Source organism: Aulostomus chinensis, chromosome 19 (assembly GCF_037954235.1).
Source record: "Aulostomus chinensis isolate RoL2024-O1b breed Wild chromosome 19, RoL_Achi_v1.0, whole genome shotgun sequence".
NCBI lineage: Eukaryota > Metazoa > Chordata > Actinopteri > Syngnathiformes > Aulostomidae > Aulostomus > Aulostomus chinensis.
The window spans coordinates 25,352,230-25,496,408 of record NC_141338.1 but is presented as its reverse complement, the minus strand read 5'-3'; the positions used below and the strand labels follow the sequence as shown (position 1 = coordinate 25,496,408).

The 144,179-nt window shown below is 41.9% G+C and overlaps 5 protein-coding genes across 9 annotated transcripts; 2 read left to right on the top strand and 3 right to left on the bottom strand.

Annotated features, from left to right (window-relative positions):
* Positions 1 to 29,466: 29,466 nt before the first annotated feature.
* On the top strand, positions 29,467 to 58,128 carry crb2a (crumbs cell polarity complex component 2a). Of its 3 annotated transcripts, XM_086188389.1 has the most exons (14): positions 35,935 to 37,377; positions 37,488 to 37,590; positions 41,006 to 41,715; positions 43,226 to 43,421; positions 44,322 to 44,461; positions 45,532 to 45,702; positions 45,783 to 45,896; positions 46,714 to 47,667; positions 49,627 to 50,198; positions 50,306 to 50,471; positions 53,324 to 54,194; positions 54,279 to 54,395; positions 54,610 to 54,736; positions 55,741 to 58,128. In XM_086188389.1, the coding sequence occupies exons 3-14, from the start codon at positions 41,097 to 41,099 to the stop codon at positions 55,960 to 55,962; spliced, it is 4,269 nt and encodes a 1,422-aa protein (XP_086044515.1). In that variant the 5' UTR covers positions 35,935 to 37,377; positions 37,488 to 37,590; positions 41,006 to 41,096; the 3' UTR covers positions 55,963 to 58,128. The 3 variants fall into 3 exon arrangements, with proteins under 3 accessions (XP_086044514.1, XP_086044515.1, XP_086044516.1); XM_086188388.1 differs by lacking the exons at positions 35,935 to 37,377; positions 37,488 to 37,590 and adding an exon at positions 29,467 to 29,695 and having other exon boundaries at positions 41,023 to 41,715; XM_086188390.1 differs by having other exon boundaries at positions 35,935 to 37,590.
* Positions 58,129 to 60,524: 2,396 nt separating this feature from the next.
* dennd1a (DENN/MADD domain containing 1A) lies at positions 60,525 to 93,162 on the bottom strand. 3 transcript variants are annotated; one of them, XM_086188385.1, is made up of 23 exons: positions 92,946 to 93,162; positions 89,488 to 89,552; positions 85,724 to 85,767; positions 85,318 to 85,367; positions 84,775 to 84,894; positions 81,951 to 82,020; positions 78,594 to 78,674; positions 77,967 to 78,020; positions 76,543 to 76,653; positions 75,659 to 75,759; positions 74,384 to 74,429; positions 74,132 to 74,233; positions 72,492 to 72,617; positions 71,416 to 71,517; positions 71,240 to 71,327; positions 68,650 to 68,690; positions 68,235 to 68,306; positions 68,091 to 68,147; positions 67,730 to 67,882; positions 67,340 to 67,404; positions 64,441 to 64,578; positions 63,816 to 64,059; positions 60,525 to 63,115 (listed from the first exon to the last, which is right to left on the bottom strand). In XM_086188385.1, the coding sequence occupies exons 1-23, from the start codon at positions 92,960 to 92,962 to the stop codon at positions 62,045 to 62,047; spliced, it is 3,018 nt and encodes a 1,005-aa protein (XP_086044511.1). In that variant the 5' UTR covers positions 92,963 to 93,162; the 3' UTR covers positions 60,525 to 62,044. The 3 variants fall into 3 exon arrangements, with proteins under 3 accessions (XP_086044511.1, XP_086044512.1, XP_086044513.1); XM_086188386.1 differs by lacking the exon at positions 92,946 to 93,162 and adding an exon at positions 85,559 to 85,613 and having other exon boundaries at positions 89,488 to 89,556; XM_086188387.1 differs by lacking the exon at positions 64,441 to 64,578 and having other exon boundaries at positions 92,946 to 93,159.
* A 2,287-nt stretch (positions 93,163 to 95,449) lies between these two features.
* On the top strand, positions 95,450 to 113,999 carry nek6 (NIMA-related kinase 6). The gene is made up of 10 exons (XM_086187813.1): positions 95,450 to 95,745; positions 104,516 to 104,616; positions 104,757 to 104,897; positions 106,331 to 106,393; positions 108,027 to 108,137; positions 110,550 to 110,658; positions 110,826 to 110,933; positions 111,158 to 111,252; positions 111,445 to 111,558; positions 112,086 to 113,999. Exons 2-10 carry the CDS (start codon positions 104,539 to 104,541, stop codon positions 112,194 to 112,196), a joined length of 930 nt encoding a protein of 309 aa, XP_086043939.1. The 5' UTR covers positions 95,450 to 95,745; positions 104,516 to 104,538; the 3' UTR covers positions 112,197 to 113,999.
* A 3,190-nt stretch (positions 114,000 to 117,189) lies between these two features.
* Positions 117,190 to 122,592, bottom strand: psmb7 (proteasome 20S subunit beta 7). The gene is made up of 8 exons (XM_086187537.1): positions 122,435 to 122,592; positions 121,640 to 121,733; positions 120,151 to 120,248; positions 119,843 to 119,983; positions 119,626 to 119,741; positions 119,313 to 119,371; positions 119,054 to 119,205; positions 117,190 to 117,358 (listed from the first exon to the last, which is right to left on the bottom strand). The coding sequence occupies exons 1-8, from the start codon at positions 122,494 to 122,496 to the stop codon at positions 117,247 to 117,249; spliced, it is 834 nt and encodes a 277-aa protein (XP_086043663.1). The 5' UTR covers positions 122,497 to 122,592; the 3' UTR covers positions 117,190 to 117,246.
* A 9,554-nt stretch (positions 122,593 to 132,146) lies between these two features.
* Positions 132,147 to 140,493, bottom strand: LOC147244484 (nuclear receptor subfamily 5 group A member 2-like). Its single transcript, XM_086186459.1, has 7 exons — positions 140,354 to 140,493; positions 139,999 to 140,166; positions 139,762 to 139,903; positions 138,071 to 138,663; positions 136,890 to 137,009; positions 135,046 to 135,193; positions 132,147 to 133,384 (listed from the first exon to the last, which is right to left on the bottom strand). The coding sequence occupies exons 2-7, from the start codon at positions 140,101 to 140,103 to the stop codon at positions 133,146 to 133,148; spliced, it is 1,347 nt and encodes a 448-aa protein (XP_086042585.1). The 5' UTR covers positions 140,104 to 140,166; positions 140,354 to 140,493; the 3' UTR covers positions 132,147 to 133,145.
* Between the last annotated feature and the right edge of the window lie 3,686 nt (positions 140,494 to 144,179).

Below are 144,179 nucleotides of genomic sequence, written 5' to 3'. Positions count from 1 at the left end.
TGAAAGAATTTGAAAGCAAATCAAAGAATATTAAAGAATATGAAAGAATATGAAAGAATATCAAAGAATATGAAAGAATATCAAAAAATATCAAACAATATCAAAGAATATTAGAAGGATATGAAAGAATATCAAAGAATATTAGAAGAATATGAAAGAGTATTAGAGTTATATGAAAGAATATGAAAGAATATCAGAAGGATATGAAAGAATATGAAAGAATATTAAAATGTGGAAGAATATGAAAGAATTTCAAAGAATATGAAAGAATATCAAACAATATGAAAGAATATCAAAGAATATGAAAGAATATGAAAGAATATTAGAAGAATATCAAAGAATATGAAAGAATATCAAACAATATGAAAGAATATGAAAGAATATAAAAGAATATCAAAGAATATTTGAAGAATATAAAAAGATATGAAAGAACATGAAAGAATCTCAAAGAATATCAAAGAATTTAAAAGAATATCAAAGAATATGAAAGAATATGAAAGAATATGAAAGAATATCAAACAACATGAAAGAATTTGAAAGCATATGAAAGAATATCAAAGAATATCAAAGAATATCAAAGAATATTAGAAGAATATCAAAGAATATGAAAGAATATGTAAGAATATCAAAGAATAACAAAGAATATGAAAGAACATGAAAAAATATCAAAGAATATCAAAGAATTTAAAAGAATATGAAAGAATATGAAACAATATCAAAGAATATTAGAAGAATATAAAAGAATATGAAAGAATATGGAAGAATATCAAACAACATGAAAGAATCTGAAAGCATATCAAAGAATATGAAAGAATATCAAAGAATATCAAAGAATATGAAAGAATATGAAAGAATATGAAAGAATATGACAGAATATTAGAATATGAAAGAATATGAAAGAATTTCAAAGAATATGAAAGAATATCAAACAATATGAAAGAATGTTCAAGAATATGAAAGAATATCAAACAATATGAAAGAATATGAAAGAATATGAAAGAATATGAAAGAATATCAAAGAATATCAACAAATATTTGAAGAATATAAAAGAATATGAAAGAACATGAAAGAACATGAAAGAATATCAAAGAATATCATAGAATTTAAAAGAATATGAAAGAATATCAAAGAATATCAAAGAATATCAAAGAATATTAGAAGGATATGAAAGAATATGACAGAATATAAGAATATGAAAGAATATGAAAGAATTTCAAAGAATATGAAAGAATATCAAACAGTATGAAAGAATTTTAAAGAATATGAAAGAATATCAAACAATATGAAAGAATATGAAAGAATATGAAAGAACATGAAAGAATATCAAAGAAAATCATAGAATTTCAAATAATATCAAAGAATATCAAAGAATGTCAAAGAATATTAGAATAATATTAAACATTATTGGAAGAATATAAAAAGTATGAAACAATATCAAAGAATATGAATGAATATCAAATAATATAAGAAATATGACAGAAAATCAAAGAATATGAAAGAATATCAAACAATATCAAAGAATATCAAAGAATATCAAAGAATATTAGAAGAATATGAAAGAATATTAGAAGAATATAAAAGACTATTAGAGGTATATGAAAGAATATGAAAAAAATTAGAAGTATATGGAAGAATATGAAAGAATATCAAAGAATATTGGAAGAATATGAAAGAATATCAAAAAATATCAACGAATATTTGAAGAATATCAAAGAATATGAAAGAACATGAAAGAATATCAAAGAATATCAAAGAATATTAGAAGAATATGAAAGAATATTAGAAGAATATAAATCACTATTAGAGGTATATGAAAGAATATGAAAAAATATTAGAAGAATATAAAAGAATATGAAAGAATATCAAACAATATTAAAGAATATGAAAGAATATGTAACAATATCAAAAAATATGAAAGAACATAAAAGAATATCAAATAAAAAAGGAAGAATATAAAAGAATATCGAAGAATATGAAAGAATATCAAACAAAATGAAAGAATATGAAAGCATATCAAAGAATATAAAACAGAATGAAAGAACATCAAAGAATATGAAAGGATATATGGAATGTCAAAGAATAAGAAAGAATATGAAAGAATATGAAAGAAGATAAAAAATATTAGAATATAATGAAGAAAATTTGAACAATATGAAAGAATATGAAAGAATATCGAACAACATGAAAGAATATGAAAGCATATCAAATAATATCAAACAATATGAAAGAATATCAAAGAATATGAAAGAATATGAAAGAATATTAAAGGATATCAAAGAATATCAAAGAATATGGGAAGAATATGAAAGAATATGAAAGAATATTAGAATATGAAAGAACATCAAACAATATGAATGAATATGAAAGAATATACAAATATATTCAAAGAATATGAAAGACCATGAAAAAAATCTAAGAATATCAAAGAATTTATAAGAATATCAAAGAATAATAAAGAATATGAGAAGAATTTAAAAGAATATCAAAGAATATCAAAGAATATCAAAGTATATCAAATAGTATGAAAGAACATGAAAAAATATCAAAGAATATCAAAGAATTTAAAAGAATATGAAAGAATATGAAAGAATATAAAAGAATATGAAAGAATATAAAAGAATATGAAAGAATATTAGAAGAATATGAAAGAATATGAAAGAATATGAAAGAATATCAAACAACATGAAAGAATTTGAAAGCAAATCAAAGAATATTAAAGAATATGAAAGAATATGAAAGAAGATCAAAGAATATGAAAGAATATCAAAAAATATCAAACAATATCAAAGAATATTAGAAGGATATGAAAGAATATCAAAGAATATTAGAAGAATATGAAAGAGTATTAGAGTTATATGAAAGAATATGAAAGAATATCAGAAGGATATGAAAGAATATGAAAGAATATTAAAATGTGGAAGAATATGAAAGAATTTCAAAGAATATGAAAGAATATCAAACAATATGAAAGAATATCAAAGAATATGAAAGAATATGAAAGAATATTAGAAGAATATCAAAGAATATGAAAGAATATCAAACAATATGAAAGAATATGAAAGAATATAAAAGAATATCAAAGAATATTTGAAGAATATAAAAAGATATGAAAGAACATGAAAGAATATCAAAGAATATCAAAGAATTTAAAAGAATATCAAAGAATATGACAGAATATGAAAGAAAATGAAAGAATATCAATGAATATCAAAGAATTTAAAGGAATATGAAAGAATATGAAAGAATATCAAAGAATATCAAAGAATATTAGAAGAATATGAAAGAATATGAAAGAATATGAAAGAATATGAAAGAATATCAAACAACATGAAAGAATTTGAAAGCATATGAAAGAATATCAAAGAATATCAAAGAATATCAAAGAATATTAGAAGAATATCAAAGAATATGAAAGAATATGTAAGAATATCAAAGAATAACAAAGAATATGAAAGAACATGAAAAAATATCAAAGAATATCAAAGAATTTAAAAGAATATGAAAGAATATGAAACAATATCAAAGAATATTAGAAGAATATAAAAGAATATGAAAGAATATTGAAGAATATCAAACAACATGAAAGAATATGACAGAATATTAGAATATGAAAATATATGAAAGAATTTCAAAGAATATGAAAGAATATCAAACAATATGAAAGAATGTTCAAGAATATGAAAGAATATCAAACAATATGAAAGAATATGAAAGAATTTCAAAGAATATGAAAGAATATCAAACAGTATGAAAGAATTTTAAAGAATATGAAAGAATATCAAACAATATGAAAGAATATGAAAGAATATAAAAGAATATCAAAGAATATCAAAGAATATGTAAGAACATGAAAGAATATCAAAGAATATCAAAGAATTGAAAAGAATATGAAAGAATATCAAAGAAGATCAAACAACATGAAAGAATTTGAAAGCATATCAAAGAATATTAAAGAATATGAAAGAATATCAAAGAATATGAAAGACTATCAAACAATATCAAACAATATCAAAGAATATTAGAAGGATATGAAAGAATATTAGAAGAATATGAAAGAATATGAAAGAATATTAGAATAATTTGAAAGAATATTAGAGTTATATGAAAAAATATGAAAAAATATTAGAAGAATATGAAAGAATATTAGAAGGACATGAAAGAATATGAAAGAATATTAGAATATGAAAGAATATCAAACAATATGAAAGAATATGAAAGAATATCAAACAATATGAAAGAATATCAAAGAATATCAAAGAAAATGAAAGAATATCAAACAATATCAAAAAATATCAAAGAATAATAGAAGGATATGAAAGAATATTAGAAGAATATGAAAGAATATCAAAGAATATTAGAATAATTTGAAAGAATATTAGAGTTATATGAAAAAATATGAAAAAATATGAGAAGAATATGAAAGAATATTAGAAGGACATGAAAGAATATGAAAGAATATTAGAATATGAAAGAATATGAAAGAATTTCGAAGAATATGAAAGAATATCGAAGAATATGAAAGAATATCAAACAAAATGAAAGAATATGAAAGCATATCAAAGAATATAAAACAGAATGAAAGAACATCAAAGAATATGAAAGGATATATGGAATGTCAAAGAATAAGAAAGAATATGAAAGAATATGAAAGAAGATAAAAAATATTAGAATATAATGAAGAAAATTTGAACAATATGAAAGAATATGAAAGAATATCGAACAACATGAAAGAATATGAAAGCATATCAAATAATATCAAACAATATGAAAGAATATCAAAGAATATGAAAGAATATGAAAGAATATTAAAGGATATCAAAGAATATCAAAGAATATGGGAAGAATATGAAAGAATATGAAAGAATATTAGAATATGAAAGAACATCAAACAATATGAATGAATATGAAAGAATATACAAATATATTCAAAGAATATGAAAGACCATGAAAAAAATCTAAGAATATCAAAGAATTTATAAGAATATCAAAGAATAATAAAGAATATGAGAAGAATTTAAAAGAATATCAAAGAATATCAAAGAATATCAAAGTATATCAAATAGTATGAAAGAACATGAAAAAATATCAAAGAATATCAAAGAATTTAAAAGAATATGAAAGAATATGAAAGAATATAAAAGAATATGAAAGAATATAAAAGAATATGAAAGAATATTAGAAGAATATGAAAGAATATGAAAGAATATGAAAGAATATCAAACAACATGAAAGAATTTGAAAGCAAATCAAAGAATATTAAAGAATATGAAAGAATATGAAAGAAGATCAAAGAATATGAAAGAATATCAAAAAATATCAAACAATATCAAAGAATATTAGAAGGATATGAAAGAATATCAAAGAATATTAGAAGAATATGAAAGAGTATTAGAGTTATATGAAAGAATATGAAAGAATATCAGAAGGATATGAAAGAATATGAAAGAATATTAAAATGTGGAAGAATATGAAAGAATTTCAAAGAATATGAAAGAATATCAAACAATATGAAAGAATATCAAAGAATATGAAAGAATATGAAAGAATATTAGAAGAATATCAAAGAATATGAAAGAATATCAAACAATATGAAAGAAAATGAAAGAATATAAAAGAATATCAAAGAATATTTGAAGAATATAAAAAGATATGAAAGAACATGAAAGAATATCAAAGAATATCAAAGAATTTAAAAGAATATCAAAGAATATGACAGAATATGAAAGAAAATGAAAGAATATCAATGAATATCAAAGAATTTAAAGGAATATGAAAGAATATGAAAGAATATCAAAGAATATCAAAGAATATTAGAAGAATATGAAAGAATATGAAAGAATATGAAAGAATATGAAAGAATATGAAAGAATATCAAACAACATGAAAGAATTTGAAAGCATATGAAAGAATATCAAAGAATATCAAAGAATATCAAAGAATATTAGAAGAATATCAAAGAATATGAAAGAATATGTAAGAATATCAAAGAATAACAAAGAATATGAAAGAACATGAAAAAATATCAAAGAATATCAAAGAATTTAAAAGAATATGAAAGAATATGAAACAATATCAAAGAATATTAGAAGAATATAAAAGAATATGAAAGAATATTGAAGAATATCAAACAACATGAAAGAATATGACAGAATATTAGAATATGAAAATATATGAAAGAATTTCAAAGAATATGAAAGAATATCAAACAATATGAAAGAATGTTCAAGAATATGAAAGAATATCAAACAATATGAAAGAATATGAAAGAATATGAAAGAATATGAAAGAATATCAAAGAATATCAACAAATATTTGAAGAATATAAAAGAATATGAAAGAACATGAAAGAACATGAAAGAATATCAAAGAATATCATAGAATTTAAAAGAATATGAAAGAATATCAAAGAATATCAAAGAATATCAAAGAATATTAGAAGGATATGAAAGAATATGACAGAATATAAGAATATGAAAGAATATGAAAGAATTTCAAAGAATATGAAAGAATATCAAACAGTATGAAAGAATTTTAAAGAATATGAAAGAATATCAAACAATATGAAAGAATATGAAAGAATATAAAAGAATATCAAAGAATATCAAAGAATATGTAAGAACATGAAAGAATATCAAAGAATATCAAAGAATTGAAAAGAATATGAAAGAATATCAAAGAAGATCAAACAACATGAAAGAATTTGAAAGCATATCAAAGAATATTAAAGAATATGAAAGAATATCAAAGAATATGAAAGACTATCAAACAATATCAAACAATATCAAAGAATATTAGAAGGATATGAAAGAATATTAGAAGAATATGAAAGAATATGAAAGAATATTAGAATAATTTGAAAGAATATTAGAGTTATATGAAAAAATATGAAAAAATATTAGAAGAATATGAAAGAATATTAGAAGGACATGAAAGAATATGAAAGAATATTAGAATATGAAAGAATATCAAACAATATGAAAGAATATGAAAGAATATCAAACAATATGAAAGAATATCAAAGAATATCAAAGAAAATGAAAGAATATCAAACAATATCAAAAAATATCAAAGAATAATAGAAGGATATGAAAGAATATTAGAAGAATATGAAAGAATATCAAAGAATATTAGAATAATTTGAAAGAATATTAGAGTTATATGAAAAAATATGAAAAAATATGAGAAGAATATGAAAGAATATTAGAAGGACATGAAAGAATATGAAAGAATATTAGAATATGAAAGAATATGAAAGAATTTCGAAGAATATGAAAGAATATCAAACAATATGAAAGAATATGAAAGAATATCAAAGAATATCAAAGAATATTAGAAGAATATCAAAGAATATCAAAGAATATCAAACAATATGAAAGAATATAAAAGAATATCAAAGAATATCAACGAATATTTGAAGAATATAAAAGAATATCAAAGAACATGAAAAAATATCAAAGGATATCAAACAATTTAAAAGATTATGAAAGAATATGAAAGAATATCAAAGAATATTAGAAGAATATAAAAGAATATCAAAGAATATGAAAGAATATCAAACAACATGAAAGAATTTGAAAGCATATGGAAGAATATGAAAGAATTTGAAAGAATATCAAACAATATCAAACTATATCAAAGAATATTAGAAGGATAGGAAAGAATATTAGAAGAATAAGAAAGAATTTCAAAGAATATTAGAAGAATATGAAAGAATATTAGAGGTATATGAAAGAATATGAAAAAATATTAGAGGAATATGAAAGAATATGAAAGAATATTAGAAGGATATGAAAGAATATGAAAGAATATCAAACAATATGAAAGAATATCAAACAATATGAAAGAATATGAAAGAATATTAGAAGAATATCAAAGAATTTGAAAGAAGATCAAACAATATGAAAGAATATGAAAGAATATGAAAGAATATCAAAGAATATTTGAAGAATATAAAAGAATATGAAAAAACATGAAAGAATATCAAAGAATATCAAAGAATTTAAAAGAATATCAAAGAATATGACAGAATATGAAAGAACATGAAAGAATATCAAACAATATGAAAGAATATCAAACGATATGAAAGAATATCAAACAATATGAAATAATTTGAAAGCATATCAAAGAATATGAAAGAATATCAAAGAATACGAAAGAATATCAAACAACATGAAATAATTTGAAAGCATATGAAAGAATATGAAAGAATATGAAAGAATATAAAGAATATCAAAGAATATCGGCTGCACGGTGGTGCAGTGTTTAGCACTATGGCCTCACAGCAACAAGGTGCAGGTTCAACTCCAGTCTCGGGCACGAGATCTTTCTGTGTGGAGTTTGCATGTTCTCCCCGTGCCTGCGTGGGTTCTCGCCGGGTAAGGCGGCTTCCTCCCACCGTCCAAAGACATGCAATTTGGGGACTAAGCTGATTGGATTCTCTAAATTGACCGTAGGTATGAATATGAGTGTGAATGGTTGTTCGTCTCTCGATGTTGGCCCTGCGATGGACTGGCGACCTGTCCAGGGTGTACCCCGCCTCTCGCCCGTTAACGCTGGGATATGCTCCAGCCCCCCCGTGACCCTTAAGGTGTAGGGATAAGCGGAAGATGACGATGGATGGATGGAAAAAGAATATCAAAGAATATCAAAGAATATCAAAGAATAAGATGGAACAAAGAATATTAAACAATAAGAAAGAATATTAGCATATGAAAGAATATGAAAGAATATTAGAATATGAAAGAATATGAAAGAACATTAGAATATGAAAGAATATGAAACAATTTCAAAGAAAATGAAAGAATATCAAAGAATATGAAAGAATATCAAGCAACATGAAAGAATATGAAAGTATATCAAAGAATATCAAACAAAATGAAAGAATGTTAAAGAATATGAAAGAATATGAAAGAGTATTAGAATATGAAAGAATATCAAACAATATGAAAGAATATGAAAGAATATTGGAAGAATATGAAAGAATATGAAAGAATATCAAACAATATGAAAGAATATGAAAGAATATCAAAGAATATGAAAGACTATATAAAATGTCAAAGAATTTTAAAGAATATGAAAGAATATAAAAATTATAGAAGATAAGAAAGCATATTTGAAAAATATGAAAGAATATGAAAGAATATGAAAGAATATCAAACAACATGAAAGAATATGAAAGCATATCAAATAATATCAAAGAATATGAAAGAATATGAAAGAATATGAAAGAATATGAAAGAATATCAATGAATATCAAAGAATATCAAAGAATATAGAACAACAAGAAAGAATATGAAAGCATATCAAAGAATCTCAAAGAATATCAAAGAATATCAAACAACATGAAAGCATATCAAAGAATCTCAAAGAATCTCAAAGAATATCAAACAACATGAAAGAATATTAAAGCATATCAAATAATATCAAACAATATGAAAGAATATGAAAGAATATGAAAGAATATGAAAGAATATGAAAGAATATCAATGAATATCAAAGAATATCAAAGAATATCAAACAACAAGAAAGAATATGAAAGCATATCAAAGAATCTCAAAGAATATCAAAGAATATCAAACAACATGAAAGAATTTGAAAGCATATCAAACAATATCAAACAATATGAAAGAACATGAAAGAATATGAAAAAATATGAAAGAATATTTAAGAATATGAAAGAATATCAAAGAATATGAAAGGATATCAAACAATATGAAAGAATAAGAAAGAATTTTAAAGAATATGAAAGAAAATTAGAATATGAAAGAATATGAAAGAATATCAAACAACATGAAAGAATATGAAAGAATGTAAAAGAATGTGAAAGAATATTAGAATAGGAAAGAATATAAAAAAATAAAAAAACAAAGATTATTAAAGAATATGAAAGATTATGAAAGAATATGAAAGAATATAAGAAGAATATGAAAGAATATGAAAGAATATCAAAGAATATCAAAGAATATAAGAAGCATATAAAAGAATATGAAAGAATATCAAACAATATGAAAGAATATGAAAGAATATCACAGAATATGAAAGAATATCAAAGAATAGAAAAGAATATGAAAGAATATGAAAGAATATTAAAGAATATTAAAGAATAGGAAAGAATATAAAAGAATAGAAAAGAATATGAAAGAACATGAAAGAATATCAAAGAATATCAATGAATTTAAAAGAATATTAAAGAATATGAAAGAATATCAAAGTATATCAATTAATATCAAAGAACATGAAAGAATATCAAAGAATATGAAAGAACATGAAAGAACATGAAAGAATATCAAAGAATATGAAAGACTATCAAACAATATGAAAGACTATGAAAGAATATTACAATATGAAAGTCTATGAAAGAATATGAAAGAATATCAAAGAATATCAAAGAATATCAAACAAAATGAAAGAATGTTAAAGAATATGAAAGCATATCAAAGAATATCAAACAATATGAAAGAATATCAAAGAATATTGAAGAATATTAAAGAATATGAAAGAATATCGACGAATATCAAAGAATATCAAGGAATATCAAAGAATATGAAAGAATATATAAGACTATTAGAAGAATATAAAAGAATATCAAACAATATGAAAGAATATCAAACAACATGAAAGAATATGAAAGCATATCAAAGAATATCAAAGAATATGGGAAGAATATGAAAGAAAATGAAAGAATATTAGAATATGAAAGAACATCAAACAATATGAATGAATATGAAAGAATATACAAATATATTCAAAGAATATGAAAGACCATGAAAAAAATCTAAGAATATCAAAGAATTTATAAGAATATCAAAGAATAATAAAGAATATGAGAAGAATTTAAAAGAATATCAAAGAATATCAAAGAATATCAAAGTATATCAAATAGTATGAAAGAACATGAAAAAATATCAAAGAATATCAAAGAATTTAAAAGAATATGAAAGAATATAAAAGAATATGAAAGAATATTAGAAGAATATGAAAGAATATGAAAGAATATGAAAGAATATCAAACAACATGAAAGAATTTGAAAGCAAATCAAAGAATATTAAAGAATATGAAAGAATATGAAAGAATATCAAAGAATATGAAAGAATATCAAACAATATCAAACAATATCAAAGAATATTAGAAGGATATGAAAGAATATCAAAGAATATTAGAAGAATATGAAAGAGTATTAGAGTTATATGAAAGAATATGAAAGAATATCAGAAGGATATGAAAGAATATGAAAGAATATTAAAATATGGAAGAATATGAAAGAATTTCAAAGAATATGAAAGAATATCAAACAATATGAAAGAATATCAAAGAATATGAAAGAATATGAAAGAATATTAGAAGAATATCAAAGAATATGAAAGAATATCAAACAATATGAAAGAATATGAAAGAATATAAAAGAATATCAAAGAATATTTGAAGAATATAAAAAGATATGAAAGAACATGAAAGAATATCAAAGAATATCAAAGAATTTAAAAGAATATCAAAGAATATGAAAGAATATGAAAGAAAATGAAAGAATATCAATGAATATCAAAGAATTTAAAGGAATATGAAAGAATATCAAAGAATATCAAAGAATATCAAAGAATATTAGAAGAATATGAAAGAATATGAAAGAATATGAAAGAATATGAAAGAATATCAAACAACATGAAAGAATTTGAAAGCATATGAAAGAATATCAAAGAATATCAAAGAATATCAAAGAATATTAGAAGAATATCAAAGAATATGAAAGAATATGTAAGAATATCAAAGAATAACAAAGAATATGAAAGAACATGAAAAAATATCAAAGAATATCAAAGAATTTAAAAGAATATGAAAGAATATGAAACAATATCAAAGAATATTAGAAGAATATAAAAGAATATGAAAGAATATGGAAGAATATCAAACAACATGAAAGAATCTGAAAGCATATCAAAGAATATGAAAGAATATGAAAGAATATGAAAGAATATGAAAGAATATGAAAGAATATGACAGAATATTAGAATATGAAAGAATATGAAAGAATTTCAAAGAATATGAAAGAATATCAAACAATATGAAAGAATGTTCAAGAATATGAAAGAATATCAAACAATATGAAAGAATATGAAAGAATATCAAAGAATATCAAAGAATATCAACAAATATTTGAAGAATATAAAAGAATATGAAAGAACATGAAAGAACATGAAAGAATATCAAAGAATATCATAGAATTTAAAAGAATATGAAAGAATATCAAAGAATATCAAAGAATATCAAAGAATATTAGAAGGATATGAAAGAATATGACAGAATATAAGAATATGAAAGAATATGAAAGAATTTCAAAGAATATGAAAGAATATCAAACAGTATGAAAGAATTTTAAAGAATATGAAAGAATATCAAACAATATGAAAGAATATGAGAGAATATAAAAGAATATCAAAGAATATCAAAGAATATGTAAGAACATGAAAGAATATCAAAGAATATCAAAGAATTTCAAAGAATATGAAAGAATATCAAAGGAGATCAAACAACATGAAAGAATTTGAAAGCATATCAAAGAATATTAAAGAATATGAAAGAATATCAAAGAATATGAAAGACTATCAAACAATATCAAACAATATCAAAGAATATTAGAAGGATATGAAAGAATATTAGAAGAATATGAAAGAATATGAAAGAATATTAGAATAATTTGAAAGAATATTAGAGTTATATGAAAAAATATGAAAAAATATTAGAAGAATATGAAAGAATATTAGAAGGACATGAAAGAATATGAAAGAATATTAGAATATGAAAGAATTTCGAAGAATATGAAAGAATATCAAACAATATGAAAGAATATGAAAGAATATCAAACAATATGAAAGAATATCAAAGAATATCAAAGAAAATGAAAGAATATCAAACAATATCAAAAAATATCAAAGAATAATAGAAGGATATGAAAGAATATTAGAAGAATATGAAAGAATATCAAAGAATATTAGAATAATTTGAAAGAATATTAGAGTTATATGAAAAAATATGAAAAAATATGAGAAGAATATGAAAGAATATTAGAAGGACATGAAAGAATATGAAAGAATATTAGAATATGAAAGAATATGAAAGAATTTCGAAGAATATGAAAGAATATCAAACAATATGAAAGAATATCAAAGAATATCAAAGAATATGAAAGAATATTAGAAGAATATCAAAGAATATCAAACAATATGAAAGAATATAAAAGAATATCAAAGAATATCAACGAATATTTGAAGAATATAAAAGAATATCAAAGAACATGAAAAAATATGAAAGAATATCAAACAATTTAAAAGATTATGAAAGAATATGAAAGAATATCAAAGAATATTAGAAGAATATAAAAGAATATCAAAGAATATGAAAGAATATCAAACAACATGAAAGAATTTGAAAGCATATGAAAGAATATGAAAGAATATGAAAGAATTTCAAAGAATATCGCCTACACGGTCGTGCAGTGGGTAGCACTGTGGCCTCACAGCAACAAGGTGCGGGTTCGAGTCCCGGCTCGGGAACGAGATCTTTCTGTGTGGAGTTTGCATGTTCTCCCCATGCCTGCGTGGGTTCTCACCGGGTAATCCGGCTTCCTCCCACTGTCCAAATACATGCAGTTTGGGGGCTAGGCTGATTGGATTCTCTAAATTGACCGTAGGTATGAATGTGAGTGTGAATGGTTGTTCGTCTCTCGATGTTGGCCCTGCGATGGACTGGCGACCTGGACAGGGTGTAGCCCGCCTCTCGCCCGTTGACGCTGGGAAAGGCCCCAGCCCCCCCGCGACCCTTAATGTGTAGGGATAAGCGGAAGATGAAGATGGATGGATGGAACAAAGAATATTAAACAATAAGAAAGAATATTAGCATATGAAAGAATATGAAAGAATATTAGAATATGAAAGAATATGAAAGAACATTAGAATATGAAAGAATATGAAAAAATTTCAAAGAATATAAAAGAATATCAAAGAATATGAAAGAATATCAAGCAACATGAAAGAATATGAAAGAATATCAAAGAATATCAAACAAAATGAAAGAATGTTGAAGAATATGAAAGAATATGAAAGAATATTAGAATATGAAAGAATATCAAACAATATGAAAGAATATGAAAGAATATTGGAAGAATATGAAAGAATATGAAAGAATATCAAACAATATGAAAGAATATCAAAGAATATGAAAGACTATATAGAATGTCAAAGAATATTAAAGAATATGAAAGAATATAAAAATTATAGAAGATAAGAAAGCATATTTGAACAATATGAAAGAATATGAAAGAATATCAAACAACATGAAAGAATATGAAAGCATATCAAACAATATGAAAGAATATGAAAGAATATGAAAGAATATGAAAGAATATGAAAGAATATCAATGAATATCAAAGAATATCAAAGAATATCAAACAACAAGAAAGAATATGAAAGCATATCAAAGAATCTCAAAGAATATCAAAGAATATCAAACAACATTAAAGAATATGGAAGCATATCAAATAATATCAAACAATATGAAAGAATATCAAAGAATATGAAAGAATATGAAAGAATATGAAAGAATATCAATGAATATCAAAGAATATCAAAGAATATCAAAGAATATCAAACAACAACAAAGAATATGAAAGCATATCAAAGAATCTCAAAGAATATCAAATATGAATATGAAAAAATATGAAAGAATATTTAAGAATATGAAAGATTATCAAAGAATATGAAAGAATATGAAAGAATATTAAAGAATGTAAAAGAATTTTAAAGAATATGAAAGAAAATTAGAATATGAAAGAATATGAAAGAATGTGAAAGAATATCAAACAACATGAATGAATATGAAAGAATGTAAAAGAATGTGAAAGAATATTAGAACAGGAAAGAATATAAAAAAAATAAAAAAAACAAAGATTATTAAAGAATATGAAAGATTATGAAAGAATATGAAAGAATATAAGAAGAATATGAAAGAATATGAAAGAATATCAAAGAATATTAGACGAATATAAAAGAATATGAAAGAATATCAAACAATATGAAAGAATATGAAAGAATATCAGAGAATATGAAAGAATATCAAAGAATATAAAAGAATATGAAAGAATATTAAAGAATAGGAAAGAATATAAAAGAATAGAAAGGAATATGAAAGAACATGAAAGAATATCAAAGAATATCAATGAATTTAAAAGAATATTAAAGAATATGAAAGAATATCAAAGAATATCAAAGAACATGAAAGAATATCAAAGAATATGAAAGAACATGAAAGAACATGAAAGAATATCAAAGAATATGAAAGACTATCAAACAATATGAAAGACTATGAAAGAATATTACAATATGAAAGTCTATGAAAGAATATGAAAGAATATGAAAGAATATGAAAGAATATGAAAGCATATCAAAGAATATTAAAGAATATTAAAGAATATGAAAGAATATCGACGAATATCAAAGAATATCAAGGAATATCAAAGAATATGAAAGAATATATAAGACTATTAGAAGAATATAAAAGAATATCAAAGAATATGAAAGAATATCAAATAACATGAAAGAATATGAAAGCATATCAAAAAAAATCAAACAATATGAAAGAATATCAAAGAATATGAAAGAATTTGAAAGGATATCAAAGAATATCAAAGAATATGGGAAGAATATGAAAGAATATGAAAGAAAATGAAAGAATATCAATGAATATCAAAGAATATTAGAAGAATATCAAAGAATATCAAAGACTATCAAGCAACATGAAAGAATAAGAAAGCATATCAAAGAATATCAAACAATATCAAAGAATATGAAAGAATATCAAACAATTTGAAAGAATATCAAAGGATATGAAAGAATATTAAAGAATATCAAAGATTCTGAAAGAATATGAAAGAATATGAAAGAATATCAAAGATTATTAAAGAATATGAAAGAATATGAAAGAATATGAAAGAATATCAATGAATATCAAAGAATATCAAAGAATATCAAATAATATTAGAAGAATATAAAAGAATATTAGAATATGAAAGAACATCAGAGAATATCAAAGAATAGGAAAGAATATGAAAGAATATTAAAGAATATTAAAGAATAGGAAAGAATATAAAAGAATATAAAAGAATATGAAAGAAAATGAAAGATTATCAAAGAATATCAAAGAATTTAAAAGAATATCAAAGAATATCAAAGAATATCAAAGAATATGAAAGAACATGAAAGAATATCAAAGAATATCAAAGAATATCAAAGAACATGAAAGAATATCAAAGAATATGTAAGACTATCAAACAATATGAAAGAATATGAAAGAATATTACAATATGAAAGTCTATGAAAGAATATTAAAGAATATGGGAAGAATATGAAAGAATATGAAAGCATATCAAAGAATATCAAACAATATTAAAGAAAATCAAAGAATATCAAAGAATATTAAAGAATATGAAAGAATATCAACGAATATCAAAGAATATCGAGGAATATCAAAGAATATGAAAGAATATATAATACTATTAGAAGAATATAAAAGAATATCAAAGAATATCAAAGAATATCAATCAACATGAAAGAATATGAAAGCATATCAAAGAATATCAAACAATATAAAAGAATATGAAAGGATATCAAACAATATGAAAGAATATCAAAGAATATGAAAGAATATTAACGAATATAAAAGAAAATTAGATTATGAAAGAATATCAAAGAATATCAAAGAATATTAGAAGAATATGAAAGAATATGAAAGAACATGAAAGAATATGAAAGAATATGAAAGAATATGAAAGAGTATTAAGGAATATGAAAGAAAATTAGAAGAATAAAAAAGAAAATCAAACAATATGAAAGAATATGAAAGAATATAAGAATAGGAAAGTATATCAAAAAATATGAAAGAATATTAAAGAATATCAAAGATTCTGAAAGAATATGAAAGAATATCAAAGATTATTAAAGAATATGAAAGAATATCACTGAATATCAAAGAATATCAAAGAATATCAAAGAATATTAGAAGAATATAAAAGAATATTAGAATATGAAAGAACATCAAACAATATAAAAGAATATTGAATAATATGAAAGAAAATGAAAGAATATACAAATATGAAAGAATATCAAACAATATGAAAGAATATCAAACAATATGAAAGAATGTGAAAGAATATTAGAATAGGAAAGAATATCAAATGATATGAAAGAATATGAAATAATATGAAAGAATATTAGAAGAATACCAAAGAATATCAAACAATATGAAAGAATATGAAAGAATATAAAAGAATATGAAAGAATGTGAAAGAATATTAGAATCGGAAAGAATATCAAATGATATGAAAGAATATGAAATAATATGAAAGAATATTAGAAGAATACCAAAGAATATCAAACAATATGAAAGAATATGAAAGCATATAAAAGAATATAAAACAGTATGAAAGACTATCAAAGAATATGAAAGAATATATGGAATATCAAAGAATAAGAAAGAATATGAAAGAAGATAAAAAATATTAGAAGATAATGAAGAAAATTTGAACAATATGAAAGAATATGAAAGAATATCAAACAACATGAAAGAATATATGGAATATCAAAGAATAAGAAAGAATATGAAAGAAGATAAAAAATATTAGAAGATAATGAAGAAAATTTGAACAATATGAAAGAATATGAAAGAATATCAAAAAACATGAAAGAATATGAAAGCATATCAAAGAATATCAAAGAATATGGGAAGAATATGACAGAATATTAGAATATGAAAGAACATCAAACAATATGAAAGAATATGAAAGAATATACAAATATATTCAAAGAATATGAAAGACCATCAAAGAATATCAAAGAATATCAAAGAATTTATAAGAATATCAAAGAATATTAAAGAATATGAGAAGAATATAAAAGAATATGAAAGAATATCAAAGAATATGAAAGAGTATTAAGGAATATGAAAGAAAATTAGAAGAATAAAAAAGAAAATCAAACAATATGAAAGAATATGAAAGAATATAAGAATAGGAAAGTATATCAAAAAATATGAAAGAATATTAAAGAATATCAAAGATTCTGAAAGAATATGAAAGAATATCAAAGATTATTAAAGAATATGAAAGAATATCACTGAATATCAAAGAATATCAAAGAATATCAAAGAATATTAGAAGAATATAAAAGAATATTAGAATATGAAAGAACATCAAACAATATAAAAGAATATTGAATAATATGAAAGAAAATGAAAGAATATACAAATATGAAAGAATATCAAACAATATGAAAGAATATCAAACAATATGAAAGAATGTGAAAGAATATTAGAATAGGAAAGAATATCAAATGATATGAAAGAATATGAAATAATATGAAAGAATATTAGAAGAATACCAAAGAATATCAAACAATATGAAAGAATATGAAAGAATATAAAAGAATATGAAAGAATGTGAAAGAATATTAGAATCGGAAAGAATATCAAATGATATGAAAGAATATGAAATAATATGAAAGAATATTAGAAGAATACCAAAGAATATCAAACAATATGAAAGAATATGAAAGCATATAAAAGAATATAAAACAGTATGAAAGACTATCAAAGAATATGAAAGAATATATGGAATATCAAAGAATAAGAAAGAATATGAAAGAAGATAAAAAATATTAGAAGATAATGAAGAAAATTTGAACAATATGAAAGAATATGAAAGAATATCAAACAACATGAAAGAATATATGGAATATCAAAGAATAAGAAAGAATATGAAAGAAGATAAAAAATATTAGAAGATAATGAAGAAAATTTGAACAATATGAAAGAATATGAAAGAATATCAAAAAACATGAAAGAATATGAAAGCATATCAAAGAATATCAAAGAATATGGGAAGAATATGACAGAATATTAGAATATGAAAGAACATCAAACAATATGAAAGAATATGAAAGAATATACAAATATATTCAAAGAATATGAAAGACCATCAAAGAATATCAAAGAATATCAAAGAATTTATAAGAATATCAAAGAATATTAAAGAATATGAGAAGAATATAAAAGAATATGAAAGAATATCAAACAATATGAAAGAATATGAAAGTATATGAAAGAATATCAAAGAATATCAAAGAATATGGGAAGAATATGAAAGAATATGAAAGAAAATGAAAGAATATCAATGAATATCAAAGAATATTAGAAGAATATCAAAGAATATCAAAGACTATCAAGCAACATGAAAGAATATGAAAGCATATCAAAGAATATCAAACAATATCAAAGAATATGAAACAATATCAAAGAATATGAAAGAATATCAAACAATTTGAAAGAATATCAAAGGATATGAAAGAATATTAAAGAATATCAAAGATTCTGAAAGAATATGAAAGAATATGAAAGAATATCAAAGATAATTAAAGAATATGAAAGAATATCAATGAATATCAAAGAATATCAAAGAATATCAAATAATATTAGAAGAATATAAAAGAATATTAGAATATGAAAGAACATCAGAGAATATCAAAGAATAGGAAAGAATAGGAAAGAATATGAAAGAATATGAAAGAATATTAAAGAATATTAAAGAATAGGAAAGAATATAAAAGAATATAAAAGAATATGAAAGAAAATGAAAGATTATCAAAGAATATCAAAGAATTTAAAAGAATTTCAAAGAATATCAAAGAATATCAAAGAAAATGAAAGAACATGAAAGAATATCAAAGAATATCAAAGAATATCAAAGAACATGAAAGAATATCAAAGAATATGTAAGACTATCAAACAATATGAAAGAATATGAAAGAATATTACAATATGAAAGTCTATGAAAGAATATTAAAGAATATGGGAAGAATATGAAAGAATATGAAAGCATATCAAAGAATATCAAACAATATTAAAGAAAATCAAAGAATATTAAAGAATATTAAAGAATATGAAAGAATATCAACGAATATCAAAGAATATCAAGGAATATCAAAGAATATGAAAGAATATATAATACTATTAGAAGAATATAAAAGAATATCAAAGAAAATGAAAGAATATCAAACAACATGAAAGAATATGAAAGCATATCTAATAATATCAAACAATATGAAAGAATATCAAAGAACATGAAAGAATTTGAAAGGATATCAAAGAATATCAAGGAATATGGGAAGAATATGAAAGAATATGAAAGAATATGAAAGAAAATGAAAGAATATCAATGAATATCAAAGAATATCAAAGAATATGAGAAGAATATCAAAGAATATCAAAGAATATCAATCAACATGAAAGAATATGAAAGCATATCAAAGAATATCAAACAATATAAAAGAATATGAAAGGATATCAAACAATATGAAAGAATATCAAAGAATATGAAAGAATATTAACGAATATAAAAGAAAATTAGATTATGAAAGAATATCAAAGAATATCAAAGAATATTAGAAGAATATGAAAGAATATGAAAGAACATGAAAGAATATGAAAGAATATGAAAGAATATGAAACAGTATTAAGGAATATGAAAGAAAATTAGAAGAATAAAAAAGAAAATCAAACAATATGAAAGAATATGAAAGAATATAAGAATAGGAAAGTATATCAAAAAATATGAAAGAATATTAAAGAATATCAAAGATTCTGAAAGAATATGAAAGAATATCAAAGATTATTAAAGAATATGAAAGAATATCAATGAATATCAAAGAATATCAAAGAATATCAAAGAATATTAGAAGAATATAAAAGAATATTAGAATATGAAAGAACATCAAACAATATAAAAGAATATTGAATAATATGAAAGAAAATGAAAGAATATACAAATATGAAAGAATATCAAACAATATGAAAGAATATCAAACAATATGAAAGAATGTGAAAGAATATTAGAATAGGAAAGAATATCAAATGATATGAAAGAATATGAAATAATATGAAAGAATATTAGAAGAATACCAAAGAATATCAAACAATATGAAAGAATATGAAAGAATATGAAAGAATATGAAAGAATGTGAAAGAATATTAGATTCGGAAAGAATATCAAATGATATGAAAGAATATGAAATAATATGAAAGAATATTAGAAGAATACCAAAGAATATCAAACAATATGAAAGAATATGAAAGCATATAAAAGAATATAAAACAGTATGAAAGACTATCAAAGAATATGAAAGAATATATGGAATATCAAAGAATAAGAAAGAATATGAAAGAAGATAAAAAATATTAGAAGATAATGAAGAAAATTTGAACAATATGAAAGAATATGAAAGAATATCAAACAACATGAAAGAATATATGGAATATCAAAGAATAAGAAAGAATATGAAAGAAGATAAAAAATATTAGAAGATAATGAAGAAAATTTGAACAATATGAAAGAATATGAAAGAATATCAAACAACATGAAAGAATATGAAAGCATGTCAAAGAATATCAAAGAATATGGGAAGAATATGACAGAATATTAGAATATGAAAGAACATCAAACAATATGAAAGAATATGAAAGTATATGAAAGAATATCAAAGAATATTAGAAGAATATCAAAGAATAATAAAGAATATTAAACAATGTGAAAGAATATGAAAGAATATGAAAGAATATCAAAGAATATCAAAGAAAATTTGAAGAATATAAAAAATTAGAAAGAACATGAAAGAATATCAAAGAATATCAAAGAATTTAAAAGAATATCAAAGAATATGACAGAATATGAAAGAACATGAAAGAATATCAAAGAATATCAAAGAATTTAAAAGAATATGAAAGAATATGAAAGAATATGAAAGAATATTAGAAGAATATAAAAGAATATCAAAGAATATGAAAGAATATCAAACAACATGAAAGAATTTGAAAGTATATGAAAGAATATGAAAGAATATGAAAGAATATGAAAGAATATGAAAGAATATAAAGAACATCAAAGAATATCGCCTACACGGTCGTGCAGTGGGTAGCACTGTGGCCTCACAGCAACAAGGTGCGGGTTCGAGTCCCGGCTCGGGAACGAGATCTTTCTGTGTGGAGTTTGCATGCTCTCCCCATGCCTGCGTGGGTTCTCACCGGGTAATCCGGCTTCCTCCCACTGTCCAAAGACATGCAATTTGGGGACTAGGCTGATTGGATTCTCTAAATTGACCTTAGGTATGAATGTGAGTGTGAATGGTTGTTCGTCTCTCGATGTTGGCCCTGCGATGGACTGGCGACCTGTACAGGGTGTAGCCCGCCTCTCGCCCGTTGACGCTGGGAAAGGCCCCAGCCCCCCCCCGAATCTTAATGTGTAGGGATAAGCGGAAGATGACGATGGATGGATGGAACAAAGAATATTAAACAATAAGAAAGAATGTTAGCATATGAAAGAATATGAAAGAATATTAGAATATGAAAGAATATGAAAGAACATTAGAATATGAAAGAATATGAAAGAACATTAGAATATGAAAGAATATGAAACAATTTCAAAGAAAATGAAAGCATATCAAAGAATATGAAAGAATATCAAGCAACATGAAAGAATATGAAAGTATATCAAAGAATATCAAACAAAATGAAAGAATGTTAAAGAATATGAAAGAATATGAAAGAGTATTAGAATATGAAAGAATATCAAATAATATGAAACAATATGAAAGAATATTGGAAGAATATGAAAGAATATGAAAGAATATCAAACAATATGAAAGAATATGAAAGAATATCAAAGAATATGAAAGACTATATAGAATGTCAAAGAATATTAAAGAATATGAAAGAATATAAAAATTATAGAAGATAAGAAAGCATATTTGAACAATATGAAAGAATATGAAAGAATATGAAAGAATATCAAACAACATGAAAGAATATGAAAGCATATCAAATAATATCAAACAATATGAAAGAATTTGAAAGAATATGAAAGAATATGAAAGAATATCAATGAATATCAAAGAATATCAAAGAATATCAAACAACAAGAAAGAATATGAAAGCATATCAAAAAATCTCAAAGAATATCAAAGAATATCAAACAACATGAAAGAATATGAAAGCATATCAAATAATATCAAACAATATGAAAGAATATAAAAGAATATGAAAGAATATGAAAGAATATGAAAGAATATGAAAGAATATCAATGAATATCAAAGAATATCAAAGAATATCAAAGAATATCAAACAACAAGAAAGAATATGAAAGCATATCAAAGAATCTCAAAGAATATCAAAGAATATCAAACAACATGAAAGAATATGAAAGAATGTAAAAGAATGTGAAAGAATATTAGAATAGGAAAGAATATAAAAAAATAAAAAAACAAAGATTATTAAAGAATATGAAAGATTATGAAAGAATATGAAAGAATATGAGAAGAATACGAAAGAATATGAAAGAATATCAAAGAATATCAAAGAATATTAGAAGAATATAAAAGAATATGAAAGAATATCAAACAATATGAAAGAATATGAAAGAATATGAGAGAATATGAAAGAATATCAAAGAATATCAAAGAATATCAAAGAATCTCAAAGAATATCGGCTGCACGGTGGTGCAGTGGTTAGCACTGTGGCCTCACAGGAAGAAGGTGTGGGTTTTAGTCCCGGCTCGGGCACGGGATCTTTCAGTGTGGAGTTTGCATGCTCTCCCCGTGCCTGCGTGAGTTCTCTCCGGGACATGCAATTTGGGGACTAAACTGATTGGATTCTCTAAATTGACCGTAGGTATGAATATGAGTGTGAATGGTTGTTCGTCTCTCGATGTTGGTCCTGCGATGTACTGGCGACCTGTCCAGGGTGTATCCCGCCTCTCGCTCGTTGACGCTGGGATAGGGTCCAGCCACCCCGTGACCCTTAATGTGTAGGAATAAGCGGAAGAGAACGATGGATGGATGGAAAAAGAATATAAAAAGATATGAAAGAATATCGAAGAATATCAAAGAATACCAAACAATATGAAAGAATGTTTAAGAATATGAAAGAATATGAAAGAATATCAAACAATATGAAAGAATATTAGAATATGAAAGAATATCAAACAATATGAAAGAATATGAAAGAATACTAGAATATGAAAGAATATCAAAAAAATATTAGAAGAATATGAAAGAATATCAAAGAATATCAAAGAATATCAAACAACACCAAAGAATATTAAAGCATATCAAAGAATATCAAACAACATAAAAGAATATTAAAGCATATCAAAGAATATCAAACAATATGAAAGAATATCAAAGAATATCAAACAATATGAAAGAATATCAAAGAATATCAAAGAATATTAGAAGAATATCAAAGAATATTAGAAGAATATCAAAGAATATTAAAAGAATATGAAAGAATATCAAACAACATGAAAGAATTTGAAAGTATATGAAAGAATATGAAAGAATATGAAAGAATATGAAAGAATATAAAGAACATCAAAGAATATCGCCTACACGGTCGTGCAGTGGGTAGCACTGTGGCCTCACAGCAACAAGGTGCAGGTTCGAGTCCCGGCTCGGGAACGAGATCTTTCTGTGTGGAGTTTGCATGTTCTCCCCATGCCTGCATGGGTTCTCACCGGGTAATCCGGCTTCCTCCCACTGTCCAAAGACATGCAATTTGGGGACTAGGCTGATTGGATTCTCTAAATTGACCGTAGGTATGAATGTGAGTGTGAATGGTTGTTCGTCTCTCGATGTTGGCCCTGCGATGGACTGGCGACCTGTACAGGGTGTAGCCCGCCTCTCGCCCGTTGACGCTGGGAAAGGCCCCAGCCCCCCCCCCGAATCTTAATGTGTAGGGATAAGCGGAAGATGACGATGGATGGATGGAACAAAGAATATTAAACAATAAGAAAGAATGTTAGCATATGAAAGAATATGAAAGAATATTAGAATATTAAACAATAAGAAAGAATGTTAGCATATGAAAGAATATGAAAGAACATTAGAATATGAAAGAATATGAAACAATTTCAAAGAAAATGAAAGCATATCAAAGAATATGAAAGAATATCAAGCAACATGAAAGATTATGAAAGTATATCAAAGAATATCAAACAAAATGAAAGAATGTTAAAGAATATGAAAGAATATTAAAGAGTATTAGAATATGAAAGAATATCAAACAATATGAAAGAATATGAAAGAATATTGGAAGAATATGAAAGAATATGAAAGAATATCAAACAATATGAAAGAATATGAAAGAATATCAAAGAATATGAAAGACTATATAGAATGTCAAAGAATATCGGCTTCACTCTTTCTGTGTGGAGTTTGCATGTTCTCCCCATGCCTGCGTGGGTTCTCTCCGGGTAATCCGGCTTCCTCCCACTGTCCAAAGACATGCAATTTTGGGGACTAGACTGATTGGATTCTCTAAATTGACCGTAGGTATGAATGTGAGTGTGAATGGTTGTTCGTCTCTCTATGTTGGCCCTGCGATGGACTGGCGACTTTCCAGGGTGTACCCCGCCTCTCGCCTTATGACACTGTGATAGGCTCCAGCCCCCCCCCCCCCCCGCGACCCTTAATGTGTAGGGATAAGCGGAAGATGACGATGGATGGATGGTTCAAAGAAAATTAGAATATCAAAGAATATTAGAATATCAAAGAATATTAGAAGAATATGACAGAATATGAAAGAATATTAGAATATGAAAGAATATCAAACAATATCAAACAATATCAAACAAAATATAAAAGAATATCAAAGAATATCAAAGAATATTAGAAGAATGTCAAAAAATATCAAAGAATATCTAAGAATATTAAAGAATATCAAAGAATATCAAAGAATATTAGAAGAATATGAAAGAATATAAGAAGAATATGAAAGAAAATCAAAGAATAGAAGAAGAATATGAATGAATATAAGAAGAATATCAAAAAATTTTAGAAGAATATGAAGGAAAATCAAAGAATTTCAAAGAATATGAAAGAATATCAAACAATATCAAAGAATATGAAAGAATATCAAAGAATATCAAAGAATATTAGAAGAATATAAACGAATATCAAAGAATATGAAAGAATATCAAAAATATGAAAGAATTTCAAAGAATATGAAAGAATATGAAAGAATATCAAAGAATATGAAAGAATATTGGAAGAATATAAAATAATATGAAAGAATATCAAAGAATATCAAACAATATCAAACAATATCAAAGAATATTAGAAGCATATGAAAGAATATTAGAAGAATATGAAAGAATATCAAACAATATTAGAAGAATATGAAAGAATATTAGAGGTATATGAAAGAATATGAAAAAATATTAGAATAATATCAAAGAATATTAGAAGAATATCAAAGAATATCAAAGAATTTCAAAGAATATCAAAGAATATCAAACAATATCAAAGAATATTAGAAGAATATCAAAGAAAATCAAAGAATATGAAAGAATATCAAACAATATAAAAGAATATCAAACAATATGAACGAATATGAAAGAATATCAAAGAATATGAAAGAATATCAATGAATATCAAAGAATATCAGAAGAATATTAGAAGAATATAAAAGAATATGAAAGAATATGAAAGAATATGAAAGAATATGAAAGAATATTAGAAATATATGAATGAATATCAAACAATATGAAAGAATATTAAAATATGAAAGAATATGAAAGAATATGAAAGAATATGAAATAATATGACAGAATATTAGAATATGAAAGAATATGAAAGAATATTAAAAATATTAAAGAATATTAGAAGAGTGTGTTTGTTGTCATTTGCTCATTAGCTGGTTGGTCATAAATGCCGGATAAAAACTGATGATACTTTCATCTTTATTATTTATTAGATTTGTTATGAGTTACTCTGTTACATTGGTGTGAGGATCCAATTTTATTCATATTTTTGTGTTAATACAAAAATATGAAAGAATATGAAAGAATATGACAGAATATTGGAAGAATATAAAAGAATATGAAAGAATATTGGAAGAATATGAAAGAATATCAAAGAATATCAAAGAATATCAAAGAATATTAGGAGGATATGAAAGAATATTAGAAGAATATCAAAGAATATCAAAAAATATTAGAATATGAAAGAATATCAAACAATTTGAAAGAATATGAAAGAATATTACAATATGAAAGAATATGAAAGAATATGAAAGAACATGAAAGAATATCAAAGACTATAAGAATATGAAAAAATATGAAAAAAATCAAAGAATATCAAAGAATATGGGAAGAATATGAAAGAATATGAAAGTATATCAAAGAATATCAAACAATATGAAAGAATATCAAAGAATATTAAAGAATATGGACGAATATGACAGAATATCAACGAATATGAAAGAATATCAAAGAATTTCAAAGAATATGAAAGAATATGAAAGACTATATAAGACTATTAGAAGAATATAAAAGAATATCAAAGAATATGAAACAATATCAAACAACATTAAAGACTATGAAAGCATATTAAATAATATCAAACAATATGAAAGAATATCAAAGAATGTTAAAGAATATGAAAGAATATGAAAGGATATCAAAGAATATCAAGAATATGGGAAGAATATGAAAGAATATCAAAGAATAACAAAGAATATGAAAGAATATGAAAGAATATGAAAGAATATCAATGAATATCAAAGAATATTTGAAGAATATCAAAGAATATTAGAAAAGAAGAATATGAAAGAATATCAAACAACATAAAAGAATATGAAAGAATATCAAAGAATATTTAAGAATATGAAAGAATATGAAGGAATATCAAAGAATAGGAAAGGATATCAAACAATATGAAAGGATATAAAAGAATATCCAAGAAATAAAAGAATATGAAAGAATATTAATGAATATCAAAGAATATAAAAGAATATGAAAGAATATTAGAAGAATATGAAAGAATATGAAAGAAAATGAAAGAATAAAAAAGAATATGAAAGAATATTAAAGAATATGAAAGAATATTAGAATATGAAAGAATATGAAAGAATATTAGAAGAATATTAGAAGAATAACAAAGAATATGAAACAATATGAAAGAATATTAAAGAATATAAAAGAATGTGAAAGAATATTAGAATAGGAAAGAATATCAAAAAATATGAAAGAATATGTAAGAATATGAAAGAATATCAAAGAATATGAAAGAAGATGAAAGAATATGGAAGAATATGAAAGAATACCAAACAATATGAAAGAATATCAAACAATATTGAAGAATATTAGAAGAATATGAAAGAATATGAAAGAATATGAAAGAATATGAAAGAATACCAAAGAATATGAAACAATATCAAAGAATATTAGAAGAATGTCAAAGAATATTTCAAGAATATGAAAGAATATGAAAGAATATCCAAGAATATAAAAGAATATGAAAGAATATTAGAATATGAAAGAATATGAAAGAATATTAGAATATGAAAGAACAATATCAAAGAATATGAAAGAATATGAAAGAATATTAGAAAATATGAAAGATTATGAAAGAATCTTCCAAGAATATGAAAGAATATGAAAGAATATGAAAGAATATTAGAATATGAAAGAATATGAAAGAATATTAGAATATGAAAGAACAATATGAAAGAATATTTAAGAATATGAAAGAATATTAGAATATGAACGAACAATATGAAAGAATATTTAAGAATATGAAAGAATATTAGAATATGAAAGAATATCAAACAATATGGTAAGAATATGAAAGAATATGAAAGAATATGAAAGAATATTAACGAATATGACAGAATATGAAAGAATATTAGAATATGAAAGAATATCAAACAATATGAAAGAATATCAAATAATATGAAAGAATATTAGAAGAATATGAAAGAATATGACAGAATATGAAAGAATATTAGAATATGAAAGAATATCAAACAATATGAAAGAATATGAAAGAATATCAAAGAATATGAAAGAATATCCAAGAATATCAAAGAATATTCGAACAATATGAAAGAATATGAAAGAATATTAGAGGTATATGAAAGAATATGAAAGAATATGAAAGAATATGAAAATTATTAAAGAATATTAAAAATATTAAAGAACATTAGAAGAGTGTGTTTGTTGTCATTTGCTCAGTAGCTTCAACTGCTGGTTGGTCACAAATGCCGGATAAAAACTGATGATACTGTCATCTTTATTATTTATTTGATTTATTATGAGTTACTCTGTTACATTGGTGTGAGGATCCAATTTTATTCCTTTTTTTGTCTTAATCTGTATTTTAAAATGGACATCATCTTCTAAAATGACTTTCAGGCTTCAAAGAAGTCTGGATTTACTTCTCAAATTTGTCTGACTGCACAAAAGCATGTGATGCCGGGGCCAGTCAGACAATCTCTGCTGCCAGTGCTACTGGATTGTGGGGGAGCAGCAGCAGCAATCCAGCTCGTGTTTTCCTGCCGTCTCTCGACTCTCACGGCCGATTACACTCTGGAGCAGGACTGCTGTGTGCTGGAGTCTGGGGCTGCGCTCATTAGCAGCCTGGGCAGCCTCTGAACAGCCATCAGGCTCCAGAATGTCCGCCCTGTAGGACTTGTCACTTCCATTCTTCTTCATCTTACCCTGTGGTGGGAGGCAGACCAGGTCCCTGCTTTGGCCATGGAGGTGGGGAAGGTTCATTTAAATTTGAAGACTCTGCTGCTGACGATGATGATGTTCAAGTGGGGTGAGTAAAAGACACTTCTGTTGTCTTCCCCCGTGTTTGAAGACAGTTTTGAGTTTTGAATTGTAGGACTGTGTATTTCACATACCAAGGTATGACTGGATATGTTGATCCTGAAAGAGAATGGTGTGCTGGTGTGTAATCCCGTAACAGTAACTGGGTGCTTGGAAATACCCAGACTCCGTGACGATGACTGGACCAGCTCCTGTCGGGCCGCTACTCTTCCCACTCCTGCGCTTCAGGAGTTCCCAGCTTGTGCAGCGGGGTTTTGAGAGCAGGTCTCTGGAATGTCCTCAGTGATGCCCCACAAGTGCTTTCAGGGAGGTGCTTGTTGGCTTGTCCTGTACTCACTAGACTCGAATAGATGTGTGTGTGTGTGTGTGTGTGTGTGTGTGTGTGTGTGAGTGTGGATCCCCTGCAACCTCCAACAATGGCCAGTTCAGTAGCTGCTTGCTGATGAATCTTTCCGCAGCACCAGCATGTGGAGGAAGAGGGTGAGGGACCGATGCTGCTGGACACTCAGCTCGCTTGGATTCCTTCTTGGCGTCAGACTGGGCTGTTTAGCCTGCAGCTTCACAGACAGAAAACCTGATGCTAATTTGTAGTTTTTGGAAGTTTTCTCGGTCAGATTTGACACATGGCTGGTTAGGAATCAGAGGCACCGCACCTCAGTCATGCGTACTCAGACAGCACAAAGGGGAGCCAGACCAGTGGAGTGCAGACAAATCATGTCCAGAGTTGGACAGTTTTATGCTTGTATTGTTTTTACAAGGAAGTAACACAATAAACCCTACAACAGCAAAATACACATGACAGCAGCACAAGAAGACCAGGTAGAATAGAGAGAGCATCAGATGGGATACAAATAAAACAGAAACAAGACACAAACGTGAAAGAGGCCCGAAAATTGACGACTGGACAATGCGATCTCAGGAGAAGTTTCAGAAGGAATGACTGTCACTTGTCTCTCTGGATTATTCAGTTTATGTTCATGAACTGTTCTAGTGACTTAACCTCAAACTGTTTCATTTTTATCGACATACATTTTAATTTGTGTTTTAAGATCAAATAGATGTGCTGCATTAGAATCATCATAGCAGCAGCAGCATGTCCATGTCGGGCCCACAGCTGCTGAATTACATTCAAATCCCTTGTAACTGCCATCTTTTATTCCTCAAATTCCCAGTTCCTTTGGACAGGAAACCCGTGTGTCACAAACTTGCCTTCCAGCTGATCTCTTTTGTAACTGTGCTTGATGAACTTCAGTGCTTTCACGAGGGTTCCAATGATTCCAAAGCAGTATATTTTGTGAATGGTACTGCATTAAAAAGCGGGCTCTCTGGATGTGTCAATATTTTTCATTTCAAAAGTTGAGCTCCTGGACATCTTGCATCCTAAAAATCTCGTTCTGCACTTGTGACCATTGGATCCGTTCTGTTTCTCCAATTTGTTCAAAATAATTGTGATGTCACTGATGTCGCTCGAGGCATGTGACCGACCACAGAGAACCTCAAGAACCTCGAGAGTCCATGCGCACAGTGAAGCATCTCAACCGTCCAGGTGGAGAAACACGCGCGTCTGCGTGACGCGGCTCCAGAAACGCACCTGCCAGACTGCTGCTGCCTTTATGGATCATTTGGGTTCTCGCTCTCCTCTCTGAACGAGGGTTAATAAAAACCACGTGACTCTGGTTTGGACTGCATGACCAAATGAAAGGATGTGATTCCGGCCACAGTAAACGTGGGCCCACTGCAGCGACGTCTGAGCTGGCAGCAAACTTCAGGATGATTTCGTACTCGTCGTGTGGATCGCTGCTCCCAACCGTTGGCCGTCACTGATGGCTTCCATGGTTGAGGTCTGCCGCTGGCTGATTTGTCCAGAGATGGGAGGAGAACTATCGTGGCAGGCGTCGCCACTCGCCAGCAGCTCACCGACCACCAACAGCAGCTTAGTCAGATAAAACAAGAGAGTCAAGATTCAAGCACCTTCTCACCTACAGCTGTGGAAGATTTCCATCCAGTTGTACTGCCGCAGCTGCAGTACTCTGCTGCAGTACTCTGTACTCTGAGTCCCATTCTCAAGAGGCAGATAAACACAAATGATCCTGCAGCCAAACTCTAGAAAAGAAACGCTGGCAAATCTCACAGAAGTGAAGGAGAGCTTCTCGACTTGAAGAAATGCTTTTTCCCAAAAATTTCCCAACTGATGAGGCGAAGCATCAACTTTCAAACAGAAGCTTCAGGTGGGACTTCAACTCAAATGCAGTCTGAATCCAGACTTGACTCAACAAACAAACTCATCGGTTGAAATCAAAGACAAGTATGAGTGGATGGTCTGGTTCACCGTGAGTACAGCGAGTCGCTTATTTCAAGCTGGAAGAGCTCCCACAAGAATAACTTGAAACTGTGCTTGAACATTGTACTCCTGTTCATTGGACCTTGTTTAGAGACATTTCATGTTTGGACAGTAGAACAAGAGTAGCTCCTAATCTGTGTCGGAGTGAGGTCAGAGACAGCCACAGTCAGATTATAGTAGATTAAGGGATGATATCACTGAGAGTGGCAGATGTGTATGTCCTGTCTGTGGAGAGAGAGAGAGAGACAGACAGAGAGAGCCTTCTGAGTCTTCTTGAGTCCAGTCTGATTAGTCAGCTGATAGACAGGACAGCGTAGCTTGGAGGGGGACGAAGGTCACCCAGCTGGAGCATAAGAAGGCCTGCTGTCACTCTCAGGTGAGGGGGTGTCAGGTGAGGCATACTGGCAGGCCTCTGCCACTGGTGAACAGGTCCGTCATTCTTTGGACTCCGCTGAGGATGGAAGGAAAACCGGTGTGAAACCAAACATTCCTGTATGACTGCTACACCTGAAACTGAATGTAAACTGACAGACGTACCGCAAATACTCACTAAATGCAATCTGCCTTTTCATGTTTAGATTGTGTGACCAAAGCGTGAATAGATATGTTGTCATCCTGTCTTGAAAACGTGAGGCTTTGAGCATGAGAACATGTTGAATTAGCAGGGCAAAGCCAGAGTGGACACATGCTCTATAATCTGAGCAGGTATCCTGCCACCAGGAGATTAGAGCAGCAAGTGGATTGTCCCAAGGAGGCCAGAGGGATTACAACATGGAAAGGCTGTGGAGGTCAAGGAGGCCATCAAACCTGCTCGGGTCACAGAGGGGGAGGGAAAGTAGGATGAGGAGCAGAATGAGGAGTAGGAGTGGGGGTTGGATAAGGAGAAGGTGGTGAAGACGCAGGTCAAGAAGAAGAGCGAGTGCGTACGTCACAGGAGAAGTTGGATCGCACATCGAGACACAGGAGAGGTGTCAGGACACGGTGGAGAAAACTGTGGCGCTTTTTGAGGTTGGAGATTTTGTTTTTCTCCTGGCAAAAAAAGGTGGCGCCTCCTGGTCCTGGTTTAGGAGTCGGACATGGTGCCTGTGCAGGAAACCTCCCGGTTCACATGGCTCCACTAAACTGCCCAAGCAGCTTCTCAGGCTTCGTGGATGTGCTGTGACAGTGAGGCTGACCTGCACTTCATCTCAAAACAGGTTTCTCCCGGAAACTGAGTGTCATATGAGCGGCCGTTGGGAAGTGCTGTGCTTGTTTTGGTGTGGATGGTTTCATTCCTAACAAATTGGACAATATTCAGGTCCAGAGGGTGCTGTCGGGAGAGCTGCAGTAACTCCATCCAAAAGGCAGTTTGTAGTTATTGTATCATCAGGGAAACGATACCTCAGCATCTCCTGGAACTGCGTTTATTGATACGATCATCATTTCACTCTTCAAGCTCCACGCTTGAGCGCCACGTCTGGGAGCGTTGCTCTTTTACCATCCATCAGCCAGACCTCCGTCCCAGATCGCTTGTGTACTTCAGTGGAGTTGTGTTTGGATGGGTTGTGCGTTCATCCCTCAATCATGAACACAATACTGTACTTCAGCAAGGCCTTCTAAGAGGAACTGATCAGACCTGGGGGGTCAGAGGTCAAGACCAACATGTTTTTGGCCATCACACAAATGTCTAATATTTTAACAATGACTCAAATGAGTACGCATCTATATTCAGTAGGTCAAAGGTCAAATCAAAATGCTCCCCAAGCAACTTTTCTCACCGTTCTTCAGAGACATTCAGGGGTCAATGCAGAGTTCAGCCCCCTCCAAAAGAACCTCAGATGTTGTGATACATCCCTCTGAAGCCGACCCACAAGTGGCGGTGTGGACAAGCGTGGATGTGAACCGCAGCAGGTGGTAATTCTGACTTTGACAGTGACTCATGTCCCTTGAGCAACATCACATGAGCAGTAAAAGATGCTGACCTCTTCTCTCTCGTGACAGAAACTGGGAAATTGAGTTGTCAGGATTGGAATTCTGTTTACAAAAGAAAATTAAAGCTGCAAGCAGCGTTGTTGCGGCCTACGGCCGCGTCCTTGACACCGGCCCCAATCCAACGGTGTAATCGGCAAATCCCTAGGCCTTGTAGTTTAGGAGATACGAGCCTCAGTTCGCTGCACAGTGTGACTGCAGAGCTGAGAGCCGGCCCTTTAAGAGCCCCTCCCTTCTCTGCTCGCTCTCTGCCATCTCTGTCAGAGCTGAGAGCAGAGGAGGATTTGGCAGTTTTACTGACAAACACAGTCATAACTCTGCATATGTTGGTCAAAAGTGTAATGTAAAGACATCAGTGCGTAGAGTTTTTTCTCAGGAATTCAATGGTGTGCTTTTTGAAGGTGTGAGTGTTTTAATTTAGAAGCGACAAGTGTTTGTTTGAGAGTATGTACATGAGGGCAGAGAAGTGCCAATTGTGGTTTCCATGACTACAGTAAACAAATCTCTGCCATCTCTGTCAGAGCTGAGAGCAGAGCTGCCAGCTGGCCCATTAAGAACCCCTCCCCCGCTGCACTTTCTTTGATCTGTGCTAGAGTGGAGAGAGTGGAGGATTAAGAGAAATGTAGTGTGTAAAAGCTGAATAACTCGGCCTACGTTGGTCAAAAGTAACACAAAATACCATATTTTTGTAGGGATTTTTGTCAGGAATACAGTGATATGTTTTTAAAAGCTGTGCGATGTATGGTATAGACGTGAGAAGCATTTGTTCGAGAGTATGTACCATGAGAGGACACGGCCTCCCCATTGACTTCCATTGTAAGCGTGAAACGTGTCTCCCCCACTTTGACGGCTTATAAAATCCAAACCGAGCGCGTAGTATATTAGCCTTTAAAGATTTTTGAAGAGCACAGTTGGGAGAGTAATGTGTGAAAGTTTGGAAGCCCTGGCATTTACGGTTTAGGAGGAGATAGATTTTGTTCGGGGAGTAAAAAAAGTCCTGATTTTGACAGTTTTGTCCAATTTGTGGACATTCTGTTTGAGATAGGTGAGGGGTCAGAGTGTAAGAATTGTTCGTCTTGATGAGAGGAGTCCAACGGTGTTGGTCCCATGTCTGTGGGAGTTTTGTGTGAGGAGTTATAGCGCGCGAAATTAAAAAAAAATTCTTTTTTTTGTGTGGCTCCCTAGGTGGCGCTATAGACTTTTGTGGCGTTTTTGTTTTTGATTAGTGAATGTTGAGACATACCGAACGATTGTGCCAAATTTCAGCGAATTTCATGCATGTTCAGGGGGTCAAATTAGATTATGCGCGTTATGCGCATTATGCGCATATAGCGCGCACTCATTGAGAGCAAGAACAGCATAATACCAGGTTTTGAATGGTGTGGATGTGAAAACTGGCTCCGGGCCGTCTGGCCCAGTTGCCTCATGGGTGTTGGGGGGGCCTGGGACACTGTTTAGTGTGTGTTTTTAGTGTTTTTAGTGCTGCTAATGTGTTGCTCTGCCGAGCAAACATAATAGGGCCTGAGCCAGAAGTACCTTCTGGCTCAGGCCCTAAAAATGGTTGTGAGCTGCAGCTCCACGCAGATGACAAGCATAACCTCGAGAACCGTGCTGCTGTGGCGTCTCTCTCAGCACTCAGCAGATCCTGGGTCTGGAGGCCGGGCACACAACTGCAGAGCAACATGAAGAACAGCAAGACACTCGTGTTTGTGTGTGTGTGTGTGTGTGTGTGTGTGTGTGTGTGTGTGTGTGTGTGTGTGTGTGTGTGTGTGTGTGTGTGTGTGTGTGTGTGTGTGTGAACATATCAAGCTGACTTTTAAAGACCACAGATGCAGCACTGGCGCATCATAATAGAAACACAGATTATACTGCTGTGCTCACTTAAGGGCATTTGATTGATTGATCAGAAACACGTGATTGATGTGCGGTGAAAAATACGATGTACCTGCAAAGTCTAATCCACGATTAGAAGGTGGTTGTCCGCCCACGTTTGAACAAACAACTTTTAAGATCATTATCAAGTGAGTAAAGGGTTGCGTCCACGTTTAGTTCACGTTTATCCTGGTCTCCTTCTTAAATCACGGCAGCGTGAAACTAATCCTGAAACCCCGACGGCCACCTGGGACTCCTGTCACCCACAGGCGGCTCTAACCCTCCTCAGGGCCACGCTAATCAGTAGAGTTCAAACAGCTGAGGGAGGTCAGCTCACACCTCAGCCAGGATTGGACCCCGCAACCTTCTGCTTCAACCGCTGAGGGGACCTGAGACCACATCAGGTGCATCACGAGTCTCTCCATCCCTCCATCCATCCCTCCATCATCCCTCCTCCATCCATCCACCCATCCCTCCCTCTATCCCCAGGTTAGGGTTAGGGCTACCCCCGCTGATGGATTGTTGGGGGAATGTTGTCCACCAAACTCTGGAAGAAACAGGAAAAAGAGTCCTCTACTGCAGCCTGGAGCTCCCAGCCATGGCTCCCTGTGTGGGCCCCATGGCACACATTTACTGAAGTATTCAGGCGTAACTCTTTCACTATGTAATATTATGCTGTTGAGTCCTGACTGTCCTCACTCTCACATAAAAACACTACATCCTCTCGGTACACTTGTACAAATACACGTGTAGACGAGGGCTGCTCAATTTTGCCTAAAAACAAAATCCCGATTATTTTCTCTCAAACCCGATTTTTGATTACGATTTTTTTGTAAAATAAAAAAATGACAAATAAATTATTTTCAATGATTTATTGAAACTTAAATTATTGAATATTTTCTTTCTCTGTATTCAACAAATAATCCCAAAGTGACCACCACTTTATATGTAAATAGATTAATCCCTTGGGATTAAGAACAATTTAAGAGCAGGTTTCTCTCTGGTCTCACTTAAACAAAAATGAATGAATTGTGCCAAACGAACAAACAAAACAAAGCTGCAAGAGTGGGTTGGCTGCTTTTAGGCTGCGGCGGCGTGGCTCTCTCTTGTGCAGCCCGCTCTGCTACACAGCTCCCATCCCCGCACGTGGTTCTTTTGAAGGTGTTGAATCAAGTTGCTTGTGTTTGAGTCTTGACTGCTACTGATTTCAGGCTCACTTTACACCGGGGATTTTTTTGGTCTGTGCCCATCGTGTTGAAACCATTCCATTTCCACACGACAGATCTACTCGGGCCCGATTTAGGAACTAAATTCTCACTTCCCTGGGCAAATGACCCGGTAGCCATGCTTGCTTTTGTTTACAACGCTGAGCGCTCTAGTGGAAGGAGGAGGAATTGCTTAGGCAGAAGAAACTACGGTGGCTTAGAGACACCAAACAAACACCTGACACTTGCGATGATTTGACGAGCTCCGCTCCAGACCTCCTCCTGGTAAGAGACTTACCTAACTTTGTTAGGGTTTTGGTGCCATGCAAATAAAATGAGATTGATTTGGAACAGCATGTTCATATGTTGTATTATTTGTTCCTGTGTGTGTTGAGTTTGTTCTGATGAATCTGAAACTCAGTGGAGTGATGCATCTTTGGCGTATGATCAGGTCTGAAGTACTGATGAGGACGCTGTCAAATTCCACTCTGCTGTCAGGTAGGAGGAGCACAGTGGTCAAACCAATGTTACCATCTCATTTATTTGGCGTTTCTGTGGCCCCTCCCCCACCTCCATAACTCACTTCACTGTTAATATCTTCTGCTTGAGTGGAATGTTGGAAGCAGGACACTGAGCAAAGAGCTGGGGCTGCAGGGAGAGAGTGGTGGACGGGGAGGTGGTACTGGTCTAATAAAAGGAATGTGGACTGGTTCCACTGAGAATCATGGCATGGGCTGGTGAGGGGGACAACGTGTGTATTGTAAATCTTTGGTACCCCCCACCCCCCAAAAGCATGTAGGCCCACTTTGGGAGATGACAACCTCGTCACTGAGGACAGCACAATGCTCTCATTATTTGTGCTAGTTACAATTATGGCTAATAAGAGAAGTTGACCCAGTGCTCATTTGCACAGGGGTGCTAAAAGGGGGCATGAGCAAGGGTTCTGTGGGGTTCCTCAGGGGTCTCTTTTTGATCTACAATTCTACAATTCTACAATTTCATTTAGCAGAGGCTTTTGTCCAAAGCGACGTACAACACAAGCAAGAATTCAGAATTAAGGAAAAACCCATAGTAGCGCAAAAGTGCTTCAGTTGTGATTTGGTCACAGGTACTGCCATCTAGTGGCAGAAGAAGTGTCACCTCCCCCTCCCCCCTCTTTTTTTCCCTGATATATATATATATATATATATATATATATATATATATATATATATATATATATATATATATACATACTGGTTAGGGTTTAAACCCTGAATGCTGTGGTTAGGGTTTAGGGTTAGTGGGTTTAGGGTTAGTGGGTTAGGGTTTAAACCCTGAATGCTGTGGTTAGGGTTTAGGATTTGTGGGTTAGGGTTTAAACCCTGAATGCTGTGGTTAGGGTTTCGGGTTAGTGGGTTTAGGGTTAGTGGGTTAGGGTTTAAACCCTGAATGCTGTGGTTAGGGTTTAGGATTTGTGGGTTAGGGTTTAAACCCTGAATGCTGTGGTTAGGGTTTAGGGTTAGTGGGTTAGGGTTAGGGTTTAAACCCTGAATGCTGTGGTTAGGGTTAGTGGGTTAGTGATTAGGGTTTAAACCCTGAATGCTGTGGTTAGGGTTTAGGGTTAGTGGGTTAGGGTTTAAACCCTGAATGCTGTGGTTAGGGTTTAGGGTTAGTGGGTTAGGGTTTGAACCCTGAATGCTGTGGTTAGGGTTTAGGGTTAGTGATCAGGGTTTAAACCCTGAATGCTGTGGTTAGGGTTTAGGGTTAGTGATTAGGGTTTAAACCTTGAATGCTGTGGTTAGGGTTTAGGGTTAGCGATTAGGGTTTAAACCCTGAATGCTGTGGTTAGGTTTAAGGATGCGTGGGTTAGGGTTTAAACCCTGAATGCTGTGGTTAGGGTTTAGGGTTAGTGGGTTAGTGATGAGGGTTTAAACCCTGAATGCTGTGGTTAGGGTTTAGGGTTAGTGGGCTAGGGTTTAAACCCTGAATGCTGTGGTTAGGGTTTAGGGTTAGTGGGTTAGGGTTTGAACCCTGAATGCTGTGGTTAGGGTTTAGGGTTAGTGATCAGGGTTTAAACCCTGAATGCTGTGGTTAGGGTTTAGGGTTAGTGGGTTAGGGTTAGGGTTTAAACCCTGAATGCTGTGGTTAGGGTTTAGGGTTAGTGGGTTAGTGATGAGGGTTTAAACCCTGAATGCTGTGGTTAGGGTTTAGGTTTAGTGGGTTAGGGTTTAAACCCTAAAATGCTGTGGTTAGGGTTTAGGGTTAGTGGTTAGGGTTTAAACCCTGAATGCAGTGGTTCGGGTTTAGGGTTAGTGGGTTAGGGTTTAAACCTTGAATGCTGTGGTCTGGAAAGGCTGTAAAGTTTTGGGATTGTTTGATTCAACTTAAACTTTCTCACTATTAAACACTGACTTGTTTCTTCATTTCATCTTTCACCATGATTACTGCTGCAGGAGGGCACTGACATTTAAGAGAAAGCCAGACTACACCAACACGTGGGTGATATGTGGTGTGAACGGCGTGCAGCAGCTACACAGGTCTCAAACAGGGTGAATCTGGACTCCAGTTTCTCTGGCGAACTCATATGTTGTCATGATGGAGCAGGCGTTGTCACGTGCAGGACTGGGATACCACACACATAGAATGCTTTCCTATCTAGTTTACATTCAGTTAGAACATTCTGGGATAAGAGCCTTCTTTTTTCATTGTTTTCTGCATCATCACATCAATACTGACACATTTTAAGATATTTTTTGCCAAGCCCGTAAGAATCAAACCAAAGAGCCAGCAGGACATGTTTGGGAGGGTTTAACTGCATACGTGAGGATTCAGCCCCTGACACCCACACTGACTGTCTGGTCAAATTAGGTGTGAATAGATTAGGAAATGTCCAAATGAATAAGTGTTAGACGTTGAAGACCAAGCGGCCTCTTTTAGCCGCACTGGCTTCAGTTTATCTGCCAGTGATGACGTCACTGCTGGCAGGACGTACATGTAAATATAAAGTGAGACCATAGACACGTAATCTGGCCTGGAACAGGACCAGATTACGTGTTTGGATACATGAAAATTAACAGGATTGAGATATTCATCAAGTATTATCAATAAAATTGATCGACTGTTACTGTATCAACAACATATTTAGAAAATACATAATAATATAGAATTTATTCTGGGAATTACTCCATGAGTGTGTGCATGAGTCACAGTCTAAAGCGAAATCGTATTTTCCTGTAATGATCTTTAACATCCAGGGCCAGGGTTCGCTTCATCAGCTTCATCCCCTGACACGCCCACCAGGTGAGCAGGAATTCGTTGAACAGAGAGATGTCCATGACTGACGGATGATGAGCTCAACAATCAAGTCCAAACACAAGTCTGGGTATTGGTCGAAGAGGGTTGCTTTTTGTTTGGTTTGGTTTTACATGAATGCAAGACCTTAACATTTTGGCTGCATTTCATATTCGCATCTTACATTGTACCATTGTACGCCAGGAGTGATGGCGAAGTGTGATGAAGGGTTGGCATCACCATGTGTTCCCGCTACAAAAACCCGAAGGGATTTTTACATCAAATTTTGGATTATTGCAAAAACAACAACAAAGATCTTAAAAATATAATAAACATTTGTGAGGTTCACACATTTCGTTCAGGAAGATCATCTTCACGAACGAACACCCCTTTAATGACATCTGAAGTGTAAAATAAGCAAAAAGTTCCCATCAGGCTAAGAAGGAGCCTCTGTGTGGAACAGCAGAGCTGCTGCTCCTGAGCCACTGCCACCCAAGCACAGATGGAGGGTTAGAGTAGCTCACATACTTGTCTGTAAAACCCTGAGTACTTTACTTTACTACTACTACTCCTGGTGTGTAGGTATGTTCATATCTAACGTGTGTATATGTGTGTGTATGTGTGTGTGTGTTGACGCCAGCCTGCTTGGTTTTGCAGGAATCTTCTGCACAGCCACATCAGACAAATGCCTGTCGGCGCCCTGTCAGAACGAGGCCACCTGCGTGGACACCATGGATGACTACGCTTGCATCTGTGCCAAAGAGGGAGTCCGATACATGGGCAAAAACTGTGATCAGCTCTATGACGCCTGCTCCTTTGCTCCGTGCGAGGACTGCAGCAGCACCCCTGGGACCCCGGAGTACCACTGCATCTGCCCAGACGGGCTCACCGGTGATAACTGCACCGAGGAGGTGGACGAGTGCCGGAGCAACCCCTGCTCCGAGCCACGCTCTCTGTGCGTGGACCAGCTGAACGGGTACTTCTGCAGGTGCCCTCCCGGGTATGGAGGACGGGACTGCCGCACGCACGTGACTGACTGCGTCGACGAACCTTGCAGGAACAACGGGACCTGCTTGTTGCGCGCGCAGGGCTTCGAATGCCAGTGTGCACGGGGATTCGAGGGGAAGACCTGCGAGGAGGACGTGGATGAGTGTTTGTCAGAGCCCTGCCAGAACGGAGCGATCTGCATGGACGGAGTGGCCGAGTTCCACTGTTTCTGCGTGCCTGGTTTCCAGGGCTACAACTGCGAGATCGACATCAACGAGTGCGCGTCACGACCCTGCGAGAACAACGCCACTTGCGTCAATGAGAAGGACCACTACGAGTGTGAGTGCCTGGTGGGCTTCACAGGTAGGCCCCGCTCCCCAACCCCAGGTGATGTTTAGGCACTCACAACAAGGTTGTTAGGGGATGGTTCGGCTGTTCAATTTAGAGCTTCAAACTGTTTTAAAAATCCACTTAATACACGTTTTTAAACATCACGTCTACAGTAAATTATGCTCATGTAGTTTTCTTGATCATTATTTGGTCATGAAAAACTTTTCCAGTTTTGTAATTTAAAAAGTTTCTTCTTTTTCATCATCTTCTGCTGCTGCTTCTTAAATTTGTTTTAGGGCATATTAGACACCGTCAAAGTGTACGACTGCCCTCTCGTGGTCACTTCCAGCCCTCCATTTACAAGTCAAAACCCGCATGGGGTCAATGAACAAGGAGCAATTAATTGTGTGGATTTTATGGAATATATATTACAACATTACAATATCTAACAATATTTTCTTTGATGATTATTCAATCAAAATGAATGCATCATAAAGCCAAACCAATGCTTCTATACACTCTTTTGCTCTGAGTTTTACAAAGTGACCGATGGCTTGACATCAGAGTCACTGCATCTCATCCAGACACAAGTTGAGGCCTCGCACATCAGGAGCAGAAGCCAGCGTTGCTACAGAGCACAACAGTTTGATAAGCAGGGACGTGAACGGACTGAGTTATCAGAAAGTACCAAGTGTAGGTACTGGTTGGCTCTGAGGGAAGCTGCTACACCAGGAACAAGCGGGGGAAGAGTGAGGGTGAATCCAGTTCCGCCCAGGCGGCCCCCATGATGACTCCAGCCTGGTGATGCTGGCCCTTACCAGTTGACTCAAACACTTTCTCCTGGCTCAACATGAGATTCCTTTTGCTTCTCAGTCAGTGGACCATAACCTTTAAACCTGTAGATTCTTCATTCTTCAGCTATTAACCAAGTGAAAAAAAGGCTGGATGACATGCAGGAACAGGTTTTTATTTCTCAGAGATAAACACAATGGTGTGATTGTCTTTTTGAGCCTCTGAACCATGACCAAGGATGACTTCTATGATGTCATCATTAATCATCATCTTAACCAGTGGTGACACAAGGACTTACATTTGTTACTCTGTTCCTCCCTGTCATTATTTGTTAATTCCAAAGTGGTTCTTCCTTGTCAGCTGGGCACAAGGAGTATTTTAAGCGCTTCGATGTTTTTAGTCATCATCTTATCTGCAACTCAGATAAAGCCTTCATGCAGAGGGAGAGAAAACATTCCCATCTAGCTTTTCCTTGCCCTCCTTCATCTCCTTGTGAGCCTGCACTGTGTCAGAGGAGCTTGAAGTTATCGCACTTGCATTCCCTCCACGGTGTGTTTGGGGCCTGGAAGCCAGAGCTTTCTAATCATAGCTGATATTTTAAAACCAGAATAGACTCACCAACGTAGAATTTGGGCAGTTCAGTGTGGGTTGATTTGACAAAAAAGTCATCATTACACTGACCAGGCAACTAGCATCTGTCCAAGCACTTATTCTGCAGCTGTGATCGTCTGTCCTTCCCGCCCTGCGCCAGGAATCAACTGTGAAACTGAAATAGACGAGTGTGAGATGGGCCCCTGTAACAACGGAGCTACGTGCCACGACCTCATCGGCATGTACTCCTGTGAATGTCTGCCTGGGTTCGATGGCGTGGACTGTGAGGTAGACGTGGACGAGTGCACCAGTGAGCCCTGCCAGAATGGAGGCGTTTGTCACGACATGGTGAACAGGTGGGCAAATCCTTCTCATGCCGATGTTGGGAGATGGAGCTCTCCAGGGCCCAGGCAGGGGGAGATGGAGCCTCCCCCAAAAACATGCATCGGTTTTTTTAATATGAATCCAGAGCCAGACATTTTGTTTCTTCAGTAATAATCATTTAAGATTCAGCTGGACTTCATGGTGTTTTTTAAATGATCTAGGTATGGAAATTCAAAAGAAAAACTGAAGAAAAATGATTCAGTAGTCAATTAAACTTTTATTGTCTGTTAATGAGTAGAAATATCCCTCCTTGTCCCTTGCACAGTATCCTCAAGCTTAAGATAAAGATCCTTCCTCCATCATATATTACCACCAATTAATATTGTGTCAGTATCATTAATTATTGCTGCAAAATATGTGAAAATGGATTTCACCTAAGGGCAGCACGGTGGAGCAGTGGTCCTCACTGTGTCCTCAGTGGTCCCCCCAGCTAGAAGGTTGTGGGTGGAGCCCCGGCTGCAGCACGGGGTCTTTCTGGGTGAGTCTCCATGTTCTCCCTGTTCCTGCTGGGTTCTCTCTGGTACTCCAGCTTCCTCCACAGTCCAAAGACATCAAGAGGGACCAGGTTAATCCAGACTCTAAATTGACCGTAGGCGTGGCTGGGAGAGACAATGGTTGTCTGTCTCTATGTGTTGGCCCTGCCATGGACTGGTGACCTGTCCAGGGGGAAGGCTGCTGGGATAGGCTCCACCCCCACCACCCTCAACAGGAGAAGAGGGAGAAGATGGAGGGATGGACTTAACCTAGTAATTAGAGCCATGGTTGAGTCAATGGTTGCGGCACTGCCTCATTCATGTTCCTATTTCAGGAAGTACTCCTTGTCTTCCTGTTCATGATCTGTAGGTAACAATAATGCTTTGCATGTGTTGCAGTTATGAATGTGACTGCAGTGATACGGGGTTCGAGGGAGACCACTGTGAGCTGGACATCCCTGAGTGTGCATCTGATCCCTGTCAGCACGGAGCCACATGTTTGGAGGGAGTTAAAGGATACAGCTGCCTCTGCTGGCCAGGTACCTGAACTACAAGGTGCACACCAGCACATTTCTGCTACGGAAGAGGGACCCAAAGTGGTTGTGTGCAAATCTGAAAACACATCATGAAGCATTACAAACAGCTTAAATGGCTGTTATAACCGAGTGAATCCAGGTGACTTGGAATAGCAGTGATGTCGATGTGGTTTTTGTAAGGAAGTAGAATGTATGGACTAAAAAAGGACCATTTATCTGGTTCTGTTACATTGAATTCAATCATTTAAGAGAAAAAAATTCCATCATGGAAGTTAATTAGTGAAGTAGTCTTTAGTACAGTACTTTAGTCAAAGGGCAAAGTCACCAGTTTGTTGTGTGGACAAACACCAACTGAGACTGATCAAAATGTATTTGTACCGCCAAGACTCGGGAAACATGGACAATGTGCTGGACAGAGAGACAGCTGACTGTCACTGACTGTGGAATGCAGAGACGTAGACCTAAATGCAGGAGCCAGCCATGAACATGGAGAACGGGTGTTCGTCTTAACAAACTAGCACCAAAAGAAGAGTTAGTCAACAAGTAAAAACTAAACAGATGAGCAAAACTTGGACTAAGGACATGGATATCAACCACGGACACAGTTTAAGTGTCGAGCTCTGTTGGCCGACGTCCCCACCGCCTGAGTTTGCTCTGGTTCTTCGTTCAACCGTGTGCAAGACATACAGCCTCAGACCTGATGATACAAGTACAGAGATGACCATTGATCTTAGTCTGAAAGTCTTCTGGTACTTCTTTGAACCAGTTTATGCTGGAACATCATGGTTCACTTATTTACAAAACCAATAACTATCTGCCTCCATGTCCAGATGAGACAGGCGGGGCTTTAGAACTGGGGAACCCTGGTGGTGCATCGACTGAGTGTATACCAGGCAGACAGAGGTGCGCAGAGAACCAGGGAGCAATTCTGGCCTGGGTCCTATTCTGCATGTCATCACCCCTCTCCCTCCCCTCCTCCTGTCATTTCTTCACTATACACGATCTAATAAAGGGTTAAAAGTGCAAAGAAAACGTCTTTAAAAAAACAGGTACAACGGTTTTCTTCCCTGCAGGTTATGAAGGAACTAACTGTGAGGTCGACATCGACGAGTGTGCCGAGCAGCCCTGTGAGAATGGTGGGGAATGTTTTGAACGCTCCAATCCCAGCCACTGGGAGCTGGACTGGGACCTCAGCTTTGCAGATGCAGCTGGATATATATGCCAGTGTCAGCCAGGGTTTGCAGGTCAGTGAAACTTGAGTAAGTGGTCAGCTGAATTCATCAACCCTCACATATTCAGTCAATCCACTTCTGTCCTGTTCCAGGGGAAAACTGTTCCGTCAACATTGACGAGTGCGAGTCAGAGCCCTGTCAGAACGGAGGCACGTGTGAGGATCAGATCAATGGCTACACCTGTACATGCACCACCGGATTTTTAGGTGAGTCGTGACGTTTTAATCCACTGACCGAATCTCCTGCTGTGTGCATTTATCCACGTACTGTCTCACAAATGTTGATTCTTGTCTGTGAGGCCGAGCAGGGTTTTACCTCCAAGTAGACACCATGGACCAGGGGTCAGCAACCCTGACCACTCAAAGAGCCATTTGGACCTGATTATCATAGACAAGAAAACATCCATTTACTGTTAGTATCCTGTTTAACATCTAAGATGAAGATAACACTGCATATATCATTTTTTTTTACTGTTATGAAATCAATGAAGGTGGCACAGCGATGGACCAGTGGTCCTCACTGTGGCCCCCCAGCAAGAAGGTTGTGGGTGGAGCCCCGGCTGCAGCACGGGGTCTTTCTGTGTGGAGTCTGCATGTTCTCCCTGTGTCTAACCCTAACCCTGTGTAATATCTAGTGTTTGATGATGAGGATGATGCAATTGATGATGGTTGCTAGGCAGAGCCGGGGTCAGGGCTGGGCTAGTAGAGGACTGGATCAAGGACTTTGCTACCCACTTTTTTACAACGGTGTGGGAAAATGATTTATATTTTATAAAAGTTGATACCCAAAGACCCATACCATACAAGCGAAATGAACCTGTGGTAACAGGATGCCATCTCGTTATCATGACTCACCGCTCATTACAACTTGACATTGTGGGACAAATAACTCATACTTACAAGGGAATGGCTGTTTTCTCAAGATAACAAGATCAATACCTTGTAATAATAAGTTTCTTTTCATCTCACTTTTGTTATCTCACTACGATAAGCTCAAACGTTGTCATCTGCCGTGTCCCCTCAGGTGACATCTGTGAAGTGAATATCGATGAATGTGAAAGTCAGCCCTGTCAGAACGGCGGCTGGTGTGAAGACGGCAGGGCTTCCTACACCTGCCACTGTCCTGAGGCTGAGCCAGGGCGACTTCCCTGGGGAGGCGCACACTGTGACGTGAAGCTCTATGGTTGTGTGGACCATGAATGCCAGAACGGAGCCACCTGCCACCCTTGGCTGGAAGCAGGAGAACACGGCCACACGTGCTTGTGTGCTCACGGCTTCTATGATGAGCAGTGTTCTACGCGCACCACGTTCTCTTTCTCCTCTCCTGGATTCATTCATATTGAGGTTGCTCAAGAAGAGAGGACCCGGAGGGAGCTGGAGCACCGTGATCATCACAGTTTTGGGGTACAGCTGCGGTTCCGGACAACTTTGCCCAATATGTTACTCTTCTATCGCGGGGATGTGGACAACCACCTCCTCCTAGAGATTGTGAATGGTGGTCTTCGTGCAAGGGCCTCCTCTGATGAGTCTCAGCTAGACTTAACATTCCCTGGCCAGGTTAGTGATGGAGACTGGCGGGATGCTCATGTCTTTGTGGACACGGAAGGTCTAGTTTTGATCCTAAAAGGCCCGGGCTGTGATAAGGGTGGCTGCAGAGCTGTCGATGGAGGGGCTGATGAACCACCTCTGCAGCCCTCGGAAGCTTTCACTCATATTTATGTAGGTGGCGCACCAGAACACCTTCTAAAATACTCTGTAAGTGGTTCAGCCTTCATTGGATGCATGGAAGATCTCATGATAGACTCCAAACCAGTCCTACCCCAAACATTTCCCGAGGGCCAAGACCATGAACTGGGATGTAGTAAGACTGAGTGGTGTAAGCCCGACCCTTGCTCTGGACATGGACACTGTGTGGACCTGTGGACGAGCTACCACTGCGACTGCTACCGGCCCTACTACAGTGAGAGCTGCACTGAAGGTAAGCACTTAGATAAGCAGACAGATTTCAGTTTTTTGTTCTGTGGCTTCATTCAGAAGCAGCGTGAACACGCTTCCTGGTTCACCCCATCACAAGGGAACAGTTCTAAGTAGGGGTGTGACTGCACCCAGGACAGATCAAGACCATGTGTAGAAGTGGGCTGGGCCACAGACAGACTTTTAGCTGTGCAGATATGAGTTGACCACATTAAAGGTCTATCTAATCACCCAGACCTTCCCTCTGTAGGTGCCAGTGCTGATTTACCAGCCAAAGCCGTCATATTATCATTTTTACTTTAAAATTTTTAAAAGCGTGCATTATACGTATTGCAAGTGACTTCCCTGGAACACACCAAGGAGTAAAACCATGTAGCATGCTCTCTAACAGGGCGGCACGGTGGAGCAGTGGTCCTCACTGTGGCCCCCCAGCAAGAAGGTTGTGGGTGGAGCCCCGGCTGCAGCACGGGGTCTTTCTGTGTGAGTCTCCATGTTCTCCCTGTTCCTGCTGGGTTCTCTCTGGTACTCCAGCTTCCTCCACAGTCCAAAGACATCAAGAGGGACCAGGTTAATCCAGACTCTAAATTGACCGTAGGCGTGGCTGGGAGAGCCAATGGTTGTCTGTCTCTATGTGTTGGCCCTGCCATGGACTGGTGACCTGTCCAGGGGGAAGGCTGCTGGGATAGGCTCCACCCCCACCACCCTCAACAGGAGAAGAGGGGGAACATGGAGGGAGGAATGATGGCGGGATGGATGGAGGGATGGAGGGATGGATGGATGGAGGGATAGATGCTCTCTAACAGCAGATGTGGAACATCTCTTCGTTGATATATTATATATATCAGGCAGGAAAGCACCTGTGTGGATTCCCATCATCTGGTCAGGTTAGCAACCAACAAATCCTCAGAAATGAACAACATTCTAAGAGATGCTATAACACTCTCAGCTGGCGGAAACACAACCTCTTATTGTCAATGAATGACCAGTGAATATAGACATAGCACAAAAAGTAAGGAAATTTGTGTTTGGTAGATGATTTCTTTGTTCTAAAATCTAAATCTCATTGGAGAGCCTGGTTTGCTATGTTTAGTTTGAACATTAGCATGGTTTTTTTTTGATGAGAGGAGCAACAACATAAAAAGCTGCAACTTCTCTGCCTGCAAAATCCCTCCCTTCTGAACCAGCGCAGCAAACAGGGCGGGGTTTATCAGTGAGGGAGCCATGCATCTAAAAGTCCACATCCTCCAGTGATGACACAAGTTGACAAGCAAAGCACTTGGTGCATATCATGAGCAAATCATCGACTTGCTAATTCCTATCCTTTTCAAATTACAAAAAAAGATTTGCATGAAGCCTCATGGAGGGGAGGAGCTGGGCCAAGGAGGAACCCACTATATTTTGGGGAAAGATCCAAATCAAAGGGCAGAGTAAAGATTTTTATGTTTTAAGATTCTGAAATTTTCATGAATTCCCAAGAAATACTTGGGTTTTTTTTATACGTGTGTGACTGTTACATATTAGTGGCGTGACTTTCTCGTCTTTTTCTTCCCTGTCTTGATTAAAATGTTGGTGTTCTACATCCTTGCCTCCATGTATGTCAACATTTTTCCACCACAAGTATGTTCCATGTGGACGTGGCGATACCAGCCGATCCACATTAGCAGACAGGTGGGGTGAGGGGTACCAAACACCTGACTCAGCAGCACATGGCAGCTCCTGTCCTGTTGCAATCCTTTTTTGAGTCTCATTCTTCAAATCTTAGACACGAGCACAATTTATTCTCTGTGAATTTGTTTTGACAAACTTTGTTGTCTGCAATTTTCACGTGTTGTTGAATGTTATTGCAATTGGCTTTTTTGTGTCAAAGTCTGAGGTTCCGAATATTGTGACCGGTTTTTTTCTTCCTAATGTTCTGCAGCATTTATCATTTGTCTCATCCAAACCTCCACTTCTCTCCGGACAGAATTCCCCTCCTGGACGTACAGCCATGAGGACGCAGTGAGCTTCAGTTCCTACTATATCAGTAAGAGCCATGGCAACAGCTTCAAAGTGTCCTTCTTTCTGAGGTCACTGAAGCCAGATGGGCTGCTCTTCCAACTGAGGAGATCCCCAGACAATGGAGAGGCCTACCTCTCAGTCTACCTGGGGATGGGGAGGGTCTTTGTCAGCTCTCTGCCCAGCAGCGCCCCCCTGACTGCTCCAATATTTGTTACCACTGGCGAGAAGCAGCTTCTACAGGTGGAAGTCCAGCATAGAAAGGTGATCTTTGAGCATGCAGGCCTGCGCTATGGAATAGGGGATGTCCCTGAAGTGAATGTCAACAGCGGGGACCAGGTTTATGTCGGGGGACTTCCAGGAGACTGGGATTCTAGTCTTTGGGGGGGTTATTACAAAGGCTGCCTGCAGGACCTTCGTTTGGACTCGGTGCATCTGGATGTGGAGGCCTGGAATGGCTCGGATGAAGAGGAGGAGGTCTACTTAACGAGAGATGCTGAAAATGTGGAGAGGGGCTGCATCAGTGACGATACCTGCAAGGTGCCGTTGCTGATGATGTTACTGCTGGACACACACTGGAAATATCGACTAAATATCAAAAAATGCTCTCATTCCATAGACTAAATGAAGTCTCCTCTCCTCTGCAGGTGAAGCCGTGTCTGAATGGAGGAGAGTGCACCGTCACGTTCAATGACTTCACGTGCTCGTGTCCAAAGGACTACACGGGAAAGACCTGTGAAACACGCGTGTGGTGCGTCAGTGGTCCTTGTGTCAACGGTGGACATTGTGTGGATCTTCCTGATGGATATGAATGTAAGGGCATGGTCATAATTTGTAACTGAATAATTTATCTCATTCTTTGAACAATACAGCAATTTGTACTGACTTTTTAGCGATGTGTGTTTCATCATTTTTCCATGTTTGTGATTTTACTTTCTTGCATGTCTTCGTTTTGAACTATTTGGAGCAGCACATCAAATATGCCTGACTTTTACTGGCCAGTTTCATCATGTGACAGTTGTTGAGTTGAAGCAAGCCCACTTTCAGTTTTAGTCTGTTGCTATAGATTAGAACAGCAAGTATGAGAAGAAGTCTTTGCTTCAGTCATATTACTATAACTTCACAGTACCGTAAGTCGAGTTCAGAGGAAGTAACATGATTACATGGATGAGTCCCACATGCATGTTAGTCCAGACACACAAGCAAAGCTTCTGATTCAGAGTTTTTTTATGTGAAACCAGCACAACCTTCCACTGCTGGGTTATGAACATGGTGTTAAAATAACGACTCTAAATTGACCGTAGGCGTGGCTGGGAGAGCCAATGGTTGTCTGTCTCTATGTGTTGGCCCTGCCATGGACTGGTGACCTGTCCAGGGGGAAGGCTGCTAGGATAGGCTCCACCCCCACCACCCTGAACAGGAGAAGAGGGAGAACATGGAGGGGAGGGATGATGGAGGGATGGATGGATGATGGATGGAGGGATGATGGATGGATGGATGATGGATGGAGGAATGGAGGGAGGGATGATGGATAGATGGAGGGATGGATGATGGATGGATGGATAGATGGATGGATTGATGGATAGATGGAGGGATAGATGGATGGATGATGGATAGATGAGGGATGGATGGATGGATAGATGGATGGATGATGGATAGATGGAGGGATGGATGGATGGATACATGGATGGATGATGGATAGATGGAGGGATGGATGGATGGATGGATGATAGATGGATGGATGGATGATGGAGGGATGGATGGATAGATGGATGGATGATGGATAGATGGAGGGATGGATGATGGATGGATAGATGGATAGATGAATGGATGATGGATAGATGGAGGGATGGATGGATAGATGATGGATAGATGGATGGATGATGGATAGATGGATGGATGATGGATAGATGGATGGATGGATGATGATAGATGGATAGATGGATGATGATAGATAGATGGATGATGGATAGATGGATTGATGATGGATGGATAGATGGATGGATGGATGATGGATAGATGGATTGATGATGGATGGATAGATGGATAGATGGATGATGGATAGATTGATTGATGATGGATGGATAGATGGATGGATGGATGATGGATAGATGGAGGGATGGATAGATGGATGGATGGATGATGATAGATGGATAGATGGATGATGATAGATAGATGGATGATGGATAGATGGATTGATGATGGATGGATAGATGGATAGATGGATGATGGATAGATGGATTGATGATGGATGGATAGATGGATGGATGGATGATGGATAGATGGAGGGATGGATAGATGGATGGATGGATGATGATAGATGGATAGATGGATGATGATAGATAGATGGATGATGGATAGATGGATTGATGATGGATGGATAGATGGATGGATGGATGATGGATAGATGGATTGATGATGGATGGATAGATGGATAGATGGATGATGGATAGATTGATTGATGATGGATGGATAGATGGATGGATGGATGATGGATAGATGGAGGGATGGATAGATGGATGGATGGATGATGATAGATGGATAGATGGATGATGATAGATTGATGGATAGATGGATTGATGATGGATGGATAGATGGATAGATGGATGATGGATAGATGGATTGATGATGGATGGATAGATGGATGGATGGATGATGGATAGATGGAGGGATGGATAGATGGATGGATGGATGATGATAGATGGATAGATGGATGATGATAGATAGATGGATGATGGATAGATGGATTGATGATGGATGGATAGATGGATGGATGGATGATGGATAGATCGATGGATGGATAGATGAATGGATGATGGATAGATGGAGGGATGGATGGATGGTGGAAGGATGGATAGATGGATGGATGGATGATGGATAGATGGAGGGATGGATGGATAGATGGATGGATGGATGGATAGATGGATTGATGATGGCTAGATGGATGGATGGATGGATGGATGATGGACAGATCGATGGATGGATAGATGAATGAATGATGGATAGATGGAGGGATGGATGGATAGATGGATGGATGATGGATAGATGGAGGGATGGATGGATGATGGATAGATGGATAGATGAGGGATGGATGGTGGATGGATGGATGGATGATGGATAGACGGAGGGATGGATGGATAGATGGATTGATGATGGATGGATAGATGGATGAATGGATGATGGCTAGATGGAGGGATGGATGGATGGATGATGGATGGATGGAATTGAGTTCCAAATTTTATATTGTGGACACACACAAACACACACACATCCTTGATTAGACAAAATGCCAGCAGCACGTTGACATTTGATTGACGATGGGAAATAATGACGACGTGTCATTATCGTGATTAAGGTCCATTTAAAACCAGACACAGCGGGTCAATGTTTGGAAGACATCACGGCTGCTTCAAATCAAAAGTCGTAACCTGAAGATGCAAACTCCTCCCTGAAATGGACCTGCCAGCGTTTTAGCCATCACATGACGTTGCTGAACCATTTATATGCCCACCATGGTAAACTATGGAGCCTTTAATTTTCACAGGTACCAACCGCCACATGAGAAGCTGCAATCATTTCCAGTGTCTTTCGCATTGACGTGTTGTGCTCCTGTAACAAATGAGTGGAAACATGGCGTAATGATGTTTCTTCATGTTGACCCGTAGGTGTGCACAATGCCACATTCGACAACAGTCCTGTGCACTTCAGTGCTGGAAGTTCTCTGGCTGAACCCGTCTCGTCCATATACATGGAGCTGAGGACGCGCTCAGAGAACGCTGTGCTCCTGAGGGCCTCCCAGGGATCCGACCTGCTGATGGTGGGCCTGCTGGACTCTTCGGTGCAGGTGGAGATCCACACTGGCAACAGTGTAGAGATTCTGACTTTGACCGGCCAGCGTCGAGTGGCTGATGGAAGCTGGCACCGTGTTAACATCTCCATGGCTGAGCGAGCGCAGAAATCCTCTCCCTGGGTCATCACCGTGGATGGAATAACCGACGCCAGCAGCCTACCGGAGCAAACAGGCAGTCTCCACTTTCTCAATGACAAGGGGGCCATGTTGGCCGTTGCCGAGAGCTTCACCGGCTGCTTGGGCACGTTGAGGGTGGGAGGAGTCTACCTCCCTTTTGTGGATGACTCTAAGGCCCCACAGCTCTCTCAGTTCCATTTAGTTGGAAAGCCAAACATTCATCTGGGCTGCAGCAGCAGACCTGTGTGTGACTCGGACCCCTGTCTGAACAGAGCCACGTGCCAAGACCTGTTCAATAAGTTTGGCTGTGTGTGTGACGCGGGGTGGGAGGGAGAGCAGTGTGACACCGACGCGGACGACTGTGCGTCTCAGCCCTGCTTTCACGGAGACTGCAGGGACTTCCTGGCTGGGTTTGAGTGCCACTGCCACGCTGGATACGAGGGCAGGCTTTGTGACGTGGATATAAATGAGTGTGAGCATCATGCTTGTGAACATGGAGGCACCTGCAAGGACGGACCCAACATGTACACCTGCGTGTGCCCCAAGGACTACAGAGGCCCTCTGTGCCAGTGAGTACTCACGAATACTTCTCTCTACTGCTTCAGGCAGAGCCATTTGTTGCCACTGAACACAACATGATTCTTCTCTAACAGGTGGGACTATCCCCCCAAGCAGTGTGGTACAGACGTGCAATGCGTAAACGATGGCGTCTGCAGCGATGGGCTGTGGGGAGCAAACTGCACGTGCATGCCAGGGTTTACAGGCAGCAGGTGAGCGACTGACAGCAGACACTCGGACAGACATGCAAAACAGCGTTTGATAACCTCAACGCTGCTGAGTTCGTCATAACAACACTGACTGCACTTGTGTGCCTGGACGAGTGAAGCCGTCAGTCAGAAGTTAAAACAAACCTATTTGTCCTTCTTCGCATCTTCATCGCATTGCTGCTGTTGAGAGAGTTGTCCTGTCTTTTCTCTGTTGCAGGTGTGAACTGGAGATCGATGAGTGTGAATCCAACCCGTGTCAGAATGGTGGTTCCTGTATGGATCGATTCAACATGTTCATGTGTGAATGTCCGCCGGGTTACAGCGGGCCAGTCTGTGACATCAATGTACGTCCTTCGGTATTTTTGTTTGACCTTGAACTTCCTTTTTTTATGGCGTATGTGGTAGATATAAGCCTCCACTCTGGAGGACCACACCGTATCACGTCACTTGGCCCTGAGAACAAGCTGGGAAGGTGTGATGGCCCAAGTCACAGTTGTTGTGATGGACTCACTTTGCAGACACAGAAAAGTGCAGTCAAGTGGTCGTCAAGCAGCTGAAGGTGGCTGCTGTGGTTCGGCCTCTCGCCACTCACAGGGTCACATTGTATTGATTGTGTGTGCATGCGTGCGTGTGTGTGTCAGTAAAGTAGCATCTGCAGTGTGGATTGATAGATGGATGGATGGATAGATAGATAGATAGATAGATAGATAGATGATAGATAGATGATAGATAGATAGATAGTTAGATAGATAGATAGATAGATAGATGGATGGATGAATAGATAGATAGATAGATAGATAGATAGATGGATGGATGGATGAATAGATAGATAGATAGATAGATGATAGATATAGATAGATAGATAGATAGATGGATGGATGAATAGATAGATAGATAGATAGATAGATGATAGATAGATAGATAGATAGATGGATGGATGAATAGATAGATAGATAGATAGATGACAGTCCTAGCAGGGCTGCGTGCGTCCATCCACACACCTGGAACCTGGTGGTGTGTGCGCATGTCCTGCTGCATATTACAAACAGTAGCTTAGCATCCCATTGTCACGCTAACAGATTAGAAATGGACCGTCAAGTCCATGATAGCAACTGCTCATCTACCTGGGCAGCTATATGCTGTCAGGCCAGGTCCTATGCTTATTCATACTGGTATGAATGTTGATTCTCGCCACTTTCATGGCAGAAGTTCAAACAACAGTATATTTATGGCACAGTTCTGAGCTCTAGGGGAGCTATAAACATGTAGACTAAGCAGGGCAGGATTTCACTTCCTGGAAGTCAAACCACAACTCCAACAACTCCTTCTACCCTCTGTCTCTGTTCAGAAACAAGCCCAGAAACACGGAATCCCCTGGTTGATGGTGGCCATCCCGCTGCTATGCTTCTGTGTGTTGATCCTGATCATCAGCATGACCTTCATGGTACTAACTGCAAGGAAGAAGCGCCAATCAGAGGGTGCGTACAGCCCCAGCGCTCAGGAACTGGCCGGAGCTCGCCTGGAGATGGACAGCATGCTCAAAGTTCCACCTGAGGAGCGACTCATCTGACACAGAGATGCCAATGTTGGGCTGCTGCAGGTCCCCTAACTCTGACCAGGGCTGAGCTGTGGACGTGCTGGCTGCAGCATCCTGCTGCTGACCAGCTGCTGGCCCGGTGCTGCTGCTTTACGTGACACGGAAGTCCTGAACCTCCAGCTGATAGGATGAAGGAACTCAACAATATAAAGAACCACAACTGTTCCCGTCGTTGTTTGTGTGTGGCAGGGACTTAACTTTCTAGAACCTCGCTGAAGAAGCACTGCACAAACACACCAGCCACTGGAAATGACCTCTGACAGTTCCACAGTCAGGATCGGGGTCCGTGGGGCTGCTGGAGATCGGGTTACTTCTGGGGGACAGTATTATTGTAAGCATGAGCAGCATCCAGTGCCATAGAGTCCATAGACAAGTGCAGTATCTCTAATGGCCACTAGATGCTCCTCTAAGTAGACAGTTCTTGGTTCGTCAGTCGTTCACTAGCGTTCCTGCTTGATATGTAAGTGAACGTGTTCGTTGTTCGTCTTTGCAAAAACCAAATGCCTTGTTTTTTAACAGGCAGGAGGCAGCAAGTCACTTCACCTGCCCAGGCTGCCCGAGATTAAAGGACAAGAAATAAATTCTGCTGTATTACACGTCCAAGATGTGTGACATCATATTTTTCTGTGGGCGCTTTGGTATTTTCAGATCATGAAACTGGCCATCTTACACAGTGTGGCTGTTTATTACAGGAGGCTATTTTATGACTTTATTATGGTCCTGTTTGTTTGGCAGTTTTCAGTCTAAGTTACAAGTAAATCTTACATTGGTTTTGTTGGACTGAAGCACATTCAACAGGTCACACATCACAACTTTGACTCAACTCACCGAGTCACTCTTAGGCCCCCCCCCCCCGGGCTCAGTGCTCATTCAACAACCTTATTTTGAAATCGTTCTGTGTTCTCACACATTTTTAATCATTCTGAACCACCAAATCAGGTTTGAAGTGCCAACCGTGACTCCTCCCTTCTCCCGGTGTGCTGTCTAACAGTGCGGTGACATAGCACTCGACATGCAGCCTGAGCCCCACCCACCAGCGCAGTCTCACCTGAGTGTGAGCCAGTGAAACTAATGAATCCTGTTCCTGTTCCATACATCACCATTATTGTATGAATTTGAAATACTACAGCAGTCTGCTCTGCTCTGCACAGGTGTTCACCGCCCTCCATCCATGACACACTGGTTCAGCTCAAAACTAGAACATGGGCTGGTTCCGTAGACAGAACCAAGGTTCAGCAATCTTGGATCAAGGTGCCGCTCATGGGGCATCAAGGGACTCACTGATGAGGAGGAAATGGGGCTCTCACTGAAGAAGACGTCGCTCCCACATCACCTGTGGCGTTCATAGAAGTGCTTTCTACTGCTGTGTTGATGTGAGCGTGTAGAAGTACACAGAGCCAGCACAACTTTACTATGTCAGTACATGAACCTGCAGAGAAACAAATGTTCTTCGTCTGTTTACTTGCCAAAAGAATGCAATCATCTACAACCAGCAGTAGTTTTGCACTTTCCTGCACTTCTTACTCACTCCCGCGCTCCAGGAAAAGTCCTCGTGTTTGAAGCTTCACCCACAACAGTTCGATGTCATCAATTTAGAGCCCTTGTGGTTTCCAGGACAGTGGAGGTCTTTGGTACTCTGACCGTCCCCGTGGTCGTCTCAGTCACGCTCCTTCACAAAGGACAGATCTGCATGATGTTTCTCCGAGGTCACGTCTGTGCTGAGCATCAAGCCTGTAGATACTGAATGTTTTGTGCTTATTTTGTATTTTGAAATATACTTTTAGTAACAAAGAGCAACAACTCATATTTGTGTGTCACTCTTTTAAGTAGCATCTTCACATCTGATTACAATCCACGAAGAATATACGACACGCAGGTCAATCCCCCGTAGTAAGAGAGGAACGGAGGCTCGTCATTGGACGGTAAAACAGCAGTGAAATACTCTCCCAACTCCAACTGTGAAAAATATGATGTACAGAATGAGAGTTGTTGTATTAAAGAAAACTACCTGTATTTGGACATTGGCTGCTCGCTCTGTGCATTACTGGCTCGCCTGTTTTCAACATGCTGATGTAGAAACCAGGATGTCCTCTACTATGTGACAGTGGCGTGAGCTGAGGACTCATGTGCCGTCCCGTCTGCCCGGTCTTTCTCAAGACCAGGAGGAGGAATCGTAGTGGCTGCAGACGCGCTGTTGCTTCCTTCTAATAGACTGTGACACTGCGGCTCGCTTCGCTGCCTAATCGCAGAGGATTTTGGCCCTGTGGGGGCATGATGGTCTAGTGGTGTTAGCTTTTCTGCCTTGGAAGCTGGAATGAACGGCCCGTCTAGCAGAGACAATAGCTGCACATTCTTCTGTCTCAGAAACTCTTGATCCTGCACCTTCATCAGGCCCCGGTCCTTTGTTCCCACGCTCAGGCCTGCTGTTCCCGGGTCTGACCGGTGTCTACAGGCGTGGGTGTGTTACATGATAACATGCTTTTTTTTTTTTAAAGAGAAAAGTAGTTTTTTTATGTTGGCTTTGTAGTTTACTTCTACTCTTTACTCAAGTAGTACTGTTTTTTTGCTCTGATGTTTGTTTCAGCATCATCTTCCTTTATTTATCGCTCATCTTCCCTTAAAATCCTTAATCTTTGGATGATGTGGTTTCCTTGTTTCCCCTGCTGCTAGCTCCTGTTTTATTTTGAAATCTTCCTCCCTCACGTGTACTCTTGTCACTTCTTGTCCTCATCTAGTTCCGGTGAGTTATCCACCTGTCCTCTGTTTGTCTTCATTAGCCACATCTCTGTTCCCACAGTTTTCCCTCTCCCCCTCACCTGTTCAGTTCTCTGCTCCAGTCATTATCAGATCATCAGTTTGGTTTTCCTGTCCTAACCCAACTAAAATGTGAACTACAGAGATGTAGAATTATATAATCAGGGATCAATCAGACGACTGTGAATATCAACTTTTATGGGAGTACAGTCTGATGAGATATTTCGCTCTCAGCTGCTACATTGATCACAGGATTTGTATTTTTTTTCCCAGTGTGGAATTTTAAGATCAAGCTATGCTGTGACTCTACGATGACACGTCTTCATCCAAGGATGTACACCAGCACGGATGCCTCCAGCTTTGCCTGACAGGGAGGAAGCGGACGAGGAACAAACCCTGCACGTTGTTATTGAGGTTGAACAGCTGAACCACACACTGAAGATCATCATGTGTGCTCTGGAGATGACTGTTAGCTGCCTGTAGCCACAGTCATTGAACAAGTGGCGTTGGTGCATCAGGCACCAAACTGGTGAAAGGAACAGAATGAAACATTAAATGTTTGAAGTCCCCAAATATTTATTTTGACAGAAAGATTTAAAATTCCTTTAGGGACATTACAGTCGATAGTTGGCTTCAGGGCTTTTCTTAAACATTTTAAAAACAGTAAGAGGCAATACATCTTTAAAGGTCAGTGAAACAAGATGAGATTTCTCATGGAGGCTTGAAAGGAGAAGAAGTGCATGAAGCTACCAGAAAGATCATGAGGCCGAGGGACTGCATGACTACGATGCACCACATTTTGTAGCAACGGTACCATAATGCCACTAGAATGTTAATCAACAATAGCAGACAAGCCACCAGTAATAATACAAGTTCATCATAGAAGTTGACATCATGGAGATATTGGCTGCTGTATGCAGTACTTCAGGAAATACTGCATGATACTTGTAAGCCTCAAGTCTACACTGAGCACTAGAGTGGCATTAAAGGCAGGTGACACAACAGGGTGTGGGGCTGGGAATTGTAGTAGCAGTTTGTTAGCAAGAGACGAAGAGTTGGCATCAGAACGGTCTTGAAGCAAGGCCTACTTCCTGTATGATGGCGGGAAAATTGAAATGGTACTGCTCATGTGAAGAGAGGTCGTCATCAGAGCTTCTCTGCATGCACAGTGGGGCCAGCAAGACTGAACCATGTTGCTTTTATGAACTCCTACAAAGATGTGACCCGGTTCAGGGATTGCAGATGAGCTTGTCAGGTGACTGCTGCATCACTTTCCTCATGGCGTTGTGAATGGAGAGCGTTTTCAACCGTAGCAGCTGGGTGGGCCTGTGGTTTGACTTGATTGACTGCCTTTACTATGTGCCTTCTTTGCAGATGCAACAATAACCTCCTATTCCTGCAGGTTTATGTTACAGTGATGTGTCAGAGTGTGGCGGTGTGATGTCAATTATTGCTGGATGACGCTCCTGGTGTATATTTAAGATCACGAGTCTCATTTAGTAAACACATTTGGTGACATTGATAAAAATATTGTGTGTTTTATGTTGTGTATTGTTATTTTATCAGTGTGTCCCGAAATTTACGCCTGTGAGTGTTCATGTTGTTTCCCCTGGAAACTGAAGCGCACGTGTTTGACTTTCTTTCTAAATCCTCAGTCAACGAGTCATGTGGACCACGGGGGAGGTGCCCGCACTGGAGAGCCCGCTGGCATGCTGACTGTCGGACGCTGATCATATTTTGGGAACAAGGAAGCCAGAGGCACAAATTTCTTTTCAAATGTGCAGGAGTTCTTCAGAGCTAGAATATTGCCTGAGAGCAGATGATCTCGAGGCAGCAAGACCACTCAAGCTGCTACTGTAGGGTCTGCCTGCTGGTTTAACTCTCAAAAAGATGAACAATATTTGTATTTCCCAAAAAGTTGTCATGTTCCTTCAAACAATCAAGGTCCTACAGTCCCTTCTGAAATGCTCTGACCTTTGGGGGCAGCAGAAAACCCTGTGAGCACAAACACAGGAGACAGGAAGTTCTGGTGATTTGCCAGCTTGTGTTGACCAGCGGTAGAGTTGTAATTGATGCTGGACTTCAGGGCCAATCCACCCATCTGTGACGTCACGGTATCACATGATACTGCTACAGTGGAGAGTGAATGCTGAATAGTAGTGAAATGTAGTGGAGCAGAAATCGCACATTCGTTGAAAGATTATTTCGATGGACTGAATTCCAATCAGAAATACTTTTTTCTTTTCACATGTCATCTCTAGCAGTAGTTCTCTGCTGATGGGTGACGTGGTTCACAGCGAAGCCTCTGTTCGCAACATGAGGGAGAAACTTTCACCATGACTGTTGGAAAAAGAGCCATGAATATACACTTGTGTAACTGGAATTGTTAGGCCTGGAGCGAAAGCAGGTAATGTTACCTTTAGTTACACTCTGACAGAACGTAGAGATGAATCCCAGATGTTCGTCAGCTGGTTGTTGTCGGTACGTTAGCTCGTCTAGCTATTCAAGCATGATTATGCATGAGTGACCTGACTGTTGCTGCGGCGAAGTAAATCATGGCAACGTTCATTTACTCTCCAGCACTGCATATCAACAGCAAGCTAACAATCAGAATGTTGTCTGATAAACATGATAAGAGGTGCCACTCAAACTTATGTGACACAGAACAACTCAAGATCCAGAGGAGTCCAGTATGTGCATGATTAGTTTCCTGTGAGTTCAGAGGGTGTTTGAAAACCCGCACAGGCCGGCCTTCAGCACTGACATTACAGAGAGGATTTTGAAGACTGCAAATAAATCCAACTACAAAGTGATGACAATCAACAAAATGAGTTCTTCTGATGTAATGAGAACTGTGAGGATTATAAAGTTAATATCAGCTACTGGCTTGTTTGTTCAGGCGCTTCGTGACAGCTAACGGTTGCTGTCGCTACCTTGATTTTTTCTGGTCGGCTTCTTGAGGTGGCAGTAATTTTCAAAGAAAATGATGTCCTTATCTAATCCTCCTAATGACTCTTGCTGGCTAGCTTACAATGCCTACAAATATTAAATGTTCTAACTGTGGTGTTCACTACTTTGTCATTTGTGATCCAAATTGTCCAGCTGATTCAAAGTCCCCAGTCACTATAAATATCAATCTCACTTTAAGTTATTATTCATGAACAACTGTGTGTAAGTAGAGAAGCTAATGCTCTAATGCTTTATAGGGCTAATGTGCCATTCATGTCCAGAGAAGGTCCTGGTGCAGTAATGAGGGAAGTTCAGGTAGCAACAGTGACAACTCAATGCATATTCACAGGTTTCAGTCAAATGTCTCCCACCTCCTTCGGAGGTCCTCCACCTTCTTTTTTGGGGGAGCAGCTGGCTTGACCATTGTCAGCAGGTCCCCAAAAGGATCCTGAGTCTTCTGACTGTCTTCCTCAGCAAAAACTGGCTTTGCCGATATGTTTGGAGCTGTACTGGGAACAGACACTGAGTCCGCCAAGCTGGAAAGAGAGTGATTGCTGGCAGAGCAGTGAGGCAGGGAGGTGACTGAGGAAGGGAAGGCTGACTGGAGCAGTCTGTAGCTGGGAGGCAGAGTTACACTGCCTGGAGAATGTTGCCTGTAGAGTCCTGGTAGTGGAGGAAATGATGGCGGCTGTGTTGGAGTGTGCAAGTAAGAACCTGGAGGAGGCCCATAGACTGCACTGAAGGGATTCTTACACACGGTTGAAGAGTACTGCGTTTGAGGGGAGGGATGCCGGAGAGACTGGGTGAAAGGGTTGAGGGAAATCTGAGGCTGTTGAGGGAAAGCAGGCAAACCTTGTGGGTAAGACCTGGGTGGAAGTCTGGGTTTGCATGAAGACGATGACATGCCTTCATCTCCTCCGTCACTGGCTGAAGCAGAGCTGGTCTGTGCTGAGCTGTGAAGAGGATCTAGAAGACTAATCAAATCTATATTAGCCTCTGCAACCTTGGAGACCTTTAGCAGGTCTTCATCTACGGTCATGCCCAAGGCCTGCCTAAACTCTTGCCCCCCTGAGGTAGTCCTTCCTTCACCAGGTCCTGCTGGTTTAGAGCATGACGGGGCCACAAGGGGTGCTAGGACCGTTCCAATCTCAGGTGTCTTCCTTCCATGGGGGCGTGGTATTGTGATGTTGCCAGGCATGGAAGGGTCTGGGGGCTCAGGACCTGGGACAAGGCTCCCACGGCTCGGGGAGCGGGCTTCCGTCAGCACAGGAAGTTGGATAGATGAAGGTGTATCACAAGACGAAGGCATACAAGCAGAGAGGTCTGTTTGGTACTGCCCTTTACTCCACAGCTTGTTGTAGGGGTTGGAGAGCTTGAGGCCTGGAAGCGTTCGAGAGTGTTCACTCGCACTCAGGTCCATTCGCTGCAAACAAGAATGGAGTGATACTTCCAATGTTAAAAGTGTCTCAGTGTTCAGTCATTGTTGCAGAATAAAGACAGCCAATTCACTGAAGCCTGAAGAATATGTAGTACATAACAAAATGAGCAGGGCGGTCTCCCTGATGCGGACCTGTGTATGCCACTTCCCACGCCAAAGAGCTCTGTTGTACTTATTTATTTGTGTGAAAGTGCAAAGCAATTACAAATACAGTTAAACTGATTTGTTTAAAAAATGACATGTACACAACTGTAGGCAAACGCTCATAAATGCATGTGAACATTCTGGACTTACAATCGTCCACCTGCTTTCACTTGTGTGCATCCAGGGAAAACAACTTCAAAGTCCCTACTGATGATGACATGATGACGATGGTAACATTCGCAGCTGCTAACCCTCTGATCAGGACTCGGTTCCCAGTGATTAGCAGCAGAGTTTCAAAGATCCTCGCTACTGTCGCCAGATTCAGGTTAGCAGATTTGTTGTGCTCATTTTCATCACATCATTATTGCAGCAGAGTTTTCAGTGCTGAAAATTTCAAAGATCAAACTGAAATGTGACCCTAAATTCAGATCGGAATATAGAGAACTGTGATAACCCAAGCTCAGCATTGCTCTTACAAATGGCACAAATGGTCTTTTTGGAAGCCAGCTTTGGTGACAGGGCACAATGACCTCTGACTGACCTGATAGGTGAATTTGGCTTGTAGCTCCTCAGAGTCTTTCGGAGTCCTCAGGTCCTCCAGGCTTTTAGCCAACGTAACTGGTTGGCTATCGGGCTCGTCCTGGCAGCCAAAGATGTCACCCAAGAGGTTGACATTCGAGAACTTCTCAGTAACAGGGCTTGGGGGGGCCGTGTGACTTTCTGCTCCAAAGCCAGGATCTTCTCCCATTAACTCTACTTCCTTCAAGGAGCGGTACGGCTGTGGCCTGCAGGAACAGGATTGGACTGATTAATAATCACTACCCGCTTTTCTTTTTCATTACCTAAAAAAAAAATGGACCAGCTTCAGTGTGGTTCCGTTTTGTCAGGGTCTAAGTCATCATCCTTGGTAGTCAGATTAGGAAACCAAACCTAAATTTTGATTTCCTAATCTGACTACCCAGGATGATGACTGAGACCCTGACAAAACGGAACTGTCACAGCGGCCAAGTCTTTAGCCACACCTAATAAAACCAGGATGCTACTGCTCCCTACTCAGTGTCAGGTTTGAAAACACACATACAGTACATAGTGCATTCATAGACACAGAAGGACATGGAAAAAGCCTTTCTAATTAGTACTGCAAAGGAAATCAGAAAGGTGCATACAGAGGTGACCACTCAAAAGGGACGGAGAAGAGAAAGGTGTCGGGAAATCCAGAGATGGTGTCGTCGTCATACTGGAGCTCATCTCCGGATGAATCCTCAGAAAGAAAGACTGTATAGTGCCGAGTTGGATGGATAGAGCTTGGATGAGGAGATGAGAAGAAGCAATTCAGAGGCCAGAGTTGTTAGAAAAAGGAAGGAGGGAGAAAGAAAGAAAGAAAGATTATCTCTCTTAGCAGAAACCAGTTTTAATGGTTAATTGGTAGAGTACTAGAATTGTTAGTTATTGGACTTGAACAATTAAAACAGGGAATTTGAAGTGGAAAAACTTGATTGCTTTCCCAAAAATAACTTAAAAGTCAAGAATACTGTATGTGTCATCTCTTAAAACAATAACTCAGAAATCCACATCTCTTCTAGGACTGCAAATCACATTGCAATTGTTATGTCAGTCAAAATAAGTGGTATAATAATAGGTGTTTTATGCTCATGGAGGTTCTGCTGTCTGAAGCCTGAAGCAGAGAAGGGAAGTCTGCTGTAAATCAGATTTCACAAAGCTCCGGGCTTCAGTAAATTTTCTCAGCTCAACACCTGGAAACATTTGGTGTTTAAATGCATGGCTTCAACAGGGATGATATCGGCTAGGAGCGCTACATTTCTCCTCTATGGACTCAAAGGATTGCATCAGTGGGCGTGTAATGAATCGAGGCATCATGTGCTACACAAGGAAGATGCGACTACATCGATTGACACAGCCTGAGCTGGTAAAAGCTGGAAGTGAATCCAGGTAAATGGATGCAGCACGTGGCAAACTGATGTCATGCTGCCAAACACTCATCAAGTGTAAATGTGGAACGTGTTCTTTTCTCCCCACTTCCTTTCCACAGTCAAACTTTCAGCACTCATCAAAATGTGGAACGCTTGTTCACACATTCTCTTTTAGCTCCCTTTCTCTCTCTCTTTATCTCTGTCCCTCTCTTTCCTTCTGTCTCTCTGTCTTCCTCCATTCTCTGTCTTTGTCTGTCCTGCTCTCTCCGTCTGTCCATCAGTCTCTCCTCCTTTATCTCTCTCTTTATCTCTGTCCCTCTCTTTCCTTCTGTCTCTCTGTCTTCCTCCATTCTCTGTCTTTGTCTGTCCTGCTCTCTCCGTCTGTCCATCAGTCTCTCCTCCTTTATCTCTCTCTTTATCTCTGTCCCTCTCTTTCCTTCTGCATATGTCTTCCTCTAATCTGTCTTTGTCTCTGTCCTGCTCTCTCTCCGTCTGTCCATCAGTCTCTTCCTTTCTCTCCCTCTTTATCTGTCCCTCTCTCTCCTTCTGTCTCCCTCCATTCTCTGTCTTTGTCTCTGTCCATCAGTCTCTCCTCCTTTCCCTCTCTCTTTATCTGTCCCTCTCTTTCCTTCTGTCTCTCTGTCTTCCTCCATTCTCTGTCTTTGTCTCTGTCTATCAGTCTCTCCTCCTTTCTCTCTCTCTTTATCTCTGTCCCTCTCTTTCCTTCTGTCTCTCTGTCCTCCTCCATTCTCTGTCTTTGTCTCTGTCCATCAGTCTCTCCTCCTTTCTCTCTCTCTTTATCTCTGTCCCTCTCTCTCCTTCTGTCTCTCTGTCCTCCTCCATTCTCTGTCTTTGTCTCTGTCCTGCTCTCTCTCTCCACTGATCCTGGATCTGCTCCACCTTCCTGCTGGTAAAGGAAGGTTCTGGTGGCTGCTGTTGCAGGATGTGCTGCTGATGGAGAATTGTTGGGTGGAGGTTCATTGAAGGAGGGAGGTGCTGGACCTGCTCTACTTGGACAGAGTCAGGACAGAACTTTGGTTGGGGTTTGGTGACACACATAAAACTGACTTGACTAGACTGTGAATTAAATTTCTGATTTTCTAATTGAAACCACTGTAATATCCTCTTATCTCTTCATAGTCAACTGAGGTAAAACTGTCAGGATTTCTTCTTGTAACTAATACTGGAAATTAGGGCCGTCACTTTAATGCGTTAATTAGATGAATTAATTTCACCGCAAATTAACGCGTTATAAAAATTAACACAAGATTAACCCCTTAAACCATAGTGTACCGTCACCGGTACAGGAAGTAAACAACGTCGGTATTCGACGGATTTCAACGGCATACAACAACGAATCTGGTCATGTCATACTGTACCTCGTTCGAAACCTGGTGGTCTAACAATGAAGTAGCACCCAATCACAATGGAAAAAGTTACTTGTAGCCGGAGCTGAGTTACACAGTTGCTAGGCAGACGGCAGGCAAAGGAAAAAAACCTACATGCCAACTTTGTACTCCCGACGTCGTCATCGCCCAAATTTTAAAACAGTCTGCTTTTGGTTAAGTCCGTACGAGTCCAAAGACGTGGAATCTCAAAGGGTTTCCTCTAAACCTCAGTATTTACTCACATGTCAATCCACTCCACAAATGCATCGTGAGTCAAAACACCTGTTTGAGACTCCGCCTTAAGACGGCCTGACTTAGGTTTTATTCAATCACCAATAACAATGTGGATCTCAAATCTTCTCTTCTTAGTGTATTCATTTGATTCGTCATGCACTACAATTATGTAATGTCCTAGAATTAAATTTCTTTATTTGGGGGCCCTAAGCAGATATTAGATCAAAATGCAATTAATTAGATTAATTAATTACAAATCCTGTAATCAATTAGATTAATTTTTTTAATCACCTGACAGCACTCGTAGAAATATAACAAGGACTCAAATTATTTCTATCAGTGTTATATTGTTTCTATATTCTTTAGATCAAAGATCCATAATGCTGCATCATGTTGTATTGTCGTCATGCCACATGGAGATGTGTCTCAAGTCATTCTGGGGCTGTGAGGTGTACTCCTCCATGTCCATCATGCTGGGGAACACATGCTTTCTAGAATGGAAGTAGGCTTACTGGTCATCGTTGCTTGGCAGACTCAAATTGCTGCTCGGCCTCTTCAGCAGCATCGGTGGCCGAGCCTGTGGGCGTGAGAAACTGTCAGTACATCCAAAAACCTTAGACAAACACACACACCTTCAAAAACTCCACCATCAGTCCAGCTCTAGCCCGCACATGCCCGATGTTCTCATCTGCTGCGATATGTGTATATTATATTATATACCCTCCCCCCCAATCCAGTAACTAGTAAGCAGACACAGACACAACAATCCTGAATGTCAACAACATGATTGGGAAAACAACTTGTGAAGTATATATGATCACATCTGCAAACTCTTGTTAAACTTTGTAAAACACTCTCACTACACCTTTTCCTCTTCACCATCTAGTCCCATCCCTGCCTACCTGTCCAAAGTGCACAGTGATTGGCCGGAAGTCATCCCAGGTGCGCAATGGCCCCTCCCTCCTAACTGCACTGGAGGTGGAGGTAAACCCTGCTGAGCTGTCGTCACTGATGACTGCTGACCCTGCTGTGGAGAAGCCGTTCTCTGCGTGCTCCTGCAAAGTGGTGACATAGGGAGGGTAAAAGGACTGATGGCACTGCACCGGGAGGGGGAGGGAGGCTGCGCGCTGTGGTGGTCAGGTTCAGTGTCAGGTGGAGGTATTAAAGTAGTGTTTAAGGTAAAATCAAAAGCTGTCAGCACCTTCTTGAGATGAATGCTGTTTAAATGTACATCAGGCATCGCTGCAGTGTCCAGCTGCTTACCTTCTGCTTTAGCCTGCTCTTGACCTCCTTGAGACCCATCTTTGCGTGATCCTTCGCCTGTCAAACACACGATCAAAGGTCATCAGCCACTCTCAAATATGTCTTTTCAATCTGTATTCTTGTTGAGGTCAGGGGTGTGCTTACAAACTTGTAAACGGTCTTCATGGCTGGGTTTGCCTTTGTCTTCACTGTGTTGAAGATAGCCCCGCCTCCTTTCTGTCAGGAGACATTCACACAAAATCTGTCCACACTGTTCTTGATGCATGACAAAAAATACTGCTCTCAAACGGAAAAGAGCGACCATCAGCACACACAGGCAACATGATGCACCTGATGATGATGCTGACTATTCTTAAACTTCATGTGGGAGGGGCTAAAAAGGCGAAAAGGCTTTGATCTCTGGAGATGTACATGGATTAGACCAGTCTTTTTTTTGGTAAAGGTGAACAGGTTGACTTTCCCTCAAGAACCACCATCAGGCCACAGAGTTCCACAAGACACAATGACAGAAACCCTAATAACGCGGTGAGGTGTTGGTGAGGGTGACAGAGCTGCTCACCTTTACTGTAAACAGCCACTGGTGGTACATCTTGTCACTGCCTGTGAGAAGAGTCACAACCATTAGAGTCAACACAACCAGGGCGTTACTGAAGAGCTCTAGGGAACCTGGTAGAGCCTGAAACCCTCTTGCAATGATCGCTGCAGTCAATCACATTTAACTATTCTAGCATTCATTTTACACAGAAACACAATGAAGGTCTTTCCTCTCTAGAATAACATCCATGGTTGTGTCAGTCAAGACTTGGATGTCCAGCATTATTTGGATACTTTTAAGCATGTATGCTGCAAAACTACAAAAAGCAAATTGTTCAGTCGACATTTTTATCTGTTCTAGACGACACAATGCAATTCATATGCACTCCTCTGCATTCTTCTCTCAGGTCACTTGATGCAGTTCATCACTCTGCCCTTAGGTTTCTACCAGGGGGTGCTTTAGAACCCATCATTGTGTACTGTACGAGACAGTTGGGTGGTTGTCTCTGGTAGTGGGAAGGAAACGGCACTGTATTTTTATTTACTAAGCACTTCTTGGCAAAGGTCCTGGGAACCTTACATGTCTTTTTAGCTATAGATCAATGTCTCAGTGCATTAGGTCCAATGACTCTTTGATTCTTGAAACCATTTTATCAATTCCAACACTGGGGAATTGGCTTTTAAATGTTGTGCTCCTCACAAGTGGAACAACCTTCAGAGCTCTTAAGATTAGAAGCTAAACCCTTATAATCAATTTAATTCTCTTCTGACTGTCATGGAGCCCAGTGGACGCATGTGTTTTCCCTGAGCGTTGTTGTTCCATGTGTTTTTGGCTGCTTGTTAATGTGTGTAAACGTGCACTCACACTGTATGTTGTGGTTTTCTTTGGTTTTTCAGTGTAATGTAATCAGAACCTCCTATCTCACTCAACCCTACGTATGTCTCCACATTCACAGTGTAAAAACACTGATGTAAACACCTGTTACTATGCCTAAGTTCTACTAAATGTTATACTGCTTTGTCACTTTATATTCAAATACTTGCATCTGAATTGTGTTCCTCTCTTTACAGTCTATAACATGACACATAACTACAGCTGGACTACAGAGGGGCAAAAGGGTATTCAAGTTCTCCCACTTAAAAAAGATGAGAGGCCTGTAACTTTCATCATAGGAACACTTCAACTATGAGAGACAGAATGGGGGGGGGGGGGTCCAGGAAATCACATTGTAGGGTTTTTAATGAATTAATTGGTAAACCCATCCATCATCCATCCCTCCATCTTCTCCCTCTTCTCCTGTTGAGGGTGGTAGGGGTGGAGCCTATCCCAGCAGCCTTCCCCCTGGACAGGTCACCAGTCCATGGCAGGGCCAACACATAGAGACAGACAACCATTGGCTCTCCCAGCCACGCCTACGGTCAATTTAGAGTCTGGATTAACCTGGTCCCTCTTGATGTCTTTGGACAGTGGAGGAAGCTGGAGTACCAGAGATAACCCACGCAGGAACAGGGAGAACATGGAGACTCACCCAGAAAGACCCCGTGCTCCAGCCGGGGCTCCACCCACAACCTTCTTGCTGGGGGGCCTCAGTGAGGACCACTGCACCATCGGGCCACCAAATTGTTAAATTCCTGGGTAAAATAAGTGTTTCGTCTCCTACAAACAAGCAAGATTTCTGGACTTCTTCTTCAAGAGGCTCCTCTGTCCTCCACTCGTTACCTGTATTAATGGCACCTGTAGGAACTCGTTATCAGTATAAAAGACCCCTGTCCTCAGCCTCCAACAGTCCCACTCCAAACACCACTATGGCCAAGACCGAAAGGCTGGCAAAGGACACCAGAAACAAACTTGTAGACCTGCTTTGGGGCTATTGTTCAGCAAAGGGACCAGGACGACTGATCCGTGTAAAGGAAAGAATGAATGGGGCCATGGATTGTGAGATTTTGAGTGAAACCTCCTTCCATCAAGGAAGGCAGTGAAGATGAAACGTGGCTGCTTCTTCCAGCGTGACGATGATCCCAAACACACTGCCGGCAACGAAGGAGTGGCTTCCTAAGAAGCACTTCAAGGTCCTGGAGTGGCCTAGCCAGTCTCCAGACTTCAACCCCATAGAAAATCTTTGGAGGAGGGGAAAGTCGGTGTTGCCCAGCGACAGCCCCACAACATCCCCGCTCTAGAGGAGATCTGCATGGAGGAACTGGCCAAAACACCAGCAACAGGGTGAAGACTGAGAGAAAACATCTGACCTCCGTCATTGCCAACAAAGGAGAATAACAAAGTACTGAGATGAACTTTGTTATTGACCAAATACTTCTTTTCCACCATAATTTGCAAAAATTAAATTCATTAAAAACCCTACTGTGATTTCCTGGAAAGGCAAATGAAAGGCAATAATATTTTTTGCTTGACTCAGGTGATCCAGGCCCATATTAATCAGGGATCCTGTGGCATTAACATTCCTACCCGCCCTGTAAGCAAACAGGAATGGATCCAAATTGATCTCCTCAAATGCTGCTTCAATGTTTGACAATGGGACAATAACCGGATCTTTCCAGAGACATAGAACCCTCTGGTGTTGAAGTGGCTTCTAGTAATAAAGGAAAATATGTCTAACCTGCATATTCACCCATGTTGATCTCTTCCTCAAAGATGTCACTGAAACCTTCTCCGGAGTTTAACAGGTCCAAACGGCCATCAATGAACTGCAGGTAGAACCACTCAATGTCTTAGTATGTACAGTGTAAAGAGAGGATGGACCAGACCGTGTGTCCTCTGTGTACTGGTGTCTACCTGTTTGAAAAGCTGAAGCTGGATGGCATTCTGAAGAAATTGTCTCATGGCACTCGATCGATGGTTCATGAAGGTTTCCTCACTAAATGTAATTGGTTCACCCTGCAAATTCAGGAAAACACATCAAGTATCACAGTGTTGTACAACACTCAGTGTCCTGTAGCATGTCTCATGTTGGAAAGTGTACTGGAGGTGGAGTGGCCGTCCAGTATTCAGTCACTGGTTCCATCCCTGCTTCTCCTGGAGACCATGCACCTCTTATTGCTCCTCAGGAATCAGTAGGTTTGCTGTCTTGCCTGGCAGCCCTCCTCATCAGGGTGTGTGGTGATGGAGGCATCACTGCTTTGTAAATCTAATCCATTTAACATAATTCTATTTATTCACTTCTGATTACAAATACATTTGAACAGCTCCTGCAAACCAACAACTCCTCCAGATCCAGCCGGGGCTGAAGTGGTAAAAAGGTGGATCAACTACAAAGATCAGTTGCACACACACAGGAGGGGTATATGAGACGGACTGACTGATATCCCTGAAGCGTATGAGGGTTATGATTCCCAGCTCTTGTTGGGAAAGTTGTATTTGCATACACAGTTGCATATGGACGGGTGAGGTAGCCAAACAGATAAGGCCAAGTTCAACTTCAACTGTGCTCGTCACTGTATACATGCGAGTGATAACCTTGGAAATATCAGTGTGGCTACTGAATGATCATGTGAATACTGTATGATGCCGCCGTCGTTTACACCACTGTTAAATGTCGACCCTCATCTACAGCGGCTGGCTCGTCTGTTCTGGGCTACTGAAGATGAACACCACCCGTTCCCTGAGTGCATGTCTCATTCTATTCCTACTATAAACAAATCAGTCTTAGTTTCAGGCAACTCTAACCCAACACAGACATAATTAGGATCATCGTATTAAAGATGCCTCTAAATCCTCCCACGAAGCAACAACAAATCTGTTAGCGCCTCCAGAGTGAGACTGTGCCATGAAACCCCAAGTCACATTCAGGATTCTGGTCAGTTGCGCTACTTTTGGTCATGTTTATGTCCATGCGTTATCTGTCTACTAACCGACTCAATCTGCAAAGCATTTCTGTAGCTGCCGAACAAAGCGGCCTGACTCTTGAGAAAGGCTCGAGCAACACCATCACCCGTCGTCGTTGAAACCTTTTTCAAACGACTTTTTAAAGAGGAAACCTGGGGAAAGAAAGAAATGATCAATTAATTGATAAAGACAAAACTGTATGACATGGTCCCTGCCACCTATAATGCCAGGAATCAAAATAATCACACAGAAAAGAATCTTGCAAAAACATTTATACCTCCTAAAAAAATGAAAAACAAAACAACAACCAAAAAACAACCAGGTCAAAAGTATCTGGCTGGACTGTGTTAGTGCTTGAAAACGTGGCCGATGTCTGTGTCGGTGATGTGAATTCCTGGATAATGAATGCGCATCTGCTTCTTCTTGCAGTTTTTCCAGTATTTTTTTTTGTTAACACATACCAAAGTCTCTGGAATAAGAACTCTACCACACAAAACTACCCCAACTACAAAAGAGAACGCTGTAATAAACCTTTTACTCATCGACCAGATATTAATTTGCAGTTTGCATGGATTGTTTGATGAAAAAGTTTTTTTCTGACACGCCAAAAATTTCATCTTCATTAGTACTCCAATGAGATGCATGCAGGAAGCGGAACCAGGCAGCCTCGCACACATATCTCGACCAGAGTCGGAGATGAAGGAATAACTGAACCGGAACGTCCTACTGCTTCCCCCTAGTCCTCCAATTGCTTGTGCTTTTGCCATCTTAACTGAGCCAGCCAATGGGCAGGTCACTGCTGGACATCACGTCACACCGATTCATTCTGAACGAGCAGCTGCCAACAGGAAGAACGACTCCTGCACCAATAGCCTGGTTGGCAGGGGTGGAAAGTAACGAATTACATTTACTCTCGTTACTGTAATTGAGTAACTTTTTTGTGTACTTCTACTTTTTTGAGGACTTTTTAAAATCTGTAATTTTACTTTTACTTAAGTATTTTCTTTTTCAAGTAACAGTATTTCACTACATTTTAAATCGATTCCGCTACAGAGTAAAATAAATCCATAGTTTCATGAAGGTCGCCCTGGCAACAGCTGCAGCCAGCGCGAGCCAGCCCAGGTGCACGTTAGTGACGTCAGTTGCTAACCGCGAGACATTGGAGACTGAACGTATGACACAGAAACTTCAAAAATGAATTCAACTGATGCAGGGTCAGCTTTGTTATCTGTGTTCAAAAACTCTGCATCGAACCTGCACAAGCATGTACAGGTAAGTTAATGTTCCGTTAGATCAATAACTCAGTAAAGGAGCTAGCATTGCCATTAACATGTATGTTAGCAATGCTACCTTACAGGTCAGTAACTATCAGCTCGATAGCATTGGTGGCTAATGGTTTGCCACACACACTCCTCACCCCCCCCCCCAAAAAAAAACAGTAACTACCGGTAAGTAACTTTTACTCTGAGTACATTTCAAGTGAGCTACCTTTTACTTTTACTTGAGTAAATTTTTACACCAGTACTTTTACTTGTACTTAAGTAAAATTTCATCAAAGTAACAGTACTTCTACTTAAGTAGATTTTTTTCTGTACTCCTTCCACCCCTGCTGGTTGGTTACCCAGCAGCAAAAACAGGTCTAGCCAAGTCAAAAGATGTTCCTCACCACATCATTGGGGAGGCTTTGGAGGTCTTCATAGGGGGTCTCAAGGGTGTTTGTGTCCACATTTAGGACCACAACATCATCCAGAGCCATTCCCCGAACTTTCTACAAAGAACAGAAAAACATATTTTATATCTATACATGTATCTCTCTCTCTCTCTCTCTCTCTCTCTCTCTCTCTCTCTCTCTCTCAAAACTCCGTCGAGGAGTGATTCTGAGACACTTGATTTCTGAAAGCCAGGTACAGAATCTTACCTCCATCAGGCTGGAATGTACTCCGATGAGGTAGGGCATTGGGGCACTGAAAAGAAATAAACCCAGACTCAATGTTAGAGCACTCACACTACAAAAACAGCTGTATCAGAAAATGTAAACAGAAATCTAGGAAATGAGTCTTAACTGATTCAATCTTCATGCATTCTATGCTAGAAAACAATGTCTGTCTGACTGGTTCTCAGACTTGGCAAAGCTTTGCCAGGTTGAAATTAACTCCTGGATGTTATGTTCTAATATTTAAAATGACTATTTAAAGGAAAGTTTTCATTATTAGATTTGCTACAACGTAGAAATGTTCTTGACTGATCATATGACCAAGAATACATAATATCACTCAATCCATGATGTGGGACAATGCAGGTCAGGTGCCAAAAACCTGAGTGATATTTCCCAGTAGAAATGCATGACGCCCCCTCACCAAGGGTTGCTTCTCCCCAAATGTGACTACATCAGTATTAAAACTGATTCAAATAACCAGTCTCCTGAGTCCACTTCCATTTTGTCATGGTTTTTCCCTGCGTCAGCGTACAAAGATAAATGTAGGCAGTATTCAACATTAACGACAGCCCCACAAGTACCCCATGTCAGTGACCAGCTGTGGCTGCCACGTCATGAGCTTCCCTGATGGTACATGTACACAGACACCTTGATTCCTGCAGTACCACAGCACTCCAGAATGCTTCTCCCCAATCATTTCAATACTGCATAAAACTACAAAAACAGAACAGTGAAATTATGGTACGCGCTGCAAAAATGTACTGGCCAAATAAAGTACTTGTTGACAGATGCTACTGAAGTATAGGAATACCACTCCTGACAGCACTGCAGAGGAGGGAGAAACACAAAGGGCAGTCTATGAAAAAACTAAATGGCAGAAAAGATTTAAAAGTGAGGAAGAAGTGAAGGGGAGCATTCGTCCTTGTGTAAGCTGCATCTAAGGATGTAACACTGAAGTGTGTACCATCAACTAACAAAAGTCTGCTCAGAAACATTGGCTTCAAGAGCATTTGCTGCACATCTTGCAGTTAAACCACATAAAAAACGTCCTGGGTACTTATTAGGTGAACAGTGAATAAAGGACATACGCTTTGTGATGCACCAGCGTGTTATCGTAGAGTTAGGACCAGGATGAATACTTTTCAATACATTACAGATGAGATGAGTCGTGAGGAGGACTACAACCATCAGTGGTGCCCGGGTGACTTTGGCTGTGTCAGAAGGGCACAGCATGTCCAGGCACCAGAGCGTACTCACCAGCAGTAGTCTAATAGATGCTGAGGCAGGACAGGAATGTAAACATGTTGCCAGTACATTGGGTATAACATGGCTGCCGACCCATGGATACAAGCAGTTAACTGTGGGGACACAATCAATTAAGACTGAATTCAGGAATGGAAAAGAAAATCAGGAAAATACTCTGCCAATGAGAATAAGCTTAACTAAAACTCGCCGCTTATTTGTGCTCTTCTTGTGTTTCAAAACAAGCGCTGCTGTCGAAATGTCTCAGATCTCAAGTCTTCCACTCCCTAGGAACATTCACATCCTGATGGCTTACTGCCAACGCGGGACCTTCTCTCATTCAATGGCTCTTTTATCAAGTCAAGTCAATTTTAACAAATCCCAACAAAAGTCCTCTCCTGACACTTTCCAAGTGGAGCAGGTGTAGAACCTCCACCCAACAACTCTCCATCAGCAAGCACTATCACTGTCACTGCAGTGTTTGTTGTTGCACATCTCTTTTCGTCACCTTCTGGTCAGAAGGCAAAATGGTGACTAGGGGGAAGCAGGAGGATGTTCCGATTCAGTTGTTCCTTCATCTCCGACTCTGGCCGAGACCAAGGTGTCTCATAAATGCAGGCCAGCATGTTAACCAGCAGCTTTGCTTACTTTGAAAGATTACATTTGTTGTTTCCCATTACTGTGCATGAAGGTGCAGAAGAACAACTAAAAACTGGATTCTGTTCCTGCTCAGGATTTTGTTGGCTGAACATCATTTATATTTTGCATCAAACATCAACATTCAAATTTTCAAAGAAGGCATCAGATGAAACTGTCGATATTATAGATGCTAACAGACAAGACTGCAATATTCTAAATGGACAGAGAGGAGGAAGGAACAGGAAGTGGACTCTACTTACAGTGCTTAGTTTGCTACAGCAGATGAGGATTCGGCGTTCATAAAGCATACTAGCGTACAGGTGAAGCATGTTATTGACATCTACTGCTACAAAGTACTCGGTTAGGTTTCTCTGCAAGGGTCAAACAGAATGAGAGAAAAACAGAGTTAGTTATGATGCTAATGCATGAATGGCGTCAACAGCAGTTCATGACATAGGACTCGTTTACAATGTTGGTTACTGAAGGTTGCAAAATTACTCTTCTCATACCTCATAACTGGTCACAAGTAGAGAGCGGCATGTCTTTATTGCCCTCTAGAAAATGTCAAACTATATCACTTTCAAGCTCAAACTACGTTTTTCAAAGTCCTTCATAATAAAATAGATGGATTTGGTCCATTTTGTCTCCTGACTAGAGAAGCAGATTCTAACTCTGAGACCACAACAGCACGGATCGTGTTCTTCTCTCACTTGTTTCTTTTTTAGATGATATAGGTCAAAAATGTTGGTCAGGATCAGTTTGTTGTTGACATGGTGTGTGTTTTTGTCTCTCACAGGCTACTGTCCTAGGATCAAAACATGTGCTTATAAGCTTTGAGACTGTAACTGGACAACTAGATATTTGTCCAAAAGCTTTTATATCACTTTTGTGCAGTAAAACGGTTTCTAACCCTCGTGCCTACTGGTGCTCCTATTAGTTGCGGTCCCCATCCTGTGCTGTATTCTTGCTGCTTGCTGACCTGCGGATGAGGATTTCTTTGATTGCTGCCTTTTTAAGGCCACTTTCACACCATATAGTTTAGCGGAAATTGCAACACATCTGCAGTTTTCATTTGGTCCAATTTGCTTTCACACTGTGACTTTGTCAAGTGTACCAAACATTGTAAAGCCATGTCCAGTGGTCAGATGAGAAGTGAAGTTCCACAGACACGTCTTTAAAGATGTGTGCATGAGATCTTCCTTTCCAGGGTTCTCCTCATACATGGTGTCTGTGGTCTCGTATAAACCTGCTCCATACAGCACAGTACTACTCCCCTAGCTTTTACTGTGTGTGCTAGTATGGTGTGAGTTTTATAACCTTCTCCTCGCCGTCTCTCAGCATACTAATACACAAAGAATACACCTGTAAGCACCTCTAACTTGCATGACTTCAAGTCTTGCCCTGGCGTTTTGCCTAGATGGGACAAATTTGGTCCCTCACACAAATAAACTCAAAAATTTTCCGAGCTTAAAGTTAGATGTTTAACCCAAATCTGGATTCTGGACTATGTTGTACCTGTTAAATATAAATCCAGCATTAACCATATAAACAGTGGATTTCTTGTTGGCAAACAAATGTAAGGGAAGCTTGAATGTGATGTCTTTCAGCATCTCTTCACCGATCTCATGTGAGTTGCATCTGAAAGTGGACGTCAAACAAGATCACAAGAGAAGACAACACTCACATTCTCGGGTATGCTGGGTAGCTCCCTGGTGTCAGGCACGGTGAAGAAGGAATGCTAGAAACAACAGAACTCAAGTCTGACTTCAGCAGAGCACAAACAAACAGACGAAGGACAACAGCAAATACATGGCTGGTATACATTAATACCTGCTTAATTGACCTGATACTTAAATAGTGTCGCTCCATAACCCTAACCAGACCCAGTCAAAACCTATGGCAGGACCACGTCTGGTTTAAGACTCAAACCCAGCTCCACTACAGAGCTCTGCAGCCAACCGACTAACATTTTCCAGTGATATCAAGTGAGTTATGAACAAAAAATAAACGTCAGGATATAGCAGCACCTGTCTTGGGCATAACAGCAGAACTAAAACATGACATATCTGAATCCATCGCAGTGTGGTTGAAGAGGAAGTCCTGCATGGACAGTGAGCACAGTCATTTCCCTCTGGTCCGATCAAACTGGCATGTATACTCAAGGATGATAACATTCATGTTGTGGGAAGAGTTTACACTTGAAAATGAACTCTTCCTGTGGTTGGGTGGATGTCATCCAAGTGAATACACATTCAAAGAGACACACCAGTCTTAAGGGAGTTTAGCTGTGATGCAGTGAAATCAGCCTCACCACGCCAAGATGAACAGGAACTCCAGGCTCAGGAATAGGAAGTGCATGTAACGACATCAGGAGCTCTTGAAACTGGCTTTCCTGAAACACAAAGGTTCAAAGGCAAAAGTCTAATTGCAAACGCATATGTCCATTTGTTCTTTTAGTCTCAGAATATGTCCATATTTCAGAGCAGCATAGCTTTCAGGTGGACTGGCTGTCTAGTAACTGAATGGTTTCTGATCGGTTCCTTATTTCCTCATGTCAAAGCACAGAAGCCCTACTTGCTACAGTTGGCCCTTTGCATGGCAGCCTTCACTGTGTGTGTGTGTGTGTGTGTGTACACCCTATAAAGCAAACTGAATCCCTCTGAATTAAAGGTCAGACTTATAATAATGATGAAAGCTAACACACAGCCATGTTTGGTGAGTCCACTAATCAAATTCTGACTGTGGTCATGAAATTTGCAAACATCCACCAGCCACCCAGGCATGAACATCACACAGGCGACATGAGGTCAGACCGTCAGCCATTCCCATCCAAAAGGATAGCGGTTGTCTTATTTGTAGTGAGGCTGTGTGTACTGTCAATGACATAATTCACTGCTCTGCTGCTGTTAAGACCTTGCTGGTCTATTGTCACTAACTACTAGGGGTGCAACGAAATAGTCCACTCACGAAACGATAGGAAACAGGGCTCACCATACAAAATACTCACGATAAAATCATGATTTAAGAAAATAAAAAATGCAAAAATCAAATTCTTTTTTCTTCCTTAAAGGTCCCCTAGAATGAAAATCATGGTTTTCGTGTTTGTGGTGTTTCTTCAACGTCCCCCAGTTGTGGGGAGACACACCAAGTGTGAGACAGTGTCATCACCTCTGTTTGAAGTATCTCCCCTTTTTTGAATCGCTGCAGGAAAATGGACCAATGCGTTTTTGGCTGAAGTGTTACGTCACAGTTCAGTCAGTGCCCCCCACTCAGACCCACTGAACCCACCCCTTTCACACACGCTCCTTCTACATATTTTGGGAGGGGGCGATTATGCGAGCGAGCCGAGTGAGTGCAGCTCTCTCGCGAGACACAAACCGGAGCCTGCAGCACTGACTGAGCAGATTGATTGAAGGAACAGCCTCGATAGAATTGACACCTTTGTTTTATCTGCGCTATCTGTCGCTAGCTGGCCTGGCCTGGCTTGAGGGGGAAGGAATCTCACCAGCCAGGCAGGCTACCAAGGGGCCAGGCCACCGGGAAAACTCCCGGTTGTCCCGACGGCCACCCCGCCACTGCATATACGGCTGGATACGCAAATAGGCCATGGCTACTTGGTATCTTATCTTATGAATGTTGTTGTATGATATGGAATGTTGTCAATTGACAGGAGCAGTCACACTTAGCACCGGCAACAGTTAGCCGAGAAAGTGGGAGTGCTTTCTTTTCAGTGACAGTGAGGACAGCCATTCACCAAGTAGTAGTTAAATGAGGTTACCAGATAAACAACGGCAACCGATCGCCGTCAACTCATGCACTTGCATAAATAATGAGGTTGCCAGATGAGGCCAGAAACGACCCCAATAGGAACAAATGACGCATTCTAAACCCAACATGGTAACATAGCAGTTTCAGAGAGCCTTTTAGGAAGGTTGTGAGCCATCACAGACCCAACCATTTTTAGTGGGGTTACACATCACACCACAGAACAAGAATGGATACCCCCTTCAACCACTCTATGGCACCTTTAATATGCAGACACACCAGTTTTTACTGTGTCGGTACAAAATAAAATGCTCTGCTTTGAAAAAACTAAATATTTGTATTTTCAAAGCAGAGCATTTTAATTTGTACCGACACAGTAAAAACTGGTGTGTTGGTACAAAATAAAATGCTCTGCTTTGAAAAAACACAATATTTGTATTTTCCCCTGATTTAGACTTCAATGCAAATACAAACGTAAAATTCCAATTAAAAAGTGCTTTGTTGCTGTGAACAATGAGGACGACTCCATTGCTGATGGAAGGAGAACAAACCTCCAGCGGTGCTCAGGGCTGCAGTCTCATCAGGATCTAGAACGGCTGAGCTCAGGGAGCTGCAACACTGTCCTTCTATCGTGCTAGCAGCGCTCACCCAGGCTACGCTGTTGTGGACCCTCATCGTTTGACCGCCGCTTTGGTTTCATCCACCGTCGTCTCACCGCTGCCTCGTCCTTTACAGGGAAGGCAAATTAAGTCCACACAACCGATGTGTTTGATGGAGGGGCGTCCGCTACTTGTTCCACCTCGTCTTCCTCCATTTAGACACAATTGTTTCACCGCTTCTTGTTCTTCTCTGGCGTTGCTACAGAGTTCTTCTTCTTCTTCTAATGTGTGTATACAGCAGGTGAGAGGCTCAGAAATCATCGGTGTAGTGGTGCACGGCCCCGCTTTGAATTGTTTTCAGGCTTTGGGGCTGCTTTTCTGCAAAGGGGACAGGACGACTGATCCGTGTTAAGGAAGGGATGGATGGAGCCATGGATCCTGAGATTGTGGGTGAACCCCTCCTTCCACCAGTGAGAGCACTGAGGATGAAACGTGGCTGGATCTTCCTGCATGACAATGATCCCAAACACACCGCCCAGCAACCAAGGAGCGGCTACGCAAGAAGCATTTCAAAGTTCTGGAGGGGCCCGGCCAGTCTCAGGACCTCAATCCAATAGAGACTCTGGAGGGACTTGAAAGGCCGAGTTGCCCAGCGACAGCCCCAAAACATCCCAGCTCCTGAGAGGATCTGCATGAGGACCTACAGGACATGTCTGACTGTCACTGCCAACCAGGGTCACATGACCAAGTACTGAGGTGAACCTTTATTGATCAAATACTTGTTTTCTGCACTGTCATACAAATAAACTCTTTGAAAATCCAACTGTGATTTCCTGGATCTGTTTTTTTCTATATTCAGTCTCTCACAGTTGAAGTGGACCAACGATGAACCTTACAGACCTCATCTTTTTCAGTGGGACAACTTGCAGAATCGGTGGCTGACTCATACTTTTTTGCCCCCCCACTGTACCAGACACACACAAGATGTTCTATCAACGCTACATGGAGGAATGAGAGTTTAACGCTGGTAACTTCGGAAAGTCAAAGTTACGACCTGACTTTTTGCCATCTCAGCCACAAATTCAACTGTCTGTGTTCACCAAACATTGTATACAAGGGCAAGATGCTGCATTCTGGGACTTTTGACAGTAATGTTCACTTTCTCTTGTGTTGGCTGCTTTTGTGATATCATGATGCACCGAACAACTGGAGCAGGAACATTAGCTTTTACTAGTGGGTTCATCCAGGTCTGGAAAAACTCTGATGATCATGGGTGTGTGCAGTGGGAAAGGGTTATTACTTACCTGGCCTTTGATGGTGTAATCTGCCAGAATATTCAGCAGCTTGTAGAAAACTTCAAACCAGGGCAAGTAGCTGAGAGAAAAAGTAAGAATTACACTCTTTGGAATTGTTTCGTTCCAATTCATTTTTAACGCAGTTGTCACTGGTGATTCAGGTGAAAACCCCAATGACCAGGGGATTTAAAATCCTAAATGTTAATCCATGAGTGTTCCAAGAGTGAGGTGAGCCTCCCCACGGGGCTCAAGCCAGTTACAGGAGGGCTGAGCGAATGGAGGTGAAAGAGTAATAGGGGACGTTTCCACTGGCTCACTTCAGCTCGGATCAGGTTGGTTTGGCCCCGACCATTTTGGTCCCTGCTCTGCTGGGGTTCCAAACGAGCTGAGTGGGAACTAAAATGTGACGTAAACACATAGCAGGGCTCTGATTGGGTAACTAACCCGTCACGTGGTCTACTTCCTATTATCCTGGCCTCGGTGGAATCCTGGTCATGGCTCGGTGAAGTCTCTTAGTCTTTTCTTGGGGGTTCTATTTCACCACTTGAAGCCTGTCCTCCCTCACTTTTAGTTGAAGCAAAAACCACTGACCAGCAGCAGGCGTCACGCCGCCTCCATGTCCTCTATTGTTGTTGTTGTGTCACACACTAATTACTCCAGGGAACTCTCGGCTGGTGAGTCCAGCCACGCTGACGTGGTACCAGCGCTCGTGGAAACACACCTGTACTGAGCCGTACCGACCCGACCCGAGACAAAGTGAGCCGGTGGAAACAGACCCTTAGTTATCCTAGGACATTGTGTACAACAGCCTGCATCTGTGTGTTTTGAGGGACATTTACTGTACTATACTATAATTTCCTGTGTAATCTGAGTCAGAACGTAATAAATAACTCAGGACAGACTGTTCTCTTATATTTGGAGAAAGTGAAGTTACGTAAAACAGGCATCGATCAACAAAAAGTAATGTAAAGAGGAGAAAGGGAGTGCCCTCTTCCAAACTTAGTCTGAGGGGAGGCCCACCATCTCAGACTGAAATCCCCTGCTGTCAGGTTGTCACATATGTGGTTAGCAAGCTACATAGACGAATGAGAGTTATCAGTAGAAAATATTTTTTGAAATTCGCTGCATCTGACGAGCAAGCAGAGAGGAAATAACAGTTACTGTTTCAACGCCAACATGTCAAAGACGGTTACATTTGCCGTCTTTTTTCGAAAAAAAATGAAGAGTTGCATGACGCTTTTTCGCCTCCACAAGCGGCGACGAGGGCAGCTGCAGCGGTCATGTTGACGATCAAAATCGGTTGCAGCAGGAGGCTCGCGCTGCCACAGCTAGTCAGGTTCACCTACAGCTAGCCAGGTTCACCTGGTTCACCTACAGCTAGCCAGGTTCACCTGGTTCACCTTCAGCTAGCCAGGTTCACCTGGTTCACCTTCAGCTAGCCAGGTTCACCTGGTTTACCTACAGCTAGCCAGCTTCACCTGGTTCACCAACAGCTAGCCAGCTTCACCTGGTTCACCAACAGCTAGCCAGGTTCACCTGGTTTACCTACAGCTAGCCAGCTTCACCTGGTTCACCAACAGCGAGCCAAGCCGGGGCAGGAGGCTGGCACCGTGGCAGCAGCTGGCCAGGTTCACCGCCAGTCAGAGCAGGAGCCAGCTCCAGCACCAGCGCTAGCAGTCAGCCAGGTGGACCACCAACAGCCGGAGCAACAGGCGGGTAGCCTGGCCTCAGCTAGCCCGCTACAACAGCCGGGGCAAGAGGCGGGAACTGCGACAACAGGTCGCTTACAGCCGGATTCAGAAGGAGAGGAGAGCGCATTGAGGGAGAAGAGTGTGGGACGTCCAGCGACAGGTCAGGGATGGGATGATCTCTAAATACCGTAATAACAATGGAGGATTCGTGTGATTTATTGTGAGCTCTTTTTTGTTTGTTTTCCAAGTTGGACCTGTTGAGGCATGAGTTGCTGACTGTAGACTGGAAGTCCCACCTGTGGTGATGCAGGCATTCGCCTGCGCTGCGCTGAGCAGCCTAAAATAATCATAAATTATCGTCAAACATGTATACCATGGATATGATTTGAAATTGAGGCTTGTGAGCCCCCCAGCATGGCCAGTGGGCGTTTGTATGTTGTTCTCAGCATGTTTTCTGTCTACGTTCCGGGACCTGCGCCCCTCTCATCCCTGAGCTGCCGTATGTACTTTGCGTTCCGCCATCTTATGATTTACAAATTAAGCACTGGTTATCAGGCTACATTCAACAAGCTCATGTGTATGACAACTTAAACAACTATATGTATGGCACACCGCAGGCCCCAGGTTTAAAACCCCAACCACTGAACCGGGTACTGCCACAGCTGGGTTTGATGATTGAAATCAAAACCAGTTTGTAGTTAAGGCAGTTTAACCTGCCTCAAAACACTTAAGATGAGAATTTGGAAACGTGATTCAACTGGGTAACTTCAAAAAACACATCAGAAACTTGCGCTGCATTTGGGTCTTAAGAGATTCCTACCTTACAGCACGAGGGCAGCAAAATTATTTCCCTTAACGAGTCAGAATGGGGAATGATAATTACTTTATTCCCACTGACGTATCAGCATTCACAGAGTACTGAAACTGAATCAAAAATACCCTGATTGTCATCATTGAAAGTGGCTTTTAATTGTGTGTCTGTACCTGGACATCCAAATCTGAATGGTGATGGTGCTTTGAACATTAAACCACAACAGCTACCAAAAATGACATATTTTCCCATTGTCTTACTAACACATGCACACACACACACACACACACACACACACACACACACACACACACACACACACACAGCTTACCTGAGAATGCAATAGCAGGTATGTGCACCGGAGGAGAGGCGACAAAAGCCAAATCTGTGTTTGCTGTCAATGTCGGTCAACACAAAAGTGAAGTTCTGGCCGACCTGGTTGACTGTGAGACTTCAGGGTGAGAAGAGGTAAGAGGGGATACAAATACGAGGTGTAATTAAGATGGTGCCCACTAAACGTATCACCCAATCAGTACAAATGAGGTGGCCATTTCTCATGGTAGCATGCAGGAGTAGCTAGCACATGCTCTTGATTTCCAACTCGCTTCCAAATTGCTCTGTAATACGTGTCACGCTGATTCAGTCTTCCTCGCTGTGACATCTAGCCAGGTTCACCTGGTTTACCTACAGCTAGCTGGAACAGGACCAGCTATGCTGACAGACACTCCAATGTTCATCAGGCTCATCAGTGAGGGTAAAAGCATCTGCACATGCTTTGATTATCTTTGGTGCCTCAAACTACAGTTCCTACAATATGTGTTGTAGATGGTGCAAGAGACCCATGGTGTGTGTGTGTGAGTGTGTGTGTGTATACCTGTCCATGCTGAAGGGGAAACAGAACTTGGGCACGGTCTGAAGAGTTTCCTGAAGGATAATTGGAAAGATTGACAACAGTTACAAGTATTACAGTATTGCAGACTTAATATCTATGAACTACAGGGGCAGATAGGACAGTTGTAATGTGGAAGAACTGATCTATAAAGGAGGAAGACAAAGTATGAAGCATAATGGGGACAAATTAATGAAAGAAAGAAAATTGTGAAAAATCACATCACTTGTATTTTCCGGATCTCATCAACAGTGTGCACAGCTGGCATCAGCTAGTTAAGCCTTCAAAAACACATGGAAATATGGGGGGAGGGAAGAGTTATAAATATGTGGAAAAGAACCTATTGGCTATCTGTGAGGAGGGCGGGAATAGCATATTAAGAATGTCAAACCTGGTCTGCGTAGTCCTCAGGGTACTGCCTCCGAACCTGTGGACCTGTTGGTGAAGCAGAGGAGTGATGTGGTCAGGGAGTAGCGACCAGGACCCTCGTCACGTAGAGGCAGGGGGACCAGAGGCAAAGCCATCTGTGTGTTGGTTACTTGGAGGTTTTTTCCCCACTACATTTTTTTTTGGGGGGGGGGGGGTGCCTTGATCTGAAGCTTGATGCACTAAGGAAAACTGAAAACTGAGTTTTGTACTGATTTCAGTTATTTCCTGTAAAGGTTCCTTTCAATACTTCAGCATACAGCAACAGTTTAGACAATAACAAGCCACAGCCGTGTGCGTCCCGTCCCTGGGGCCCATTTCAGACAGGAGGCTTCATAAACTCTGAGTCTCCCCTTGAACTGAGAGTGGATTTACCCTCAGCTGGGCTTCCGGTTTCCCCACAGCTGATTTGAGTTACTTTAATCAAGTTTGAGTAGGTTAACTATGAGTGAACCACGACTATAAAAACCCAACATGAATGCAGCCCCAATATGGCAACCCTCTAACAAAAAGAAGTCTGCATACTTTACCGCTCTGGAATCAGAAATTCACATAACATAATATAAAAATATCTATACATATGTAGCCAGAGGGAGTTGTGTGGGAAAATCCATTATTTGGGAAACTGTGCATAATTCAATATTCAATCACACTTCTTCATGACAGGTGAAAACTTGTGATGTGAGGGATTGTGGGCTGCCCCCTCCCAGACCTGGACTCCATATATGAAGGCCGGGTCAGGAAGAGGGCGAGATCCATCGCCACGGACCCCAGCCACCCGGGCCACAGACTGTTTGTACCACTTCCATCAGGAAAGCGGTACATCAGCATCCGCACCACCACCAACAGACTGAGGAACAGCTTCTATCCCAGAGCTGTTAAATCCATCAGCCCCTGCAGCCCCTCACTGCAGTGGAAGACTGAGGACAATGATAAGAACGCACACTGCACTTTACATGTCAATAGTTCAGATTTCTATTTGTAAATATCCATATCTCATATTTCATATCTCTATTTTCAGATTTCTATTTGTAAATATTCTATTTTTATTTTTATTATATCTCTATTTTTATTATTCTATTTTATTGCATGCTAGTGTGGTTACTTTATTATCTTACACGGGGGCTGCAAAGACAATTTCGTTGACATGTCCACCATGGTCAATGACAATAAAGCAATCTTGAATCTTGAACTTGTGGAATGTTATTGAAGCCAAAATGTATGTTCATTCACTTGTTATCCCATGGACAAAAAGTGAAGGTAAAAGCAACTTCAAATGAAATTTAAGAATCAAAGTTAGCCTCGTAGACTCAGAGCGCTCCCTCACCTAACAGTCCGGTCCGAGGTCCGGACTTTTTCTTGTTGTTGCATTGTTTTCATAGGGTCCAGTAAAGTTCACTTTCTCACTGCTGTTATGAAGGCGGACCAAAGGAGCGACCTACGTCATGACGCCATTAACTGCAAGGTCTGCGCCCGTCATTGATTGGCTTGTGGATGAGCGTGCGTCTGACGTAGCCGCGTCGGAAGTGCTCTGGCGGTGTATTTGTTTTGGTTGCAGCAAAGAAGTTACCATCAACCATGGAGCCGCGGATTCACTTTGCTGCCCTCGCACGACTTTGGCTGCGCCTCCAACATCAACAACAACAACGACAGTCCCAATACGCCAGACCAGTGCGATGTCATCAAATAAATAACGTCCTTACGGTGCGCTTGATATTTCAACGCAGACAGGCAAGGAGGCGAAGACTGCAAGCCTCTCCGAAAAAACACGAAACGTCTCCGAGTTCCGGCGGGTCTTCTCCAGTTCATTTTCTATTTCGTCCTCTGACCACATCTGAATGAAATACTTAATTTCCTCCCCCCAAGTATTACCACGGCTCATCTTTGCTTTGTTTATGTTTTTTTGGTGGGAACGAGATGTTTAAATATGACGTGTATCCTGCTTTTGGTCCGACAGTCCAAAAAATGCTTTCCCATTACACAGCAGCGGACTTTGGACCAGGATAATCCGGACCGAGACCACCTCCTGAGGCAGGACCAAAGACTCGGTCCTTAGTCTGGATTGTGGTCCTGTGGAGCTTTCACATCTGTCAATTTGCTCCAGACTTTCTGCAAAGTCCAAAAGTCTGGAGCAAACGAGGCTGGTGAGAAAGCGCTCTGAGTTACCATAGTAACTGACTCAGCGCTGAAGTTTCCTGTCCTTCTGAAACAGGCTGGAGTTACCCCTCTTTTTCAAATTTGGATTAACTGCTTCTCTAAAAGGGAAAGGCACAGGGTTGTCACTAAACCTGCTTCCTTAAATGAGCCCTTGATTCTATATGATGGTTCCCCTGTCCACACACAAGATTTTTTCTGTTAGCTGTGAAAAACCTGACTGTCCTACAGTGACCTCAAAGCAAAGTTGTAGAGATGAGCTTTAAGGCTAAAGAGGAAATGACAAGAACAAGACTCAACAGAACAGAAAATTCTTAGAAAAATATCCAACAGCTTCTGCGTTCTCAGGAAATCAGAGACACACTGGAGGGTAAAACGTGTCTCACTCATGCTCGCACAGCAACATGAAGCCATGCTGTCAGAGTCTGTGTACGCCCAGGGGTTCACTGACGAAGCCCACTTTGTAAAATGGTCAGACTTTTTAATTTGAACACTTTCAAATCTGAAGAACTATCCAATGTCTCATTCAGGTTTCCCACATCTCTCTTGAAGTCAAATTCAAGCATTCTTTAGGCCTGTTCCAGCACTAGCATGGCTGTAGCCGACGAAAATATCTCCAAAAAGGCCCCAGGCTGAGTTTTTACCAGGAGCACTGAGACTTTTTAGAGCACAAACAGAACATTTACAGGCCGCATCTTCAATCAACCTGCAAACCAGTATTTAATTTCACAATCATCATCCTGCTGACTGAATGGAAGTTTCCTCTCAGCAAATATAGTGGCAATGTTTGTGTTTAAACTGTTCGATGCCGACTGCCTCGGCAAACTGGGTTTCCCTGCATGTTTTGGTACATATTTGGAGCAGAAGCTGCACTTTGCTTAGTGGGTTTTTTTTTTTTACAGATCCAAGCCACAAAATCAATCATATTGATTTATGAATGATAAAATTCTATGAATAAAATGTAGTGTAAATGCATTTCGTAAACTAAATGCTGACATCCTGAAGGCAAGACCATCCTGACGTCTGGTCGCTGAATCAGAAATGGCAGTCAAACCAGTGCTGTGTGTGACTGCGATGATGTTGTGGCCACAGACACGGTGTTGTTACACTTCACTCAGTTTGCAGGACTTCCACAACTGACACAGAGCAGAGGGGATGATTACATATGTAGATAAAGACAGAAGAAGTGGTAAGCCAAGCTCCCCTGACGCTAACATTACGAGCTAATTAAGCTTTGGCTGCGTGTAACACACCTGCAGATGACTTTAATTCACCTGGACTCAACATCGTTACGTATTACAGCATTTCAAGGACCTACACAACTGATACAGTGCAGCAAAAAAGTTTTTGCCGACCAAAGTTAATGACAAAAAATGCCAAGACCCCCTCGTCTGAACAAGCTAACGCTAAGTTAGTGCCAACAGACTCAACTCCAACTCATCCATGATCCTTCTGTTTTGTTTTGTTTTACAAGATGATGTTGGGAGAGAGGAGCAAAAAAGCGTCACGTTTGCTGGGTTTGTGTACTTTTAAGGTGGATTACATAGAATTCATTTGAAATTACATGAAACTTACCAGAACTTTGTGTGCCTGGAAGGGCAACCTCCATGTAGACCTCGAAAGTGGACTCAGGGCTCTCCCTGGAACACAAGTCGCAGCCTCAGAACATGGTCTTACTGCATTTTGACAAACTATGCAACTCAACGATCTGCTCCACCCTCCAGTAGATGATCCCCTCAACCAATCGCTTTTGGAGCCCAACCAATACAAGGTTTTTTTTAAACCCGAACACCACTTTCAATATATTAGGACTTTAAATCTGATAGTGATGCATTAGTCAATGATTAAACATATCAAATGTCAGGGAAAATCACAACAGTGAGTTTGTGTAGCACAAAGGAGTTCTAGGTCCCTCTGTGGGGGGTGCAGCCCAAGCCAAGGAACTGACTTTGGTCACGTCCCTGGGGTTGTGGCCAAAGGCCAGAGTTGGAGTTACGATGACTGGCTCAAACTCACAGTTTCCTTACCCGGCTCACGCTAGACAGAGACACATATCCTTGTTCCTCCAGTAGGTGCGGGAATCCAAGCTTTCAGGTAATGTGCTGCCCCCTATTGTTTAGGAGTGTGGAATATTACATGCTACCTTGGACAGCTTAATTGCAAATTTAACCCTTTAAGGGTCATCATCAAGATAAGATGGTGTCGTGCATTTTGTCAGAAATACTACTTTGAACTAAAAGCAACAACACAAATTGCAGTTTTGATAGATAAGTGTCATTTTAACAACATAAATACAAAAAAAGTTTAAAGCATAGGCAACTAATGCAAATGGACATTAAAAACTTTGTGCATTATTTAAAAAATGTGCATCGTTTAAAAATCATATTAGGGCTGACAAAGAGAAACTGTATACACTAGAGGTTGTATGAGGCGTCCATGTTTGTTGCCATTGTCTCTTATGTTGCTGGCGACATCTCAGCTGCATTGCAGAGTGTGCCAGTAACGTACTACTATGTAAATCATAGTATATCACATACTATTGGTTTCCTCTGCCTTGTACTTGAGGAATTTAGGAGCTAGCAAGAGTAGACACTGCTTGACTGAAGCAGCGACTTGTAATTTTGGGTTTATGAAGGATCACTTTGTTGGGCTAGCAAGCAATGTTTGATACTTGGCCAGCTCATACACTGCCTGGCCAAAAACAAAGTCACCACCTGGATTTAACCAAGCAAACAGGTGCAAGCCTCCCATTGGATAATTACTCCATGGACGATTATCTTTCAGCTGGCAACAAGTTATTGAACCCCAACTGGTGCAATGAGTTGCTTCCAACCATGTTGAAGGACACATCCTGTGGTCGTGGAGAAGACGCTAGTCTGTTTGAGGAGGGTCAAATCATTGGCAGCATCAAGCAGAGGCAACATCTCAGGAGGCAGCAGAAACTAAAACATGGTTAAGAACTGTCCAACGCATGATTACAGACCGGGAGGATCGTGAGGAGCCATCGTCTTCCAGGGAGAAATGGGGCCGGAAAAAAATCCTGATTGATCGTGATCGGCGATCACTTAAACGTTTGGTCAAATCAAATCGAAGACAAACACCAGGAGAACTCAGGGCTCTGTTTGATAGTGAAAGTAAGAGGATTTCCACAATGGGAAGGGAACTCAAGGGACTGGGACTGAACAGCCGTGTAGCCTCGAGAAAACCACTAATCAGTGACGCTAACCGGAAAAAAATGCTTCAGTTTGCTAGAGAGCATAAAGATTGGACTCTGGAGCAATGGAAGGTCATGGGGTCTGATGAGTCCAGATTTACCCTGTTCCAGAGTCATGGGGGCATCAGGGTAGGAAGAGAGGCAGATGAAGCGATGCACCCATCGTGCCTAGTGCCTACTGGACAAGCCTGTGGGGGCAGTGCCACGGTCTGGGGCTGCTGCAGCTGGTCAGGTCCAGGTTCAGCAACAGCATGACTCAAAGAATGAGGTCAGCTGACTACCTGAGATTCTGAGTGAGCAGGTGATTCCATCAATGGATTTGTTCTTCCCTGATGGCACGGGTGTATTCCAAGGTGACAATGCCAGGGTTCATCGGGCTCAAACTGTGAAAGAGTGGTTCAGGGAGCACGAGGCATCATTGTCACACAGGGATGGGCCCCCACAGAGTCCAGACCTGAACCCTGCTGAGAATCTTTGGGACGTGCTGGCGAAGGTCAGACTCTACCATCATCAATCCAAGATCCTGGTGAGAAATTAATGCAACACTGGATGGAAATAAATCTTGTGACATTGCAGAAGCTCACGGAAACAATGCCACAGCGAACGCCTGCCGTAGTCGAAGCTACAGGCGGCCCAGCGAACCACTGGAGAGTGTAGTTTTTGGTGGCGACTTTATTTTGGCCAGGCAGTGTATTTATTGACATGTCCCCTCTGATTTAGTAAGTGAGAGGCAGTACCTACGGATGCGTGCCATAGTTAAGGCTGGCGATGAACAACTTGTAAAGAATGTCTAATTACAATTATTTGTCCCTCATAATGCAACTGCTGCATGACCCATAAAAGCTAAAAGAATGTATTATTCCTTTTTTTTTTTTTACACATTTTAATCAAAAACTCATTGAAAGAATAACGGTGAAACTTAAATTCAAAGCTTAAATTGCAAAGCTGCAACAACTACTGGAAGAATCAATTCCATATTTTTCATCATCTAATTTGAAAGTAACCCCCACAACGACCTCCCACCACGTACACGACTACGTTTGACTGCAGGAATTTCTGAAAAGAAAGCATTTTATGAGCTTAATCCTGATAGTTTGCTAGCTTCAACTATTTATCAATCAATTCTTCTTCCCTGTTCTAAAACAGAAGTTGCCATTGGACGCACAGCTCAGCTTCCTGTGTAGAGCTCAGACACCCGAACAAAGGAGCGAGGCTCTGGCAGCAGAATCTGCTCGCTGACCCGCCAGGGTCCAGTTGTCCTGCCAGGAACAGAACCTCTGCTGCTCCTCCGACGACCAGCATTCATGTCAGTGAGTTGTCAAAGCACTGCCCCTCTGCTGCTGCAGCGTAAATGATTCAAACAGACCTTTCTCTGAAACAATTGACAGCCATGTCTCTATAAATACAATGATACTTAATCTAATACGACTGAGGGACAGTTGCAGCCCAGCATGAACCGAGCAGATGTACTGGGCTGTCTCTCTCGCCAGTCTTCGCACTTCCTGTTTAGGGAGACATTTCTCCTGGCTGTGCTAACGCCACACGTCCCGAACTCAGTAACAGGCGTCTTATTTCGGCTTGTGCCCACAGACCTTCATGCTGACACGTTATTTTCAGCGTATTAATTATTGGGAACGTTCCGACCTCCAAACAACACGACATCTTTCCAGTGCTTTGTGTTTTTCTGGCTCCGGTAACGTTTCAGTGTTTTTAGCCCGTGTCGCAACAAGTCAGGGCCATGAATCTCCCCCATGACTCACCAGGACCGCGAGCCAGACACCGAAGGCTCCTCCCGTGTAGCTAACATAAACAGGCTTACTTGGTTCTGGACCCCATCCTGGTTCCTCAGCCCGCCGCCTCCGGCAGTGGCAGTCAGAGCGCAGACGCGTCTATCCAGAGCTCTTTTCTGATGCTAACCTGTCACACAGAGCTGTGCGACGCCATGTCTCCACGCGTAGATCACGCTCCGTCTCGCGGTGAATTATGGGACTTGGTGTCCACAGTGACAGCTGTAACGGTTGGCAGCGGCGCGACGGACGGGTTTCCATAAAGCGTGTTGAGCGTGGCGCAAGAGTCCCATGACATGTGCGTGCATTTGCGTGTGTGTGCGTGTGCGTGTGCGTGAAGGGAGGCTGTCTCTTGTCCCTGGAAGCTATTTTGATAAATCATAGCCAAGTCATTATTGCTGTTGTTGTCGTTGCTGCTATTGGCAATTTGAATATAAATTAAATATTACTTTTCAGGCAAAAATAAAATATTATAAATAATAATAGGCTCAACTCCCCACACCCTTCAACAAGATAAGCAGTTAAGACCATTGATGGATAATAATAGATATTATAAGATTATTATATTTTATTATAAGAATATTATATTTACTGAAATAGGAGTTGTTACTGATATCACAATGACAAGCCACAAGCGAAACCACAATATAAGTCTTGAAATACTTACAAAAGCAATGTGAACAATCTGTGAATTTCCATAAAGGAAATAGTGCATGTAATAGTGACAGAAAAAATACAAAATATGAATCACTCTCAGAATTTGTTGCTCACTTTCCAGGGCCAAAATGTAACCCTTAAATCATTTTTATGACCACCTGTGCTGCTCTTCCAGCTAGCACACAAACACACCGAGCCAATCACATGACCTCCTGGGAGGAGGGAAACACACAGCAGGATTCTGTGTGCACTCTGGAAGTGTTGTCAAGACACTGGAACTTGTACCTTGGATACAGGACTTTGAAAAAGATCACTAGCAGGGATTCACACAACAGTGAGGGCATCAAATCCTTCCATTGTTTTTAAAACATAAAAGACCATAATATGATAGCATAGGCAAGGTGCATCTGGGTCATAACCATAGCGAAAGAACAGAAACACCACGTGGTTGGACTGATCCACTCCAGGGACCCCTCTGATGAGCTGTCATTTCAGGGGTCTACCAACACACTGGATTAGGGGGGAGTGCAGAGGGAGGAAGCTGATGCTGCTCATCTCATGTTGTGGTCTGTGGGTGAGCTGACGGGCAGGTAGAGGACTGACTCATCCTGAGTGTCATGTCTCCACATAGTCACACTTCCTATGTCCTCCGGGGAACAAGAAAGGAGGACGAGGTGGTTGAGTTGATGGCTTCAACAACTTTTATGTGGGGGACAGCTTGAAGTGAAAGCCATCAGAGGAACTGTCAGTTTACCTGGTAAACAACCACTTCATGGACCACATTGTGTCCATCAGACAAGAGAACTTGTTGTTTCTTCAAGAGGAAGGAAAGGCCACAGGAGTCTAACCCTCCACCTACCCTCAGCTGTGGTCTCTCACTCTTGTACATCGTTCACTCAGATATCATTTTTTCCAGCCAATTCCATTTATTTAGTTAATCCTCCACCTCTGCTTTTAACAAGTTGCTAATTGACACCATAGCAGAAATGATCAGCAGCTTCAATGCACTGAGTGGCGAGAGGAGAGCTCTGGAGGTGACTGGCTCGCACGGATCGCCTGAACTCACAAAGTGGAATGTCCAAAGAATTGAAACAACCCTTGTCATGTGGGTGAGGTTTCCCCCAAGGGGTAGCACCACTGGCATGTTCAGAACTGATGAAACACACCCAGACTTGAACCCTAACACTTCCTTTGGCGCCAGCCCTGGGTGTCCAATCATCCTGCAGATTCCAGATGAGTCAATGGGACAAGCCTCTCAGAAGGTACAGAGTCTTGTTCTTTGTCAGCTCAAGTCAGTCCTGCAGACTGGTGTCACACCGTACTGCCGCCTGTTTTGGCCAACAAGTTTCATTCAGTTCTTGCTCTGCGCCTGTGGGAGGGGAGGGTTTCCATCAGGCCTGGTGTTCATCCTTTAAAAAGTGAGCCTACCTCGTTCTCAAAACTGTCACTTTTATGACTGTAGACCCTTCAGATAAAGACTGATTTTGGTTAAACACTCTTTGTGTTGTTGGGACATGAAAACTGCTCTCCTCCTTCGGTGTCCAGGGAGGCTCTGTGCCCCCCCCCCCCCCCCAACAGACAGTCCAGGCACACTAGGAATCTAGTCAGTAGAAGAAAACAAACGTCATTGTACAGAATAAGAAAATTCTAAAACACAATAAAAATGCATGTGCAGCAGCCTGACTTCCTCGTGCACATTTATCAGTGTACAATTACGCACTTTCAAGCTTTTACCAGTCAGTCACCAGCCGATGCACACGTTGTTTTGCAGCTCAAAAATGGTTTAGTCAGAAATCATACCAGTCAAAAAAGTCCTATCCAGTGTGTATCTAGCGACTGCACGTGAGACTTCTCACGCCTTGTCACGTGTGCACAGTGACCTGCCCGCCAGCCAGCGACTGCTCAACCTCGGGGGGGAGAGACTACTGAGACTACCGACGGTTCGTCATCAAACTGGTGTTTCTCCGAGGAGGTTCAGACCTCCAAGTCTCCCTCCGCTCGAGTCCAGCGAGCAGCCTGCGTGGCAGCAGCGACACCAACCCGAGAGGAAGAGGAAGAGGAGGGCGAGGAGGGGTTGTGTGTCTGGCGATGTGGGGAGTTGCACAACAACACGGACCGATGTAACTTTTAAAAACCTTCCAAACTCCAAAGGAAGCGGGCCGTCATTGACTGAAGGTAAGACGAGGGGACGCGGCGCCATGTGGCCGGTGCCCCTGCGGACGCACGCGCAGGCCAGTGTGTTGACATGTAACGCGTTGACATGTTGTGTGTGTGTGTGGGTTTGGGGGGAGGCACATCGCACCAAACGAGCCCGGTGTGTTTACTTCTTCAGGAGAGCTGCAGAGGACCGAGCCCATGCCTCGCTAGCTACATTAGCCTGCTGCTCCGAGCCAGCATATGGAAGTATTTAGCCGCTGCTTTGGTCCTGGTTTGAAACTGCCTTTTGAACGGATCGACAAAGAGCTACCACTGAACAGCCGAAGCTGTGTCTGTCTGGGCTCAACAAAAGTACTAAATACTCTTCACCTTGTTCTCATGTGTTTGTGTGGGGCCACGGCCAGCAGGGTGGCTCATGCGCTGGTTCGAGTCACTTGGAGAGTTTTCATTCCCCTGAAGGCTGACAACAGGAAGCCACTGTGACGCTGCCAGCTCATTCAGCTTCTCTCACTCTCATCGAAATCACATTGATTTGAACGGAGGAGTTAAGTCTTAACTGTTACTACCATTTAGAACTGTGCCCCTTCTCCCGGGTAAGAGCATCAACGCCAAGCACGGGCAACATGAGGGAGCCCAGCCAGTCTCCTGAATGTGCTTGTCAGAATACTGGAACGTGTCAACTCTGGCATGAGGAGGAAGAAGAGGGGAATATCTGAAGGCTTTCGTGTCAGCCAGTAGACGTGGACCACGGCTCGTGTCAAGTTAGGTTCATGAGTGCAATTGAACCATCAACTGGCGTGTGTAATTGTAATTGTAACAACATCTCCTGCACGTCTGTCCCTCCTGGTGAGGGATCCTCCTCCCCTCCTCACCCTGAGGTTTCTCCCATTTTTCCCTGTTAAAGGTTTTCTATGGAGTTTCTCCTCAGTCGATGTGAGGCTCTGAGGGCAGAGGATGTTGTTATGATGCCATGAAGCCTGGAGACAAACTGGTGGTGGAAACAGGCTCTACAAAGAAAACTGCCTTTCCTTGTAATTAGACGTCAGACTCACCTGTACCAATCAGTTCGTCCTTTATTAATGAAGAAGTGAAGTATTTGTGGGCGGAGCAAGTGCGTTTGTCTGAAGCTGCAACTTTCCCACTTACATTTACTCATGAATGCTCTTACAGGAGCTCTGGCCTTCCTGTTTGAAATCAGACATGTTTGCGCTGTGTTGTACTGCACAGATAGCTACTGGCTTGCTAACTAGCTAGCCCTTGTACTTCCTGTGTTGTAATACTACGTCACACATAAAGCTGGACTGGTTTGCCTCAGGTTATCATGAGAGGATGCTGCCAGGAGAAACTCTGCACAGGAACCAAACTAACAAAGCCTCCTGGACTCCAGCATCTCAAATCATCAGTCTATGGTTTAGGTGGGTGTTATCCTGCTGAAGCTAAAGGTGCTTTACCCTCAGATATTGACTGATGTCACAGGAAGTAAGAGATACCAGCATTATTGTGACAGGCTCTTTTCATTTTGTTTATTGTTACTTGGTTGCAACTTAGCTGGTGGTCGGCTTTTTATAATTCATGATTGCAACTTCATTATGTAGACCAGTGATTTGATTAGATGTAATTATGCCTCCCCATTTATTGGGAGGATGAGAAGATCAATAACTTTGACTGTTAGTCAAGTCTTACGCCACCTTACGCAGTGCAGGGCCGCACCCATGAAGCACTTGAAAGTAAGGAATACCAGAAGGACCCTCCCACCTTCCCAAACGCCTCTGGACGTAGCACATGAGGTGCTCCAGTAAACAAGCGCCTGGTCAGACATTTTCTCCTTTTGCTGCTGCAGTGGTTTAAGCGTTTGTTGTACCAGACACGATGAGTTCAGTTTGGTGTTTTGGTACTCATAGACTGTGGAAGTGTGGCAGGAGTTTGGAAACATCTACGCTTGGGTAATCATGTCAAAAAGTTTTCAATAAACTCCTCTAACTACTGCAGTGCTGTTTGCTCAAGGGCGGGGCCACGACATCAAAGCCATCCAAAAATAATATGATGTCAGGACTGTCATGCGCCATGATGCAGTGTTGGCGGGATGGGGTCAAGGGTTGAAGGGTTCAAGGGCAGACAGAATCAAAGCCATCCAGAATCCTGTCCGTGCACTGAAATGAAGTAAGTTTTATCAAACTTATGAAAAATATTAGATAAAAAACCATATTAAACAAAACAGACTACAAGATGGAAAAGGAGAAGGAAGATGTCTAAAGTTATTTACTCTGCTTACCTCAGGCTGTTGTCTTAAAAGTGCTGTCATTTCAGAGCGAACAAACTTTTGGGTTTGTCCTTTGAAAAGCTGTTCTGACCGTCCTTCAAGCATCCTCACATGCAGCGTCATGCTCGTGGGTGTAAATGCAAGCATGCAGCAGGGGGGAATGATGACTGCTAGGTGGGGGCCAGTCAGTGTTAAGAAGGTGCCTGCTGCTGGTTGTGAAAATGCCAGGGCATCCAAGGTCAAATAGCTGACTAAAATTAGTCACGTGTCAGCTGCAGCAGAGAGCCAGTGACCTGAGGTTTGGTTGGTACCCACCCATCAGGAAGTCTTCACATGCCCCAATCAATACTGGGCAGTGCCGGGCAGTTATTCTCTCCCATTATGACCTTTGAGGGTTGCAAGAAGTTGGAAATTTGGACTAGTATTGGGCAGGTTGGTCATAAATCATAGATTTTGGATGAGGGTTTAAAACCACAGACTATTATTCTTGCAAATACTGGATGACGCATTAGTCATTATACAAATATTGGTCATGCTTGCAGTTGTACCTAGGACAACACTACCATTGTATTCCTGTCTCACTGCTTAATCATTGATATGAATGCATTTTCCTAAAGATAAGACTGATCTGAAAGGAAGTAAAAGCCTAGAGATGGGGTTAGGGTTATGCAGTACCTGATGGGTTAGGGTTATGCAGTACCTGATGGGTTAGGGTTAGGGAATTATTTTTGTTTGAATACTTGGCTCTAAAATCCCAAACTGTGACTCTTCTGTAGGCTGTATGAGCTTGTGAACAAAAATAACTGACCGCATTAAAAACACAACAGTTTCATAAAAAAGGTCTTGAATGGGTTGTCACTTTTTATTAAAAAAATGCCACTGCACGCAGAATAACTAAACATCTGTGAATTTGGAGAGATATGAATAGTGGCCCGTAGCACACCGCCAGCACCACTGTTGGTTTTGGTCTCTAAAAACATTATTGTGAAGATTATTTTAACACACGTGTGTATATTTTGGCTTGGACACAGAATGAAATATTTAATGTTTTAGGTAGAAACACTCTATATTCCAAAACTACCACGAATTTTATCCCAGGAACTGAAATGGCCTAGTTTTTGAGACAAGCTGCAGCTGTTCAGTTGACCTGATGGACCTGCAGAGTGACAGACCTGCAGGGGTGAGATCTAATCATTTATTTCACTTTCCAAACTTATTGAATGATAAAACTACAGGGTGCAGTCACGAGGACGCCAGTTTCACCTTCATTTACATGAAGAAAGTGTCAGGCCATCTGGGCTGCCATGTCCTCATGACCCTCAAGCAGAGGTACCAGGGAGCTGCTGTCATTTCTGTCCTGGAGCATGTGAGGGAGTCCTCCGCCTGGGGGGTAGCAGTGAGTACTAAGAGCAACAAGAGTACTTCATTTCACAGGAAAGGGTAAATGAGCCTAGTCTGAGTACGTTCATGTTGTCAGTTACCAATCGTATTAGTACTTTCATGTTGTCAGTTACCAATCGTATTAGTACTTTCATGTTGTCAGTTACCAATAGTGTTAGTACTTTCATGTGGTCAGTTACCAATAGTGTTAGTACTTTCATGTGGTCAGTTACCAATCGTGTTAGTACTTTCATGTGGTCAGTTACCAATCGTATTAGTACTTTCATGTGGTCAGTTACCAATCGTGTTAGTACTTTCATGTGGTCAGTTACCAATCGTGTTAGTACTTTCATGTGGTCAGTTACCAATAGTGTTAGTACTTTCATGTGGTCAGTTATCAATCGTGTTAGTACTTTCATGTGGTCAGTTACCAATCGTGTTAGTACTTTCATGTGGTTAGTTATCCATAGTGTTAGTACTTTCATGTGGTCAGTTACCAATCATGTTAGTACTTTCATGTGGTCAGTTACCAATCGTGTTAGTACTTTCATGTGGTCAGTTACCAATCGTGTTAGTACTTTCATGTGGTTAGTTATCCATAGTGTTAGTACTTTCATGTGGTCAGTTACCAATAGTGTTAGTACTTTCATGTGGTCAGTTATCCATAGTGTTAGTACTTTCATGTGGTCAGTTACCAATAGTGTTAGTACTTTCATGTGGTTAGTTATCCATAGTGTTAGTACTTTCATGTGGTCAGTTACCAATAGTGTTAGTACTTTCATGTGGTCAGTTACCAATAATGTTAGTACTTTCATGTGGTCAGTTACCAATCGTGTTAGTACTTTCATGTGGTCAGTTACCAATCGTGTTAGTACTTTCATGTGGTCAGTTACCAATCGTGTTAGTACTTTCATGTGGTCAGTTACCAATAGTGTTAGTACTTTCATGTTGTCAGTTACCAATAGTGTTAGTACTTTCATGTTGTCAGTTACCAATAGTGTTAGTACTTTCATGTGGTTAGTTATCCATAGTATTAGTACTTTCATGTGGTCAGTTACCAATAGTGTTAGTACTTTCATGTGGTCAGTTATCCATAGTGTTAGTACTTTCATGTGGTCAGTTACCAATCGTGTTAGTACTTTCATGTTGTCAGTTACCAATAGTGTTAGTACTTTCATGTTGTCAGTTACCAATAGTGTTAGAACGTTCATGTTGTCAGTTACCAATCGTGTTAGTACTTTCATGTGGTCAGTTACCAATCGTGTTAGTACTTTCATGTGGTCAGTTACCAATAGTGTTAGTACTTTCATGTTGTCAGTTACCAATAGTGTTAGAACGTTCATGTTGTCAGTTACCAATCGTGTTAGTACTTTCATGTGGTCAGTTACCAATCGTGTTAGTACTTTCATGTGGTCAGTTACCAATAGTGTTAGTACTTTCATGTTGTCAGTTACCAATAGTGTTAGTACTTTCATGTTGTCAGTTACCAATAGTGTTAGTACTTTCATGTTGTCAGTTACCAATCATGTTAGTACTTTCATGTGGTCAGTTACCAATAGTGTTAGTACTTTCATGTGGTCAGTTACCAATCGTGTTAGTACTTTCATGTGGTCAGTTACCAATCGTGTTAGTACTTTCATGTGGTCAGTTACCAATAGTGTTAGTACTTTCATGTGGTGAGTTACCAATCGTGTTAGTACTTTCATGTGGTGAGTTACCAATCGTGTTAGTACTTTCATGTGGTCAGTTACCAATCGTGTTAGTACTTTCATGTGGTCAGTTACCAATAGTGGTAGTACTTTCATGTGGTCAGTTACCAATAATGTTAGTACTTTCATGTGGTCAGTTACCAATCGTGTTAGTACTTTCATGTGGTCAGTTACCAATCGTGTTAGTACTTTCATGTGGTGAGTTACTAATTGTGTTAGTACTTTCATGTGGTCAGTTACCAATCGTGTTAGTACTTTCATGTGGTCAGTTACCAATCGTGTTAGTACTTTCATGTGGTCAGTTATCAATCGTGTTAGTACTTTCATGTGGTCAGTTACCAATCGTGTTAGTACTTTCATGTGGTCAGTTACCAATCGTGTTAGTACTTTCATGTGGTCAGTTATCCATAGTGTTAGTACTTTCATGTGGTCAGTTACTAATAGTGTTAGTACTTTCATGTGGTCAGTTACCAATAGTGTTAGTACTTTCATGTGGTCAGTTACTAATAGTGTTAGTACTTTCATGTGGTCAGTTACCAATAGTGTTAGTACTTTCAAATACAAAACAAAAGCAAAACTATGAATTGGATGGAATGCAAATGGAATCAATGGTGAAAAGCAGAGGACTGTAGAATCAAAATGTTGGTGCAGTTTATACAAAAAAAAAAAATCAGGGCTTCCCTTCATTATATAAGTCCATAAATGATAAATGAATCTTTTAGTGAACCATGGACGAACCCATCCAGGAGTTTTACTTTAGTAAAACCTGTTACAATCTTGACTAAAGAAGCAAGGACAGGAAATCAGTCTGTATTTATCTTTCTATGAATCTGGGTCTTACAAAGTTTGTTGCGTTTACTTTCACTGAATCACATTTCCTGAAGAAATATCTTTACATTGATAAGTTATATTTGTCTTTGTAATTGTTTCAAGGCTGTTGAATCATACCGTGTGTAACGAAACTGAGAGGAAGATACATGCAGAACATTTTGAAGCAGTTCCAGGAAATTTGATCAAAACAAAATTAACTTTTGAAGAATACAGAGCTGCATTTCAGTTGTTTTCACATATGAAAGAGGTTTGAATGAATCATCTGTTCGAGTAAAAGTCAAGCACAGCACCACACAAGCACTCCTGCAGTGTTCTCAGGAAGCCAGTCAGGAAAACAGTGCTGATTTAATTCTAAGACTATGAAGACAGTCTGGTATTCTAGGAAGGTGTTTTTGTTGCAGCCTGTGGAGGAACCTGCCCAACATTCCTTGACACTCTCCATGCGTGAGGCTGGATCTGACCTGGTTCTTTAGGTTTGATGTTCATTCTTTCCTGCTGAAGTTGCTCACAATGAGAGGCTGGGGGGGGGGGGGGGGGTGTAAAGTTACAATATAGGTTAGTTTTCTGGATTCACTAAGAAGAGTCAGGCATTGTATAACACCAGGCAGGCTTACTGACCACCAAATCTCTGGATTAGAAAGAACTCATAAATCTGAGTTCCTAGCAGAGGTGGTTCCTCTGGAGTGTGAGTTGTTTTCTCAGCCGATTTATTTCAGTGTGTTCTAGTGGAAAACCTCAGTTGGAGCTCCACAGATCTGTTGTAGAGCAACAGTACAGTCAGCAGCCTGATGTGTGTGTTACAGATGTGGTGCCATGTCAGTCATGGCTTGAGGCCCAGTGGGGACTGCTGACAGTATAATGGTTAGTAGAGCTATGTTTAGCACAAGTGGGCACACGTTTGCTGATATATACTTAAAGCTGACTCATCAGAGGGGGGTGGTGCAGAATAATGCTTGTAATGTTTCAAGATGAGGAGCAAGTTTCAACAAACCCAGTTGAGAGACCTGTTGCCTGTTTGTGGTACAAGCGATGAATATTTCAGTTCCCTGCAGTGATGAAGCGGCCTGGAATCCACAGTTGTTGCTTCACTAAATGCTTTTGCACTGTCTGTGTTTGAGTACACTTGTTAAAAAAGGTCCCAGAGAATGAGTACTGTCACAAGAAAAGCCAGGAGGACACAATGATGTGACCACCTCACCGTGATTCACAGCGATATATTCATTTGTGTATCATCTCCTACAGAGAAGTTCTGTCCCATTGGCTTAGAATGAGCTCCTTCATTCCAGTCCATTCAGTCCTTCAGTGTTTTACTTTGCTCCTGCTCGCCTCTGATTCCTTTGTCATACTTTTGACGTGCAGCCATCACCTCAAGGGTCTCCCTCTCTGGACAGGGAGGACAGACTGGTGTTCCAGAACTCCACTACTGAACCAGCATTTTAAATGTTGTCTGCTTGAATTCATGGCTGGTACCAGTTGCTACTATCTCCTAATGGCGGTCATGAAACTCTCATCATGAAAAGTGTCACTCCACGCTTTCATGTGAACTCGTCATCAAGGCCTGTAATTGTCTGCTGAGTGGAGTGGCTGGTTAGTGCACCCGTGCCTGGCTGTCACAAGTTTTCTGTCTTCAGTGCAGGTGTCCGTGAGAATTGAAGCCTTATCTACAACTCTGGGATTCATTAGCAGTCGTGTGTGGTTGAAGTCTCACCAACCTATCTCTTCTCCACCAAGCTCTACTAAAGTTTCCTAGATGTTATATTATTGTCTATTCTCTGGGCCAGTTGCAGTGAAAAACAGCTGCATGCAGGGTCCAGCAGTTTATCCCACAAAGCTGCTCAATGCAGCATCATTTAAAGAGGTGCGTTAAATTGGTGGTGACTGTTGAGTTTTTCTTTTTCCGTATAAATACGCAATCAAATGTTCGTGCAAAAGAGGTACCAATTAAAAATGCGACAATTCATGACACGTATTTATTGTCTGAGAGAGAAAAAAAGGGGTTCAAAAAAATGTCAAAGTCATCTACGGGGATTGATTGATCTTAAATTGCTGATGTTTTGCTGGGCAGTAATGCTGCATTGTCAGCACGCGCCCCCAGGCTGCGTGTTATTCAGAAATGTTTGATACCGGTGTCTTAAGCTTGAATATGATTCGGTCCCTCAATGATAACTTCTCCCCCAATACCAACTAATGTCAGTTTTAACAAAATGAGAATTACGTGACACCTGATCTCGTACATCTTTCACATACCAAGAAAACAGAAAACGGTGTACCAAAATGAATACGTCTGTTTCAACACTTGATTGATGTTTCTCCACACAAAGCAGTTTCACAACATAAAAAACAGTCTTAACTTGACATTGCATGAAGGTATTGACTATAAAATGTCAAGACATCTTAGTACTTGTTAGTATTGAAGTGATCCGTTGGTGCCATGTAAGTATTGAGGTTTGATACCCAGGCCTGCATCATACACAGTAGTACCTCACATAAATACAGGCTCCACAGACAACATCATCCTGAAAGTCCAGGAAACATGAATGCAAAAAATGCTGAAAAAAACATTAATTAAAGTAACTGCATAATTGAAGTAACTTCTTCTTTGTTACAGCGGTGAGTGGGTGTGATGTCACAATGGAGGCGCAGAACAACAACAAACCCGCTGTGGACAACCACAACAATCTCTACAAGTTACCTGGTCAGGAGGATCAGGTAGGAGGGTTTCCTACCCCTGTCATGACTCCTTAGCCCAACCAAAGGCAAAAACTCTACCAACAAATTTTGCTGTTCTTTGTGGTGGTACGGCCGGGGGACATTGTTAAACTTTTGAATATTTATGTTTCCCTGTTCAGAAAAACGTGCAAAGCTGTAAGTACTGCTGCACTCTGGCAAACTTCCGGATCGAGAAGAAGATTGGGCGGGGCCAGTTCAGCGAGGTCTACAAAGCCACGTACCTGCTTGAAGGGCAGCTCGTGGCACTCAAGAAAGTCCAGGTAGCTTGATGCTCCTTGAGTTGAACATCTAGTTGATCAGGAATGGAGGGCCGTCTCTCTGTAGCCAGTCTGATCTGAATTTCAGGTCAACAAGCAAATGGTGAAATGTTGGATTGTCTTGGTTGTATTTAAGGACTTGGTGCAGAAATGCATATCCCGACCAATAAAGACTGCAAACGTCTAGAGTTTCGCTGAACAGCCAACAGAAAGACGCACCGTTGTGCGGCGCTGCAGCATCTACGTGTTTCTTCAAACAAACTTAGCAGACAAAACAGATCCACATTTCTAATGTTAAGAATTTTTTTCACTAAATGCCTTGCAAGTCTTTTTTTTTTTTTTTTTTTTTGCAACTTTGCAGTTGCATGGACATGGACTTATAATTCAGGGAACGACTTTGTGAGTCACTGAAGATCTTTGTCAATCTTGGTGGCAGGAAGGAAGCTGCAGTGATTACCCTGCGTGACTCAGGCGTGTTGCTGCACATCCTCTGTGGGCATGTGGTCTCTTGGCGGCTGAACTGACTCGTAGGACAGTTTACTGCTGAAAATGCCAGCTTGCAGCATGCCAGTTGGCCTCGGAGGGACCGTGATTGAGGAGGCCTGTTATCGATCCTGCCACACTGTGAACTCCTGTGTCGTGGTTTTAAACAATGAAGCCCGTTCATCAGCTTACTCGTGCTCTGAACTTCGCTCATAATGGGAACTTCATCTCTTTTTTTTTGGGAAGATTTGAGAGAACTAAAATCTTTGACACTGAAAACATCTTTGAGGTATTTGTAAACACCTGTATTGAAAACACTTAAAAATGGGAGAAAAAAAGTCACATTTTAACACTAGGAAGGTTATGCATGTAATATATTCCATTTCAGTAAGACTATAAAAGTTATCATCAGTTCGTTCATCATTCAATGAACCTGAATTTAGTAATCCTCAGTAAAGGGTTTTTATTTTTGGCCGAGCATTGATTTCATCTGGGTGTTATACTACATACTGTTTATGGTGATATACTGCATAGTAAGTTAGTACCATTTTTATCTTCAGCTGGTTTTGACCTCTAGAAGGATGTTTTTCATTTGATAAAATAATTAAATACTAATTATTTGTTCATTGTTACGTTCCTAAGGGTGTTAAAACATTCAACCCTTGAAAACCACCTCTCCTCTGGTGGGCACTTAATCTCAGAATTTTTGAAATATTGAACTTGAGTTGAACCAGTAAAAGTTTTGGAACCTGAACATTTACATTTAAAACTGTATTTTCATTACTTCGATATTATCAATGCTAATGTGTAAAAATTAACAATGTTATAGACCTCAAAGGTCAGATTTCCTAGCACATCGTTATTCATATTGATTTGTTCTTCAAAATTTCTCTGACTAAATAACTGAAGAAAACCAGTTTGGATTATTTATCATCTCCTGATATGTTTTGCAGATCTTTGAGATGATGGATGCAAAGGCTCGTCAGGACTGCATCAACGAGATCGACCTGCTGAAGGTACAACCATTGCCCGCATCCACTGATGTCACCCATTTACATCTGGTCCTCACAAGTAGGGCTGAGCAGTTTTATCAGTCCTGTGATATTTATCGATAGTTTCCCCAGAGAGTATTGATTTTTCAGCTGAGTATCGATACATTGAGCCCCATTCCAATCCCCCGTGTCCTGCACTTTGCAGGAAGAGCAGTTCTGGCTGCCAGCCGCTGGTGTCGCTGTAGAGCATTTCTAGTTACCCAGACGACTACGCCTTTCACATCGGGTGAGAGCTGAAAGATTCAGGAGAATGGCGGCGAGTGTAAATCCAGCGCCTGCAAGCTTAAACGCAGATGTGTGGGAGCATTTTGGGTTCAAAGACAAAAAGGAAAGAGACGATTTAGACAAAAGTAAGGCGGTTTGTGAGCTGTCACACAAACGTTAAGTACCCTGGGACTACCACCAACCTGCGAGCCTCCTAAAACGTCAAAAGGCTGTTGAGTACAGGCGGTTGAGTGTGGTTGTCTGAGTCACTGGTACACTATCACGTTGAGTTGAGCTGTACGTGAAAAGCTGCGTACACACAGCGTCTGAGCAGGCATGTGGTGACTACAGACAGAGGGATGCCAACATTAGCATTGTACAGTATACTGCTCCAGTATCTCTATATCCCACAGCTAAAAAAAGTCATGAGACCCCATCGTAGTGGTATTGGTACTTTAAGAAGGACTGTATGTAGTTCAGGTCGTATCAGGATCTCTTTTAGCCCTACTGAGCTGTCCTTCCAAGAGTCCATCCCATTAATACAAGGAAACAGAAACAATAAACTACCAGTATTCATGATGGTAAAACACCTCAAAACCCACCATTAGCCTCTAATGTAAAAGCCTCTAAAGAACATCCATGAAGCAACGGAGGCAGGTGCAGTTTATCGTCATTCATTTTATTTCCTCCCATCTCATGTGCGTTGTCTTCAGATGTTTCCTGCCTGATTCCGCCTTTGAAAAGAAGAACTTATTATTTTAACCATGTTCCAGTTCTTCTTCTGCAAGACATGACTTGTGCCTCTACATGTTCTTATGTCGGCCAAATGTGTAGCTTCTGGTTTCTTTCTTGTCTGCGCGGGAAAACAAATGGTGTCATTAACGTCCCAAGACCTGGGAGCACAGCTCACTCAGTCAGTGGCTGTCACTCACACAAACACCTCAACACCATTCAAGGTGCCTCATTTTGTGTTCTTGGAGCTTTTCTTTCTCACATCAGCTGCTCATCCCCAGATAGAAGAGCAAAGCTGACCTGACTGGCCTGGGTAACGTCTCTGTACCTCCATAGGTCCTCCAACCATACGTGTGTGTGTGCGTGCGTGCGTGTGTGTGCGTGTGCACACAACTCTGCTTACACCCATGGCAGCTTTGACTGAACGAGAGACATGTCTACGTATACAAGTGCTACAAGTGTTCCCGCTGACTATTCCAGCACGTCTATCAAAGATGTCTGAAACCTATACAGACAGGAGTAAAGATGGCGCAGCGTTTCCTGACTGACAGACACGCCATCCTGCCAGCACGTCAGCCAGCGTGATCAGTGACATCCTCTTTGCGACACTGATCTACTGACAGATTGTAACCTTCCGTTTTCTCTGGTTTGTCCACTGCAGCAGCTCAATCATCCCAACATAATCAAATACCTGGACTCCTTCATTGAAGACAGTGAGCTCAACATCGTTCTGGAGTTGGCAGATGCTGGAGATTTGTCCCAGATGATAAAGGTCAGCTCTCACCACCAAGTCTTCCTACAAGGGTCTAAATATGAATGAATATTGAATATTAATAAAATGGGAAGCGAGCTTGTTTCTTAGCATTGGAGCCCTTGGCATGCAGCTCCACTCCCTCTACTAACCCACTATCACTGACGCTGATGGACGCCGGAGGAAACTCAGCTGTCCCTCCCTTCTTGACCGGCCGTGCTCTCTGCCTGCCGGTGGGAGCGTGTTGTATTGGTTGGCATGTGTACCTGTGATGGGTGGAGCTGAGGGGCAGGGCCAGTCCTGGAGAGTAGTCTGAGACAGAATGCTATCTTTCTCTGATGGACAAAGAAAAGCTGCGATGGGTCAGCAGAAATACTGAAGTCATGAATGTACCTGAACCTGCAAGGGAACTCTGATACTGACTGGGGCTGCAGCTGTCGATTCTTTTAGTAATCCAGTAATCTATCGATTATTCTGGCGATTAATCGAGTAATCGGATAAGAAGTATTGCACTTTCTTCAATTTTTTTCAATTCTGTTACTTTTCCTTCATTTAAGAGAAGTGGTACTCTCCAAAAGACAAAACAAGACAAGTCCCTGAATGGACAAGTATGAACCGCTGATGTGAAAGTACTAAGTACAGTAACTTTACTTTGACTGTTTTTACTTTACTTTTTACTGGATTACAAACAGAGATCGGTTCACCAACGCACCACCTTCTTCTCCTCTCATGAGTTTGTGCGTCTGTGTTTAGGAACCGAAGCCCCGATAAGAGAGCCACTAAAGTACAACAAAGCAATGACAATGATGACTTTTCAAAAAGAGGGAACAATGACATGAAAGATGTTTCATAGTCATGAGGTATTTCTACATTGTGTGTTCATGCTTCATTCAGTCAAGGATCTGCGTTCTTTTTCCATGCCAACAGGTCTGGGATCAGTGCTCCAGTGACTCTGGCTCAGTAAATTGTCTTTTATCATGGCGGCCTGCCTCATTGAGACACCGGCACCACACCAGCTTCTGGTTCTGGAGATGCGCTCCTTCCTCCGTCCTCTGGGAGGAAACTCTTTATTTGCTCAAGTCTCGTGAGATTTGTGTGGGTTGTCCGATTCAGATACCTTTTATTGCCATTTGTGTCCCACACATAGGAATTTGTTTTGACGTCAACATGAGTGCATTCATTCAAGCACACAAGACAACAGTGTAATCCAAATCAATACAAAGTGCATAGTTAGAGTTTGTCGTGCAACAATGTTCCCGGTGACGTAGTGCCACTAGGGGGCAACGGTGGACGGAATGCCAAAGTCATTAAGGAGTCTGGCAGCAGAAGGGAAAAAACTCTTTCAATGGCGGGCCTTCGTGGCCTTTGGCAGTGGCAACCTTCTACCAGAGGGTAGCAGGGTGAGGAGGCCGTGGTGGGAGGGGTCAGCCATAATTTTCCTTGCCCTCTTCAGTGCCCTGGTGTCGTGCAGGGACTTGAGAGGGCGGAGGATGGCCAATCACCCTCTCTGCAGAGCGAATCACCCACTGCAGCTTAGAGATGTCTCCAGCAGCAGGGAACCAGGTGAGGATGGACTCTACGTGTAGAACTGCACCATCATGAGCCTCGGCAGCCTGAACTTCTTCATTTGCTGAAGGAAGAACAGCCTCTGCTGGGCCTTCTTCAGGAGGGCCGTGATGTTCAGCTCCCACTTCAGGTCCCGAGACATCGTTACGCCAAGGAACCGGCATGACCTGAGCCACCTGGGTGTCTCTCAGTGTGATGGGAGGAGGAGGGGCTGCATTTCTGCGGAAATCCACCACCACCTCCACTGTCAACTGTCTTCCTACTAAAACAGTCAAACTCAGGATCTTGGGGGGTCTCAGGTTCCCTTCTGGACTCTCCTCCTCACCTGTCGCTCTGTTCTGAGGAGGTCTGACGTAAAGACCTCCTCATGTAGCCGTTTACTCTTCCAAGCACACCTGGGTGGTGTCAATGATGTCATTCACCACCACGGTCGTTTCCTGTGTTTTAATAAACTCCATCATTAACGAGTCTCCTCCACCTGCAGCTCTGCTGTGGAAACTGAATCATTCATGAAAACAAAAACGAAAGTGAGTTGGGTTTCGGGGGCGACTTTAAAAAACCTCCTTCTGATGGAGGAAGTCACCAGACCTCGTGTGCGTGTGCGCGCGTGTGTGTGTGTGAGTGTGTGTGAGAGAGAACTGCACTGATGCAGAGGGGAGAGACGCTGCAGCCCTGTGATATTAAATTATATCTAAACTTTAACTCAAGCCTATCAATACTCTGGTGTTCAATAATTCAGCTGATCAATACTGACCCTCAGCGCCCCCCCAACAAGGCCTGGAGGAGTTTTAGTAACTGAATGACTTGAGTTACTGGAGGAATCATTTCAGTCCGAATACTGACTGCAAACATTTTTGTTTTGTACAGTATTTCAAGAAGAAGAGGCGGCTCATTCCAGAGAGGACGATATGGAAATATTTTGTGCAGCTGTGCAGCGCTCTGGAGCACATGCACTCATGCAGGATCATGCACCGAGGTAAACGGGTGGACCCGGACTGACTGCAGCTGCAGCGAGGTCCCCACACACGTTCAGCTCAACCCTCTACAGATGTACAGTCAAATCTGAGTGACAGTAGGTGCGTGTGTGTGTGTGTGTGCGTGCGTGCGTGCGTGTGTGTGTGTGTGCGCGCATGCACAAACCAGATATCAAGCCAGCCAACGTGTTCATCACAGCCACTGGGGAGGTCAAGCTGGGTGACCTGGGATTAGGTCGCTTCTTCAGCTCTAAAACCACCGCAGCACACTCCTTAGGTGAAACACACACACACACACACACACACGATATGAATATTAAACTCATCTGTAGATGTCAGCTCAGCTGTGTGATGTCATTATGATTGACGGAATGAGAGAACGATTTTAAACAGCCACATAAATCCACCTCTGGCTGATAAAGATGTAACGCCCATCAGTGGGTGGTTGCCATTGTCAAGTGGTAACCCTGATAATCATATTTGTTACTGTTCCTGTCACAGTGGGGACGCCGTACTACATGTCACCAGAGAGGATCCACGAGAATGGATACAATTTTAAGTCGGACATCTGGTCCCTGGGATGTCTTCTGTATGAAGTAAGATCAGACACCACAACCTTGATTCTGGACCTGATCCAGATGGGCTGACGTGGTCTCCCCCGGTGGAGGCTGGCGAGGACTCACCGTGGTTCCTCCTGAATGTGTCCTGATATTAGACAATATTTCTTTGGCCCGTTCGATGAAGAGAAGTCGTTACCTTGTGATTTTTCTCACCATGTTGGTCCTCAGATGGCAGCGCTGCACAGTCCATTCTATGGTGACAAGATGAACCTCCTCTCGCTGTGCCAGAGGATTGAGCAGTGTGATTACCCCCCCCTGCCCCCCGACCACTACTCTGACAAGGTAGAGCAACGCCTCCATCATACGCAACCTTCTTTCAGCCAAGCACGGTGACATGAGCTATGACCTATGAGATGAGTGCAGGTGTGAAAGCTAACGCTGGTGAGGGTGGGACTCAGTGAAAGCATGACAGTCTGACAGATGAAAATCTGGAGAGATTCAAAAGAACAGAACGATGGAACGAAAAGAAAAGCGTGAGAAGTGAAGGTTCCTTGTCTGCCAGGTTTTCTACATGTGTTCCGTGTCATTTTCATGCTCTGGCCTCTGTTTTGGGTTCATAACTCCCGCATACAATGTCACAAAAGTTTCATCCTCGTATCCATGTGGTTGCTGGAGTGAGATAGGCCACGCCCATTCCCACCACCATTTCTTTTCATTGGACAATTAGACCTTCTAACATTAACCAGGGCTTTAGCTTGCATCATGTCCAGGGGTGCCAGGTTTGTCTAGTTCAATATTGAAGGTGGGTTTTAGTGACAGGTACCATTTACTGGACTGTTGTGCCCTCCAATAAAGGCTTGTGTTCACAGCTCCGGGAACTGGTTAGCATGTGCATCAACCCGGACCCAGACCAGCGGCCGGACATCGTCTTTGTGCTGCAAATCGCCAAACAGATGCACTTGTGGACATCCAGCACCTGAGCACCGTCTCTGCTGCAAGCCAGCGTTGTTCTGCCTGATCTGGCAGGAACCGTGAGCGTCCCCTCATCTCACCTGGAGACACCAGAGAGACTCAAAGCAGTGGACAGGGATGTGAACGCGTCCAGTTCCTCTCTTCCATGGGGGATGTGAGGTGGAAGGGTGAGAGGTGACTGCATTAATGCGCATCTCTTTTGCTAAAGGAAGTTATTTGTGTCTTTTTGCATAACTTCACCAGGGTTGAAGTCCAAAGTCATGGCCCATGTGTCAGGTGAAGTGTGTGCAGTGGAGCCGAGCACTGAACACTCCTCCTCTATCGTTGTCACCAGGCTTGCAGCTTCGCCTGAATATTCATTTTGCTGCACTCATATTTCTGTCTATCCCCTGCAAGGAAGCAAGCCTGTGGCTGGGAACTTGTCTCTGGCTCTCTGTCTCAAGCTCATCACCTCATGACTTTCTTATCTTTGGGATTCAAATGTGATGTAGAAAACCAGATTGGCCTTTGTGATCCTACGCGTGTGTGTGTGTGTGTGTGTGTGTGTGTGTGTGTGTGTGTGTGTGTGTGTGTGGGGACCACCGCTACTGTGAAACTGTCGACATCATCATGGAGAGGAGATGCCGTGAAAGTGTATTTGATAGCTACATTAGAATGTTGCCATCAAAGCCTGTTCCAGGGTGGCCGAGCCTGTAGAATTTTTAATTAGAACCCATTTGTTAATGACAGCTTGTGCTCGTGAGAAATGTTGATGTGAAAGTATTAATACACACCCTTCACGCTGTCTTGTACACACGTGGGCTCAGATTGTTTGCTTCAGTTCTTCTGCCATTGTTCCACCAGCTCAACTCTTCCTCTTTTGTAGTAAAATCATTTTATAAAAAACAACCCTGAGATGAAAAAGCTGTCATATCTCAATAAATGAGTGTTACTCAAAGGATGACCTTTCTTACATGGCTTCCATGTCCGAATCTGTAAACAACCAATATGTGGAAGTTGACTAGGTTGGCGTCCCAGGAAACCCCTCGAGCGTCCATCCCGTCTCTGAGGTGGTGCTGCACCTCAGCACACGCATGCAGTTCACCAGAAACCACCAACTTCTGCAATTTGTGTCAGACCTGCTGTCATTTTTCTGATCTGCCAAAATGGACCCTGATGACACGAGAAATGCAGGTCTAGGATTCAGGGAGACCTGCAATGATGATATTTCCACTTCCTGTGACTGTCTATAAATGATGGTTATGTATAAACGTGGTCATTATTCAACTGTGCGTCCTTTTGTTCTGGAAACATTCTAATATCTGGGATGACATTTGTGAAATACTAAAATGCTTCAAAGATCCTGAATACTTTTAATAAAATGGCCGACGTGTCGTGAGGGAAACCCAGCATAGCAACAAGAGCAGCAGCGTTCACCCTCTCCTCTGGGTGTTTTCCTCCTGGTTGATGAGCCCTCCTGCAGCCACCGGTCCCAGCTGGGTGATGCTGGTCCAGCGCATGACACCCCCAGGCTGCCTGCTCCTCGGCAGGAGGTCCTAGAGCAGGGGTGCCGTTCACCGGACCAGTTTGACGCCCCTGTCCTAGAGGGTCATGGGCCACCAGAACAAGCATGGGAATTCTTCTTGATGTATTCATTCACGGCTGAGCGGGACCAGAGGCAGAGGAGGAGAGCGCCACTGTGATCCTGCGTCTCCAGACATGTACGGTGTTCCTTGTTTCACCTGGTTTAACCTTGAGGGGAACCACAAATCCTCCTCTGAAGAAAAAGACATGAACTGCTACGAGTGCACGACCCTACATGGATCATTTCTTTGGAATTAAGTAGAGTTGAATGTCAAAGTGGCTCAGGGAAGCACAACTAAACACTTTAAAGGAACAATTTGTCTTTTTACATTTTTGTATGTTCCTTTTGGTGTCAACGAAGAAATAAATAAATGCGTTCATTTGATCATTTCTACCAGACATAAAAATGACTGTACTTCAGTAGAACTTCCCTTAAATCAGCAGAATCTACCCAAGAATGATTCGGTTCTCCAGAGTGGCACCGTTAATTCCTCCGGGTCAAACGGATGTGGCCAAACCACCTGACTTAACAATTTCCTTCAATGCACTTAATTCTGCTGTTAAAGTTCTGAGTGCAACAAAACTCTGACTGTAACATCATGTGACTTAAACCTGCATTCTATCCGATGGTCAACAGGGGGCACCCTATCACTAAAAGAACAGCCATGATGGTGCAGGAATCTTTGAGTCTATTCCTTCAGTTCCCTGAGCTTTCCTCCAGTTGAAATACAATTAGTAAACCAGGACTCTGATCCACCTGTCACTCATGTCCGGCTCCACCCTCTTAAATGTGGTTTTCTCCAGCTGAGGTACGTGAACATAGATGATCAACATCTGGCCCATGGGCCACATCCAGCCCAGTGAGTGCTCCTGGATGAATCAGTTCTCTCTGGCCGGCTCCATGGTGACGACACGGGTTGTCTTCAGGGTCAAAGCTGAATATAACAATAATAATCAGAGTGATACATTTTATTTGTGGCCACCTTGCGGAGCACCCAAGGACACCCTCCCATACAAGATAGCAAAATGAAAAAATAAAAGACAGAAAATGAAAGGCGAGTCTTCACGGGTGGGTTAGGAGCTGTGCTTTGAACCATCCAGTGGAGTCAAGCAGACGGATGTGGGGGCAGAGCAGCTGAGGGCTCTGGCCCCACGGTGGTCAGTTTGAAAGTGGGGACAGACAGAAGAAGAGCTGAGGAAGGGCGTCGCACAGGGGAGGGGTGGGGGGCCAGGTACTGGGGGGCCAGGTTATGGAGGGCTTTAGATGTGAGGAGAAGGACTTGATACTGAATTCAATACAGGACCCCCGCAGTTGGGAGTCAGAATATTCCAGCACTTCCACACCTGATTTGTTGTCTCCTCCCATCTCTTTGTTCTCTAATGTCAGTATACAACAGCTAGAATTAGTATTGAACACATCAACATTTTCTCAGCAAATACTTTTCCAAAGGTGCTTTGGACATGAGATTTTCACCGGATGTGGGCTGCAACCCACACATGCCAAGAAATCAAACCTTAGACGTCCATACATTGTTGAAAATGGAACGACGCTGGGAAAAACAAAGGAACACATGAAGAAATGGAGGCGCAGAAAGGCAAGACAGCAGCTGGAACCATCGGTCGGTCGGAGGCAGTGCTCGTTAGCGTCATCGTTAGCATCATTGATGTCTCATGATGGGCTGAAGCAAAGCTCTCCTCGGACCCTCAGCCTTACTGTTGCAAAACACACTGATGGCGGTGGTTCCAGAACTGGTTGGTTCTGAACTTCTCAATGTTCCGGTACCTGCTGGGCCGTCATCCGGAAGTGGACACATTTCACCATAAACCAGCCAAGACCTGGTGCTCCTCACAAGGAGCAACGGAAGAGGTCCGAATGTTCCGATTTCAACATCTGTGTTCAAACATTTGATGCAACTCAGTTTTACTCACTTAAGTTAAAACCTGTTTTATTTGCCATAAAGTCAGGAAGAAACTGTCCCGCCTGAATGCGTTGGAACGCCAGGTTTCTCTCCTTAACTGGGGTTCTAGGTTGTGGCATCACTCCAGGAGGAGATGCCTAGGGAGATGAAAACGACCCATGAACCACTCATCACTCTCCTGGAATAAATATTGGCGGTCCTGAAAACCCTCTCTCAGCTGATGCGCGCGTTCAGGTCCTCTAGCAGAGCCAGATCTGCCATCGCTGAGCCTGAACGCCTCACAGCCAAAGCTCTGGTTTGAATAGGCGACTGACTAAAGTTCCACCAGTCACGTCACGGATCTGTTGATACAATAATTAATAATAATACAGGATTGTTTGTCCACCTGTGCCTACTAAAAGCACCAGTTCAAATTGAATCTTCATCAGTGACACATCTGCTGTTAAAACAACTCCCAATACCTGTCCATCAACCACAAGTCACCTCACATCAAAATCTAAAACTGTGTACGCAAACTCAGACCTAAGAGTTTCTCACAGAAGACGCTCACGTTCAAATTGATAAATGCCACAGCTCGCGTGGAAATGAATGTACGTACGTTTCATGTTTGTGTTCTGTTGGACGTTCATTTGATAGATGAAGGCCAATGTTTGGAGGGTGATGGCACTGCACGTCACCCCAGAAACACATCCCCAACAGGGGCGTGTGGAGGTGGGAGCACCAGGTGGGGGGCCGTTCTTCAGCATATGGCACTGGCAAACCTGATATGACTGAAGGACAGATGAATGAGAGACGTTCTTGACTAAATCTGCTGCCGTCTACCAGGAGGACGAAGATGAAACGAGGGTGGAGGTTTCACCAAGACGATGATCCCAAACAGCCTCGGAAACCCTCGCTTGGTGTCGGAGAGGCAAACGAAGCTGCGAGACCGGCCCACCAGTCACCTGACGCGATCCAGTCGAGAATCTATGGAAAGAACGGTCAGAGCTCCTAGGAGAGGCCCCCCGAATCTTCAAGACTGGGAGACCCTTGGTGTGGAAGAACGGACCAAAATCCCACCCGAGCAACGCAGGCGGCGAGTTTCTCCATTATGAGTGTTCAATACTTTTCCCTATCACTCCATTCGATCAGACAATTTCTCTACGTTTAAGGTTTGATTTCTTTGCATGTGTGGGCTGCAGGGTTACCAGCACCTGTAGAAACATGTTTAGTGAGAAACCTGAGAGCGAACACCTGGTTTGTCTGCCGTACATCACGAGGACCACAAGACTTCATCACATTGGAGGACAATTGCTTAACAATGCTCCAAAAAAAAGAATCCAGACGCCGAGCCAAAGGTCAAAGGTCCCCAGGTTCAGGGCTCGTGTCTCACTGAAGAAATTGTTGCAGTAACGGACAGCTTCACTTGCGTCAACCTGCACGTGAGCACGCGGCGCTGGTGGAGACACCAACACTTCACGCAAACAGTCCTGACATGACGCTGACCTGCCAACCGCAAGAAAACCAAACCAAAGACAGGTAGCAATTCTAAATATGTTTATTGTAAACGAGAAAATTGTACAGAAAGAAAAGTATTTTAGGAGGTGTCCATGGTCTGGACAGTCTCCTCCACCAGGTCCAGGGTCAGAGGGGTCACCACCTTGGTCAGGACCCCCGTGGTTCCTCTTTTGTAGTTGTAGTCACCAGTTCTACACCAGGGAGGAACACAACTCATGTCAGTATCGCAAGTAACTGTTGAGGAATTGTTCCATGTGGTTTCACACGTCTAAGATTCTAGGGTCATCAGCACAGCACGCCGTCTCAGCTCAGCGTTAGCTCTCTACCACAAACTGAGCAAGCCAGAGGAGAACACTGGTTAGTAGCACACAGAGACGAGTGAGAGGTGGCGGCTTCGTCTGTACTCACAGTGGCAAGGCTTCATGCTCACTTACTCTTCAGGCAAAACAAGCAACAAAAGAAGTCATCCACTGATAGCACTTCAGTTGAACTCAGCTGGGCTCTACAGTTTCACCCTGGGTTCTCTCAAACAGACCCTTTAGCTAGCAGCTAGTTCTCATGCTGTGTGTAGAAAAATCAAGTAGCTTCTAAATTCTGTTCACCAGCACCAAGCAAAGCAGGTGCATTTACAGGTCTGTGTGCCACCAAGGGGCATCACAACACTGCACTGGGAAAAGCAAAGAAATTCATGAAATATTTCCATCCATCAGCACCGGAGCTGAAAACTACTACGACTAAACACGAGTAAATAATGAATACTTGTGCAGAAGGAGTACTGGAGCCAGGGAAGAGTTGACTTGTTGAAAATAAGGGGAGGTGCTGATACATTCACTGACAGTAGGAAAATTGATGACTGATTCATTGCCGCTTTCTACAGCAGACATCAACGGCCGATCGGTTAGGTGGCGCTTCCATACGAGAGAGCTGGATCCACGTCTAGTTTAGGTCACGTTGATGTGGCGTTGGCTCTCTTCTGACCATTAAAAAAGGAGCAAACAACACAATGGACATTTAGTTCCAGTGAGCTTCGAACGGGGCCGCACGGTGGTGCAGTGGTCAGCACTGTGGCCCCCCAGCAAGAAGGTTGTGGGTGGAGCCCCGGCTGCAGCACGGGGTCTTTCTGGGTGAGTCTCCATGTTCTCCCTGTTCCTGCTGGGTTCTCTCTGGTACTCCAGCTTCCTCCACAGTCCAAAGACATCAAGAGGGACCAGGTTAATCCAGACTCTAAATTGACCGTAGGTATGAATGTGAGTGTGAATGGTTGTCTGTCTCTCTGTGTTGGCCCTGTGATGGACTGGTGACCTGTCCAGGGTGAACCCCGCCTCTTGCCCTTAGATGCTGGGATAGGCTCCAGCCCTGCGACCCTTAATGTGTAGGAATAAGCGGAAGACGACGATGGATGGATGGAGCTTTGAACGCCGGGCTCCCGTGCGGGAAGCGCAGCTCAAACCTCCGCCATTGTAACTATGGCAGGAAGGTGGCTCACTTGTTCCTCTGAGGCTACGTTTTTGTACGACCAATGAATGCATCAGCACTTCCTCCCGCGCTCCCCGGCCCTCATCCCACCTTGGACACATCTGACCCAGGAATTCATGAAAATTGAACGTTTTTTTTCTCTGAATACAAAAGAAGTTCATTGTGTTTTAAGCTGTCATCAAACGAGTATCCCAGTCAATAAGATGGCAGTAAAACCACTCTCAACAGTGTAGTGGTACCTTGTCCCAACCAATACGACTGAGACCACCAACAGAACTGCAGGTGAGAATTTAATATCAGGACGTCACATCATGGACACGCTGACCACCACTTGGCTGAACAGGCCACGGTTTGACCTTTCACCTTCTAGGACTGAAGACAATGACAGGGTAAAGCAGTGCCGTTCTGACCTGATGCCCTTCTTGTTGGCCTCGTCATGGGGTCGGATGTAGTCCACCTTGCCCTTGGTGATGACACACAGGTCGATGTTGCTGCCAGAGCCCAGGTCATTGAAGATCCCTGCAGCAATGGCGTCACGCACCAGACGCTTGGCCTCCTCCTCCTTTCATCAAACACACACAACGATGAGGCGACAGTGACCAAAGCACACCAGCTTGTGTGGGAGTGTAACAGTGTTAACACCACACTCTCAGTACCAGGAGGACCCACCTCCATGTCGGGCTTGAACCGGTCCTCAAACACTGCCATGGCAGCCAGGGATCCAGAGCCTTCACAGAAGAAGACAAAAGCTGCTCAGTGACATCATCCAGCTGATGACTCATCAGTCTGACTCAGCATGAAGCCCTGCTGGTGGGAGCCACGTGGTTTTAGCAGTGTGAATTAGGGCTGGCTCCTGGTTCCTACATCCCACTAAATGTCTATTGTTCTTCTCAACCCTCCCCAAATTCCTTGTTTTTTCTAACTTGGCCAGTCAATGTGATTCTGAGTCTGCTGGCCGTGTGTGCAGAGTGTTGAGCCTGACCCATGGTGACGTAGGGCAGCTTATCAGTGGAGCCATGAGGGTAGATACTGTAAAGATGAGGACCATTGCAGTCCACTCCACCCAGGACCAGAGCAGCTCCGATGTAACCCTGGTACCTAAAGACAAACACACTTTTACAGTAACTATAAAAAGTCTCTGCTTGTCCATAAAGTCTAGACAAGCAGAGTTTGGCATCTTGACGTCCTCAGCTGCGTACCTGAAGAGCATCTGCTTCAGCATGCGGTTGGCAGTGGCCACGCGTGGAACTCTGCCGGTCGAAAGGGCGTGCAGCTCCAGGTTGGAGGAGATAATCTGAGTGGTCATCTCTGTGTCTGCAGCTGTTCCTGCTCCACAACAGCTGGATAATCACAGGTACACAATCAGTGGAAGGCATCACATGCAGCACACTCAAGGAGAGGCCATGAGGGAAACTGGTGACTGGAGCTCATTCAGACTCCCTCTTAGAAGGCGTCACCCTAACCACGATTGTGCGTCGTCATGAGGAAGCAGGTTCCTGTCACTTACAAGATGTTGGAGGCAATGTAGTGGATCTTGGAGCAGTTCTTGTCAGCCACCACCATACCCTCAGTGGCTCTGGTGTCAGCTCCCAGGACGACGCCGTGCTGCACAGGGAAACAAGACATCATCCAGGGTGTGTGCACTCTCAGAGCGCTCCCTCACCTAACGGTCCGGTCCGAGGTCCGGACTTTTTCTTGTTGTTGCATTGTTTTCATAGGGTCCAGTTAAGTTCACTTTCTCACTGCTGTTATGAAGGCGGACCAAAGGAGCGACCTACGTCATGACGCCATTAACTGCAAGGTCTGCGCCCGTCATTGATTGGCTTGTGGATGAGCGTGCGTCTGACGTAGCCGCGTCGGAAGTGCTCTGGCGGTGTATTTGTTTTGGTCGCAGCAAAGAAGTTACCATCAACCATGGAGCCGCGGATTCACTTTGCTGCCCTCGCACGACTTTGGCTGCGCCTCCAACATCAACAACAACTACGACAGTCCCAATACGCCAGACCAGAGCGATGTCATCAAATAAATAACGTCCTTATGGTGCGCTTGATATTTCAACGCAGACAGGCAAGGAGGCGAAGACTGCAAGCCTCTCCGAAAAAACAGGGGAGGAGGATCCCTCACCAGGAGGGACAGACGTGCAGGAGATGTTGTTACAGACAAGAAAACAGTTTATAACACAGAATGTGATGCTGGCGCTAAACCAGTCTGTTATGGTAAAGAGGGAGCTTAGCCAAAAGGTGAGGCTCTCCATTTACCTGTCAATCTACGTCCCAACCCTCACCTGTGGTCATGAGCTCTGGGTAATGACTGAAAGAACAAGATCCTGAATACAAGGGACTGAAATGAGTTTCCTCCTCAGGGAGGCTGGACTCTCCCTTAGAGACAGGGTGAGAAGCTCAGTCATTCAGGAGGGACTCAGAGTAGAGCTGCTGCTCCTCCATGTGGAGGAGTCAGTGGAGGTGGTTCAGGCATCTGGAGAGGACGCCTCCCTCAGGAGGTGTTCCAGGCATGTCTGACCGGGAGGAGGCCTCGGGGCCGGCCCAGGACACGCTGGAGGGATTATATCTCTCAGCTGCCTGGGAACGCCTCAGGATTCCCCCGTAAGAGCTGGGGGACGTGGCTGGGAGAGGACAGTCTGGGCTTCCTTGCTGAGGCTGCTGCCCCCGCGACCCGGACCAACCGGATAAGAGGAGAAGGAGGACGACGACTTATTACCACATACACACCAAGGCTTTTACAATCTGCTGAGCCTCTTTTCTTGTAGAACTCCATCAATATGTGACACAAACTCTAACTGGATTTCTAGAAAATAAGAAAAACCTGTGGACTTTAGTTGGAAGTGCATTTGGATGGGATCTTTGAATGTCCTGCAGAACTGATGACAACACGTGAATATGAGACACTCTTTTCAGCGTTCACCTGGCTCGTACTCAACATGAAAATTGACCATGGTGCTTGTGCGCCAGGTCCCTGATCACTAGTTTGTCACCCACCTTGAAGACAACACCACAGATGGTGGTTCCAGTTTTACGAGCAGCAGGCAAAGTGCAGCAGTCTTTTTTAGCTTGGACTTCCAAAGCTGCATTTCTGTAAAAGCACAAATCAGTTACAGTGAAAAAAAAATAGACCCCACCAACACTCCCCTAAAATCATTTTATGAGCAGTAGACAGTAAATGAGGAGGTTAACATCGATATAGTTTAACAATATCCCACTTTATTTCTTAATGTTGTACATAGTCTGAGAACTAGGGATCAGACTTGTGATGCGGACCTTAAAAAACAGGCTGGTGAGAGCTGAGAGAAGAAAAGCCCAGCCGCCAAATGCAACGCAGTCCATAAGCAGCCCGACCGCGGCAGAGCCTGAAACTGGTGCAAGAGATGCTACACGGAGGAGAGGAGGGCTCGACCAGCTGGGGAACCTCCGGATGACTCGGCCCTTCGTGGATAGAATGGGGATGCTACAAGCTGAGGGATCAAGGCTAAATGCTAATGCTAACAACACAACGGGGACTCCATCCGTGATGCCACCCACTATCCGCTCACTGGGCAGTCACATGAAATTTGTCAGTTCCCAGGTTTCTAGGCGCAGTTTGGGGGACTGGGGTCTGCCTTTGACTCCTCGTGATGCAGGACTAACGTCGATGCTAGCGGGCGGAATGGCTGAGTCATTGGGCAGAAGCCCGAAGCATCGATGGAAGTCGATACACCGCGCATCCAAGTCCAGATGGTAAAAGACGTTGTCATCTATAAGCTAACTAACTCAGTCTGACCCCTGGGAAGCTCTTACCTTCTGCAGTTGTCAAAACTGAACCCCCCGAACGGCGGCCGGCTCACGCTCAATGTTGCCATCTTGATAATGACGTTACAATTTTTCCGGAAGTAGAAGAACTTCTCTTTGCTTCTTTGTTTTCTTCAGGCGTAAATTGGCGGCTGGTTGGATTTACCGCCACCTACTGGACCGGAGTGAGTCAGCACGAGAGCGGAGCAAATTCAAATTAGAGCCATAAAGAGAGAGAAAAAAGAGAGATAAAGAGAGGGAGAGAAAGAGAGAGAGCGAGAGATAGAGAGAAAGAGAGAGAGAAAGACAGAGGGAGAGAGAAAGAGAGAGAGCGAGAGATAGAGAGAAAGAGAGAGAGAAAGACAGAGGGAGAGAGAAAGAGAGATAAAAAGAGAGAGAAAGAGAGTTAGGGAGAGAAAGAGGGAGCAAGAGAGAGAGAAAGAGAGGGAGAGAGAAAGAGAGAGAGAGAGAGAAAGAGAGAGAGTAAGAGAGAGATAAAGAGAGAGAAAGAGAAAGGGGGAGCGAGAGTTTCCTGACTCAACCAGCAGTAGCTGACAAACGTCTGTCCTCTGGGTGGCGTTACACCGTTTGAGATTCTCAGCCTGGTGATGTGGATTCGCGGTCCCCTCTGCCAGTGGGATGGTGGGTTGTTGGTGATGTAGAATGACAGCAAATTTACTTCTTTCCTCTAAGATACAGTTGCCCCTTCATTTTTGTCCAATTGCAGTACATTTACATTTTCATTTGCATAATTTTGCCAAGAACATGTCTCAAAAACAATTGTTTTCATTTTATTGTTGTAGTTTTATTGTTATTGGGTTTTTTGTTGTTGTTTTTTTGCCTGCTGAGACCAAACTGCTTGGCTAGCATGAAACAATGGTGGTAGTGGACAAGTCCTGACTCAGTCTTTTCAGGGGCTGGGGTGCAGCCTGAGTGTGGCGGGGAGAAGACGTTTACTGCTCCAGTTCATAAAGTTGTATTTACTTTACAAGTGCAGAAGGCTGACCTGCCCTTTGCTCGTGCTCAGGAGACTTTTAGGCCTCAAACAGACAGACATGTAGTCAGTCTGTGCTCCAACACCTGATTCAACTGTCAACGTTCAGAAATGCACAACATTCTTTCATTACAAATACTGCCAACAGTGAGCTGTCGTCATGTGAGGGTTGGAGCACAGGAGGCAGCAGCATAAATCAGTCACTCACTTTTATTCATGTATCACATGGAGCAGGCCAGCGGTCTCCATCTGTCTGGGCTGACCAGGTGTGCGATCCTCCTCCTTCTCCCTCCTCCTCTTCTTCCCAGAGGGAGGAGGCGGCTTCTGTTGTCCATCCATCCATCTTCTCCCTCTCCTCCTGTTGAGGGTGGTGGGGGTGGAGCCTATCCCAGCAGCCTTCACCCTGGACAGGTCACCAGTCCATGGCAGGGCCAACACATAGAGACAGACAACCATTGGCTCTCCCAGCCAGGCCTACGGTCAATTTAGAGTCTGGATTAACCTGGTCCCTCTTGATGTCTTTGGACTGTGGAGGAAGCTGGAGTACCAGAGAGAACCCAGCAGGAACAGGGAGAACATGGAGACTCACACAGAAAGACCCCGTGCTGCAGCCGGGACTCCACCCACAACCTTCTTGATGGGGGCCACAGTGAGGACCACTGCTCCACCGGGCCGCCTCTTTATCTAATTTGATCTAATCTTATTGTATCTAATCTATAATCCAGCTGCCAGCATGAGCTGTGGGTTGGACCCTGCACAACAACGATGTCGCTGAGTTGAAGATACAACACAGTGCAGCAATTTGGTGCCCCAGGCAAGATTTTTACTAGGAACTCCTTTTAATTGACCTTGCACCAGTGATTTGTCCTGTCATGAAACGTTTGGGTTTTTTTTTAGCTAGCTTAGCAAGCTAAAAGAATATATAGCTAGCCTAGCGATTGCAAACTTATCAAGCAATCGCCTCTGTGTTTCTCCTGTTTTTCCTCTTCTTCTCTTTCTTCCCTGTGCACCAGAGGAGTTTCTCTTGCTGGACACAGCGAAACAGTGACGCACTGTTTCGTCACAGTGACGCACTGTTTCGTCACAGTGACGCACTGTTTCGTCACAGTGACGCACTGTTTCGTCACAGTGACGCACTGTTTCGTCACAGTGACGCACTGTTTCGTCACAGTGACGCACTGTTTCGTCACAGTGACGCACTGTTTCGTCACAGCATTAGCGTGCTGATTGGAAGTTGTGATGGGCTAAAACAAATACAGTTTAGATGCAGGGGTGTTCGTTGTGATGCCCCAACCCAAACATAATTGTCCAAACTTGCAAATGTGAGGGCGCCTTTTAAATGAATGATATGTATATATTGTATATATATAGTTAGAACTCACAAGGAAAATAATAATATAACAACAGAAAATGTAACCTCTGGCTGGCAAGGAGCCGGAGCTGGTGGAAGAGGTTGAGCATTACCGGCTAGATATAGCCAGCCTCACCTCCACACAAAGCTGTGGGTCCGGAACGCAACTCCTTGGGAGGGGTAGGACTCTCTCCTTCACTGGAGTTGTTCTGGGCGGGAGGTGGATTGCCGGGGTGGGCTTTTTGTTAGCCCCTAGTCTCTCTGCCTGTTTGTTGGGGTTTACCCCGGTGGACAACAGGGCTGCTTCCCTGCGCCTTCAGTTTGGGGAATGGGTCCTGACTGTTGTCTGTGCACATGCACCAAACAGCAGTTCAGAGTACCCACCTTTCTTGGAGTCCTCCATTGTCCTACTGGGGGACTTCAGTGCTCACGTGGGCAATGACAGCATGACCTGGAGGGACGTGACTGGGAGGAACAGCAGGCCCAACCTGAACCAGAGTGGTGCTCAGTTATTGGACTTCTGTTTGTCCATAACTAACACCATGTTCAAACATAAGGATGTCCATCAGTGCACGTGGCACCAGGACATCCTAGGTCGTAGGTCTATGATTGATTTTATAGTCGTATCATCTGACTTGTGGCTGTATGTCCTGGACACTCGGGTGAAGAGAGGAGCTGAGCTGTCAGCTGATCACCATCTGGTACTGAGTTGGATCAGGTGGCAGGGGAAGACGCCGCGCAGACCCAGCAGGCCCAAATGAGTAGTGAGGGTTTGCTGGGAACGCCTGGCAGAAGAACCTGTCAGAATGATCTTCAACTCCCACCTCGAGTAGAGCTTTGACTGCATTGGCCACTGGGGGACACTGAGTCCAAACGGACCATGTTCCGCTCTGCCATTGTCTAGGCGGCCATTGTGAGCTGTGGCTGTAAGGCTGCTGGCCCCCAGAAGAGCTGGTGGAAGTGGCTGGGGAGAGGACAGTCTGGGCTTCCTTGCTGAGGCTGCTGCCCCCACGACCTGGACCAGATAAGAGGAGGAGGAGGACGACAAGGACAAAAATGTTTGGTGGTCACTTGCCAGCGCCCCCCTTACCTCATGTTGCCCCAGGCAATGACCAGGGGCCTCATGTATCAATACTTGGAAGGATCTCATACTAAAAACTTGCAGTTGCGAGAAGAGAGAGAGAGTTGCGTACGCACAAAAAAATCTGCATGTCTCAATCTGTGCAGGTGCCGGAATCCATGCACGTTTCCTTGATACATCCCAATCAGCGTGGAATTGAGCGCAGATGTCGGAGGACTGGGCCCGCCCCTGTTACGCCCACCTATAAATACGCAAATTCATTTAAAGAGGGTCTCTGCTGTCGGCGCTCTCAAAATAATGTCAAAGAAAAAGAGGTTCACGGCGTGGAGCTGGAGGTGCTGGTAGGAGAGGTGGAGGAGAGACAGCAGATTCTGTTGGTCAGCCTGTCCAGTGGTGTCAGGATGAACACTGAACGTTGAGAGTGGAGAAGAAGTGAGAGGGTGAACGAGGTGGGTTCAGAGCCACGCCCCCCGCAGAGATGAAAACAGTGGTGGGACCTGTTATTGGCTAAAGTTCCCTTCTCATCAGCAGTGTTGTTTATCATCATGTTCATACATCTGAACCTCTTCTAATGACGGAAAGAACGAGTCACTACGTGTTTGAGGTTTGATGACGACGGTAGAAAAGTGTTGGCTCCTCCTTTACTGAACATCAAAGTGATACAAAGCTCAGTTTTCCTCTCTAAACCTGCGCCAGCATCACTACGTCATCAGCTTGCACCTCTGCTGGCGCTCTGAAAGATTTCCTCTCTGTTTCTAATGCATGTCTGCAATTCTAACTTCCTGAACAATGCAAGCTAAAGTAGGACTACATTCAACACTGCACAATCACTAAATGAACAACTGCAATCATCAACTGGCTTCACTCTAAATTGAAATAACAACATGGAAAATGGCACTAACAGGACCTCAAGGTGGAGCTCAAGCGGCGTACAGCTGCCCTCCAGAGGAGTGCCGGCCAGACAGATGGGGGTCAGGGAGAGGGGCACCTGACGGAGTTTGAGCAGTGGGTGGCGGCAGTCACGGGCAGCACCTCTTTGGGGGGGATTGTCGCCACCACCCACGCTGACTCCGAGAGCCTGGAGGGTCAGTGGCAACTCCATTTCTTAGCAACATTTCCACCTGCTTTGCCACAGATGGAAAGGCAACAAATACACAGAATCAGACATTAAATAAACCAATATGTTTCATAGAAATTGATCCGTCAGACATGCTGCCGACGTGCAGCACCCCTGCCGGCTCCCACGCCAGCCCGCCCGCCGGCTCAGAGTCATCCGCCAGGGCAAGCGACATTCGGGCCAGCCCGTCCCCCGTCCCCCGTCCCCCGGCCCCAGCACCAGGCCTACAAGCGGCGGATGGTCCTCCAGCCCACCCGGACCCAGTGGCGCGTCCTCTGGCCCACACAGATCCAGTGGGAGGGTCCTCGCACAGGCGGTCCTGCAGTCGTAGGAGGACATAACGTGGATCAATGAGTGGCTCGACTGCCTGATAAATGTTCTGGAACATTTCGTGGACAAAATAAATTCATGTGGCTTCATGAATCGTGTAGTAGCTTCTTAACCATTCACACTGTGGAAATGAAATTCACACGTGCGAGGACAGCTGCCCGGCCGGGACCGGCGTCCATCCCTCCAGCCTCTGCGCATCGATGATCTGCACATTCATGGAGTGGAAACCCTTACGATGAACGTAAGCGTGTTCCTCATGGGATGGCGCTTTTATGGCAACATGAGTGCAGACATTAGAGAATCCGGCTATTGCTGCAAATTGCGCTTTAATATTTAATATAATATTGTTCAATGATCAGGTCCACCACCAAGGGCATGGCCAGGCTGAGGGTCGACTGACTCACCCCGGAACGGTCCGCCATCTCCCGCTGGAAGGCTTTTTTTGTGCCCGATGTATGTGTGGTTGTCAAATAATGTCAGTTACCAAACACCACCACAGGGTGTCGCCAACGGACCAAAGTGCAGTTAACGCAAGAATCGGCTTTCCGTCAACTTCTACGCCACCTCCAGAGTTGGCGTGAAACAGAGCAAGAATCGAGGAACTTCTCGCGTTGATACACCTGAACGTGAGCGTCGATCCTGGCGTACGCAAGTTGTTCTTGCGTAAACCTCGTTGATACATGAGGCCCCTGGTCTGCCTGCTGAAGGGGCGGCTTCTGCCACAGTGTCAACTCACAACAGCAGCTGACACCGCGGCCTTTTAACCTGTCATTTATTTTCTTTTTATTCCCACTAGTTTCCTCACACTGTGGCCACCTCAGGACTCGGTATGTTCCTCCAACAGAAAACAAGAAAAACAAGAACCCTCTTCACAGTGTCAGTTAGGGTACATGATCAAGTACTATCTGGGTTGGGACTTGGTGAGAGCCGTCGCACTCCTCCTCCTCCCCAACCCAAGCGCCAAGACCTTGGCTGCAGCCTACCCTCCCCCCGGCTCTGCGGCGCGGTGCAAGCTGCAATGCATCACTCTGGCCCTGCCTCCATTGGGACAACGGCCTGCTCAAGTGTAGCGTGCCTACACAATCAAACGCGTATGTGCTTGTATTATTCTGATGTGTGCCATGATCACGATCAAGCTGGAATAATTGTGTGTGATCCTTGTGTTTGTTGTGTCTGGCAATTGGGTGTGTAATTGCGATTTCCCGCAAGGGACGAATAAAAGTTGATTGATTGATTGATAGATTGATTGATAGATGTGGTGAACAAATTCAAATGAAGTCGTCAGACTGGAATGTGGGCCATCGCCACCTACAGAATCAGGCACTGAAAATAAAGGGCCGAAAGCATCACTTTCACTCACCAACCAACCCAGAGAGACGGCTTGTCTCTACCATGACCTCACACATGCAAGTTGTTAGGATTGACATTTCGTTGGATTTCTTCTCCTTTTTTTTCTTGTGTGTGCTGGCCCAGCAGATCCTGCTTCATGCCATCAGGAGGCCGGTTCTGGGTCTAGGCGGTTCGATCATGCTGCCTTGTTTTGCTCTGGAACAGGATGGATGCCAACCTGATGCCAGCTGGATGTCAAGGCCGGTGAGGAAACAGGCTCCAGTGAGCTGGACACGATCAGATAGAGGGCCTCCACACGACAAGCTGAGTGCATTATGTTGATTAAGCCCTTCATCAGAGAAGAGTGGGTGGCCCGAGGTGCAACTGGTGGGATCTCAGTGGCTGATAACAAATCTTTAAGCAGCAGGAAATGAGTCCCTTCACCATCCACGGGCCTCCCGATCCCAAACATGATAACGGTGGATTCAGGGCTGTGTTTGCTGAACAGCTGCTTCCTAAAAGCAAAGCTGACATTCATCTTGCATCTCTGGGTGCTTGCATCATCAGCTTCATTATTTCCGTTGCACTCGGCACACGTCTCCGCTTCTGTGACAGTTTTTGTTGAGTTTTACTATCAAATACTGTCATATATTCATAATCCGTACTGATGACCCTGTCAGGGTCACATATCAACATCCAACAGGCTGCAGAGCAGCTGCGCCTCGGTGGATTCACAAGAGTGAGGTGGTTGGGTTTTGTCAGACTCCCTGATAACTTTGGACAAATGACAAGAGCGTCGTTCTGCAACGGCACACATGAGCAGACTTTGGCTCCACCATTTAATACCTTGACAACCTTGAGCCTTGTGCTCGAGCAACACCTGTCAGATTTCAGATTTGAAACTGTCCCAAACTCAAGGGGAGAAATGAAACAAGAGGCTGCCAAGAAAGAGGAAACTGAGACCCCAGGGGCATCAACCAGAAGGCTTTGAGGCCTGCTGAGGAGGAGCTGCTGAGGAGGAGCTGCTGAGGAGGAGCTGCTGAGGAGGCCTGCTGAGGAGGAGCTGCTGAGGAGGAGCTGCTGAGGAGGAGCTGCTGAGGAGGAGCTGCTGAGGAGGCCTGTTGAGGAGGAGCTGCTGAGGAGGCCTGCTGAGGAGGAGCTGCTGAGGAGGAGCTGCTGAGGAGGCCTGCTGAGGAGGAGCTGCTGAGGAGGAGCTGCTGAGGAGGAGCTGCTGAGGAGGCCTGCTGAGGAGGAGCTGCTGAGGAGGAGCTGCTGAGGAGGCCTGCTGAGGAGGAGCTGCTGAGGAGGAGCTGCTGAGGAGGCCTGTTGAGGAGGAGCTGCTGAGGAGGAGCTGCTGAGGAGGAGCTGCTGAGGAGGCCTGCTGAGGAGGAGCTGCTGAGGAGGCCTGCTGAGGAGGCCTGTTGAGGAGGAGCTGCTGAGGAGGAGCTGCTGAGGAGGAGCTGCTGAGGAGGAGCTGCTGAGGAGGCCTGCTGGGGAGGAGCTGCTGAGGAGGCCTGTTGAGGAGGAGCTGCTGAGGAGGAGCTGTTGAGGAGGAGCTGCTGAGGAGGCCTGTTGAGGAGGAGCTGCTGAGGAGGCCTGCTGAGGAGGAGCTGCTGAGGAGGAGCTGCTGAGGAGGAGCTGCTGAGGAGGCCTGCTGAGGAGGCCTGTTGAGGAGGAGCTGCTGAGGAGGAGCTGCTGAGGAGGCCTGCTGGGGAGGAGCTGCTGAGGAGGCCTGCTGAGGAGGAGCTGCTGAGGAGGCCTGCTGGGTGCCAGTCCAGGAAGATGAAGCGGACGGCTGTGCTGGTTGAGTGATGACGAATACAAAGATTTGCCAGCCGACTCCCAGCCAGGATGAGAGGACTAAGTTCATAGCTGGAGAGAGGTAAGGGCCCCCCCCCCCACACACACACACACACTCACAATCACACACACACACACTCACAATCACACACAGTTCGTGCCTGATAGACAAACATTGCTCGTAACTACCAACTTTGAGACCCGTCCCCTTCACCGGCCTCTTCAACAGACTGGACCTCCTCAAAGATGACGTTCCCATCAAAATCCTGCAGGATCCCATCTCCTGTCCCGAAGCACCTGACAGCCAATCAGAGCACAAGAATCAGAGCAAATGCTGTCCTCCATTTTCAACTTCTACTTTAATGCTCAGCATTCCAGGATGACTCTCCAATGGTCCTCAGGTAACCCACCGGCCAATTCAGTGTACAAGGAATACCTGAGACTTCCAACACCTGAACTGCAGCCACCTCCTCACAACCTCTCCGTGACTCTGAGCAGGTCTCGTTAAATGCGCACGCCCTCAAATCCAAACACTGTCATGAAAACAGGTATTTGTGAACTCACAAGGGGATGAACTGATATCTGTGGTGGTCTTTTTCATTGGGTAGCAAGAATAGACCCATGAATGGTTCCAGCAGGTCTTTGAAATCCTTGAAAGTTTGTGAATTTTGATGGGGGGGGGGATCAAGGCCCTGAGATTTTGCAAAATGGTCACACAAAAGCACTTGAATTTCTATATTTTAAGCGAGAATTAGAACAGAAATTGAAGGTGTGGTTCAATTTACTTTACTTGGCTTTAATAAATAAACTACATTGCATGTAGTCTGTGTGTGTGTGTGTGTGTGTGTGTGTGTGTGAATGAAGAGACATTTTCCTAATTAAATCACCAAGTTGATCTCTCTCCCAGGACCATGGAGACGTGCCCATGTCGGCTTGGTGTTCCCACGTCAACACCACCACAACAGAAAAACTCCGTTGTACAGGAGCCATCTTATCGCACGTTTACTGGAACCAGATTTGTCCCTTAAACATGGATGGCATGGAAGTACTTTTGCTTCTTCGTTCCTGTTTAACTTGTGAGGAATATTATAAGGTTGAATCTTCTGGGCAAACATTGTCTGTCTTCATTGAGCAGATTTTCAGAGGTGCGGCATGTCGAATAGGTGGAAAGTAATAGTTTTTGTCAAATGTAATTTATTGCATTTTTGAAAGCACCAAAACTGAGTGTTTCCAAAATGTTCAGCCTGGATTTTGAGAGGAATGCTTGAAATGACCAAAAATTGACACTCCAAGTTATTATAATCAAAATGTGCCAATTATTTTTTTTGTTACATTCAAGATGAGTTTTATTTTCATGTCTCAATAATGCTCTTCTCATCACGACAAGGCTCAAATGTCATGGACACACAACTGCTTGGATTCTTCCAGAAGTTGCAGGATGAAATTAATCAGAATAGCAGAGGAAGAGAAGAAGTCTTTATTGTTGTTGTAAGACAAACACAAAGACAAGTGTGCACTGCTTGTAACCCTCTGTCCCGTGCTCAGGGACCAAGTCCACATCTGCCGGTGCCTTGGTGAGGCACCTCAGCAGAACCCTTGATCTACAAGATTCTGATGGAGGGGAACCCTGAGCACCTGAAGGGTGAACATGGAAACTCCACACACAGAGCACTGACTTATGTCTTATCTCCCTATCTGAGGGTGCATACAATCGGCCTCTGAGCAGTTTTACGCACACACACACACACACACACATGATCCTCCCATAGCTACATTCTGCTGGTGAAAGTCCTCGCTGGAAAGTGAAAAGGCAACAGCCAGCAACTTCACATGCGACCGGGAAGTGTGTGGTCGTGGCCTGGAGCTCCCAGAGCGACAGAAGGGATGCAGCAGCAAGCAGAGAAGAAATAAAACATGGGGAAACGCAAAAAGCATACAAACAAACAAACAAACAACAAAGTCACCTTATGATGTCTGCAGGAGTTCTCACCCAGGTGATCAGACGGACTGCAAGGACACTTCTGCTACTGCGAGCAGTCCCAGTAGCAGAAGAAATCATTGGATGGGAATATACCCGAGGGACCACAGCCCACCTGTGAAAGGAACCATATTGGTTCCATCCTGATTCAAAGTATAAATTCATTAAAATATTAAAGATTAATTCATTGCTGTCAAATAGATGGCTAAGTACACACAATTTCCTTTATTGAACTCCATAACCCTTGGATTTTTATGGATGCTACAGAATGGACTGCATCAATCAGTTTTAGAGCTTTTCGCTTGAGATTAAAAGGCCAAGTCAGAAAATGAGAGGAGCACCACGTCATAATCAAGGAACTCAATAATGAAACATGAAGAGAAAGCAGGCCGACATTCATCAGATGGACGGAAACAAGCGCAATACAGCAGAGCTGACGATGAATTCATGACATCGGCTGTGACCACGTGTTAGTTCCTCGTCTAGTGGGTTACATCCAACTGTGTTAGCAGGCGGAAACGTTCATCGGAACAAGTTCAAGGGTTAGTTTACAGGTAACGGGTTCATATTTGATAAATAACCATGTCTGACATGACTGGCATGGAGAGCTACATGACTGAATGGCCGCAGACTGAAGTGAGACGGCCCCAGGTCCAGTGGATGCAAGTCAGCTCCCGCTTCAATACTGATGGTGCACCTTAAAGAGTGAAACCAGGAGAGACGTCGGTCTCAGCAGAGAATCACCCTCTACCTGCACCTCCATGGAGCATCTCTGCGAGCAGGCTGTCCTCAGGCATCTCACCGCTCACATATTTGCTGTACAGGTAGTCTTCAGCCAGGGTGCTGAGAGAGCGTAACTCTGACAGACACAGGCGCAGCTGAGCCAAGCGTCCACGGTGCTGCATGTAGTCCAGCAGAGCACTTTCAGTCTGCTCATGGACCCTCTCTATGAATGGGTGGTCCTCCAGCTGCTCCACATCTGTTCAGTGTGCACATGGAGAGGAACAAAAAGAATAAAGAGAGGAGAGCATCATGAGACTCAGCACTCACTTGAGTCACCATGACTATGGAAATTGGTCTGCTGGCAAAACACAGAAAATGCCTTTAGCATGCAGAAGGGTGGGATTCACAGACAACAGTTTACCAAGTATAAGCTTGCCACTGGGTGACCACAACAGTCCTCACTGTCCACCCTAACCCTTCCTATACGCTCCTCTTACAAACAACAAATTCTGAGCTCGCTGGTTAGCAAACGGCACAACCCAAGTGACATGCTGACACAGAATTTGGGTTGTGAAATGAGGCTGCTGGGTTCTTTCAGTGAGCGAAGACTGTGTGAGCAAGCTTCCTGGCTGGTTGCACTCTGATGCAGTCGCTGCAGAGCAGCGCCCACGATGAATATGATGGGTTTACAGCAACAGAAAGAAGCCAGAGGGTTCATAGCGAGATGATAACTGGTTGAGCCACACCTCTCTTCTGTGCTGTCATCACCCAATGGACGCACGTCTGGCTGCACAGGACAGCTCCCAGCATGGCAGAGGGCCCAGAAAAAACACTTCTACAATCTGCTGAACTGAAACACAAAACCTCTCAGGAGACACAAGTGTATGTTCTGGAGTCTGAGAAACTCTCATGATTGATAGTCCATTAGACAATGAAGCCTGTGGAGCGCAGCCAAGTTCCCCTTCATGTCTTCAGGGTCTGGTGTGTAGAATTGAGGCTGCATTACTGGGAGAAATAGAATGTAACTATGTTTTCATGAGTGAACCTGCAGCTAAGAACCCCGTGTTCTCACTTGCTTAGCGTGAGCTCTGACCCCTATGTTTGGAGCCATCACCACTCAGGTCCAATCAGCTCCTTTCTGTATACTTCAAGGAGGAAATGAACGAACTTGACAGAAGAGAAAACGTCGTGAGGAGTCCGAGCCTCTGCGTGGCTGGGTGCTGATGTGCGGCTCAGCAGAGAATCTGCCTTTGCCAGCAGCAGAGAGCAGCTAGTTCATGCTGGCTAACACAACTGCAGAGTTTGGGATGGGACTTGAACACAAACACTCAAAATGGAGGAACTTCTGTGCTAACAGGTACATTTTTAAAGATGTTCCCTAAAAGGTGTATTTATTACCTAGGAGTGAAGTACTGGCCCTCAAAGAGCCCAAAGCGCACCTTTGACTGACAGACAGGCCACAAAGTGGACAAACAGACGCACTCCTTCAGGAGGATCTGTGCTCTTTCAGGTACACACTGGTCCCTTCATCGTTAGTGTGGCATGTGCCAGGGCCACTTTAGGGCCCAGGGCTCCAGTCCTCACCCATGGAGTCCATGATATCAGACCTACAGAAGCCCAGGATAGACGAATCAATCATCTTTTTTTAAAATCTTATTTCTGCAGAAGAGGAAAATAAACTATACTGGTCCTCAAGATGCCTTCTCATACTGAAGACCAAGACCCCAGTTCTGTCTTACTGGTCCCTCGCCATTATGGTGGGACTCCTTTGGCTGCTTTATGGTCCAAACACAGGTACTGACCAGGAAACAGACTTGCAGTAGAAGTGTGCTTCATGAGGTCCGAGAATCCAAACGATCACCACACAGAATGAAGCCAGTCATCGCCACATGCTTAAGATCAGCATCTGTCACCAACCTGGATCGTAGAGGACAAGGAATTTGATGCAAACGAACTCCTGGCAGTCCACCTTTAGAAAGAAGAGCTCCTCAACCAGCTCCTGTCCCCTCTGGACCAAGCTGGCTACAACAGGACCAGCTTGGGAGGCGAGAGCTGACAGCTCCACCTGGACCCAAGGAAGCACAACATGGCATCATGAATGTTAATGAGCACACACCTGCATCTGGGGGTCAGGAAGCAGCAGTTACCGCACCCGTTATCATTAGATTTGATACATATGCAATTAATTATTATATTCATTCACTCCACAACCCCCAAAATGATGGAAGGAAAATGCTCAGCGTTCTGAGATCTCGCGAGTTTTCAAAGAAAAGGCAGATGATGATAAAGCCCTGAAAAGTGCAGGCTGACGTCCTGATGGTTGGACGGGAGCCTCCCAGTCAGCACCCCTGGAGGGCCGGCACGTGAGCACAAAGTATAGAACTGAATGCTTTCCCTGATGATTCTGTCTCTCTCTCTCTATCTACTGAGTGGAAATGAAAGACAGAAAACAGAACAACTCTGAAACGTCATTTAATGGAGAGGACATGAATACAAAGCAAGATCATAATTTATGACCATAATTGATGAAAGTCAAAGCAGTTTTATCTCCCAAATACACGCACACGTAATTCTGTCTTACAAATGAGAAACCTGCTAGATGAAGACAGTACAGCTGTCACACGTATGTGCCCCTCCTCCTTTTGATTAAGGATTTGGTTAGGTCACTAAACACAGTGTCAGCTTAACACACAAGTTCAGACTCCATCGCTCCAGCCAGGAAAACCCCACAGAGTCAACGCTGCAGACGCCAAAGCCACTCCTCATCTGCTGTGTGCAGCCTTTTAGGGACGAGCCCTGATGAGTCCCCCTCAAACATGTCACCTCAAGACGGACGCTCTGCAGGAACCAAGTTCCCTAAGCTGCTCGGAGCATTTGTGCCCTGGAGGTCTGTCACTCTGCATTTCCACTGACAAAACACTGCTGCCACTCACAGTGTTGATGTGTTAGGGTATTTCAAGCTTCTACTCATCCACCCACCCACCCCTCCATCCATCCCTCCCTCCATCCACCCACCCCTCCATCCATCCATCCACCCACCCCTCCATCCATCAATCCACCCCTCCATCCATCCATCCACCCCTCCCTCCACCCACCCACCCCTCCATCCATCCATCCATCCACCCCTCCATCCACCCCTCCACCCATCCATCATCCATCCATCATCCATCCATGTTCTCCCTCTTCTCCTGTTGAGGGTGGTGGGGGTGGAGCCTATCCCAGCAGCCTTCCCCCTGGACAGGTCACCAGTCCATGGCAGGGCCAACACATAGAGACAGACAACCATTGGCTCTCCCAGCCACGCCTACGGTCAATTTAGAGTCTGGATTAACCTGGTCCCTCTTGATGTCTTTGGACTGTGGAGGAAGCTGGAGTACCAGAGAGAACCCAGCAGGAACAGGGAGAACATGGAGACTCACCCAGAAAGACCCCGTGCTGCAGCCGGGGCTCCACCCACAACCTTCTTGCTGGGGGGCCACAGGGAGGACCACTGCTCCACCGGGCCGCCTTATTTCAAGGTCATTGGTGCTAACACAGGTCGAATAGTGGTTACTTTTATTGAAATTAATAAGTTGTTGGAGGAGAAGCTGTGAAAATACTTTGAATGCTAACAGTGCTAGCTGGGCCTCTGCTGGTGCTATCGCCATCTGTGGAGGTAGATGGGCCACACAGCAGGAGGCTGAATGTTTCACAGAACAGAGAGAAGTCACAATAAACACACATTTGCCATTGTGTGACTGGGATATGGTGCTGCCACTCACCTCCTGCCCGCTGGCCAGGAGCAGACTCCCCTCTCTTCTGCGCAGGACCTGCCTGGAGACCATGTCCAGGAGCAGCAGTTTACTCCAGCAGCTGTGCAACAACTTCATCTGATCATTCACCTGTGAGCAGAAAGAGGAAAGGAAGTCAAACTATTTATATAGTTTATCACTTCATGAGCCTTGCCCCCAATCTGAGCTCAGCAACCTGCTTTACACTTCATCTTGAGGAGGACAGTAAGAGCATTCATCAGTCAAGCTCAACTCTGTTGTCAAATATGGATGCACTGCCGGTGGACTACCCTTCAAACACGCAACCAAAATAACAGAAATGTCTTTTGCTCTCCGGCAGCAGGGTGGAGCAGTGGTCCTCACTGAGGCCCCCCAGCAAGAAGGTTGTGGGTGGAGCCCCGGCTGCAGCACGGGGTCTTTCTGGGTGAGTCTCCATGTTCTCCCTGTTCCTGCTGGGTTCTCTCTGGTACTCCAGCTTCCTCCACAGTCCAAAGACATCAAGAGGGACCAGGTTAATCCAGACTCTAAATTGACCGTAGGCGTGGCTGGGAGAGCCAATGGTTGTCTGTCTCTATGTGTTGGCCCTGCCATGGACTGGTGACCTGTCCAGGGGGAAGGCTGCTGGGATAGGCTCCACCCTCAACAGGATTAGAGGATGAATGGAATTCTCCATCAGCAAGCACATCCTGCAACAGCAGCCACCAGAACCTTCCTTTACCAGGCAGGAAGGTGGAGCAGATCTAGGATCAGTGGGGATGGAGAGAGAGCAGGAGAGCATATCTGGTTTTGCAAATGTTTCTCTACAAGAGCGTTCATCCTGGGGAGACTGCGCTCTTGTAGAGAAACACTGGCTATTGAGAGGAACTCTTCAGAGCTGCAGTAGCTGGTACGCAGAGAGTCACCTCAGCTGTCAGGCAAATATAGTCGCCTTCACGTTGGACAGTTGTTTTGAATAAATGTATTAAATTACTTTCTACTTTCCAGCACCAGTTGGAGGGAACTGACAGCAACCTGCTTTACACTTCAGTCACACTAAATAAACCCTAGTCCCCCAGATGAACACTTGAGATGAAAGTAAATTAACTTTATTTGCTCTGTTAGACTGAGACGTGGACTCAAGTCTGACCTGGTACTGTCCTTTTGGTTTGTGACTTAAACAACAACAATCTTACTTTAAGCTGTTTGAAGAACATGGACCTGCGTGCCCACTCCACGATGAAGAACAGTGTCTGGTCGGCCATGAGGCACATGAGGCTGAAGGTGCTGAGCTCCCCGTGAAGCTGCTGCTGCTGGAGATGAGCACTGATCCTCCTCTGTAGCTGCAGCTCATCTGGATCCCAGCGCAAAAACTCCAGCACCAGCTGACGCATCCAAGGACCTTGTGGAGGGAGAGGTCCTGGGGACCCTTCGCCTGAGTCCACGTGGAGTCCTGCAGCTGGGCCTGGTGAACGGCCACTGGCATGCTCAGACTTGATACTGCAGTGATACTGGGTAGCATCTGGCGTGCTGGGGGGCAGGAATGCAAAACGTGTCGGAGGTTGGTAGTTCATGTGGTCACTGGCCGTGATGGTTAGAGGGGTGCTATGAAGGACGGGGACGGGTTGGAGGTCTCTCAGGTGGGCTGAGCAGCCTGGAGAAGGGCTGCCGTCTACTGGGAAACCGCTGGCTTGCATCAAAGCCCTTCTCCACTGCTTCAGGGCCCGGTCGCGCTTGTACAAGGGACCAAACTTGTTTCTGCCTCCTCGCATCCGATCTGCACGAACAGCTGACAGGAGAAGCGCAAAAGGTTAGAACATCTTTTAAAGCCGATGCGACGTTTTGAGAAAGGGACTCTTGGAACAAGTGAAGCAGATACAGGCTACTGTATTTTACTGACCAACAAGATGAGGCAATGGTGTGGAATTCATGAGGAATCAATGATGACGCTATTGACCTCATTTAATTTATGCCTCCATGATGCGTGCCTGACACAGTGACTATGACCTGTTGAATCCTGGAGTTCCGGTGGATGTTTGAACAACGTCTGAAGGAATATTCTCAAGGCATTCCTGAGATGATGCATTCATGTCACATGACACTGACCTTCCCCTATGACCTTTAACCACCAAAACCTTTTCATTGCTCCAGTGGATTTGTATGCCACGTTTTATAGAAATTCCCTCAGTCCTCGGGCAGCACAGAAACCTTGTCTCCAGCCTGAAGCTGCTGATGGAGCAGAAGCATGAAAATATAACGAGTCTCACTGTTGAAAATATGGGTGTGATATTATCATTCATATAGGAAAGGCAAGGCAGGGCAAGGCAGTTTTCTTTGTAGAGCCTGTTTCCACCTCCAGTTTGTCTCCAGGCTTCATGGCATCATAACAACATCCTCTGCCCTCAGAGCCTCACATCGACTGAGGAGAAACTCCATAGAAAACCTTGAACAGGGAAAAATGGGAGAAACCTCAGGGTGAGGAGGGGAGGAGGATCCCTCACCAGGAGGGACAGACGTGCAGGAGATGTTGGTACAGACAAGACAACAGTTTACAATGCAGAATGTATATAGCAAACATCATTAGAACCCCATGAAGTCTCAGAGACCCTGTGAGAGAATTTCTTCAAATCCTGCCAACATCCACTGAGACTAAAGGATGAACTGAAAAGATTTTGGTGGTCAGAGAGGATTTTCACCATCCAGTGGTGCTGAACATCCACGTCAACATTTCCACTGTGACCTTCTTTGCATTTGCTCTCAGTCAGCCTGGCTCGAAAACAAAAGGTGGATTTTTGAAAAGTTTCTGCGACCTTTAACTTACTTGATCCAAGCTTTGATTAACAAACTGGGCTTCTACAAGGCAGAAATCCCAGCAGCAGTCACTAACCTTCCAGTCTCATGCCCACATGAAGACACTTCTGAAATCTGCAGAAGGGACACCGTCTCCTCTGACTTTTATCAATCTGGCACTGCTGGTGTTCTGCACAAATATACTTCTTGTTATTTTGAACCGTTCTCTTGAAAAACCCCTGCAAGGATTGAAGAAGACGATTCACCTCAAAAGGGAAGAACCATTGGTGCAAGCTGGAGTGAATGTCAGAGCCACAGATGAGACTGAACCTACTTTACAGCTCTCACAGGTCAGCAGACCGTAGTGATACCCGGACACCTGGTCTCCACACACCGGACACAGCTCATTCTCCGAGGCCACATCAAGTCTGTGTTCCATTCTGGAACACCGACCAGGAAAAGATGGATCACCGTGCTGTCTTTCCCCTTGCGATCAGGAAATCTGAAACATAAACCACACCTGCAGTCGGCAAACTGATGAATATCTGCAGTATCTCAATTAATCTGAACTGATGTCATAAGAGCAGGTTGATGTTGTTGAGGTGTAAATCAGAGATCAAGTATGCGACATGAAAGCAAACGAGTCCAAACGTGGAGAGTTCCAGCGATCGTCAATCAGACGTACTCACCGCGTTTTCTAACTTTCTGATGTGTTGGTGTTCGGCCTGCGGTGAGCGGCGACCTGCTGAGGGCGGAGTCAGCTGCGACCACGGCGGATGATCTCATGTCATCACCTTGCGGAGGGGGGCCGCTTCTGTTCCTCCTCCGCAGACCTGCTGCTCAACCCTTTGCTGATGTAGCAACGAGGGATGTTCCAAGAAATCCACCTATAATAAAAATGTAGAAACCCAAGGGTCGCTGGTTCAATCCTCACTTCTCCCGGTGACCATATCCAAGTGTCCTTGAGCAAGATACTGAACCCCTAATTGCTCCTGATGGCCTTGAGACGGACTGGTGACCCGTCCAGGGTGAACCCCGCCTCTCACCCAATGACAGCTGTGATAGGCTCCACCCCCCCACCCCCTGCGGATAAACGGTATGAATGGATGGCTGGATGGATGGATGGATGAGTGGATGGATGGGTGGGTGGTGGGTGGATGGATGGGTGGATGGATGGATGGATGAGTGGATGGATGGGTGGGTGGTGGGTGGATGGGTGGTTGGATGGAGGGTGGGTGGATGGGTGGTTGGATGGAGGGTGGATGGTGGGTGGATGGAGGGTGGATGGAGGGTGGATGCTCCTGGCTGAGTATCCACAGTTCCACGCTCTGATCTCTTTCCTCAGTCTTCAACAATGTCAGTTAAAACGACGATTCTTTGATAAAACTGTTCCTTGTCAGCAGTTGTTGTTGTTCAGCATTTATTTTGGCTTTAATCTGGACTTCAGTCTCTTTTTACTGTTGAATTTCCGTTGAAGAAGCTGCGGGGGGGGGGGGGGGCGCTGTTGGGGCAGCTGTGTTGTGCCACCCCTCTTTTGTAGCCACAGCCAGAAGCTGGACCTCTGGACCTCTCGTCTGATGATCCTGCGGCTGCTCCAGTCATCCTCTCTCCTCCGGCCCAGTACACATCCAGCTTCCACTGGGGGGACGCTGTGGTCCAGGCATGGAACACTGAGTCCCATCACAAGGTGGGACCTGGTCTCACCTGGTCTGAGAGCTGCCCGCCAAGGCTGACCTGCCTTAAACATGTCTTCCCAGGGGTTGGTGTCGATGTCTGTCCTGCTGACAGCTCTGTCGCAGCCTGACAAAGGGAGACCTGAGGAACGGTTGGCTTCAACCCTGCAGCTCCCCAGCAGCTGCATCAGCTAACAGCTGCTTGTGCTGTGACCTGCAGCGCCTCGGCTGCTCTGGAGGCTGTGATTCTGCACAGGGGACACTTGCTCTTCCTCCCCACCCCCTGGGCGAGGCGGTGGGTGATGTATCAGGTGTTACCCTCGACTCTCTAATCACACTACGTTCACACGTGGATGTAGAAACTGAAGTTTACTTGAGTCAGACATATTTTCAATCCTGCAACATAGAATATTGTAATAAAAATGGGGTAAAACCAATTTGACCATAAAACTGTGCCATTATTAACAGAGTAACTCAATGTGCTCTGTGCATTCAATACAAATGACCGCGCTGAGACAGCAGCCCAGTGACGTGCTGAGGTTCATGGCTGCTGAGGCGCCGACTTCATCACTATCAGATCTGAAAACATACGAAAAAAACTGCATTTAATCATAAAAACAGACAAAAAATGTTCTCATGTTTTGGCTCCTGTCTGCCACAGCTTCTTCAGGGCTTTGGCTACTTTAGCGTGAACCTCCTGCTTCCACTGAACATCCAGTTTAGAAAATTGTTTTATCTTGGAAATGTAACCCTCCATTGTGACATTACGGCCTCTCAGGAGGAGAAAAGAACTGAATGACTGCACTTGACTTTCCTTCCAGTAAATTGGAGCGCTCTGTCTCTTCTTCTGCAGCGGAGCGGAGGAGGCGCAAGCAGAATCCCTGGGCTCACTAGCGCCTCCTCTGTGAGGCAGGAGAACTGCGTGCCTCAAGGTAGGAGGCGCAAGCAGAATCCCTGGGCTCACTAGCGCCTCCTCCGTGAGGCAGGAGAACTGCGTGCCTCAAGGTAGGAGGCGCAAGCAGAATCCCTGGGCTCACTAGCGCCTCCTCTGTGAGGCAGGAGAACTGCGTGTCTCAAGGTAGGAGGCGCAAGCAGAATCCCTGGGCTCACTAGCGCCTCCTCTGTGAGGCAGGAGAACTGCGTGCCTCAAGGTAGGAGGCGCAAGCAGAATCCCTGGGCTCACTAGCGCCTCCTCCGTGAGGCAGGAGAACTGCGTGCCTCAAGGTAGGAGGCGCAAGCAGAATCCCTGGGCTCACTAGCGCCTCCTCCGTGAGGCAGGAGAACTGCGTGCCTCAAGGTAGGAGGCGCAAGCAGAATCCCTGGGCTCACTAGCGCCTCCTCCGTGAGGCAGGAGAACTGCGTGCCTCAAGGTAGGAGGCGCAAGCAGAATCCCTGGGCTCACTAGCGCCTCCTCCGTGAGGCAGGAGAACTGCGTGCCTCACCCGGCACCTTTTCGCAGCCGCTTTGTGATCGCTCAGCACAAGAAACACGTTACACACTCATCCAGTTTTCGACAGAAACACTGTACATTCTATTCACCAGCTAAACTACAGAAATGTAGTTCATATCGCAGAAGTACTTGAACATTTCAATGGCGCCATAGAAAGAGAGAGCAAGACGGCCCCTGCGTAGCCACCAGCACAGTTAGCCGAGTCATCGCGCAGTCCCTGGGGGGGCGCAGCTGCCTGCTGCCGCACCGCACGGCTCTTCTCAGTATCGGTGATTTTGAATAAACAGTAACTTAGAACTGGTGTAGTTCGAAGCAAAATAACTTTATTGTACAAATCAAAGGATAAATACAAAAATGACATTTATTTTTTTCAATTTACATTTTTTTCGTTCCATGATGACAGGTGAGGCCCGGCCTCACTGGCCTCCCTGACCGCACGTCACTGCAGCAGCCATCATACATGGTGACAGAGCCGGTTTATGACACAGTTGGACTCCAACAGTTCAGCTGCAGGCTGAAGCCTGGTGGTGAGAATTAAGACGAAAGAAATCCCTGCTGCTCCCAGGTGAAGAAAGTTTGTCTTTCTTGTATTGTGACACGTGACATGATGTGCATATATCACATGGTTGAAGTGTGGATTTCTTCCTTAGATTGTAGTTGTGGTATAGTACAAGTGATCTAATTATCTAAAAAGGGGTGTAACCTCATGATTGACAGCTGCCCTGCATGAAGAGGGCGGTTGCCTTCGTGTTCGTGTGTCCAGGAATTCCAAATAAGGAAGTCAAGATTAGACGAAGCCGATAGGAACCTTCCACTGCTGTGGGTGTGTGCACCAAACGGCTGTTAAACACACCTTGATCGTGCAGCGCCACCTGATCACTACTGCACTGCCTCTGATGCACCACAGGATGGCAGCACCTGCATCTGAATATGTTAGCTTCTTTTTCAGGCAGTGAGAGGAAGATGAGGTGCACTGTCCACATCAGGTACACAGTCCCCAGCCTGGACTCCTCCCACTGAGCACAGGTCAGTTCTCCATCCAACGCCTCAGTCAGTGTCCGTGGGATCAGTGACTCCAAACACTGACTTACCAAACAGAACTCAGCACCACCTGCTGCTGAAAAATGCAACAAACTCTAATAAACAGGCACGTCATCGCTCAACAGGCGTCTCCCCTCAAGTAGGCGTCACAGTTGAAGCCCTGATGTGGCTGCAACGACACCTGGGACCTGTGCTTTGTCAATCAGCCAGCAGAGGGAGACATAGACTCAGGCTCAGGCCATCTACAGGTTAAGGCAGCTCATTGTTTCCCGTCAGAACAAATGTAGTGACCCCTTGGCACCGTGTTCAATTCCAGAATTCCCTTTTACTTTTACAGATGTTTTACAGAAT

Excerpts from the sequence above, each read along its gene's own strand:
- crb2a (XM_086188388.1), top strand. The coding sequence starts at position 29,629 with ATGGAGGTGGGGAAGGTTCATTTAAATTTGAAGACTCTGCTGCTGACG. Across the intron at positions 54,396-54,609 it reads CCAGGGTTTACAGGCAGCAG|GTGTGAACTGGAGATCGATG; the intron begins GTGAGCGACTGA and ends TCTCTGTTGCAG. Across the intron at positions 54,737-55,740 it reads GGCCAGTCTGTGACATCAAT|AAACAAGCCCAGAAACACGG; the intron begins GTACGTCCTTCG and ends GTCTCTGTTCAG.
- dennd1a (XM_086188385.1), bottom strand. Across the intron at positions 74,234-74,383 it reads TACATTCCAGCCTGATGGAG|AAAGTTCGGGGAATGGCTCT; the intron begins GTAAGATTCTGT and ends TGTTCTTTGTAG. Across the intron at positions 67,883-68,090 it reads AGAGCAGGCTAAAGCAGAAG|GAGCACGCAGAGAACGGCTT; the intron begins GTAAGCAGCTGG and ends ACCACTTTGCAG.
- nek6 (XM_086187813.1), top strand. The coding sequence starts at position 104,539 with ATGGAGGCGCAGAACAACAACAAACCCGCTGTGGACAACCACAACAAT. Across the intron at positions 108,138-110,549 it reads ATTTGTCCCAGATGATAAAG|TATTTCAAGAAGAAGAGGCG; the intron begins GTCAGCTCTCAC and ends TGTTTTGTACAG. Across the intron at positions 111,253-111,444 it reads TGGGATGTCTTCTGTATGAA|ATGGCAGCGCTGCACAGTCC; the intron begins GTAAGATCAGAC and ends GTTGGTCCTCAG.
- psmb7 (XM_086187537.1), bottom strand. The coding sequence starts at position 122,496 with ATGGCAACATTGAGCGTGAGCCGGCCGCCGTTCGGGGGGTTCAGTTTT. Across the intron at positions 119,984-120,150 it reads TACATTGCCTCCAACATCTT|CTGTTGTGGAGCAGGAACAG; the intron begins GTAAGTGACAGG and ends GTGATTATCCAG. Across the intron at positions 117,359-119,053 it reads GCCAACAAGAAGGGCATCAG|AACTGGTGACTACAACTACA; the intron begins GTCAGAACGGCA and ends TCCCTGGTGTAG.
- LOC147244484 (XM_086186459.1), bottom strand. The coding sequence starts at position 140,103 with ATGGAACACAGACTTGATGTGGCCTCGGAGAATGAGCTGTGTCCGGTG. Across the intron at positions 135,194-136,889 it reads TCCTGGCCAGCGGGCAGGAG|GTGGAGCTGTCAGCTCTCGC; the intron begins GTGAGTGGCAGC and ends CCTTGGGTCCAG. Across the intron at positions 133,385-135,045 it reads CCTTGTCCTCTACGATCCAG|ATGTGGAGCAGCTGGAGGAC; the intron begins GTTGGTGACAGA and ends CACACTGAACAG.